The following is a 144,179-nucleotide window of genomic DNA, read 5'->3' as shown; positions in this document are numbered from 1 at the left end:
GGCGCACCTCTAATACTTTTAATTCTGCCAAAACTGAACTGTCTCATTAAATTAATCTTAATCACAAATCCAAACCATTTATTTATGCAAGAAATGTTTTTTTTCTTCTTTCAAATGTAGTGAAGGAAGGCATAGAAGAGACTTGTTAAAGCTCTTATTGCACTCTCTCATGATATGTACAAATATTTGATAAAATAATGGGACTGAAAAAATATTGACAAAACTGTATTTTTTGCATAAAACATAGAAGAAAAAATCTAAAACATGTCCACATTTCCTCGTTTAATGTGAACTGATTGTATGTGAACTGATTGTAAGACTTTGGACATTTCTCAACAAACATAAATAAAAGATGGTAAACTATTCATTTTTTTCAAACAGAAATACAGTGAAAACTAAAACATATGGTTTACACAACATTTACAGCACTTTACCGCGACACAAAACAATTCAAAAACTAAAAACAAGCAAGAATAAAGGGGGCTCAGTTAGTTTGTGGGCATAGTGTGTGTGGTTGAATGACAGTGGGTTTGGCTATAAAAGAGGAGAAAGAAGAAAAAGTTTAGACATTTTTGCAAACAGAAAAATAAATTTGACAGCCCTCAGACCAATTTTTTTGTGGCCCTGAAGTTTCTTGGAGAATTGGCCAGTTCCATGTACTACAGCGGTAAGCGACTTTCCAAAAAAGTAAGCTCAAAGTCACTATAACGAAGGGGCTTGGCAACTATGGTTCAAGTCTGAATAAAGGTGTTCAACCATTTGCAATTGAACAGTCTATAGATTTTAAGCAAATTCTTATGGTACTTATAGTGGGGAGTACAATTAAGACTTGAGCATTTCTAATTATCAATGATTAGCTTAAAAGGCTTAGAGCTGGTGGAAGAAATTTGGGAAATATTTGTGTGAAATGTCTTTACAGTTTATGTTCAGTAAAGTAATATTAAAATCTATGTTCATCTACTTTGAGACAAAATTACAAAAATAGTGAGACGTGGTTGTCAGATTACTCAGCCCTAGTAAACAGTATGACATTAAGTTTTCAAACCAGCTAGGAATAAAAACAAAAAAACATCTTGATTTCAAAAGTCACAGCAGCCGACTACATGCTTGCATACAAGAGGGTCTGCTCCCGTTGAAATACAGGGTCATTCATTTGGGTTTCGTGAGTGTTTAAAGAATGGCAACATAAATAAGTCAAGCTAAAAAATATTGGCAGTGCATTCAAAAACAATTTTCTGACATGTTTGCAAGGTTCAGTATTGGCGTGATGTTGGCACTCTTAATGCATCTAATGGAACATAGAACTTTAGTACAGCAAAGGTTTCAAACAATTAGTCAAAATTGAATAAATCCAAAACTGAGTCATTGGATGATTTGGTTGGATGTTTTGGTTTTTTGTGTGTGTGTGTGTGTGTGTGTGTGTGTGTTTACAGCATTACACATTGCAGATACATACTGAAGAAGCCAAATACGTAAAGCAAGATTTTTGGAATTATGCAGCAAAGACTTTTTTCTTAATAATTCTAAATATGTTTTACAATTTTCTCAAAATTCCTAGTAGTCGCCCTTTTCTTTTTTGACAGTACTACAAACCAGTGCTGCCTTCTCTCAATGGGCTATATGAAGCTACTCCTGAAATGGTTTTCACATCACAGGAGTGCCTTGTTCACTGTGCAAAGCAGTGATCAATCCAAAGGGTCAAGGTTATTTTGAAGAATCTTTGAGTTTTTTTTACTACATTCATAGTTTTGATGCCTTCAGTAAGAACCTACAACCTGTAAAAACATCAAATGAAAAATGACACCCAAACTTTTGAATTTTGATAGTGCAGCGCTATATAAAACACTGAAACTAAATTGAACTGATTTATCTTAGAACTTATATGTATACACCAACCTTTGCAGTCTAGACAAATCCAATTCATCACGGCCTAGCTGAGTGAGAAGTACGCAAACATGTGAAGGATCTGGCATGAAGCAGCACTTGAACTGTGATCTTTAATCATTACTGCGAGGGGCCTCAGGGCTGCGGGGAGAGCCAGGTCCTATGTACTTTACATGCAAATGACTGACCCCATTCCTGTCTTCACATGGGAACTACCACTGAGACGCAGCGAGCTCATGATGCATTCAAGCGCTCCTCAGATAATTTGGAAATGGGGCTACACAGGTCTTCTATCAAAAAACACTATTGGACAGATACAGCACAAAAACGGCTGTTATCATTGGCTGTTAGAGAGGACATATTTTGCTTTGTCAACTTTAAATTCATTTTATAACTATGAAGAAAAGTAAATAAAAATTGGCAGGGGTTTTCATGCCCTCTTCTGGCAACAGTATGAAGTGAAGTCTTTTGAAATGTCATAACAACAGCAAGACTACTGCCAACATGACACTAACAGATGCTATTTAAACACTGGACTTCATTTGGATTTGGAAATCACTTGTATAAAGTGACCTACAACACTGTGCTGTTAAAGGTGCTGTAAATGTAAAAAAAACAGAACTAGTTCATTTTTAAACAGTTTGTCTCCAAACTTATTCTTCACATTCCTAACACTTGCATCATTCCTAGTACATAATTATTCACCACAGAGGTCAGAGCAAAGTTGTTGCCATGGTAACGCTAACAACAACTAGCATGCTAACAGCACACCATAAGATGCTATAAAAATTTTGATGCAGACAGCACACAGCGGTCTAATTTTGTTTATACAATATATCAGGACTGGGGAAAAACAGATTTTACATTGTTACATGAAAAATGCACCAAAAATGTTATAACACACTCAATACATAAAATATCAAGCTAAATTACAACACTAATTGCTTTTTTTCTTTCTCCTCTTAACCTAAAATTCAAATAACTACCCAGGTATGTGCGTGTGTGATTGCTGGTGTGTGAAGAAGTGAATGGCTTCAGTTAAATTAAAACGGGGTGCTAAAAATTGGATCATGGTCCCTCAGACTTTAATGCTTCCTTCAGTAGCTGTGTCCCATGTGGTTGTAGAGGCTCGGATACCCAGGGTGGTCGGGTAACCCAGGGTGATCGGGTACCCGGAGGTGGTGGTCTGGTGCCCATAGGTGTTAGTAACCGTCGGTTCGGTAGCTTTGGTGGGCGTCCGAGGTGAGCTGAGTGGTTTCTGTGGCTGAGGATGGCTGCATCACTATAGGGTCCCCGTCTATGAGAAAAACAAATTCATGCATAAGGTATAAATAACTGTCTTGCAGGTTGAATCTAACAGTAACGGGTTTTAGTGTATTAAACAGGGGCCATGTTTGGATTACTTTAAAAGGTGCAAGATACAACTTTTCTGGTTGTGGGTCGGTCAATTAATCATGTCCCCAGAGATGTTACTGCTTTGTCTGAAATGTCCCACAGTATGGCATTAAACTTATGTCTTACATTTATTCAGTGGCAGGTTGTTTTAAACTATTGTCTTACTGTGAGCCAAGGTACCTCTCCATAGATCTGAAGTGTGACTGTGGCATTACCTCAGTGTAGACAGTTGATAGAAAATTAATGCCATACTATGGAACATTTCAGGCACAGCAAATGGAGACAAGCAGGTGGTGAAAAACAGAAGTAAGGCCTTCTCCAGTGTGTTACTGGCACGCACCTCTCTCGTCGGCTGCCATCTGTGCCTCCAGGTCCTCGGGGGACACGTAGAAGTCGGGCTCCTGCTCCATGGGCGGCCGTGGTTTACACTTCCCACAGCAGCAGTTACAGCAGCAGCACAGGCAGCAGCAGCAGTAGCAGCCTGTGGCCAGGCAGCAGAACAGAAACAAGCCCTGCAAGAGACACAGCAAGGCTATATATGACGGACCAGGATTTTATTTGAGGTTGTCAAATAAAAAAGGATTTCACTTATTGTGTACCCAAAACATCCACAATAGGTCCTCGAGCTCTAGCTTCACCTCATCTTAAAGCTACACTGAATATTAATTTGATGAGATATCATAAATACTATGAAATATTGGTTGGCTGATATCGGGCTGCTATTTGCACTTTTCAGGGTATAGGCTTTAATCTCTTGCAGAGGCCAATATTTGATTTGGGTTCACCAACTGCCTTAGTGCGAAGGGGATGCTGTACAAAATGTGACTACATTGTGATCCATTTTGCAGGGAAACGAGTTTGTGGATGAGTTTGTAGTCATTTCAAATCATATCATTTGGGGAAAGTAATCATTATCAGTCCGATATATCAGCTGAGTTTATTGGCCATCAGTTTCTCTGCATTGGTGTCATGAAAAATCGGTAAATCTCTACTATGAAAGCCCTTGGAACTTTTTCAGAAGAAGAAAGGGTAAATATAATTATTATTCTGTTAAGAAAATTCCATTGCATTGTTTTAAAGTATAATTATAATATGGAGATGGTAAAAGAGCCGGGAGTCCTCATACATAGTGTTGTAATCAAGGCCACACTAATGGAGAGCAAAGGGTCCTGAGACCAGGACAGGACCAAGACCTCTGAGGGTCCACTGACACCAAATCAAGACCATCTTTGTAATTTTTTGCATTTATTTGCATTTTACTGTCATTCTGGTACAGATATATCACAGTTTTGTAGAAATCTATATTTCACCTGATTAATGCTGATTCAAGATTCAAATAAGCCAAACAAACTGCACTGTACTGTAACACTCTGCCCCTTCTTCGTCCTGCTCCGTTTATCGTGCACGAGGATAGAGCCTATGTGTGCTATGCACTGAGAGAAGAGAGGTGAGAAAAGGCATGGAGCAGTGCACTATGTGAGGCGCACAGACACATAGGACATTTATGAAAGTTTAACCTGTGCTGTGATGAGGGGACACACTGTTGGGGCCACATGCTACAGGACTGTGTGTAGTGATGTGTAGCACAGTACCCACTGGCTCCAAATGAGCACACAGGCTGCACAGAGAAGCCTACGCAATCCTAGTACAAGTGTATTGCAGACAGCAGCGACTGCAATAAGATGTGATCGTGCTCGATTAGTGTCAGACATCGAGTCCATGACAAGACCGATCCAAGCGTTCAAGACCAACACCCAAATACGAGCCCAAACGAGACCAAGACCATAAAAGTGTCTCAAGGCCAGTCTACGGCACTACTAGAACAACTATATATCTTATATTATTTATACTGATTTTGACACCCTTTCATAGAGTACTGAGTCAAAAGCAGAATACTGTGACATAAGCCCTTGTGCTTACATCACATGCATTTGTGAGGAGAGACTAACAAAGTCAAAATAGGGTAACAGCACACAACTTAGTTATTCTGACACTTTAAAAAGATGTAGTAGTGTCCCGCACCTTGGCCCACCAGCTGGACAGGACAAAGTAGGTGTTGACGTTCTCCTCTCCAAACTGCTCAGCCACGTACAGCCCCAAGGAGCCGTACTTGTCGTAGATGTTCTTCTTGGTGGCGTCTGACAGGATGGAGTGGGCATTGTTGATCTCTTTAAACTTGTCTGCTGCCTCGGGGTTGTCAGGGTTCTTGTCTGGGTGAAACTTCAATGCCAACTTTCTGTGAAATAGAAAAGAATAACATGCTCACCTTAAGAATAAAAAAAAAAAAGGAGCTGCAGGTTATGCAGTTTAACACACAAGATTCAGTTGTGCGTTAAAACTGTATAATGCAAAATCTGTGATTTGTAGTACAAGCAGGCCTCTGGAAATGTCCTATGTAGGCCTAGGCTCTCACAATATAGAGATTTTCTTTAACAATATACAACGCCCTTCAAAATTCATTAAACTATACTGCCACTGTCACATTGACAATCCTAAACCCTTTTCTAAAGGAACCATATAGTTAAAAACATGAGCTGCAACAAATAAATAGCTGAAGGGGCATTACTTTCAGCAGCCTCGCTCCGGATTGGCTCTTTGGTCACTACAATATTTGCAGTGAGATTTCCAAATATGAAAATTGGCTCCAAATTGGCCCTATGACTGCTAATGTTGGTGAGTTCATTTGACTGGAGTGAAACTCTATGGGTGATGTCCCACTCCCTTATACGGTCAATGGATAGTATCTATAATTAGTCACAGAAGAGAATTATTTGACCCGCTACAGCTCAAATCTTATTACACTAAACACAAAAAATTCCTCACCAGTGCAAAAAAAAGATACAAAAGTAGTGTGTCATTTTCATCTAGTTGGTTGAAGTTGAGTAATAGTAGTAGTAGTCCTGGTTTAGCCCTTTTTTCCCCCATTTTAAAAAGCCAAATATTCTCTGAGGTGGTTCTTGGTACAAAATATTTGACTAAACATTGACTAATGTGACTATATACAGTCCACACAGCTCGTCAAGGTTACATGTCTCCCTCTAGTGGTGATAAACACAAACACATTCTCTAAATACTTCTTAACAGGAGTAGTTTGTTACCGGTAGCACTTCTTGATGTCTTCAGGGGTGGCATTCTTGTCCACTCCGAGCACAGCATACAGTGATTCTCCTGACGTGGAGAGTGCCCTCTGTCTGTGGGGCTCCATGACTGCGTCACACTGCTCCTGGCTCTCTCTCACTCACCTGGACACACATAACAACACAGATTAAATATGGGATTTTTGTTATATTCAACTGATAACATTGCCTTTGTTGAGGTTCAGATTAGTAAATGGACAGTAAAATGAAAGTCGTTGTCATACAAAAGTAATCTGTACTGGTGCAAGACATATTTTGCTCAAATACATTTTGCTCCATCTCTATATATGTATATGTATATGTATGTGTATACACATATACATACACCGTTCTACTTTATATAGTAGCTTGGAAAATTACCCTGAAACTGACCTATTCAGGTTAATAAATACTGACAATTTTTGAAGCAAAAGAAAGTAATTTCAGAAACTAGATGTAAAGTGCTTTTTTTCTCATCAAGTTAAATTTTGGTCACAGTCACATACTAAACACAGACAACAGGAATGATAGTGAATTAATGATTTCACAGTTGGTCAATGTGTTAGTGAATATAATTGTGATACTATAATATTGTGACATCCCTGTGTATAGTAGGGATGGGACGATATTAACTTTTAGACTCACGATTATCGTGGCCAAAATAATCGTGATTAACGATATTATCGCGATAATTATTAACCTGTTAACGTTCCGACGGCCCGGGCCTACTTTACAACTTTACAGCAATGTACATACACTTCTGCGTCATCCACACAAACAATCTACACATCAAATGAAAGCTGCAGCGCTTGTCTTTCTGGATATGCAAACCATTTTCAACTCCAATCACCACAGTGCTGACAGGAAAGACGTTTTTACAGAAGACACAAAGTGTGAATCTGGACTTCACTTACCATTGAGCGCTCTGGTTCTGTTGTGCTCACACAAAGTTGGTCTCATTTGTTCCGTAAAGGTCCAGAGAATATAATCCAGTCAAGAAATTATGTCCACAAAATAAGATCCTCCATGTCCAATCTGCTGCAGGAAAGTACTCCAAATATGAAATCTGCTCCATCACTTCTTTGCCTTTCTTTTGTCGATTTCAGGCATAATAAACTTCTGACAGCGCCAACTTTGTTCTCCAGTGCTAAACACACGTGTCAGCTTGTGATTGACACCAGTGTTGGCCAATAAGGTGGGGGGTTGTGGGTTACTGAGGCCGCAGACAGCGAATCAGTGCTACAGATGACTGAAAGTTTATGCTCCACTCTTCCCCTTGTAGAATCAACCAATTACATTACACACATTTAGTGACATTTTCCCTTACAGTCAATGAGCAGTAGGACAGGATGACGTATAACATGCCATGGTTTTCCGTAAACAGACGTACCCGGAAGAAAATGTGTACTCCTCAATGCCATGCTGTCGAAATGGAACAGTCCTTGTTCTTCACAGTGACGCAAGTGCCCGTCGACGAACACTTAATTTTTTTAATTAAGGCACTTTGGTGAATTGGGAAACGAGTGGATGCAGAAATGTGTGCATAATGGCGCATTTTACGCACTGTTGTTTTGCGTTTTTAACATGACAAAACGGACAAGCCAAAGGGAGTACGTGATTGAGGACACTGTGGATGTTTGTACAAGTTAAACTAGAGGCATCACGGACCTGGAGCGGTTCATGGCAAAGAGTAAAGATCCCACAGTGGACTCAGGAGTAAAGGACCTTATTTTTTGATGGATTGGATGCTGTTCTCGATCAGTAAGCGTGGTTTATTCTGCTATTGACTTAATTGTAGGTAAAATATACAGTGTATAATCGTTAGCATTGCTTCTGTGCACATAGTGCGCAGAAGCACATAGTGCGCACAGAAGCCACAAGTGTCATTGCTATGTCAGAGTGGGCAAACACCAGAACTAACATCTAAACGTTAGATTGGAAATGGAAACATAAGGCAGTGTGGTGCCGTACGGCGATTATAATCGTGCGCGATGATCGCAATTATAAAAAAATGCCACAAACGATTAATTGCGGACCTTTTTCATCGCGATTAACGATATTATCGTATATCGTCCCATCCCTAGTGTATAGTAATCTATTTTTGAGCTTTGTTATAGACCAGACATGGGCAAACTATGGTCCGGGGGCCACATACGGCCCGTTGGGCTTATTAATCCGGCCCCCTGAACGTGCCAGATTCTATTAAAAGAGGTAAGGGTAAACCTTGTTCAGAGTTTTTCTGCTGTGTTTATTTGACTGAAATTTAATGTAAATTTAATTTAATTGCATCCTTCTCCTGGCCCAGCCAGTCTGTCAAATTTAAGAACCCGTTGTTGCTCGTGTGTCAAAAAGTTTGCCCACTTCTGTTATAGACAATACACTGGCTATTCGCATGTCTCCAAAACAACAATTTTGATATTTAATATATTGCTCAGCACTCAGCACTGAAGCAGCTGATAGTGCTGTCTTTGTGATTTGAAAGGATAATTTGCATTCATAATTTGCAAAAATCCCAAATTGTGCAGTGCTATACTTTCATATCACATGTCTCTAGTAAATCTATATACTACAATGTGACAGGCAATCTAGTCATAAAACCATAGATCACACAGCCAAAGCCGTGAGCTGATCAGAGTTCATGATCAAACACTACCAAAGCGGCAGATTACAGGTCACACAGGTGGAACAAAAAGACTACTATGAATAAACCAAAGCCAACACCATGTCTGTCTAGACCAGGGGTCACCAACCTTTTTGAAACTGAGAGGTTCATGGGCACTGAGTCATGTTAAGGGTGACCAGTTTGATACGCTCTTCTGAAATAACATTTGCTCAGCTTGCCTTTAGTTGTACATTATTAATAATGATAAATGATAATCATTTATGTGAAGAAACTGATCATGTTAATTTCTTACAATAATTATCAACAATGTCAGCAAGGTGATAAACAGATATCAATATTCAGCACTTTAACTTTATTAAACTCAGTAATTGTAAAGTTTTCAGATAATCACTTGCATCACTACATCTGTTAGGAAAACTGTCCCATTTTCACCAGCCACTGATAAACCTTATTAAGAAAACAAACTATGTTATGTTAAAGAAAAATCAACGTACATATTTTTAAATAAACCTTGGTTGATTTTGTGACTTTTTTGCCGGTCTCTTGAAAAAAAGACTCTTGTTTACCCAAAGTTGCCTTTAGCTCAGGGCTTTTTCAGTCAGTAGAGCACCTCCTGGTGGGTAGTTAGCCTGGAGGTTTTGTGAAGTGTCCCTCCACATTGTGCCACTTTGCCGCCGCCCCAGTCGCCCCAGTCGCCATGCAGATGGGACACGCGCAGGTTTCTTGTACAGTCATAAAATTTGTTGTGAAAGCGATTTTTTTCTGTTACATTAAAAGACATCAGCTGCAACAAATAAATGCAGAATGTACCATTAACCCTAAAACCCTCTCCACAGCTCAAATCTTATTGCACTACAACAAAAATAACCAAAATCTCCCCACTTTTGCAAAGAAAAAGTACTCACCCAAAATATATTTAGATATAGATATAGCATTTATGAACCTACTGGACACTGAGGAATTACACAGATATAAGACACATGGGAATATAAAAGAAAGCACAACCATTTAATGTTGAAAATCACAAATCACAAATCTAAATAATGTGTTATTACCATTGTAGTTCTGGAATTGATATTAAGTATCAGGTCTACACCTATCAAAATGTTAGTATCATACGTTAAAACTTGTAGCTATAATTTCTATTAAAGGCTGCTAAGATACAACATAAGTCAACATAAGTCAGCTGTGAGCTGGTTGCATCTAAATTTAAAGTGTTTGATTGTCTGATCACCAGAAAGTACGCATTAGCTGTTGTTAGCTTTACAATCATGGCAAAACTCTGCACTGGTCTTAGCATTTATAAACTTATCACAGACCACAGCAAGCCAAAATCAACTAGTTTTACTTGTGTGCAATGCATGCTAGTCTATCTGAAAATAAAATGCTCAAAGTTATTTTCTCCCTGCAGTACAAATAAACACATCGAAGCTTTGATACTTTCTCTTTCTAACAATGAAACATGTAATCGCCCGGATAGCAACTTTAGCGGTTAAAAGAGGAACAGAGCAGAGCTGAGCCAGTTAGTCCAGTGCAGACCCAAGTGCGTTTATTTTTCCACCACAACCATTTACAAAAAACAAGGAAAAAGTTTAAAAGAATCATCATTTGCAGTACCTGTTACATACAGCACCCTCTCCTGTAACCACTGAGATTTTTCCTTTTATAGAGTCTCTCCTTAATTGGGTGAGCCCATTCTATATAACAGGTACTTCTTTTCTCAGATCCAGTTCTGTTGTTAAAATTCAGCTCCAATCCATCAATGTACGAATTTATTCAATTAAATTGTCAATTAAAATAGAGCTCCGTTTAAATTCAATTATTTTAACAGTGGAAAATAATCACATTACCCACAAGCTAAAATATACAACACCCCTCCTTGTTATCCCCCAGTGGTCTGCCCCGGAACCTTCTTAAGGTGCTTCGGCTCCCCGGGGACTCATTTGGCCGAAACACCTAAGGCAGACAACATGGGTAACTTAAAAATTCTCACAATTCAATTACAATCAAGTCAGTGCAACACATTTATCAATAAAACATTTTAAACATTTGTGTATGTCCTTTTCTTCCTGTTAGCCTCCATGATAGTAATGGACTAGCTACATTACAAAACAATATAAGCTTCTTTACGGGGGTGGGGGTCATAATTTATGCCATCACTTATCTAAGTGAGCGAGTCACATCCAAACATATAATATTGTCCTAGTGTGATCAAAGTGCACCATTACATCCCATGTGTTGCCAATCAAAGTTCCGTTTTTACATGCATTTTGTAAATCCAGTTTAAACCGCACTAGATTGGATTGGATGTTCCAGGCCTGCATGTAAACATAGTGAGTGCAAACCAACAAACACTACCTGAAATCACACTCAGGCACAGAGCAGAAGCACACAGGAGCATGCCTTTGTCCTAGGCCTAAACGTATGAACACAATTTACTGAAAGTTATAGCAATATTTTTGGAAATAATGCAATGTAGAGTACAGCTTTTCAGAGACTTTTGGTTAGAGCAGGGCAACATGGTGATAAAAATCACATCATGACCTCATTCCTGTGGTGACATGCTAGTTTCAGAAAACCCAGATATCGTGACTTACGTTTCCTCTTGAATGCAGCTCTATTCTCGAACAAAGACCCTCCCCACTCACCGTCACACATCCTCAGCAATACTCTGAGCGTCCAGTGGATTTAACCAACTGATACTTTGCAGTTGACGTCATAAACATTCTCTGGGGGTGTGATGCCACTGCTCTGTCTGAAGTTATTCAAGTTAGACTTTAATCTGAGCATTGTTTTAACACATTCTGACCATAAAGAAGTGACTTGACATGGTGTACTGTTAAGCAAGACACTGACACATAAAGTATACGGTAACAGGTTAGCTAGGGCATTAGGCAACAATTTTTCAGTTAGCCACTTTGACCTAAACAGCACCATGAATTCTCGTGCACAGGCTCCATTTTGTATTTTTTCAGGAGTCTTGAAAGTATGAACTCTCAGAAGAAGCAGACAACTTTAATTACATTTTAAAGATAATATAAACATAGTAAGTTTGCATTCACTGAAATCAAGATTGTAATCCAGCTCCAATAAAACTGGGTTACAATTTTTTTTTTGGAATATCACCTTATCTGTACTTCCGGTTATTAAGCTACTGGAAGCTCAAAAGGAGGAAAACATCACTTACTAATTAACAATAAAAAGCTAGGTACTAGCCTGATAATTTGGACATTTTTGTTGCATCTGCTCTTTTTATATGCTTAATCTGTTTTTGACAAAGTTTTGGAGATGAAATGATCCATTTTATTTCACAAACACTAGTCAGTGGTTTTAATAGGCTTTTTGGATTCAATTATGAGTTTATCCTCTTTAGGGTTAGTGCTTTTAGGACAGTTGGGTTGTAGTTCCGCTTTAATCCTGATTTAATAAACTTGTTTGGGTGAGAAGCACTTTATAATGTTTCGTGAACATTATAAGAACATTTACAATTTCAGTGTTTCCCATGGGTTTGTTCGGACACTATAGTAGCACAAGCGATCACCAGCATATCACCAGATCTTAATCAAGTAACAGGACTATTCCAGGTCTAATCTAGGCCTAAACCAGGTCTAAAAGTGGACTACATCATATCCACTGTGGTTCTAAACAAGAAAGGATCCAAAGGAGGAAAAAAGTGGATAAAATGAACTAACCCATGAACTGAAGAGCTGTCCCAGGACCAGGTAAAGGAGCTTGCGTATCACAGTGAACATTTTTGAAGTATAAATGTCACCCATTGCCTCTACTGGTCATAAAAGCACTGCTTAGCGATTATTATGTATGTTTATGAGTGACAATTGATCATTTTAACACATTTTCAGGAGCCTGCGATCAATACAAGCATTCATCATCCTATTTAGGCATTAAAATAAAGATCAGATTAAAATATTTAAAGTATTAAAACATTTTATTTGTCTGGTGTGTTTACATTCATGTAACACAATAAATAATAAATAAAGTTAACAGAGCTTCAGACAGAGCAGTGACTTCAGTTATCATCACACCCACAGAGAATGTTGATGACGTCAGCTGCAAAGTCAACACCACAATCACAAAATTAAATTAGTTTTAATGTCTACAAAATTAGACTATGGGGTCACTATAGTCTATTTAACCTGTCTGGTAGATGACACATCACCTGCATGTTTCTATGGAGATGCCACTGCTTTGCCAAGAATGCTCCACAATATGGCATTAAACTTAACTGTCTCCACAGATGGAAGTCAGACCTGTGGAGAGGAGACTCTGCTCACAGTAGGTAAGAATTACAAGGTATTATTTAATTGAAAAAGAGTAAGCCACTTGCGAGATAGATTTAATGACATTATGTGGAAGGGTCCAGTAGGGCTGTAGGCCTTTAGTCGATTAATCGGTTGATGGTGTCTTACTTGACCCAAATTTGTATTAGTTGACTAATTTATTTTATTTAAATGGTACAACAGCAGAAAAAGAGAAGCTTGCGAATGAGTAGGTGGAAGATTTCTATGTAAAAAGCGCATTAAACGCAAGATTTACAAGTTTAATCTGTTTTTATATAAATACATTGTTTTTCCTAGTACTTTTTTTCATTTTGGTGTTTGCTAAAATTGCTGAAGTCATTTTATAAAACATAATAAACTTTTAAGTGTTGCCAGTACAGTGCATTAGAGTAGCCTGTTTGAGTCCCCAGAGCCCTGTGTGGCAGATGGTCCACAACTGCGACAATCTGCACACGTCCACACGCCCACCACCACCACTCACACGGATTAACCAATCACAGCACGGATCCCAGCACCACATGTCCGGGATTAACCTATCACGGTGCTCCATGTTTACTCCAGAGGATTAATAACTGTAAAACAAAGCACTTTGGACTGTGAGAGTACTGACACAGACAACCAGGAAGTGTCAGCACAGCTAGCCAATCACAGCGCAGGGCGGTGATGATTAGATTTTCAGAATTTGCATGTTACAGAAGGAAGCTTTAGTTGGAAAATGATCAAGTATACGTTCAAAGTTGCACACACCACATCAAAACTGCAACTAAACTAAGACTAAACCAAGACTAAACCCGGAAACTAATTTTGGACTAGAACAAGACCAAACCAGGTACAGCACTGAACTGGGCCAAGCAGGGCCAAACCAGGACAAATACCCTCATGCATATGGTGTGTGATTTGATTAAGTCACACATTTTGCCTAATTTTAGCACAGTTCAGTTAACGTTCAGGTTTACAGCCCCATCCTACCTCTTCACAATTTCAAGTAATTACAAGTTTGGTTCCAAATTGAATGTAGGGCTATGCATTTAATCCAATGTTTTGACAGATTCAGTCTTTTTAAATCATTAATGATCAGCTTGGATCTTAATGGAAAGGTCTACAGCCAATCATGAGACATTTTGTGTTAAAGTGTCTATAGTTTATGTTCAAGTAATAAAAAAAAAATTCATTAGTTTTTAGTAAGAAAACACTTTTTTTTTTAAATACCTAGATTGATTAATATGAGGGGGGAAAAAATCATCAAACCTCATCCATGGTTGATTAGTTTAATACCCAGCAAAAACATGAAAGAATGATTCTGTTTTCACACCTACCAACAGAAAGTCTGGAAAGTCTGGACTATGCATAAACCCAGACTAAATCACAACCACACAAAGTATTAACTCAACATCAGGACAAGAACGATAATAAAAGTAGGACTCAGGCACAAATTCTACCAATTCAGAACCACTGCACTACAAAAAAGAAGAACATGAAAATATAATTACACTAGTTAGAACAGTGAAAGATGTGCTGTAGTACTAATGTAAACCTCTGCTCCTTTCCATGGCAGACCAAAGAAACATACATCTCAAGAACATACAACTCCAGAACACAGAGGCCAGGGTTTATCTGGAACTCACTCATGAAAAGCTTGTGGGGTGCAGCTGAAAAAGTTTCCTAAACAAAAAGAATCGGAAAATACGACTAGCTCAATCAGTACCAAGCAGTGTGCACAGCAATTCACACATCACTCCTGGAAGGATCTATGGGCCTCCATACATGGGTGCACTGTTTGTAAAGGGCTACTGACACAGGGGGAGCGCTTCCTGGAGAAGGAGGGCATCACATGCTGATGTCCGGCTGATGTCGCTTCATGACATCAGCAGGTGGACCAGAGCATTTTGACTCTGGACAGAGCAGCTAAATATCAAAGAATCAATGAAGCAAAACACAAGTCCAGGTATGGTAACATGGTGAAGAAGTCCATGCAGCATACTATAGCCTCTTTAACATACATCAAAACATACTTGTGCTAAAGTAGGAGTTAATCAGTATTTTTATGGTCTTCCCCTGCGCTCATATTTATTTAAACAGTTGTGGTTTGCCGATTGCTGCTCGGGGGGTAGGGCTGCTCCATTCGTCTGTGTTATTGACTGCAGAGGGCCAGCTGCTGTCTGTACACAAGCTACACTAATGGAAATCAGACCCACTCACTATTGTCCTGCTCCAGCCACATGCACTTAGGAACAACAGATGCTTTCCAATCACAATACATCTTACTATAAAATCTAATTGTACTCTACAATTTGTAGTGCATCAAGTATGAGCTTTGTGTTCTGTTTAGTTTATGACAAGGCAGGGGTCAGCTTGTTCACCTGAGAGAGGTTAGCACTTTTGCCTCAAGACTGTCCTGAGTTCAATTGAGTGAAAGATGTGCTGTAGTTTAACTGTCGCCTATTTAACAATCAAGGTAAAACAACTGTTACTTAAACAACAATGATTATTATGTTACTGTTATGTCCAGTGTCTTACTTATTGTCTATTTAATAAAAAATACATGGAAACATTTAGTCCAGCCTCTTTGAAGCATAACTGGTCGACCTTTTGAGAGGTCACCTGGATGATTTCATGGAAATACCAAGTTAAAACCAAACTTGGGAACATTCTCCATGGAGGCGTTTTATGCTGTACTGTAGAATATTATAGTCAAAGAACAACTGTCGAAAATACATTTTTCAGTGTAATAAAAAACATCCACAATGTAAAAAACATGCTATTATTTTAGTCAATTTTTTTTGGCAAAAAAGTCAAATGGTGGGGGCCTAAAGCTTTGTACTTGCCAAATCTGTTTGACTTCTCATCCTCCCAAAGCCCACGATCACACTGACTTTATAAAAGCCAACACTGTGGTTTTCGGGCAGATTTAAGCTCGCATAAAGGAGCCTGGGACAAATTTAAACCTGACACTTCTGCAGCTGTGCCCTGCATCTCTAATGAAAATCTGTCTGTGCAACCAAAATACTGAAGTCATTCACTCAGAGAGACCCTCAGTATATAATGGCAATGATACAAACTGAAAGGAAGGATAAAAAATATCAAGACTCATCATACTGACATATGGGAACACTTGTCCCTAGATTAAAAAAAAAAAAATATATATATATATATATATATATATATATATATATAGTTAACAACATATTCAATTTGCAACTATACTTGGCCAATATGGGCTTCTTTTGGCTAGGCCACAGCCCAAGAAAATGCAATATGGACACAAGGCTGTGCAATTAGTAACATTTTTATTGAGTATGGAAGGATGGGAGGAAAGCTTATTTATATAGTGCTTTACACAGACATGGGTCACAAAGTCCTTCCATGCAATTTTTTTATTGAGATCAAGATTCAGTGATTTATAATGGTTAATGATCAGCTTGGGTCTTTTGAAGGGCTTCAGCGAATACTCAAAAAACATGCCTGATGTGGTTGTATAATATAACTCATTCATGCATGTTACTAGGGATGGGACGAGATCTCATGCCACAAAATCTCGCAAGATCAAATTGCCACAAGACTGAGCGCACATGGAAAAACCAATCTCGTGAGACTTAATCGTCCATCTTTACATTTAGCACAGGCATGAAAGGGTTATGCCTTGCTCAGGCTCTGGAAAGTTGTGTATATTTGAGCAGCTGTAGCTAAAAGACTCCTCTACACAGAGACTTGTAGCTCACATATTCAGAGAGAGAATGCTTTAAATTCTGCAATAGTTTTACTTTGTAGTGATAGGACCAATATTGATGCAAATTATCAGTGCTAAAGTTGGTGGAAAATGCGCACGTCTAATTCAGCCCACGGAACATGTGTTTTCCACACTTAAACATTGTTTGAAAAAGATCCACAAAGAAATATTTAGGCCTTATTCAGACATAGTTTAAAGTAAGAAAGAGGAAAAGCACTCCTCCTCTGTGTCCCTCTTAGCAGCATTAACATAGGCCAATAGTGCAGGAGTGGGCAAGGGGGGGGGGGGGGGGGAGAGAACAGAGGACGGCATCCAGTTCTCATAATGTTTCTGTATTATATGAAAATCTTTATAAATGAATAAAAATAAAAACCCAAAAACAAATATTGACTTAAGTCTGTCATATGATGATGAAAAAATATTAATAAATGTATATGTTTTTGATAAAGTTATTTTAAAAAAATTGTGACTTGGTCCAATTATTTTGGTATAGATTCAATTATTTCAAAATCTCATCTTGTTCTCGTGGACCCTCATGTCTCGTCCCACTCGTACTCTTTATGGTTAACAGTATGATCCTGTCAAAGACTCAGCCCACAAGCCTACCTAAGCCATGCTCCCGCACATTTCCCATAGATATAGAAAAGCATGATCAAAATAATACACTAGAACTTCACAAACCTGAGCACTCTAAAAGGACAAAAAGATTTTATGATTCGCTGTTTCACCAGGAATATGTGGGAGAGTTAAAATCTCAATCCAACTCCTTATCTTTCATCACATGAGCTTTTCTGTGCTTCCCTTTTACGTATGTGTCACATTGTTATTAGCACACACTTCATCTTCCTCTTCACCTTCATCATCATCACTCCTTCATTATCCGTCTCAGCTCCTGCTCTGCTCATAGGGTTTATTTCACCAGCGCAATTCTCGCTCCTATGGGCAGATCAAACAAATGGGCCTTGTTTGCTAAAACCGTGGACGGAGGAGCTGCTGGTTGATCTCAGGATGCAGTAATCTGTACGTTCCTGTCCGACGATCAAGATAAGATATGCCTTTATTAGTCCCACAGTGGGGAAATTCCAGTATTGCACCGCACAGTTAAAGAAGAGAAGGAAAATGGTACATGCAATAAAACAAGATAATAGATAAATAGTTTAAAATAATTTTTAAAAATATACTTAAAAATAAACTAAAAATAGACTCTAATATAACATCTTCGTAAAGTGACTTAAGTATTGCACATAGGTATGGATGAATGACACATGTTCAGTGTTAACAGTGTTCATTGTACAGTCTGACAGCAGCAGGAAGGAAAGACCTGCGACACCTCTCCTTCACACAGTGAGGGTGAATCAGTCTGTCACTGAAGCTGCTCTCTAGGGCAGACAGAGCGTCCTGCAGGGGGTGAGACTCATAGACCAGCATAGAAATGACCTTAGCCAGGACCCTCCTGTCCCCCACCTCCAGAGGACAGCCCAGGACGGAGCTGGACTTCTTGATGACCTTGTCCAGTTTCTTCCTCTCCCTCTCTGTGATGCTGCTGCTCCAGCAGACCACACCGTACAGGATGGCTGATGCCACCACAGAGTCATAGAAGGTCTTCAGGAGTGGCCCTCTCACTCCAAAAGACCTGAGTCTCCTCAGGAGATAGAGCCTGCTCTGGCCCTTCCTGTACAGTGCATTTGTGTTGTGAGTCCAGTCCAGTTTGTTGTTCAGATGAACACCCAGGTACTTGTATGAGTCCACTCTCTCAATGTCCCTTCCCTGAATGTTCACTGAGGGGGCAGTAGAGTGGCATTTGCGGAAGTCCACCACCATCTCCTTGGTCTTCTCTGCATTGATGATCAGGTGGTTCTGCTGACACCAGTCCACAAAGTCCTGTGTTAGTCCTCTGTACTCCACATCGTCATCATCCTTGATGAGGCCAATGATGGCAGAGTCATCAGAGAACTTCTGCAGGCTGTCCGAGTTGTGTCTGAAGTCTGCAGTGTAAAGGGTGAAAAGAAAGGGCGCGAGGACAGTGCCCTGGGGCGCCCTCACACTACAGGTCATGAGATCAAACACGCAGTTCTTGGCTCTCACAAACTGGGGCCGGTTTGTGAGATAGTCCAGGATCCAGTCTGCCAGGTCACAGTCCACCCCAGCGGTCAGGTGAGATGTTAGAGCCACCGGCCTGAAGCTGCTGAGCTCCTTGGCCTGTGGCGTCTTGGGCACTGGTACCACACACAGGAGGTCTTCCAGAGTTATGGTACCACCCTCAGCTTTAGGCTCATGTTGAAGACATGCTCCATAACTCTGCACAGTTCATCTGCACAGGACTTAAGGAGCCTGGAGCTGATGCCGTCTGGTCCTGCTGCCTTCCTGGGTCTGATCTTCTTGAGCTCCAGTCTCACCTGGGCTGTAGAAAATGACAGTGGTAGGCTGGGAGGATGGGTGAGTCCATGTGTATTGGTGGGCTGAAGAGCAGAGGAAGAGGTGTGAAGAGGTGCAGGAGTTCCCCATTATCCAGCCGGGGAGGGGAGAGAAGGCAGCTGATGGGGGGAGGGGTGGATGATTGATCAAATCTCAGGAAGTGAGAATTGAGGTCATTCACCCACAGCAGGTCCTCCTCCGTCAGGAGGTGCTTTGAAGCCTGAGACAGTCTTTAGACTTCTCCACACCCCCCGGATGTTCTTCTCTTGTAGCTGTTGCTCCATCCTTCTCTTATAGCTGGCTTGGCTTGTCTTGATTTTCCTCCTCAGCTTCTTCTGTACAGCCTTCAGCTCCTCCTTGGTCCCTGACCTAAAAACTCTCTTCTTCTCCTTCAGCAGAGCTTTTATGTCAGGGAACACTGAAGCATTAGCTCTGTAAACAAACATGACGGCCTCATGTACAAGCAGACTGGATCACAGTTTGAAGATCTTGCTTTGAGTAAATTTGGTTTGGCAAAATTTCCAACAGCTCCAAAATGGTCCTGCATGGTAAGGATACAGTAGGACTGGGATAGAGTGATTAAAAGGTCACTGGAAAGAAAGGCCATCTTTCATTTTCAATTCAAGAAAAATTATTTTGTAACAAGATTTACTATTTCAATTTCCTAAACAACCAAATTTCAAACAATGCTGATAAGTATGTTAAATATAATCAAACATCTGTCTTTAATCAGGGCAAGTCATGTGGGATGTCACATAGAACTTGAAATGGCAGTGGCCACTGGAGGCAGCATGCACTAAGTTTGACTGTTTTGGACCATAACACGATGTACATAATGCAAAAACTGTTGCGGTGACAACAGTTGGAATTTTTTTTACTCAGCATTTATCCCTTTTAATCTCCAAAATCTCATTCATTTTGCACTCTTTTGGTCAGCACTTCATAGTGAGATCACAATTAGCTAATGTGTAATGCAGTCGGATGGGTATGGAGTCTGACATTTTGCTCTTCATTTAACAAACTGTACAGAACGTGGCCGATCTGAGCTCAGCAGCATTTTAATGACTAGAAGCTTTCTACTTGCAGAACTATATTATCAGAGCACAGCGAAGGAGGAGCAGGTCCATCCAATTCATTAGCTAATGTCCAATCAGCTTTCTCAATGGACACACGTCAACACTGCAGCTCAAGACATTATGCTAGCAACACAGGCTAATGCAAGTGGACTGGAGAAGGAAGACCAAGGACCAACCAAGGACTATTAGAAAACAATATAAAAAGAAAGTAGTTGCGAGTAGAGTTGTCAAAAGAAACTAATTAGTATCAAAGCTAGTATTGAAATTAAATTGGAGCAGATATCGATGGTAAAAAAGTCACATTCACAGGACCTTTCCTGAATAGCTTGAATGACTTTGTGCTGTATCAGAACTATTATCAAAATAAAGCCTGTTTTTTATTATCATCGTGGTATCAGAATGGGTATTGTCTATTCCTAAGGGTCGAAACAGAATTTGAAATTTTAGTATTGTGACAAAAGTAGTTAAAATGCAGCAGACATATTTCCAGATAAATGGCAATAAAGTGTACAGATTAACCTACCTCCTATACTCTTCAGACCGGTTTTGTAGAGGTGGAATTTGAGAAGCCGAGAAGAATGTACTGAATGATTAAAATGTAACCTTTAAAGTGAAGTTGTTCAAGTTCAAGTAATAACAGATGAAAGATTACAAGTTTGTTTGGCTCATAGTTCTGGTGTCAGAGTTCAGAGAAACAGAAAGTGAAAATGTGGCAGCTCCATGTGACTTACCATCACACCACTGTTAAAGCACAGCACCCATGACCCTCAGAACCAACGTGAGCAACATCTGAACCAAACTCAACTGGTTCCCTTTCAAAAGCATGGCTCAAGATCAAGATTTTACACCACCAATGAGGAACTAAGAACGAGTAAGAGTAAGGCTTTAGCAACATCATCACCTAACATAAAGTTACTTGTATTACATATTACGGTTGTCAAAACTCGACATTATAGCTGTCCTTTCATCCCAGAGAAGGTAAAAATTGAGGCGGGGACGATCAGAGCTTTTCATGGGGATGGTACGGGGATGGACACAGCCCACTATCCTTCACAATCTTATCAAGTAGATGTTGGAAAGACAGTCAGTATCACCATATTCATCATACACTTCATTATTATCGTTGTCATTTTAAAGAGTTTTAAGCATGCCACAAATATGTGAGAGCCACCCACTTCTACCTGTCAGTCTACTGTTGTGTCTGCCTGCCCTACCTGTTCTACATGCACATCGGCGGCCCACTGGAATATCTATTTATCCCGGATTTCACTTTTCAGGAAAAGACACAACAGCTCGAGTAGCAGAGCTCCGTTAATTTCTTTCAAAACTTTTTTAAATCCCCTGCAGGCTGCTTATTCATTCAGCTTTAGTGCAAAATGTTCTAAAACCCTTCTAAACTAAATCCATGCTGTATCCACGCAGATGACCAAAGTAAAGCGTTCAGTTTGTCTAGGAGCTAAAAGTACGCAGCGCTGCTCACACAGAGCTAAGCTGGACAGTGGCTACTCTTAAACCAATCTCCGTCACAGTGTCACATAAAACAATTTAAAAACATTTTTTAAAAAGTGTTACTCAGTGTCACTGCAGTGCAGTCACAGACAAATCAAATACCTTTAACCAAAAACTAGTATCGACACTAGATACTCGACATTTATCGATACTAATAAAAGTCATACTCACAGGACAGAAATGAACATTTCCGGTAAAGCTTTAGAATAAATTAAGTTGTATCAAAACAAGTATACGACACATAGACAAGGCAAAATAAAGTACAACAATTTAATGTTAAAAATGACATTCTATTGTCTAAATAAAGACAATAGTATTAAAGTATCAAGTATTGAAATTGAGTTTTAAATTTTAGTATTGTCACAACACTATTGCATATTACTTTAAGCATAACTGTGGAACTTTGTAGAGGTGGCATGTCACCTGCATGATTTCATGGAATTAGAAAGTTAAAACCATACTTTGTAACATTCTCCAAGGAGAAGTTTTATTCCATACTGTGGAAGATTATAGCCAATGGAACACTATTTCCATGGAAACAAGCAGGAGAAGTCCCTCCTCTAGGTCAAATAAGAGTCAGATTTGATGTGACTGGTGTCTGAGTCAGTGGTGATGAACCAGATCTCATTCACTGCTCACTTCTCCAACATCAATTTCCGTCATCATATCCAATTTACAGTGAGCTTGTCATAGACTAATGTGTGACCTTAAATGTGGATAGAAAAATATGGGAGTGGAGTGAGCAAACCATGCCTGCCTTGGACCCACTGCATTGTGGCAAATAAAAAATAAAGCAGCCAGTGTGACCCAGAAGTAGCACCATCACTTAACAACTCTGTACAACAACCCCACTAAGCTGTGGCAAAATATATATATATATATACATAACTTCAGAAGTGATAGCAGTAATAATAAAAAATGCTATAACTTCCCTTCCTTTTTGACAACTGTGACCTAATTCCAACACCTTTACAACAATCTCACAATCCAGGCTTGTGAGGTTGAGTTTCCCCTCTTCCTATTCAGTATTTAACCTATTCTTCAATGCCACTAAATCAGACTATGCTTTATATCGGTGCTAATACAAAACATATCTGTAAATTTCTGAGGTACAAGTAAAACTGGATAAATCAGAACCTTTTTGTTATCTTTCCAAATGTTTTATTTCCCATTTTCCCACATGTCTAATCTCCAACACAACATTTGAGATACTATCCATTTTAGATATCGCATTCATCACTATTCATTTGATGAAGTCATCCTCTTTGCCACTATAGAAGCAAGATAAGATAGATTAATGGGCACTGTAAGATTTTAGGGACATTCATTTTATTCCATGGAGACAAGCAGGTGAGTCCATCGAACCAGGTATTTTCTTACACAGTGCATCTTTAATACAATAAAATAAAATAGTCAACAACCAAATGACAACCCATTCCTACTGTTCTACTCTACAATTCAAACTTTTAGATAATTTTGACAATAAATTAAACATAACATCCACTACCTAATGTATATATCCACAGGCACAAGTGTATGCTTTACATTTTTTACTTTTACGACAAGTCGTGTCCGTGTGTGCCAAACACGCGTAGTCACACCCACACACTTCACGCACACTGTAATCCCACCTGCCACTGCTTTTAGACTTCACATGGGACAGAAAAAGCCCACGGCATACATTTCAGAATGAAGCCCCTAATTTGCGCCAGATTAAAAACAATGTCATTAGAACTTGCTGCTGTGGCGGTCCAAACAGCGCCTATGTTCCTACAGTGAAATTGCACCTGCTTCCTTAAACAACCTCAAGTCAACCTGTAGTAGTCAACAGACTGTAAATCCGGATTTGTGTCTAAAATAGTGGTCCAGTTTTACCAACGGCTTCACAAATCAGCCCCTTGAATGTAACGCCAACGATCAATATCAGCTCTCCGTCTGGCCGCCTCTTCCGAGCAATAACAGCACGGCAGGAGGCGGAGAACCAGAATATACCGGTCTGCGAGGCGAATCAACCCCTGGTTAAAGCGGATAATCTCCTGTCACCGCATCAAAGCGCACACAGGAGCATCCATGTTGTTAGCTTAGCCGCAGCAGCCCGGGGTTTCGCTAACTAATCCAAGGGCAGCAGAGCTAAGGGCGATTCTTACCGTATTAGGTCCCCTGGCAACGTGCGTTGGCTTTCTTTCAACCGCTCGGCTTTTACGATGATCGCATCCCAGAAAAGAGCCGTTGCACCATTCAAAGGGAGCGGGGACACAGAGGGCTAACTGCACCGGGAGAGAAGCGAAGCGGGCTACTGTCTGTCAATCCTCAACAGAGCCTGTCCGTGCTCGAGAAACGAGCCTGCCCGATCCGCCTACCCGATCCGCAGCGTCTTCTTCCGTTAGTCTGAGCATGCGCATACCAGGGGTATGGAGAGTCCCGGAAGTCTTCTAGTGTTTAAATGTATTTATTTTTTTTAAAGTTTAGCCTATTTCAAATGGGAAATATTTGTATAAGTTACTAGAATTACTAAACCAAAATAAGGAAAATAAAAATCATCACTTACCCACTCACCAGAGTGTTTGACAGTGCAAGCTGTAGTGGTGCCCCCCAGTTCGGCACTTTACCCATGTAAGTTAGTAAGGTATATATATAGAGCCTAAAAGTTTACTATTATAGCCAACGTGGCTAATATCCATCTTTAGTCCCCTGGCAGGTTGATGTAAAACAGCTTACAGGACAGAGGAAAAGATCAGTAATAATTACATATAAGCAAACATAACACACCAGCACAGAGTCACTATACACCCAACACTGCTCTGTACACACAATTAGAACAGTTAATTTCAAGTTACTTAAAAGTTAGTTAAAAGTTAAACCAACAACCCCTCAATATAAAAAAATGTCATTTTGTTTTACATGGTGACATATTTGACCCTCAAACAATCACTGATTTAAAAGTTTGAGAATGCTGCCAGTGTTGAGAGCTCTCATGTATGAGCAGCAGTGCATTCCACATATGACCTGCTCCATAGTCAAAAGAGGGTTGTTCAAATTTTTCCTGAACAGCACAAAGCAGTCACCTCTAGAACTCACTCTAAAAGGCACAGAGCGATCACCTCTAGAACCCGCTCCATCGACTCTGGCTCCATTTCACTATACATTAGGCAACTGCCGCCCTTCTCTTTGTAAATGCTGCTGTTAAGCTTGTCATTTTGGTCTCAAAATGTTCGTATTGACCCATTCTACGTGCTTCTGGTATTTTTATTTAGCTGTTGTGTCTCTAACTCAAGATATGAACATTAATAACAAACAACTTAGCAGCCTTCTTTCCCTGAGGTTGCTCCTGCTAACGTTAGCAACAGGTTTGATTGACAGCGTTGCTAAGTTGTCAATCACATCAGCAGTGCGGGGGGAGGGGGTGTTGTCTTCAACAGCTTCGCTCCAGATTGGCTCTTGGTTGCCATGAAAGTCACGGTCAGAATTCCAAATATCAGAATCAGAATCAGAATCAGAATCAGAAGACTTTTATTGCCATAGTCTGTGAACACAGTTCACAAACTAGGAACTTGATACGGTGAAAAAGTGCAACATAAACACACTGAATAAATACAAATACAAATAAGAGCATGCACAAAGTTAAAAAGATATGCTTAAAAAAAATCAAATGAAATACTTAAAGGGAAAAAATATGTACAATAGCAGCATCAGAACAACAGTGCAAAGTGGCTTATTAAAGTGACCGGTGTTATAAAGTGTCCAGTTTAGTGCCGATATTATAGAGTGTTCATGAGACAAACAGCAGAGGGGAAGAAACTGTTCTTATGGCGAGAGGTTCTGGTCCCAATGGACCGTAGCCTCCTGCCAGAGGGAAGTGGCTCAAATAGTCCATGTCCAGGGTGAGAGGTGTCAGCTGCTATACGGCCTGCTCGCCCCCGAGTCCTGGAGACGTACAGGTCCTGTATAGATGGAAGGCTGCAGCCAATCACCTTCTCAGCAGAGCGCACAATGCGCTGCAGTCTCTATGGAGACAGGCTACAAATTTGTCCTGTAACCACTGCCTCGACAAGCTTCATTTGACTGGAGCTGAACACTATGGGCGAGTTCACACTCATTTAGTCCACTTCTTCATACAGTTTGTACAGAAACATCTGTGCAGAGTACGAACGGGAGACCCCGGTCAAGGGGGGAAACACCTCTAAAAGTTGTGGAGAATGATCAAGCCAAGATGCTGTGGGACTTCTACAGACAGAAGTCCCACAGCATCTTGGCTAAGTAACAAAAAATGAGTACTTCATCTACCACTGGTTAAAATGCACAACAGAGCAAAGCCGTTGTGCTGGACATCGTAGTACCAAGTGATGGGAACATTAGGAAAAAGAAACATGAGAAACTAGAGAAATACCAGGAGCTCAAAGAAGAGCTGGAGAAGGCCTGGAAGGTGAAGGTGTCAGTGGTGCCCGTGGTCATCGGAGCACTCGAGGCAGTGACCCCCAAACTGGAGGAGTGGCTACAGCAGATCCCAGGAAAAACATCAGACATCTAAATCCAGGAAAGTGCTGTACTAGGAACAGCAAAGATAGTGTGCAGAACTCTCAACCTCCCAGGCCTCTGGTAGAGGTCCCGAGTGTGGAAAAAGGATGAGATTTTATATATATATATATATATATATATATATATATATATATATATATATATATATATATATATATATATATATATATATATATATATATATATATATATATATATATATATATATATATATATATATATATATATATATATATATATATATGTATATATGTATATATTAATTACTAATTCTAAATTAAAACATTTCAAATAACCATTTTACCATTTTAAAGAAAATTGATCAAAAGCATAAGATATTGGTGGTTAGGGCTTGTACACTGTGATGATGGGGGCAAAAAAGTCAAACATTTTTGAGAATAAATTCATAATTTTATTAGAATAAAGTCATAATATTATCAAATTATAGTAATTAATATTACCAAATCTTGACATTTAATGATTTAGGGGTTGATGTCAAATTAAAGTGAACGCAGACTGCAAAAGAGTGGCACTTGGATGAATTAAAAGTTTATATAAATGCCCATAAAGGAGATCAAGCTTTGAAATGCTGGTATTTTACATGTCTCATATGTTTGTTAGTTATTGAACAGATAACCATCGCAGTTTAGCTGCCACCTTTCCCTGGCCTGGAGTGACCGAACTCCTCCTTGGCAAAAGCCTGCAGAGCGTGGTGTTCTCTGGGGCTCAATGGACAGGACACAGGCTGTGCTCCGAGCCTCAAACAGGTGGAGGAGTCTCAGCATGATCTTTACCCATACTTCGCTTCGCTTCTCTGTTCTTCTAAACATGGGTACTTTGCACACAATCACCGTTCAAAGATGTGCTCATTGTAGATAACTTCAGTCCCTGTGCACACTGGACAGCCCTTTTTTTACGCGCCGATTATAATGTAGCCTAATCTCTATTGCTACTGCACTGTCCTGTTTCTGTCTCCAACTGTCTGCAGTTTCACCTAATACATAGAGCTGAAGCTGGTTCCAGACCCTGATCCCAAATTCTTTATGCAGAACTGACACAGCATACTGTCCTCGCTGTTCCCCAGTACAGGGTCTGGAGTACTGTGCATCCGTGTATGTTCCAGGTACACTGTGTAAATATGAACTGCCGTTGCTTGGTTGCGCAGGGCTCCACAAGCTCGTAAAGTGTAAAGAAGGGTAGAAATCTCAAAGCCAAGGGAACAGGTTACTGGTGAAAATCGTCCAAAAACTCCTGTATTTAGCTGTGTATGACCGGTGGACTTCTGCGTTGTGTTGCAAGGTGCTAAGGAGCCCCAAGACACGGAGGCAACTTTTGGAGGCAGTCACCTTTAATCTGTTCCACAAAAGTACAAAACTTTATGAACATGTGCCACTACACGTCGGTCCAGCCCACACGACACGAGAGAAGACAATGGACAAAGTCAACATCTCCCCACACTTGCCCACATGAACAAACAAAAACAACAAAACAACACAGGAGCTCAACATTAACTTAAATACAAATAAAATATAACCACAGATGTAAACAAAAGTAAAGATAATTACAAGAGGACACTTTAACATTGGGATCACAATAGATGACTGACCTCTTCCCAAGACTGATTCGCAAAGGGAAAAGGCGGGAGTCAAACCCTGAATTTATACCAGGAGCAAGGCGAAGGATACACAAAGAAGAAAGTAAAACACAGAAGAAACGGCTAGAGGACCAAGGCTACACATAAAATTAAACACCAGGTATGAACAAAACTGTGATAGACAAAAGCAGCATTTTGTGTAATTATACATATATATGAACCGGTTACATGTGGATCTATAAAGTTTTACATCCATTAAATGTGGGTTTTTGCTTATGTCTTTAACTCAAATAAGTGCCATTCTTTTACACTCTGATCATATTTTAGTTCAGTATTTGCTTTTCTGCATTTTCACATTGATGTCAGTCCTTAAATCTGGATAAAATTACATCTTTACTTTGACTACAACTTTATTCTCGTAAAAAATAAGACTTTCTCATAAAATTACGACTTTGTTCTTGTAAAATTATTACTTTTTCTGGCTTCAACTTTATTCTCGTAAATTATTATTTACAACTTTATTCTTGTACCGCCCGCATAATTTGTTTTTTACTGTGATGCTTATACTCTGTTGTACTTTCCTGCATAGGATAAAGTAAATTCACAAATTTCATTTGTGACCGGACCCTGACCCTTGGCATGTTACAAAAGAAATCTGCATTTTAACCAGTGGTAGATGAAGTACTCATTTTTTGTTACTTAAGTAAATATACAGATTTAAGGATATGCTAAGTAATAAAGCTTCTTAGTTGCATCACATATACATATATCAAAATACTGAATGCATATTAGTTTTATATATATATATATATATATATATATATATATATATATATATATATATATATATATATATATATATATATATATATATATATATAAACACAAAAAATGTATATATCCTTTGAATATTGTCCTGTAAGCACCATTTTTATACTGAACTCATATCCTTTGAATATTGTATCCTTTTGAAGGTTGTTTAACAAGCACTATTTTTATACTAAAGTTTGAGCACTGGTTTGATACTCTAACACTGAAACTATTCATCAGTGTTGTACCCTTTTGAAGATAGTCTAACAAGCACTATACTCTAACACTGAAACTATTCACTCATTATAACAGTCTTTCTTTAAAGGCAACATTGTGTGATATGAATTATGGGAAGCAGTTGGTGCTTTGCAGAAACTCCTTATGGAGATAAGGCAGCCGGAGGAGACTCAAGGCCGAAAAACAGACCGGTGCAGTCGGGGATGTTCGAGAGAGGTGAACGAGGCCGGAGGGAGGAACCAAGGCGTCAACCTGCTCAACATAATATTTGCATATTCATGTTGCATGTTTTATTTTTATTTTTTTCGGGGCCACGGAAAGGCAGACAGACCGCCTGCTGCACATTCGAGGGATAGACCATTTGGCCCTGGTACTGTATTAGATTGTAACTGTCAGGGGAATAAACTTTTGAGATTTGAACTGACCGAATCCAGTTGTCATTTTGATAGAACATGCCTAACAAGATACAGAGGTAAAAAGTAACTCAAGTAAAAGTATCACATGAAAAAATCTACTTAAGTAAATGTATTTAAGTACCTGTTTAAAAATGTACTTTAAGAGTAAAGAGTAAAAGTATTTCACACAAGTGTTTTAAATTTGTTATTTGTAGTGATATTGATTTAAATACAATACAGATTTTGGTCAACAGTAACAATACAAATCTATTTTTCTTATGAAATTTGTGTATTTATTTTTGATAGCTTAAATCATATGATTCTTATTGATTCATATTTTATTTTTCAGTCCAAAAAATGTAGTGGTGTAGAAAGTACAGATACCTGCTCTCAAATGCGGTGAAGTAAAAGTAAAAAGTATACACTCTAAAATCTACTTAAGTTAAGTACAGATATTTAAAAATTAAAGTAGAGTACTTTACTACTTTACTTTGTTAAGTTCCAGCACTGATTTTAACAATATTACTTTCAGCAGCTCCCCATCTGCCAAAATTGGAGAAATGATTACATTATTTTAACATATTTCTTGGGCAATGTGTGATTGTGTCAGAGTTTTTCTTTAAAAATATGTTGTACTCACACTTCAATGAACACTGTTAACACCTATGTGCAATACTCAAGTCACTTTATGGAAATGTTATATTAGAGTCTATTTTTAGTATATTTTAAGTCTTTTTTAAATTATTATTATTTTAATCAATTTATCTATTATCTTGTTTTATTGCATGTACCATTTTCCTTCTGTTCTTTAACTGTGCGGTGCAATTATGGAATTTCCCCACTGTGGGACTAATAAAGGCATATCTTATCTTATCTTATCTTCCTACAAATAATCAACATTATGGAGTACATAGGCCTATCCAAATCCCTTTCATTATTTGTGCAATTTCAGATATTGTCTATTATTGCTGAAATTTTTTACCTTTTAAATAAATAGCAAATAGTTGGCAAATTGTAATTCTGCATTTCCCCCTCTTTTTTCCCTTATTACCCCAAACCGTGTCCGTTTTTTTAATGTTTTGACTTGATTTCTTGGAGTCCCGTGTCGCTTTTGCTTACGTCATACGTAAGCGACGCGCACACGCCGAGGTGAAAGTACGAGCTGCCATTTTTTGGATAAGTATTCAGGTTAGTTTGGACATCACTGGCAAAGTTTGGTCTCTGGCGTTCTAATATTACAAAGTTTACACTCTAGCCTCAAACCGAAAGAGATCGTTTTGCTTTTAATTGCAGTTGTTTTTATTTGGGGGGGGGGGGGGGTTTAGTGGAGCGGAGGTAGCTAAAGGCTGCTAGCATTAGCTGTAAACAAACAGGGACAGCTGCCCAGATCCAACCTATCTGCGACTAGACTCGATTGCGTTATCTTTTTGGTTTTCATTCTGGGGTGTTGATACGCATTAAGGTCGCAGCGGGCCACATCTCACGGTTCTGGGGATAGTTTTGGCGGAGATAGACCGAAGCATGGCGTCCTTCTCAGAGTCTGCGCTGGAGAAGAAGCTGTCGGAGCTGAGCAGTTCGCAGCAGAGTGTCCAAACTTTGTCCCTGTGGATCATACACCACCGCAAACACTCAGCCCTCATCGTCAAAGTGTGGCACCGGGAGCTCAAGAAAGGTGAGCCGAGCAGAAGGGCATGGCAGCGGGTTAGTTACACATGTGCTACTGCTGCAGTTTGCGCACTTGCACCGCCCCCCTGGCTGCTAATGTCTCAGTTCTATTAGTTTGAATGAATGTAGTTTTGAAAATCTGCTGGTGCATGGAACAAATTGATTATTTGATCACTTTTTCCTGGGCTAAACTAGCCTTAAGTAGTACATAATATAAATAACAGTGAACAATGACAACATTACAATTCATATGCAAAAACATTCTTGTCAGCTTGCAGAAATAGTATAACAGTATAATACCAGTTCAGAAGAATTCCCTTTAAGCAAAATACTTTGAATTGAATTAAAAACAAAACCATCTTAAATATGCATTGAAATAAGTATGAGTCATTATTCATTTGTAGCCAAAATTATTCCAAGAAAATATCAGGATCACTGTAAATTAGAGTCTGTGGTTTGGCCCTAGTTTGAACTCAGTCCAGTCCTAAATGTTGACTTGGTTTTGTCCTGCTATTTTAGTCATGGTCCAAATTTAGTTCCGTGTTTAGTGTCAGTTTTAATGTGGTGTGTAAGTGCAGCCATAGAGCTTCAGAAAGCAGGAGTCATAGTTGTCCCACATGTATTGGCCAGTCCTGTACATAGCCTGCCTCTACTGGGTCAGGCCTTGATAAATGATAGAAGATTGATACATAAGGTGTTGAGAATGTTACAATTCATTTTTAAAATGTTCTCACCAACAAAGGTTTCAAGACAGTTCACCTTTTGTAAAATTCTTTAAGTTGTAAATTTGCATTGGAATAAAATGTCTTACAGTAAATCATATTTGAAGAAGATATGCCCTAATGTGTAGACTTTCCTGTTCAAATCCTGGTTTGTCATAGTCTAATCCAAGTTTAGTTCAGCATTAGTCACACTTAAGTCCCAATTTCGATGTGGTGTGTGTGGGCCAGTTCCACATGTATTGTCCAGTTAAACAGGATTAAGTCTAAACATACCATCTTCCATAGATACCTGCCTGTTTTGCCTCAGGCCTTTTATTAGCAGTAGTAGATTGATACATTAGGTGTTGTTAACATTTTTGCTTTTCTTGTATGTTTTTCAGCTAAGTCCAGTCGAAAATTAACATTTCTCTATTTGGCGAATGACGTCATCCAGAACAGCAAAAAGAAAGGCCCAGAATTCACCAAAGATTTTGAGTCTGTGCTGGTTGATGCCTGCTCCCATGTCGCCAGGTAAACCTTATGTAAATGTACTTTACTAATCATTACACTTCTATTATTCAGTCATTCTAAAACACAAACTGTTGTGGAGGAGAGAGGTAGACAGCAAAAGCAAATTACTTTAAAGTGCATCTGACAGGTTTTCGTGTTTTTCTATTTATGACTTGGTTTGGTGGGGTAGTACTTGTGGGAAATATATTTTTCATAGTTTTTCAGTTAAGTGGCATTTGGTGTACAAAATACAGAAAGTAGCATTGAATTCTAAAACATAATGTCTCTATGTCATCAACAGTGAAAATTCCATTGAAAATGCAGGGACAGTTAAAGCACAAGGAAGGCATTTTTTCATTTTTATCGTTTATCGTCTATATTTTCTGCAGCAGTACTGAACTTCAAAATTTGTTATTATGGCAGGCCTAGAGTTGACAAAATAAAGGTGTTGTGATTTATTTTTATTAGTCTAATCATAACTATTGTGAAATTTAGAGATGTTTTGACTCTTAAGGTTATTAGGTGACAGTTGCGCAAGAGTGTAAGTAAAACGCTAACCTGTCCTATGCACTTTTAACTTTTCCAGTCAGGGGGACGATGGCTGTAAAAAGCACCTGGAGAGACTTCTGAACATCTGGAAGGAGAGAAACCTGTACAGACCAGACTTTATACAGCAGCTCAAACTGGCCATAGAAGACTCCAACAGCCCCAAGCCCATAGGTGAGGTATAAGTATTTAAAGGTGCAGTATGTAACGTTTATGGTGAGGAGGGTCTTTCACCTACTTGTCTACCAAGGAGATGTTTTTGCTTTGCCTGGAATGTTCCAACGTGACATTTAACTTGCCTAACATTTTTTAAATTATTGTTTTTATTGGTATGAATTACCTTGAAAAACCTGCATTCTTACGATGAAGAGGCTCGGCTCTTCACAGATTCACAGATAACTTCACCCGTCTCCACCTGTCTCCATGTGCATATTTAAGTTTAATGCCATACTGTGGAACATTTCAGGCAACACATCTACTGGAAACATACAGTTGGCAGACGTTACATGATGCTAGGGCCATAATGTTGATTACATTTCTTTCTTAATCTTTGCAATGATAATGTATGTTATGTTGCAACAGAAATGTTTTTATATGTTCCACCCAAATATGACCTTCCTACTCCCCTGGTACAGACAAAGTGATAATATGAATGTATGTTGTCACAGAGGAGAAGAAGCCAGTGAAACGGGCCTATCAGAAGATCCAGGAGGAAGAGGAGGATGAAGATGATGACTACAGAAGCCACCTGTCTCCCCGAAACACAGATGCCACAGCAGCTCAACTCGTAAGAGCTCACATGCTTTTAAAATGTCTTGAAGCTATTGTAATTAGATTTTTTTATTGACAACATTTGAGGAAACTCTGTGAAGCAATTATCTCTGCTTTACTCAGTATTAGGTCTGCTACATTCAACAAATGAAAGTAACATTTGTTTAGTTTTTTTGGAAGAGTTGTATTCTAAATACTATATATTTTGCCAGAATATGTGAGGAATAGTTATGGGTGACCATTACATCAGTCTTTTCAAATAATTAAATGTTTTAAAGTTGTATACATTTACATACATTTAAAGGCACTGTACCTGATGCATGCATTCCGAGCATTGTAATTATTTACCACAATGAGTTTATAAGCACATTTCACAATTTTACAAACAATACACAGTGGTCTCATTTTGATCAAGAGCCGCTTATACAATATATCTGCACTGGATAGGACTGGGACAAAGTTTGCTCAAATACCTGTACAGTCTTTTTTATTTACTACTAATAATGAATGAGTGTTATATAAGTCTTTTCATATAATCTAATGTCTAACCTCAGACAGAGGAGCTGGTGAAGGCTCTGCAGGACCTGGAGAACGCAGCCTCTGGAGATGCTGCTGTGCGTCAGAAGATCGCCTCTCTGCCTCAGGAGGTCCAGGATGTGTCTTTGCTCGAGAAGATCACCGGTCAGACAACATTATTTTTACTTAGTTTTAAAAAAAATTATGCTTTTATAATCAAATCTTCGTTTGAAGGTTGTGACTTAAATATGAGATGACTGATACTCAAAAGGGCTGGGCTACATCATATCGCTCTTGATGCAATATATTTCCTCATGCATTGTGGCTGACTAATTACCACAGCTAAGGCCCTGCACATGACAAAGAAAGGACGTTAGATATAACTTAAAATTATTACTTAAAGCTTTAGCTTGAAACAGGAAAGAACAAATACCCTAAATGACACCATTAAGTTCCCTTAGGTATGTAATCAGTTATATTGTTACTGAAAATTTTCTTTTATATCATGATTTTTTTTTAAATTGGCTTCTATGGCAGTACCCTATTATGCAACGTTCACCTGTTTATGATGAACACAAATAATAAATGGAAAACTAATATGCATAGAGAAACGAAAAGGAAACACTTTAAGATACACAAGTGAATAATACACACATGACTATTTTAAACTTACAATATACAAACATGGTTTGTATCTAGAATGAGCTGTAGATGTTGAGTATTCACCCTTCTACAGCTCAAATTACATCATAGTATGAACAAATATCAAAAAACTCCTCACCAGTACAAAGAAAAAGTTTCCACAATAAATATTGACCCTGAAAATGTATTGTTCCGTCTGTCTTCCATCTGTGCATTGAAAGATAAGTAAATATCGTGACAGGCTTACCATTCTCCCCCCTGTTGCAGATAAGGAGGCCGCAGATCACCTGTCTAAAACAGTAGATGAAGCCTGTCTGCTCCTGGCTGAGTATAACGGGCGTCTGGCTGCAGAGCTGGAGGACCGCAGGCAATTGGCCCGAATGCTCACAGAGTACATTCACAGCCAGAAGGAGGCGCTGTCTGAACGTGAGAAGAAGCTTGAGGTACTACTGTACTTGCACATAGTATTCAGTATGAGCACAGATGGCACTAATCACTTATATTTATTTGAGCAACTTTTTAAATACATTTATTTCTTGAAAAGTAGTACAATCTCAACTTCCTTTTTCCTGATTTAATATTATTTTAATTCAAATCAAATAATATATAAATTCATGTTGCTGTAATTTATCTTCGCTCTGATGTTTATGTCTCAGTTTGTATTTATTCTCCCTCATTTGATCAAATTTAAAATGTACAGTAGTGGCAGGAAATGCTTCATTATTTTAGATATTTTTCATTTCCACTTGCATTACAAGGGAACATTCAAACATGACCTTTTCTAAATAACACTTTATAAAAAGACAAATTTTCCCTCGCTGTCTGACATGAAATCAGCCAAACTTTTTCTGGCATTTGCTAAATGCCAGAATAATGAGTGATTATTTCAAGACAATTTTTTCATTATAATATTGAATATCAACATTATATCTAATCAGTTACATTGCTTATTATCCCATAATTCAATCCAACCACATCATCACAGACTGAGAAACCAGACTGAAGTACATTTCCAAGATGATGAAGCAGGATTCTCCACATCTTTAAACTTTTAAACTTTTCTTTAATGACTTAAACAACACATTTTTGTAAGCCTGTGATCAGTATAAACATTCATTTTCCCATTTAGGTGTTATATTTTTATCAAAAAAGATGAGAGGGACTAACTGAAAAACAGTTGACTAATTCTAACTCGCTTGTGACTTTGGTCTAATGTGATTTGAGAGGTACATGTTTAACGGTACAAATCAGCTCACCTATTGTAGCTTTAATTAAGTCAGTTCGTTTATATACAGATTGTGCTAAAACAAAGCTCATATTTAAGTCAAACTTGAGCAACAGAGCATCAGACGGAGCAGTGCCTCAATTTAGCTTCACTCCCTCAGGACAATGTTGACAACATCAGCTGCAAAGTATCAATCCAAATAAACATGCCTGGTCTTTGGTTAATATTGTTTGGATAGAGAGCGACAGAGTCTGTCTCCTCTTTAATCCTCCTCCTCTGTTTCTATGTTACAGGAGTACAAACAGAAGCTAGCACGGGTGACCCAGGTTCGAAAGGAGCTCAAGTCCCACATCCAGAGCCTGCCCGACCTCTCCCTGCTGCCCAATGTGACCGGGGGGCTGGCTCCTCTACCCTCCGCAGGGGACCTCTTCTCCACCGACTGAGGAGCAAGAGCCACCAACCTCCAGAACGCAACAAAAACTACTGCTCTAGTCTTCTTCTACAGAGACCCAACCTCTACTGGACTCACATATGCCCCCTTGTGGTCAGAGCCTGCACACAAGAAGGAAAGTGACAGAGACTTTTGTAGCCTGGCTTATTCCTCTCACCCAGTGGTCAAGGATTCACTCCACCAGCTCCGGAGAGAACAGTCCAGAATGATTTTATGTAGTTTTAAATATGGAAGCTAGGAATGGAAGGTAGGGAGTAGATGGATTAGGATTACGACGAAAAATATATGGAGCGTGTGTCATAAACAGAGGGTTAAGTTACACTGTGAATACGATTGATTTTTGAGATTTCAGTCTTCAGCTGTTTGTGTTGAGTAAGAGTGAGTAGAAATTGATAACGTGATAATGGCCACTATGGAAATACCTGCCAATTAATACTTTGCTGTGACCTCAGGCTGGGGGTGTTTTACATGTATCTCTTTTGACGGAATGTTCAGCAGTTACCATGGTGATAAAATGGACATATTAGCAAACACAGATACAAAAGATTTCAAGATTGTCTGAGCAGCACAAAATCAGCTCACCTGTTCCAACCAAGCCAACTCTGCGTGGTCAGATTGTGTTAAAATAAAGCTCAGATTAAGTCAAACTTGAGTAACAGCTTTTAACAGAGTAGTGCTTTCAGTTAGCATCACACTCCCAGGGAATGGTGATGATGTCAGTTGCAAAGTATCAATATTGCTGGGTTTCAGATCACATCACAATGTTCTATAAGCCAATAATATTGAATACAGATGGGGCAGCTAAAATAATTATTGTTAAAATGCAGAATTGAGTTGTGTTACACTGAGTTCTTGGGTCTAGTCACCAATTGAAATGATCCTATTCAACATTTGTGCATTTATTGTTGGTTGTTTCATGGAAAAGTGCAATCAAAAAGTACAAACAATAAGAAAAACAGGCCCCTGCTCCCATCTGAGAGTATGACATCATCACACTCTAGAGTTTGAAAAACACAGACGGAGGTAATGCAGACAACATCTCAATGTTCAGGTTTTTTTGGGAGTCTCTCCTTAAATATCATGTTTCTCAGTCTGTGTTGGGCAAGTTGAAGTCCTTTATCTCCCCTAAGCTAACAAGCGTAGCTAAACTTAGCATAGTAAATACAGCAGATAAACTACTTTCAGTTTCCATTTTGCCATATAAAGATAATTTGACCTAAACAAAAAACCCCAGCTCCATGGACGAAAATTTGGCCGAAAAAAAGGAAAAGGCATGTTGTCTGTTGCGCAAATAAAACCATCAGTGCATAACCTCTTGTAATCATTTTGTGCATTTTAAAGGTGCACTGTGTAACTTCTGTGTAAAGGTATGCCATCTGCTTGACTCCTTGGAGATTTTGTTTTACCTAGAAAGTTACACAGTATGGCATTAAACTTGCCCATCCGCACAAAGGAGATAGATGATATGTTGGTCCCAGTATTAGTATCAGCTAATACATATTTTTATTTGTTTTTTTCTAATATCATATCGGATGATGATTTTCCACCAATGTCGTACTGTGAAACATTCCAAGCAACGCATTTCTGTTGTGTCATGCAGGTCGCTGAACCACTGCCAGAAAAGTAACATAGTGCGCCTTTAAATATAATAAAGTAAACTCCAAAAAAGACCCAAATTCTTTAAAATATATATATTTTGTGTTGGACAAAAATGTCACTAAAATATTTAGAGTGAAATCACAATTACAGAGACGATTGTGGGGAATAGTTGGTTTAAACATAAGAGTTTCCTTTTTTATTTTATTTAATTGTGGTTACTACATTTTAAATGGACAGAAGTTGTATGTTCTTGACATGTTTTAAGTTGTCAGCCATTATTACGTTGTGCATCATGTGCATTTGTGGTTTTGGTTTTCATTCTAAACTTTGCTAAAAAAAATAGACTATCTAAAGAGACATTTAGTTGTGATTTCATGTGTTTTTATTGGGCACATGTCAAAAATTTACAAAATAAAACATTTTCTGGCCTGCAACAACTATTCAGATTAAACTAATATTTGTCAGCCTTCAGTTACTGTTGTGATGAATCACTGTCAAATCATTACAAATTATAAGAAAATTGGATTTTTGTCACCAACAAAAATATGGGATTTTTTGCTGAACAAATTTCCATGTAGTTTGGACCTTAAACACATGGTGTAACTTTTTTGGACAAAAAATAGACTTAAAAAAAGGACAAATTTCTTTTCATTTTGGCTGTGTTTTTATTGCATTGAAAATTGTAGAAAAACACGTGTCCTTAAAGTGAGCATGCTCTATCTCCATAACCTTATTTGGTCCGGGGAAGATCTTCACCTGCTCGTTTCCATGGAAGTGTTCTTACACAATGTAGCATAAAGCTTCAATTTCCATGGAGAATGTTCCAAAGTATAGTTTTAAGTTACTGTACCTTTAGAGAAACTGTCCAAATAATTGTTGCAGTTTTGGAAATGTTCATAAGATCAACATTTTCAGAATACAGACTTGTATACAGATACTGTATTATTTTGGATCAAGGATAAAGGTACATGTCTGTCCTTAAAGTGGCTTACTGTTGGCACTAAAGTACAGATGTCGCTCATGTGTGTTATGATATGATATGATATATTTTAAACCAGATGCCCTCCATGCAGGTCAGCAGGTCCCTTCTGTTTTATTTTTGAAATCCAATTACTATTCACTCATTGCATTTTTTTTACCAGCCAAGAATGACTGAAAAACTGTATGCGACTTGGTTCTGACTTGTGCAAATTATGTTGTGCTACTACCTACATCCAGTTATGTAAAAAAAAAAAAAAAAAAAGTTTTGAAAGCGCATTGAAAATGTCTTGAAAAGAACAATTTGTTTAAAATCTGAAGTTTTATGGTGTGAAATGCATCAATAAAACCAAGCCCGATATTAACCTGAGTTTTGATGGAGAATTCCTGTTTTTACCCATTTAAATGCTTTTACACTGTGGGAATGGTGCTGTTTACAAAATTGTTTCCCTATGTTTCTGTTATGAATAAACATAAAAATATGTCTCCTGATTTTGCTCATTATATTGGTATTGGTATAAGGTTACGTTTAGAACTGTGGCTCTCAGACTTTATCAGGTTTCTACTGTTTTTTCAATTATATTATACTATTAACTACTATATTTCTACATGATAAATATGCACTGTAATTCCTCACAGAATCATTCAAACTTAACAAACAGACTAAGTAGGCTAATGCTGGTGAATATACAGTCACGAGTATTCAATATCACATAGTTACGTGTGTTATGATGTTGGTGAAAATGAATACCAATGCCTCATATTCATTATATTTAATTATAGTTTTAAAAGGTGACATATGTAAATTCACTTTTATACTTACAATGCACTTTACAGGCTTGTCAAAGCACTACACTACAGTCATTATTCATAGCCACAGCTGCCCTGGGGAGACTGACAGAAGCCCCTCCGACCTGTCTTGCCTAAGGGGGACTTGATCCTCCAACCTTCAGGTTGGGGGACCAACACTCTAACCACTGAGCCACTGTCACCCCACAGTGGCTTTTATGAACTTTAAACCATTATAATGGTGGCTCCTCTTTAGTTTACTCAAAATGATGTTGTGATTGACACATGTTTGAGTAATGCTGTATAATCCTGTGCTTGAGCTCTGAGTACTCAGAAAAGCTGTTTTCATTTAGCCCCTGTCTCCGCCCACTACTCTGTGCTTAGTTGTAATTTCTCAAAACAAAAACAATCTGTGACATGCATGTAGGGTTAAAAATGTCATGTAACAGTAAGAGTAATACTGATTATCATTATAGAGCATACCACCTTGAGATCTAAGAAACTAAGCAACGATGGGCCTGGTTAGAAGGACGGAGATCACTGGGAATACTGTGTGTGTCTGTGTGTGTGTGTGTGTGTGTGTGTGTGTTTGTGTGTTGCTTATGTCAGTCTCTTTCATTACCAGCACCAGAGGTCAGAGGTTGTGAGTGAATAATATAATGTAAAGCATCTTTGAGTTGTTGTGGAAAAATTACAGTTGTAGATGAAAAGTAATCCATTGCAAGCATCAGCTTGGTGAGTTTTGCAATCCAGGAAAAAAGGTTTATTGTTTGTTACAGCAGATACAGACAGGACAGGGCCCAGGCCTGCCCTGGCCACAGACTGAGAGCCTCCCGGCCTCTCCCCCATTTCCCCTCTCCCTCTAAGTCCAAGTCTCAACAACCCAACGACCCACCCACCAGCCACCCTGAGCATCTGAGCTCTGACTATTTTATACCAGAATGACAATGCTACATACATTTCAAAGCAGAGTGACTTTTGTTTCACACCCATATGATAATGAACTTTCACACTTAGACAGGTAGAACAACAGCGAGTTTCCTGTGGGATGGAGACAGAGCTTCACACATGTTAATGTCTGGTCTGGGTCTGGCAGACTGACACAGATCAAATGACTTTTAAATACACAACATGACTATACTTAAATTTCTATCACAGAGTGCTGTACAAATCAAATGCATTATTAAGTAGCAAATAGACTATGTTTTAAAAGTTCAAATCCATGTTGTTAAAAGAGAAATAAACAAACTTCACTCACATAAATACTGGTTATAGTCTGTACTGGGGTCGACATGTTCAGGACTGCTAAGTCTATTTCCTTCTTTTGGTCTGTTTCCAATAGCTGTAGTTTTTATAGAAGACAGTTTTATTAAAGATCAGATAGAGACATTATTAGATAATTTACATCTAGCAGTTTGTCTTCCTTTTTTGTTTAAATTGAACTCATACACAAAATATGAAAGAAACAGGAGCCTAAAGGGTTCATCTTTGATGTGATTTATTAGCACATTAGTTCTTAATTGATTTCTAAAAACAAAAATAATTAAAGCCGCAAGCGGCGATGATGGCCCTCGCCCCCCATGCGACCGCCCCCCCATGCAACCGCCCGGGGCTGGCCACTGCCCCCACGCACCATTTTCCCCACCCGGCCACCCCACGGCCGCAATCCGCCCCCCTTCACACAGTTTCTATATAAATATGTGTGACCAACACATTATAATGGAGGTCCACGGCATTGAACCGGCAACCTCGTGCACAATACAGGTATGGTGTAATGGACTTTTTTGCCTCTTTTGAGGTCCACAATGATCTCACCAACTTTCATGCCAATCGGACAAAGTTGAGTTTTTTACCTGTACAGTAGGGGGCGCTATGGAGGTCACTGGCCACATGTTTATTATGGTTCTCTATTCACAGTTTTAATCCGCATCAGTGATTAGAATTTGAGCTTTTTAGTCTGATCCATGTGTCTGTGAGAGTGAATCAAATATGCAGGAAAGCAGTCATATTTTGACAGTGTGCTGTGCATAAACCAGAAAGAATATACCCAAAATGTGGATGATTATTGACAATAATCATGTGTACATGCTGTATGTGGAGTTTGAGGTAATTTGGATGAAAAACCTAGGACTAGATAGGTTTCATTTGCACTTAAGGAAAAGTCGTGTAGGAATTTAAATCCAATGACGAAGTCATATTTTGAGGGCATCCTACTCATGAACCATAAAGAATATCCCCAAAATGTGGATGATTATTGACAATCGACATATGTACATGCTGTATGTGGAGTTTGATGTAATTCGGATGAAAAACCTAAGAGTAGGTATAATTCATAGACATGCAAGTCAAAGTGCCAAGTGCCAATTTCTTTTCAATTCATTGCGCCCCTGGTGGCCAACAGTGGAAAATAACCCATGGCCATAATGTAATTTTTTGTTTCTTCTGATGCCACCGATTTATTCCCTGAATTTCGAAGGAATCCGATAATGTTGGCGATTCACCCCTATTGTAGGGGGCGCTATAGTGTTAATTTTGATTAAAATGAATATTGCATTCCATTCATGCCCCAATCTTGCATATGTGATGTGAATGTGAGCTCTGTAGGGCAATGCCTGTGGTCGTGAGAAGACATTGAAAAAACAGGAAATGAAGGCGTATTTCGGTGGCGGCGTACGGGCGAACCGTGTGGAATTCGGAGAAAACGTGGATAACTTCTGAAAACCCATGTGTCTGGATGTGGCATGTGAAATCTGAGCTCATTTTGACCAAAAACCTGAGACTAGTAGCGTTTTGAAAACACGCTGCGAATGAAGTGGCGAATTTTTGATCCAAATTGGCCGACTTCCTGTCTGTCATAGAGCAGTGCTTCAATTCATATTTATACTTGTCCCCCCATTCTCTATCACTGTTTTGATTTTTGTGTGTGTTTTCCAAAATAAACCAGGCTCCTTTCCCATAGGGGTGAAATTTTAGGTGGCGCCGTCGAGTCAGGGGGCATGGAACATTTTCCCGACACCAATTTTATGAAATTTTTCACCGAGCCGGTCGATTCTATACCCCCATGTGAGACTTTTCGTGAATGTTCAGGGGGTGAAAAATGCGATTGTTTTGGCGGAAAAACGAAGAACAATGTTAATATGCAGTGTGGCCCTGAGCTGTGTGGCTCTGACTCTATATGATAGGGGTCTGTGTCTTTGCACCGGCAACCACGTACATAATACAGGTATGGTGTAATGGACTTTTTTGACCCGTTTAATGCCCCCAATTATCTCCCCAAGTGTCATGCCAATCGGACAAAGTTGTGTATTTTACCAATACTGTAGGGGGCGCTATAGTGTTCATTTAGATAACAATTAATAGTGCATTCTATTAATACCCTCACATCACACGTGTGATGTGAATGTGAGCTCTGTAGGGCAATGCCTGTGGTAGTGAGAGGACATCGAAAAAACAGGAAACGAAGACGTATTTCGATGGCGGCGTACGGGCGAACTGTGTGGAATTTGGAGAAAACGTGGATAACTTCTGAAAACCCACTTGTCTGGATGTGGCATGTGAAATCTGAGCTCATTTGGACCAAAAACCTGAGACTAGTAGCGTTTTGAAAACACGCTGCGAATGAAGTGGCGAATTTTTGATCCAAAATGGCCGACTTCCTGTCTGTCATAGAGCAGTGCTTCAATTCATATTTATGCTTGTCCCCCCATTCTCTATCACTGTTCTGCTTTTTGTGTGTGTTTTCCAAAATAAACCAGGCTCCTCTCCCATAGGGGTGAAATTTTAGGTGGCGCTGTCGAGTCAGGGGGCATGGGACATTTTCCTGAAACCAATTTTATGAAATTTTTTGCCGAGCCGGTCGATCCTATACCCCCATGTGAGACTTTTCGTGAATGTTCAGGGGGTGAAAAATGCGATTGTTTTGGCGGAAAAACGAAGAACAATGTTAATATGCAGTGTGGCCCTGAGCTGTGTGACTCTGACTCTATATGAGAGGGGTCTGTGGCTTTGCACCGGCAACCACGTACATAATACAGGTATGGTGTAATGGACTTTTTTGACCCTTTTAATGCCCCCAATTATCTCCCCAAGTTTCATGCCAATCGGACAAAGTTGTGTATTTTACCAATACTGTAGGGGGCGCTATAGTGTTCATTTAGATAACAATTAATAGTGCATTCTATTAATACCCTCACATCACACGTGTGATGTGAATTTGAGCTGTGTAGACCAATGCATGTGCGTGTCAGACATTTTTTTATGATTTTTTTTTTAGTATTTGCGCCCCTGGTGGCCAACCGTGGAAAATTACTCATGGCCATAATGTAATTTTTTGTTTCTTCTGATGCCACTGATTTATTCCCCGAATTTCGTAGGAATCCGATAATATTCGCGTTTCACCCCTATGATAGGGGGCGCTATAGTGTTCATTTTTATTACAATTAATAATCCATTTTATTAATACCCTCATATCACACGTGTGATGTGAATTTGAGCTGTGTAGACCAATGCATGTGCATGTCAGGCATTTTTAAATGATTTTTTTTTGGAGTCTTTGCGCCCCTGGTGGCCAAGTGTGAAAAATGACCTATGCCCGTAATATTATTTTTTGGTCCACGTCATGCTCCCAATTTATTTCCCGAATTTCGTAGGAATCCGGTAATGTTTGCGTTTCACCCCTATGGTAGGGGGCGCTATAGTGTTCATTTTGATTAAAATTAATATTGCATTCCACTCATGCCACAATCTCGCATATGTGATGTGAATGTGAGCTCTGTAGGGCAATGCCTGTGGTCGTGAGAGGACATCGAAAAAACAGGAAACGAAGGCGTATTTCGGCGGCGGCGTACGGGCGAACCGTGTGGAATTTGGAGAAAACGTGGATAACTTTTGAAAACCCATGTGTCTGGATGTGGCATGTGAAATCTGAGCTCATTTGGACCAAAAACCTGAGACTAGTAGGGTTTTGAAAATACACAACGAAAAATTTGGCGAATTTTCGATTCAATATAGCCGACTTCCTGTCCGTCCTAGGGCCGCACTATGATTGGCTTTTTTGCTTGTCTCCATGAGCTCTATCACTGGTGTGAATTTCGTCGAGCTAGGGCGAAAAATGCGTGTCGGCTCCCAATTCATTTTAAAATTTTGAATTTTCTAGGTGGCGCTGTCGAGCCAGTGTGTGTGGGTCATTTTCGTGATGCATATTTTCTTGAATTTTTTGCCAAGCCGGTCGATTTGATACCCCCATGTGAGACTTTTCGTCGACGTTCAGGGGGTGAAAATTGCGATCCCAGGGGGAGAAAAAAAATAATAATAAGAAGAAGAAACCCAGGAAGAACAATGCCCCTCGCCATCACTTCGTGAGTGGCGAGGGCCAATAAGTTAAGTAAGTTAAACAACAAATAAAATGTGGAAATGAAATTGGGCCAAACCTGTGCAGGGCAGATGAAGACAGAGCCATGAACCACAGGATAATTCATTTAACAACACCATAAAGTGCAAAAAAAAAGGAAGACAATCTTTTGTGGTACATTTTGTTTTGAGTAAATTGTGATAATTGAAATGATTCGACAAGTAGAGTCATTTGAGATTATTTCCAACATTTTTAAAATATCAGCAGTTTTAATAATAATGATATTATTTTAACTGTAATTATTTTGCGCATGATAATCATAACACAAAATGTCATTATTGTCCCATGTATGGTGCTAAGTAACAACACTCTGCACAGAGAATGCATCTGACCATCAAAGTAAAACAACTGCAGAAATCACATTTAACATATAAAAATGCCCTTTCTTTCCCCTGTAAAACTACGCACAGAGGAGGATCCAGCTACACAAAGTTCACGACTCGAGGGCCAGTCCAAAGAAAAGATGGCACCACTTTATATTAAAGGCACTGTACCTGATTTTACAATTTCAAAAAAAAAAAAAAAAAAAAAAGCCTTATGCATTCAGAGCATCCTAATTATTCACCACATTGAGTTTATAAGCACTTTCCATAACTCTCAGTGTGACCAGAGTTTTGACACCACAGTAAAGCTAGCAACAATTAGCATGCTAACAGCACACTTCCTGATTATCAGACAATAAAGTGCTTTACATTTACATACAAACAGCACAGAGTGGACTTTTTTTTACCTGAAGAACTGCTTATGCAATAATCTATACAAGACACATTTTGCCCAGATAAGAAACAATCATCAGGTGCAGTGCCTTTAGGACACACATCAAAAATATGCTTAATATTTAGAAAGCACATTTTATTCTAACCACTTGTTTCATCAATCTGTGCATACAGTAAGATTGTTAATTTCCTCTCACAAATACAAAATAAATCTCCAAAGTACATCATCAGTGTTACTCCTTGTGGAACTATAAATGGCTCCATATGTTCAAATATATAATTGTGTATACAGTACCTGTACCTTGGCCTGATGGTGTCCACTGCTTATCTCCATAGAGATATACAAACATAATGCTGTACTGTGCAACATTCCAGGCAAAGCCATGACATCTCCAAGGAGACAAGCAGGTGGCAGACCGCTCAACAGAAGTTCCTAAGTGCACCTTTAAAATGTTTCCTTTAAAGTGCATATAGCAGGTTCAACTCCTCATTTCACTGAAACACAGTTCACATTATTATATTTAAAAAAATCATTTTACAAAAAGTCTGGCATAATTTTTTTTTCAGTTTTTATTTTTATTTTTGTAGGTCTGGGTAAAATAATGATGCTGGTCTGAAAAGTTACACACAACAGAGGCAGCCTCTGGAGACAAGTTCAGCTGTTTGTGTCTAATTTGCTCTTTTTGTCGCCTCCAGGTAAAATAACACGTTTCTCTTTTTAACAGTTAATAGAGGCAGCTGTGAAAGAAAAAGCTGGTGATGAAGTCCTAAAGGATAAACAACAGACTCATACTACAAGAAGGACAGTGGTTAATGCACTGATGTCTCACATGATTGAACACCAGGGGAAGGTTTATATATTTGTTCAAATTTATACATGATTCTTAATGTTTCTAGTAGTACTTCCCCCCTAAGGCCTCCTGGAGCAGTATGCCCCTGGGATTGTGATGGCATTTCCTACTCTTGAAGATCTATATTTGAAGAAAGGCTAAGCAATAATTATTTAGCTTTTAAAGAAATGTAAAATGTGTTAACATTTAATATTAAGTACTATGGTTCCTTTTTTATTCAGAAGCACTTCTATAATGTTGCAAGTGGATCAGACACAAAGTTTTAAATGTGCTGAATGGATTTTTCACAATGTGTCTTATTAATCTGCACTTTACAGTGTGTATTTACTCTCCTCAAAATGTTAAATGAACTAAATTAAGAGTAAAAATAAAACACCTGTGTGTTGTTTAGCTAAATCTGGATAACCCTACAAAGTGATATCTGTTTACTCTCAAAGTGTTTCTATAACTCTTCATTTGAAAGTTAAACAGGCACAGGGTAATTAACATTTCAAAAAATGTTAAATTAACTTTGAAACAGAGTGAACCCAGTGTTAAAATATTCAGTGAGAGTCAATTTAATGCTCCAATTTTTGCTGTGTACTATCTCACCAAAGCAAGTCATAATAAATTTTTTTTTTTTTTAATTAGAAGAGGAAAACCTGCCATGTGTACTTTAAGTCCGCACTAGTATATACAAAGTGTTTCTCAGATGTTTGCAGTGATCTGCTCCTTCTTCACATTCACATTGATGAAGCTCTTGATGTTCCTGAGTTCCTTACTGTCAAAGTTCACCACGAGAACCATGGAGCCAGCTGCACTCGGAGTGAACTCCACCCGAGCTTTAGCCTCTTCTTTGGCACCAACCTCTCCAACTCTGAAGCATCACAGGGATGTTTGTCAGTGATTTCAATGAGAAGACTATCATTTAATCAAACTACAGCTGTGTGTCCACTGCACTGAGATTAATGCTTGTGGGGAAAATGTAGGTAGGGTCACATAATACTGTATAGCTGCTTTAAAAAAGACCTTGTGCTTGTGTCAGCTGTATAGCTATACTCTATGATACCTGAGGATCATCATGTTATAATTTACACATTTTAAATCACAATATTCATCTAAAACAACTTAATTAAAAAAACAAGTGTGCAGTCGTAGTAGTAGAAAACTGCGGTGCACGATGGAGCTGACGCGGCTGTAAATGTCACATAAAGTTGGCAGCTCTGAGGGGCAGCTGCAGATGATGCGAGTGAACTCATTTTTTCCATTTGCCCTGCGCGTATCACAAACTGAGAAAATAAAACTGGAGAACAAAGTAAGTAGAGAGCAGTGGGTGTATGTCGTGGTGGTGAAAATGGGAATTGATCGGCCTCTAGCTACTCTAGCTAAAGCCTCAGCCCGGTACCCGGTAGAACTACACTGACCTAACCACACAGACCCTAGATCGTGATATTCACTCAGACAAACAGTGGTCACAGTGTGAATGTGTGCTTCTGTGTAGTGTGACCTCCATAAATCTTATAAGATAAAAAATCCTGCAGTGGCTAAAGGCGTGAGAAGGTGAGACTTACTCGACCGTTATTGGCTGAGTCCCAGTTAGCCCCGCCCCTTCTGCAGTGAAGCTGCACTTGTGCAGTGGCTCTGGTAAAGGGTTGGACAGGGTCAGGTCCACACAGGCTGAAGAGTTCACATGCATCACTCCCTTAACCTGAAGATGCAGAGGAAAGTCCATTTACTAACACCAAATAATGTCACGTGATAATAATAAAGTGCTTCTGATTCATATTGTGTTGAATAGCATCATTTTTTGATTCACACTTGTCAAATGGTGCAATTACAAAATGCAAAACCAGCAGAAGTATAACATCTGATTTATAATTTGACATGAAATCTGGTATTTTCATGTCCAACATGAAAAGGAAATGTTCAAATTATAAACTTTTGTCACTTGTAGACTCACTCAGTGGGAACAGCAACCACAGCTTTTACTCAAGTAAGAGTACTGTTACACTGCACAATATACTACTCAAGTAAGTACAATCATAATGTGCACTATAATACCAATGCTTTTGTGATTCATTTATTTATTATGTATTTTCAAATGAAGACAGAATATAAGTGATTCAAGTGAGCATAGGTGTATCAGCAGGCATTCAAATAGAGAAATAAATACTTGTCCTGTTTGAGTGTTTGTAAGAGTAGAGCATATGAGTGGTTTCGGTGGTCACATATATGTGTACTGTACGGTGGTCACATATACATATGTGTGTACTGTATGGTGGTCACATATGTGTGTACTGTATGGTGGTCACATATGTGTGTACTGTACGGTGGTCACATATGTGTGTACTGTATGGTGGTTGCATATGTGTGTACTGTATGGTGGTCACATATACATATGTGTGTACTGTACGGTGGTCACATATGTGTGTACTGTACGGTGGTTGCATATGTGTGTACTGTACGGTGGTCGCATATGTGCGTACTGTACGGTGGTCACGTATGTGCGTGTACTGTACGGTGGTCACATATGTGTGTGTACTGTACAGTAGCCACATGGGGCGCTGTGGTTGTGGTTTGAAGGTGAGTCAGTCACATGTTTTGGAGGAAGTTTGAACCAAAAGTGAAATACATCTGTGAAGTATGCTAAAAGACCTTACAACATGCAATATCATCAGAAAGTTCAAAACACCACCATGGAGAGGACATGGAGGCAAAATGAAATATGGCAAAGGCTGGAATATTTAGCATTTTCTCACCTCAAAATTAAATTTGAGAGGAACAAATATATACTTTTGACAGATGTAAGAAATTGTTTTTATTAGTGTTTGTCCAGTAAAACTGAAAAATCTGGATATGGATCTTGCCTTCATCAAAGATGCTACATGTTTGTCATTTAATGTTTAACTGCTGTTCGAATGGTGCCCAGAAATGTGTCTTTAAATAAAATGTATAGTTATTATTATCATAATCTCTAGTTAAATAGACAAATCATATAAAAAAAATACAAAAAAACTAAAGTAATGGTAAATGTATTCAAACCAGGATCTTAAATTTGTCAGGCCCCCTTAATTATTCATATTTTGTGAAATTCTTAGGCTATGTTCTGCTAAAATTTTCTCCCCATCCTGGGAATTAGAATGTTTAACGGGTCTGCAGACTGTGTACTACCTGTATGTTTATGTCGGGCTCGTCCAGCACGATGTTCTTCTGGGCCTTACAGAAGTCCATATTCTGCTTGTCCACAGAGAGGGCCGACACCTGGATGAGTCTGTCTGGGGTCAGTGCTGGACCGTAGCTCTGGTACTCCAGTTTCAGTGGCACTCGCAGAACTACAAATGAAACAATATACTCTTAAAATTATGAAAAAGTCCCATTTATAACCCTTTTTAAAATTATAGGCAAACTATTTAAAAAAGCCAGAGTCTACAGTATAAAGTCAGTCATCTGTGTTGCCGTGTCTCAGACTGTACCTGGCCCAGTGGTTTAGTTGTGGTGTATCACTCACACTCAGAGCTCTGCTCTTGTTCACTGCCTTTGAAGCTGCACGAGTGAGACCACATGTTCATGCCATAACTGTTCATTTATTAAGGGAAAGGTCTACGGTGGACTCAGGCATCTGGCAAAAATAGCCTCCCAACAGGAAGAATCCAGTGCTCCACAGCACCTCCACAGCACCTCCACAACACCTCCACGGCACCTCTATGGCACCTCCACGGTGCCTCCACGGCACCTCTACAGCATCTCTACGGCACCTCCACGGCACCTCCACGGCACCTCCACGGCACCTCCACGGCACCTCCACGGCACCTCCACGGCACCTCCACGGCACCTCCACGACACCTCCACGGCACCTCCACGGCACCTCCACGCCACCTCTACAACATCTCTACGGCACCTCCACAGCACCTCCACGGCCCTCCACGGCACCTCCACACCACCTCCACGGCACCTCCACGGCACCTCCACAGCCCCTCCATGGCCCCTCCGCTGGCACCATCAGACTGCACGCTGTGTGAGCGACTTATTTACTTTTAAGTCATTGAGATCAGAGGGTGGCTCAGTGGCTCAGACCTGAAGGCCAGAGGATCGACTCCTGCTCAGACCAAGTTCTGTCATTATGTCCACTGTCCACATTGCCTCGGATTAATGTGTTTGTGTGGGCGTGAGTGTTGATGATGGCCGATGGTGCAGATTTGCAGGCTCATTTCACACAGTTTGCCCCAGGGTAGTTGTATAGTATCTAATAGTATAGCACGGTAGTATAATATTATCTTAACGCCACCGAGTGTGGAGTGAATGAATAATGACGACAGTGTAGAGCTTGGACATGTTGTAAAGTGCATTAAAAGTGTAAGGCATTATTATTATTAACTTTTCAATGAAATTGTACTTCTTGATGTCATACTTTTACTCCTATTTGATTTACATATATTTTACCAGTGCTCTTGAAGCAACAATATTCTTACTTTTTGGACACCAGCTTTGTTCTTTGGGTATACTGGGTGCAGTTTACTATTTAGCCTTTATTTATGTCTGATATATCCTTATTGCTATAAACCTGTATATTAAAATTTTGTCATGTAGAGCTGGTCTGACCTTCTCCGGGTTTGATGTCCAGGTTCTGAGAGCTGAAGCCACAGCTGCCCCCCTGTTTGCCGTTGTAGGACACACTCTGAGCGAACAACATGAGGCTGCAGCTCCTCAAGTCCATGCAGTTGTTAGTGAGCAGAGCAAAGATCTCAAAGTCTGAGCCCACCACCATCCCCTCCACCAGCTTAATCTGCAGAAGAGGACAAAACAACACTGCTAAACCACGACATCCACAGGAATAACAATCTTTATTTTAAGATTTATTTAGATTTTTAAGGTAACATTTAATTGGGGTCAACATTTCCTTTTGTGAATGTATTATTGATTGTTTGAATGAAATATTCATATTTCTTTCAAATATAGGACTCCCCTGAAAATGATATATATATATATATATATATATATATATAGTCTCATTTTCAGGGGAGTCCTGGGTCCAGAGGGGAGGGGCCTGTTGTACATGTTGGATAAAGAGCACCCAGAGGAAACCAAAAACACAAAAAGTCACCCATGATATATAATATATGATATGTCATATATCATATATGATATATAATATATCATATATCAGATATTATATATATAATAGTTGTTTACCTTGAGGTGCAGTCCTGGCTCCAGGCCTTTCTTCTGCAGCTTGTTTCGATGCTGAGCTTTCTCAAAGACACGTCTCTCCTCCTCAGATCCTGTGCATGGGACAAAAATGCAAAGATTGGCAGCCCCACATCTGTCATTGACTGTCTCAGGGCAACTGTGACTACAATGGCATCGTACCACCACACAAACTAGCCTTGAAACTAGCTCATGATTTCATTAAATGACTGTATTACTAACTAACAAGCTAAAAGCAAGTTATTTTTATACAAGTTGGCCCAGCTGTTGTCGTCTCCTGCTGCACATGTACACTTACTGCAAATCTCCTCATGTCCGATTCCCATGGATCTATAATATGACTTTATTCAGAGCTGTTTGAGCTTGCTGTCCTCAGTATGTACGTGCAAGGTTGTAAAAGTAGATGTGCAGGGTGTGGTGTGCCATGGCCTCCGTAGCACAGAACAACACAAGTTAAGAGGTGAGTTTAAGATGGAGGATGCCCCTACAACACCGCCACGTCGGCACCAGTAATATCATGAGATCAAGGTGGCTGCAGGCGCCTTGCAAGATGCAGCCTTCAGCCGCCTTCATGAACTACACAGCCCAAATGTATGATGGGAACGCATGCATTGACAGCTGACTGACAGCTGACTGGACCTGACATGTTTTGATGAAACGTGACGCTCTGTGACCTTAGATATATTTCATTTAATTGTATTTTAGACACGTGAAAATTTTAGATTTTATTGGACAAGAGCTGCTTGTCTAGATTGCCCTGATCGCACGCTACTGCCACCGAGTATGGAATGAATAATGCACAAAACTGTAAAGTAACTTTGGGAATCTGGAAAAGCACTATATAAGACAATTGCAGTATCTTCTGCATACTTGTACTTGAAGGTGTTGTACCTTCTGCATACTTGTACTTGTGCGTGATGTCGTTCCTCTGATTGGAGCCCACACACTTGGTGCTAATACACTGACCCACAGATCTGGTGGAGCTGCTGATCTCCTTCACTTTTCCGTTGGGCAGCCTGATCATCTCCACCACGTCTGCGTTCACCTGGAGACACAGGAGTAGATGAAACGTTGAACATTTCACAAAACATTTGACATTTTAGGGGCCAACGTTAATTACATTCAAGCTCTCTTAAAGCTACACTATTTGGAGATGTTATTGCGTTCGCTTGAATGTTCAACAGTATGGCATTTCATGTTTCTATCCCCAAGGAGAACAGCAGATTGCACCTCCAGACCAAATTGCAGGTCAAAGACCGCATGTGTTCCAAGGGATTTATTCCAAGAGCTGAGTTTAATGCAACACTGTGACATGCCAATAAGCAATGTGTCAAACAGTGCCCAAAACATTCACAGCTTCAAAAAAAAGATAAAGAGCTTTTGAAAAAGTGAAATAGAAAAATAAATTAATAATGATAAAACAAAATAGAATACAGTACAAAAATATAAAAAGAAAAGAAAAGAAAAAGAAAGTAAACTGGTTAAATTTGTGATATCAATAACACATTAGTAACACTGGTAAATGGAGTAATTAACTTAATAGTCAATAGTTAATAATAGTTAAATAATTAAATAGTCTTTATTGATCTGAGCGTGTAATTTATTTTGCTATATGTAATTATATATATAAGTCTTTTGATGGAAAAGGGTTTTTTCTTCTTCCCATTCCATGTGCTTTTCTGTTGTTTACAATATATGTAGCAAGTAACTCTTGGCACAAACTTGAAATATAAATGAATCAATCAAGAACATTTTCTTGGAAACAAGTAGTTGGCAGATCTTCCCACCAGAAAAATTACACAGTCCACTTTTAACACAGGCATATAAAATGACCCACAGTCTAAATACATGCTTACTCAGGCCTAAACCCAGTCTAAACCCAGTCTAAATCAGCTCCAAACCCAGTCTAAACCCAGTCTAAACCCGGTCTAAACCCAGTCTAAACCAGCTCTAAACCCAGTCTAAACCCGGTCTAAACTCAGTCTAAACCCAGTCTAAACCAGCTCTAAACTGGTCTAAACCCAGTCTAAACCCAGTCTAAACCAGCTCAAACCCAGGTCTAAACCCGGTCTAAACCTAGTCTAAACCCGGTTTAACCCGGTCTAAACCAGGTCTGAACCAGCTCTAATCCAGCTCTAAACCCAGTCTAAACCAGCTCTAAACCCGGTCTAAACCCAGTCTAAACCCGGTCTAAACCAGCTCTAACCCCGGTCTAAACCCAGTCTAAACCCAGTCTAAATCCAGTCTAAACCCAGTCTAAACCAGCTCTAAACCCGGTCTAAACCCGGTCTAAACCCGGTCTAAACCCAGCCTAAACCCGGTCTAAACCAGCTCTAAACCCAGCCTAAACCCAGTCTAAACCCAGTCTAAACCAGCTCTAAACCAGCTCTAAACCCAGTCTAAACCCGGTCTAAACCCGGTCTAAACCCAGTCTAAACCCGGTCTAAACCCGGTCTAAACCCAGTCTAAACCCAGTCTAAACCAGCTCTAAACCCTGTCTAAACCCAGTCTAAACCCAGTTTAACCCGGTCTGGACCTGGTCTAAACCAGCTCTAAACCTGGTCTAAACCCAGTCTAAACCCAGCCTAAACTCAGTCTAAACCCGGTCTAAACCCAGTCTAAACCCAGTCTAAACCCAGTCTAAACCAGCTCTAAACCCGGTCTAAACCCAGTCTAAAGCAGCTCTAAACCAGCTCTAAACCCGGTCTAAACGCGGTCTAGACCTGGTCTAAATCTGGTCAAAACCAGCTCTAAACCCGGTTTAACCCGATCTAGACCCGGTCTGAACCAGGTCTGAACCAGCTCTAAACCCAGTCTAAACCCAGTCTAAACCTGGTCTAAACCCAGTCTAAACCCGATCTAAACCCAGTCTAAACCCAGTCTAAACCCAGTCTAAACCCAGTCTAAACCCGGTCTAAACCATCTCTAAACCCGGTCTAAACCCGGTCTAAACCCAGTCTAAACCCGGTCTAAACCAGCTCCAAACCCAGTCTAAACCCAGTCTAAACCCAGTCTAAACCAGCTCTAAACCCGGTCTAAACCCAGTCTAAACCCGGTCTAAACCAGGTCTAAGCCCGGTCTAAACCCAGTCTAAACCAGCTCTAAACCCGGTCTAAACCCAGTCTAAACCCAGTCTAAACCCGGTCTAAACCAGCTCTAAACCAGCTCTACACCCGGTCTAAACTCAGAAAGCAGTTTTGGAATATGTCCTAGATTGTTCAGTTGAGCTCTATAAGATCTGTTCTTGGCCCAAAGCATCTCATAAAGTGTGAACTTTCATTCATGCAATACAGTTCTATAGCTACTTAAAAAATATTTTTTTTTACAAACAATCATTAGTGTCTGTTTTGTAGAAAGTAATGGTGTTTTAAAGGTGGGGTATGTCCTTGTGCTCTTACTGTTCTATCTATGTAGCTCTCCTCCACTTACAACATTTTGGCCATGGCCAAAGGTTTTAATTAAGAATAAATTAGCATTACAATTAATATCAGTCATCAGTCAAAGCTATATTTGGTAACAAATTCTCCATACGCCCTTTTTAAGGAAAAAAATATTGTCCTTTCAGCCTCAACATGGTATTGGTTGATATTGGGTGTCAACATAAACAAAGTACTGCTATCAATTGTATTTAATTTTGTATTATATTTTTTTGTATTTAATGTTATCCAAGCTCGTTTGGAGACAAACCCTAAAGGACAAATAGTAAAAAGTTCACCTCGGCGAATATAAAGGGTGCGTCATATTTCATGGTGAGCTCTCCTTGTTTGATGGCCTTCACAGAGGCAGGGCCGCAGCAGAAGATCCCTGACACAGAAGAAACTCATGTGAGAACAAGAACTGTGACAAATGATTATACTTCCTTGACAAGCGTTCATCCTGACAACACCGGAAATTAGCTCAACGACACAGGTGACAGCGCTAAATATCTCTATCACTGTCAGATTAGCATTTAAATTGGGTAAAAACAATAGTTAAAGAGGGAGTATTACATTTCTATCAGGTATTAACTGTTTACATATTTACATCATCATGTTATATTTACTATTTTGTAAAATACTATCTTCACTAAACACCGTATTAACATGTTCTAGTTTCACTTTCACTTTTGACCTTCTGAATTCTCTCCCTTTGCTCCCCATGTTAACTCACTCCCCCTTCAGAGTACCATGAAATTACTTCACAACACATCATGTTTGTCAAGTTGCTGTGTACAGTTTTGTATCATGTTTTTGTATATTTATGGAGAATTGTCGTGTGGGAGCGTGGATGATGTAGACTTGTGGGTGGAGCATTGAACAGAATCTTACAGCTAACCTTGATGAGGGAACAGGGCAGAAAGCTAAAAAAAAATGGATTGTGCATAATACCCCGCTGTAAGCCTGCCCTGTGGGACAGTGGTCACATGACAGTGATCAGCTGAAGCCTGTCGCTCCTCCAATGAAGCGCAAGACATGCAGCGGATAGAGACAGGACATGTGACTGAAGACTGGTGGTTTAGCCTGAGGTGGTTTAGCCTGAGGATTTAACCGTCATTACCAAGTTACTTTCTAAATGATGGGCAGCCAAATGTCCAATTCCCTTTTTTTAAATTGACAAATGTTGAACCCAATCATTTCTATTAGTGGCCAGCCCCAAGAACTCACTATATTACAACAAAAAAAGAGACTGTACTTTCAACTACGTAGAATGGATCGTACGATGCCCAAGTATAAACTAATAATAGCAATATTTATAAAAGATTCTTCTACCCACCCTCGCTAGTCTCCTGTGGGGTTGGGTCACTGGCCTGCCACCCGTTGTACTCATGTCCCAGGTCAGGTCTGCTCATCCAGCTGTCCACCCAAACATGAAAGTTCCTACAAAACAAATCAGAGAGATGGAAGTCATGGAGTATTCTAAAGAAAGCTAAACTTTTAAAGTACATATGACTGGTTCTCATGTTTTTCTAATTATGGCTTGGTTTGGTGGAATAGTACTTCTGTTAAGCATTTCTCATAGTTTTACATCAGTTAAGTGGCGGTTTATGGGAAGAAATTGAAAAGAAAAGTAAAAAAATACAGGAAGTAGCAGTGAGTTCTAAAACATGTGTCATCAACATAGAAAATTACATAGAAATGCAGAGAGAATTCATGCACAAGGAAGACATTTTTTCGCAGTTTAAACCTTCAAACTAAACTTTAACTAAACAAAGGCATTGTTATTAGGCTCGAGCCTGGGACAACGTCCCGGCGAGGGACTCATTAAAACCGCGTCCGGAGCATGGAAAATGGCAAAAATCAAGTAGTAAACACGCCCCGACATGGCAGTGAGTGGTGTCAAAAATTAGAACTCAATGAGCTCTAATTGTCACAAAAGATCCCGAGAAAAAATAACGACAGATGACTCGGTAGCGCCACCCCAAACTTTGATTTTCATAGGGCCAAGGGGAGCCCGACTCGGAAAAAAGTCAACGTAAAAATCCGAAACAGTCATCAAAAAATAGAACATGTCGGGACATGACAAAAATGATATTATGCCCCCCCTCTAAAATGTACAGGAAGGCCATATTGGATCAAACCCGGGAATGACAAAAGTGCACACCCTCGCATTCAGGACATTTTCTCACACAGTTCTAATCACAAACACTTCAAATTTGGTCAAATCCCACTAAACCCATGTGTGATTAAAGATTATCAATTACATTTTGATTATGACTTTGGGTGTGGTCAGGGTGAATTTTCAACAAAATCACAAATTTTTGAACAATTAAAAGAAAATTTCTCTTTCACACATTTTTTTGGGGGGAAAACGCTAATACAGTGTTTATGCACATTTGTGAGCTGAACACAATGATATGCAAATCAAGGCACTCTCTTACAAAATGGCTCTTTAGCGCCCTCTTCAATTTTCATTTTCAAAAATTCATAGAAGACAATTGATTTTTTGTGGTCTTTTGAAAAAATTCACAGGGGCCTTATTTGTGATGAGGCACAATGTGAGAAAGTCACATGACTGTAGCTGTTATGGTTTGGGAGAAAAATAATGGGTGGAAAAAAAACTTCCATTATTATTATTATTATGCTTTGAAGCCACTTTTGACCCCCTGAACATTAACGAAAACTCAATTTTATTGGACCCAACATTCAAGGTTGGCGAAAAATTTATTATTTTGATGTTCAAAAAAATTAATGTTTCAAAATTATTCAATAGCGCCACCTCAAAATTTGAAATACATTACGTCAATGAGAGACCTTTTTTTTTTTTTATCATAGACAACAATAAAAACATTAAAAACGATGTCAAGACAAGTAAAAAATTATATTATGACCCCACCTTAAACCCTACAGGAAGTCAGCCATTGTGGGTGGAACCCCATTTTTTCAAAATTTTGCTCTCACATTTGGAATTTCATTCAAGAAACTTGCAAATTGGTCAAAATGATCTAGACCCATGTGGGATTATAAGGAACTGTCTTGGATTTTTCTACATCATAAAATGTGGGTGTGGCCAACCTTCAAAGAAAAAAACTATATTTTGAAGTGTTAAAGTGCCCATAACTCACACGTGCAGCGTCCTATTTCCCGGCATTAATATACATTTAGTTTAAAATCTTGTTCTGCACGAAATGATGTACAATTAGCATATGTCAGAATTTTTTTTTGTTCCACAGCGCCCCCTTGAAATTTTGAATTGGACCAAAAAAATGACTTTGACATAAACATTTGAAATTTGGCATGGACATTTGGCTTGGCAAAGTGAACAAAAAAGCCAATGAGAACATACCTCTATCTGCAACTATGTTACCGTGGTAACATAATAAATGTGTCATTGAAATGAATGGGGTTCAGAGTACTGGACTTTGTTGTTGACTAAACAGGTGCTCTACACTAATCCAACTATGGCCTAAAATTCAAGATTGGCAAAAAATGTTGTATTTTCATGTGCAAAAAAATTTATGTTTAAAAATGACTCAATAGTGCCACCTCAAAAATCAAAATATATTACGGCAATGAGAGACCTTTTTCATCGTAGACAAATGAAATTTGGTATAGAACATGTCAAGACAAGTCAAAAATTATATTATGACCCCACCCTAAACCCTACAGGAAGTCGGCCATTGTGGGCGGTACCCCATTTTTTCAAAATTTTACCTCTCACATTTGAATTTTTTGCGCCTTGCATTTTCATTCAAGAAACTTGCAAATTGGTCAAAATGAACTATACCCATGTGGGACTATAGGGAACTCTTTTGGAATTTTCTAAGTTTTAAAATATGGGTGTGGCCAGCCTGCAAATAAAAAAGCCATTTTTTAAAGTTTTTAATTGCGTGTAACTCACACATACAGGCCGTGTCCCAATTCCCCCACCTGGCCTTAGAATCACCATTGGAAGGGCGATTCGAAGGGCAGTTACGTAATTTCCAGTGCGACAAGGGCTGTCCCATTTCAACCCACCCTACTGAATGCGGCCGAAAACCTGCCCTTCCCTTTGCACCGTTTCCATGGAGATCGGACGTAACCGAAGCGTGCATCCGTGCACACTTCGCGCACTTCTATATCCCATCATGCACCGCGGCTGCACAAAAAAGAGAAGAAAATGGAGTCCACTGCGCAATACATGTTCAAATGTTCGTACTGGTATGCCTCATCTACAACAGTGTGACATGAAACTTTTAAATCTGAATAAAGATAAGTACAGGCCGTGTGTTTGATGATTAAAAAGGAGGGGAGCTACATGGAATAAAGGAATGTGCAGTTATTGCTAGACAATAAGAGACATTATTATCATGAGAAATTATTATTGCAATAAGAATAATGTAAGAATGCTCGTTTCTATTGTAAGCGTCAAAGACCAGGAGACTGCAACGTAAAGTCAGAAGGGTTTAATGAGTTCCACACAGGTAATGTGAACAATGAAGCAACGGACTCTGAGGAAAGGACAGAAGAGAGTCCTGAGATGTGCACAAAATCTTCATGTGTTCCGGTACATTCCATACGTCTGCGCCCCCCGTGGGCACGTGTCATTTACCTTCGTGTTAGTAAATCAAGACACTAGCTTGATGTAGCGCTGCACTGCTAGAAAATACCTTATAATGATCATATGGAAAGAACTGGCATGGCATAGAAGGGAAACAGTGCCCTCTACTGTTATTAAAGTGGTGTAGCCACTGGCCAAAATATTAAACTGCAATATCCCACTATATGTACCACTAATCAGTGTTCTCTGGTTTATAGACTATGAATGTAAAAATTATATTGTTACCTCTGTCTCTGTTATTACGTTTTCACAAGGTATATTTTGTTTAAGTTATGAAGTGGCTACAATTGAGTAAAAAAAATCACCTCAAACGTTATATTTGCCTATTGATATTCAATCTAAACAGAAAGAAACGGCTGTGACGACGACATCTTGACTTTTCTTCTATTAAATAATAAATCATTAAAAATAACGTACGTAATGTACATATCGTACGCTCAAAGACAGCGGTGGAAGTGCGGTCCGTGGTGTAGGCCTGTCCCACTTCAGCAAGATGGCGGCTACACTGTGGAGGGCAGATTCTCGACCGGAACCTTCAAACTACACTTTGAAGAGTACTTCGAAGGGACCCTTCAAAAGGTGCATTTGGCGAATTGGGACACGGCCTTAGTGTCCTATTTCTCGGCATGAATATACTTTTTTTTTCAAAATGTTGATCTGAATGCATAGATATACAATTTACACAGGTCAGACATTATATTGCTCCACAGCGCCCCCTTGAACCTTTTAATGGTATGCAAAAAGTTACTTTGTCACAAACATTTGAAATTTGGCATGGACATCCCTATTGACATACTGAACAAAAAAGCCAATGAGAATCTACCTCTATTTTCAAAGGTGTTGCCATGGTAACATCTGACATTTCTCATTGAAAAACATGGGTTTTGGTTAACTAGGATGAATTTTTTTTTTACTTTGTCATAGACCATTCAAATTTGGTACACATATTCCTCTCATCATACTGAACAAAAAAGCCAATGAAGACATACCTCTATTTTCAACTGTGCAGGCATGACAATGTGATAAATGGTCTAATTGGAATGAATGGAGTAGTATTACTGAGATTCTAATCGTTAGGATTATTCTAATCCTAACTATTATGCAATTTAGATGAGCTTCAGCCCTTGTTAGCATTGTGGCTGCTAGATAATAGTTATAGAATTACCTTTATGTATGTCATATCTGCTGCCCTAAACTAAACAAGTTTTAAAATAAAATCTTAAATATAACAATACTTCACTATGTTTTAGTGAAATGAGTACCGGTAGTCTAACCTGGCTCTTTAAACTATATATTTCAAATTTGTAAAAACTACACACTGACCAGATGGAGTCATCAGACAGGTTCTCCAGGTCCTCGCTGTACAGCTTCTCAATCAGGAGGTTGGCATCCGTGTCGTGGGCAGAGCCAAAGTTGGTGACCACTCTACAAGGTATCCCCAGAGCTCTGGACACTGGAAGGACAGAGGAGAGGGTTAACCAAGGAAATTAAGAGGAATATTGATCAGGGCAGTTAGTCATATTTTTATTAAGATCCAATGCTTACAAAAGTCAAAGTTGAGATTTCAGATCTTAGAGGAAGAAATGTAACTTTTTTTGTGTTAAATGGCACAGATTTAGGATCCACTGTAAACATTTTATATAGTTCATTGCAGTCGTCCACAATTGTTCCTCACTTACCTTATGCAATACAATTCGCCATGACGACTTAATTTGCGCTTTTCATAACTTTCAGAGGCCAGAGTGGAGTAGCATGCTAACAGCGCACTGTCCTTAGTTCTTGGTTCACATACTATAAAAGTCCTCCTATATTCACCACAAACAGATTTTTCCATGTGTTTGAGCAATATGTGTCTTGCCCCAATACAGATATATTGTATAAACAGCTTGTGAGGTCACAATAGTACACAGTATCCACTGTGTACTATCTGCAACTAATTATGAAGTATTTAATTGTCAGAGAATCAGGAAGTGCACATTAGAATGCTAGTTATTGGTAACTTTGGCCTCTGAAAGTTGTGAAAAGTGCTTGTAAACTCATTATGGTGAATAATTCGGATGCTCTGAATGCATAAGGTCAGTGAGGAATAACTTTGGACCACTGCAAACTGTTCACAATTAACTGTTTTTGTTTAGTCGATGGCCCCAGTTTTCTCTTTGCTGATGTTTCTTCCTTCAGGGTCAAAGTGCCACAGTTTACATCACCATCGCTCTACTCGTCAACCACCACTGGTGCAGTCCTAATCACATCACCGTAAAGGAACGGATCTGCAGCCCTGATGTGGAACTATGCACTGTTGGATTACGTCCCTATTATTTGCCGAGAGAGTTCTCTCATGTTGTTTTTGTTGGAGTCTACACACCCCCCTCAGCCAACCCTCGCAGCGCCTGTGACGCCATTCACGCAGTTGTGGCCCGGATACAGACGGTTCACCCTACTGCTCTCATTGTGATTTCTGGGGACTTCAACCATGTTAGTTTGGACAAGACTCTCTCCCATTTTCACCAGTTTGTGAACTGTCCCACCAGGGAGGAAAGGACATTAGACCTTTGTTATGCTAATGTCAGGAATGCATACCTGGCCACACCACTGCCCCCATTGGGTGGGTCTGATCACATTCTGGTTCACCTCAAAGCAGCTTACCTCCCCCTGGTGAAGCGCCTCCCCCCAACAACAAGGACTGTGAGGAGATGGACGGGTGAGGGCATGGAGATGCTACAGTGCTGTTTTGAGGAGACTGACTGGGCTGTACTAACAGAGCCACATGGAGAAGACCTGGACGGGCTGAACGACTGCATCACCAGTTACATCAACTTCTGTGAGGACTCAATAGTCCCAGCTAGAACTGTGAAATGTTATCCAAACAACAAGCCGTGGATAACCAAGGACATTAAAACCATACTAATCAGGAAGAGGAGGGCCTACAGAGCTGGCAACAAGGAGGAGGCCCGGTCTGCTCAGAAGGAACTGAAGGTGAAGCTGAGGAAGGCCAAACTGAGACATGGGAGGAAGCTGGAGGGGAGACTCCGACAGAATAACATCAGGGAAGTCTGGAGCGGCATGAGAGCCATCACAGGACACAAGCCGACCAGAGGGAGAGGCGTTGAGGGGGATGTGAACTTAGCTAATGAGTTCAACATCTTCTTTAATCGCTTTGAACTGGCAGGCAACTACCATCTCCAGCCAGTAGCCTCCCCCACCCCCCTCCCCCGCCCATCTCCAGGGGAAGACTCTGCTCACACCTCCGACAGCTCCACCCCTCCCCCTCCTGACACCTCCACACTGACTGTCACTGAAGAGCAGGTGAAGAGACAGCTGCTGAGACTCAGGGCTGGCAAAGCTCCAGGACCTGATGGAGTGAGTCCCAGGGTCTTAAAGAACTGTGCCCCTCAGCTAAGTGGTGTCCTGCACCTGATCTTCAACCTGAGCCTGAGTCTTCAGAGAGTCCCCCTGCTGTGGAAGACATCGTGCCTCGTCCCTGTCCCGAAGACGCCGCACCCCAGCGACCCCAAGGACTATAGGCCTGTGGCACTGACCTCCCACATCATGAAGACTCTGGAACGACTCGTCTTGGAGCAGCTGCGGCCCAGGGTCCAATATCTGCAGGACCCCCTCCAGTTCGCCTACCAGCCCCATCTTGGAGTAGATGACGCCATCTTGACCCTACTCCACAGAGTCTACCCCCACCTGGACACACCGGCTGCCACTGTGAGGGTCATGTTTTTTGACTTCTCCAGTGCCTTTGACACCATCAGGCCGGCTCTGCTGGCTGAGAAGCTGGCGGTGATGCAGGTGGAGGACTCCCTGGTGTCCTGGATTGTGGACTATCTCACTGGAAGACCACAGTATGTACGCTTACAGGGCTGTGTGTCAGACAGAGTGGTCAGCAACACCGGGGCTCCACAAGGGACAGTCCTCTCTCCCTTCCTCTTCACTCTCTACACCACGGACTTCAGCTACTGCAGTGAGACTTGCCACCTTCAGAAGTTTTCTGATGACTCTGCAGTGGTGGGATGCATCAGCGGTGGTGACGAGAGGGAGTATAGGACTGTTGTGGACAACTTTGTCACGTGGAGTGAGAAGAACCACCTTCAACTCAACGTGACCAAGACAAAAGAACTGGTGGTGGACCTGAGGAGGACCAAAGCGGCTGTGACTCCCATCTCCATCCATGGGGTCAGTGTGGACGTGGTGGAGGAGTACAAGTACTTGGGAGTGTACTTGGACAATAAACTGGACTGGAGCAGAAACGTGGACGCAGTCTATAAGAAGGGCCAGAGCCGCCTCTATTTCCTGAGGAGGCTGAGGTCCTTTGACATCTGCAGGACGATGCTCAGGATGTTCTATGAGTCTATGGTGGCCAGTGCCATCATGTACGCTGTGGTCTGCTGGGGCAGCAGTCTGCGCGTGAGGGACACGAATAGACTCAATAAGATCATCAGGAAGGCTGGTCATGTTGTGGGGGAGGAGCTGGACTCTCTGACTGTTGTGTCGGACAGGAGGATGTTGACCAAAGTCAGGTCTATTCTGGACTCTCCCCTCCACCCCCTCCACGAGGTGCTGGCCAATCTGAAGAGCTCGTTCAGCCACAGACTGTTACTGCCACGCTGCTCCACTGAGAGACACAGGAAATCTTTCCTGCCTGTCGCCATCAAACTGTTAAACTCCGTTCTGTAACCAAACACTTCAATACTCCAATATTCCATTTTGTACATAGATGTAAATAGTGTGTGATTTGTGAGATGATCTATTTATTATTTTGTTTAACACTGACACTTTATTCTTATTGTATGACACTTTATTCTTATTGCACAAATTTTATTCTTATTTAAATGACTTTTATTTTTATTCTTAATTCTATCCTGTGGTTGTGGCATCTGTTAACTAAGAGAATTTCCCTTCGGGGATCAATAAAAGTGATTCTGATTCTGATTCTTCTGATCTGATTTATACATGCAATAAACACAATGAAACCCATCTCTCCTTCCTCATTCACTGGTATGAGTCTTACTGAAGGGTGTCAAAAATATAGAAAAAAAGGTACTAATCAATACTAAAACTAGTATGAAAACTAAATTCTCATGTGAACGATTATTGATATTAAAAGGTCACATTTATAGGACAGAAATTAATCTTTACTGAATAGCTTTAGAATGATGTTGAGCTGTATCAGAACAAGTACAAGACACATAGACTAGTATACACCCATGGACCACTATGAACCTACCTGTACCACTGAGGGATTACACAGATATAAGATCATATGGTGATATAAACGAAAGCACTAAAAATCACATTTTATTGACTAAGGAAAGAGTGTTTTTATTGTCATCGTGGTATCAGAATCCGTATTGAGGATCAAGTCTATTCCGTAGTATTAAAACTGAATTTGAAACACTAGTCTTACCTGTACACGCCACTGCAGCAAACACCCAGCACTGCCCATAGCGCACTGGTCCAGACTGGTCCCACTTCCTCAGGATGTCCCCGGAGCCCACCCACTCCCCTGGGTGCACCCCGTCTGTGATCTTCCCCCAGTTACCCACCAGCACCCCGCGGTCGTCCTGGCTGTTGATCTGTGGACATAACGACATAGGGTTAGGGTCGGGGCAGTGTGCATTTTTTGTTTTAACTATAAGGCATTTACTCTTGCTTACGGTAAAACAGAGAAATGTGGCTGTCAGTCATTGTTACTGCAAGTATTATTTAATCTAAGAAAAGTTTAGATCAAAATTAAAGTGGAACTAATTCATCACTGCTCTTCATGTATATTTACATTTGTATTGCTATTTACAATATATGACTAGACACAGAACAGGTATTAGCAGAGCAAAGTAAAGTAGCGAAGGTTTTTGTTCAACTATGTCAAAATGTTGATAATAGTCTTATTTAGTCCTGATCTTGTAGCCTGTACTAGCCTGACAAATGTGTAACTGCACGAATGACACCTTCATGTGGATTTGGTCTGAATTCTTATAGATTCTGTTTTAAGGGGAGAAAGTACAGCAAATAAAATGTAAAAAGAGTTATATTATTCAGGTCAGAGTTATGTTATTCAGGCCCCCCCCTTCCTTGGGTTGGCCTGTGAGCAGATTGGTGAATAGACTATCTGTAAACTTACAAATAGTCTTTATCTCTCTTTAAACTGTACTACTACTAGTACTACTACTACTACTGCTGCTGCTGCTAGACTTCCACCTATAACACCATCTGCTACTACCTACAACAACTACTACATCACTACTACTCTGACTACAAGTACGCTGTTACTACTGCTACATTGTTACGATTACTACTACTGCTAGACTTCAACCTATAACACCACCTACTACCAATAATACTACTGCACCACTATTACTACTTCAAGCAGCAGTACTATGACTGAAAGGATTTTATTCTAGGCAAGACAAGGCAAGGCAAGTTTATTTATATAGCACAATTCGTACACAAGGTAATTCAAAGTGCTTTACAGAATAAGAAAGACATTAAAATCACACAAATCAAAACATAAATAATCACCCAATCTGCAATTCTCTCACCCACTCGTTTGCACCCTTTAAAAACTCTCTCTCGCACTCTTTAAACACTGTCTTGCTCAGTTTAAGCACTTTCCCATTACTTTACAAAAAACTTTCCTGTCACTTCTCAAATACTTTCCTGTTACTTTACTATGTCTAATAAAAGTCCATCAGTCCATGTTTTTTTTTGTCATCATAAAATTACCATTACCATATTCTACACTATTTCAAATTTTATGATGATTATTTTTGTTTTGATTTGTTTCTTATTCTGTAAAGCACTTTGAATTACTTTGAATTGTGTTATACAAATAAATTTGCCTTGCTTAGTACACTGTTACTACTACTACATTGTTACGACGATTGCTACTATTGCACCACTACTACTGCTACACTGTTACGCTTGCTACTAGACTTCCACTTATAACACCACCTACTACTACACTGTTACTAAACCTACTACTACTTGTTGCTCCTATAACACCACCTACTGCAAAGGCACCAACACTACTACCCCTATTCATACTACTACTACTACTACTACAACTACTATGCTGTTAATCCCTCATCCTCCTACTACTACTGCTGCTAGACCTCCTCTTATAACTCCACCTAGTATTCTTGCACCACTACTACTCCTTCTCCTACTATGCTGTTACTACAGCTACTACTACTGCTGCTGCTACTGCGCTGTTACTACAACTACTGCTGCTGCTACTGCGCTGTTACTACAACTACTGCTGCTGCTAGGCCTCCTCCTATAACACTCCTATAGATACTCAAAGCGCCATTCATTCACAGGATTTAAATAGTTTCGGACTTCGAGCTGGTATAAAGAACACAAAATAATTAGGACTGGCTCTTCACAAAAGTATCCAAGGCTTCAGAGAGGGAAGAGGAGGGGCAGGCAGAGGGTCTTTTGTGTTGAATTCATCTGCGTTTAGGGGACTGTGAATAGGTTAGTACATTGGACGATATAGGACATAGTTCCTTACTCTTCTTCCATATACAGTGTTAGCCTGAGGAGCTGTGTTTTGATGTGGTGATGTTTGTCATACCATAGCGCTCAGGACCCTGGTCACGTAGACTGGACTCCTCCGCGCAGAACAGTCCTGGTCCGCATCAGACACAAACTTCGGGTTGTCGTCCAAGATCTTCAGGCAGATGTCCAGGATTCCCTCTTCAAACTGTAGACACACATGGAAATAAGACAAATTATATACGACAATATGAAATTACTTAAAAATAAAACCGTAAAGTGCATATGAGAGGCTTTCATGTTGCTAATTATGACTCTGTTTGGTAAGATAGTACCTGTGCTAAATATTTATCATAATTTTACATCAGTTAAGTGGGAAAAAAATCGCTATGTGCCAAATTTTATATATTCAACTATTCATTGCAGCTTGGTCACGTGTTTTAAATTGTACTTTTGAAACTACTAAAAGACTCCTGACCTGTCTGTGGTTCCAGGGCAGGGCCATGATTCACTTGGACGTCCTTCTGTAGATGAGGCTGTGTTGGGCCAAAGCATACTACTGCCACTACCACTACTACTGCTACACTTGACCCCATAACACCACATAATACTACTAGTACTACTACACCTACTACGCCACTAAAACAATTGCCACTACCACTACTACTGCTACATCTCCTATTACACCAACTACTACATCCGCTACAGCTTACAACACTCACACCACCTATTACTACTATTGAACAGCTAAAACTGCTATTGTTACTACTACTACTGCTACCGCTACTACTAGTACTACACCTAATGCACTGCGTAATACTATTCCCACTCATACTGCTACATCTCCTTATAATACACCTACTACTACTACTACTACTACTACTACTACTACTACTACTACTACTACTACTACTACTACTACTACTTATACTACACCTACTGCACAGTGTAATACTATTTCCACTAATGCAGCTACATCTCCTCGTAATACACTTACTACTATGAATTGCTTCTCCTAACTAATTTTTAAAAAACATCATTTATATTTTAGTTCAGATCTCAAAGTGGGTGGTGGCGTGTGACTCCTGACCTGTCCGTAGTTCCAGGGCAGATCCATGATGTGCTTTGGCGTCCCCCTGTAGATGAGGCCGTGCTGGGACAGGACGTACTCACTCCTCTTGTCCTTATTGTTCATGTACACTGCATCTCCTACAGGACACACAGCAGAGGAGACCTTTTTAAATCATTTGGATAATTTGCAGCCCTATAACTGCCTAAGTGTGAAGTTATATAAACTGTTTTATTCTCATTCAAACTACTTCACTTCACACAATTATATTATTGCAGACTTTTGTGGCAATCTCAGCTGAATAAAAGATAAAACGAAAATATTCATTAAGGCAACAACAACAGTTTTTTTCCAGTGCATTGTAAAGTAAATCAATTATGCCTAAACCTAAAAACTACCACTTTAAAATTACCAATGACATCACAAGGTGGAACAGAGCATTTTAAGCTTTTGAGATACACTAATTATAATAATTAAGGATTACTCAAACATGTGTGAATGAAACAAAGCACAACTTCAGCTATGTTTCAAGATTCTAACATGGCTAAAAGCTCAAATGGGTCAAATTTTGCCTAATATAGGACCTTTAAACTTGATGGTGTGAGCAGAGAAATCAACTTGAAACCAATCGCTCCAACAGTCTAGTATCTTCTGTGAAGGTGGTAGTGGATATACCAAAGGCTTTTGAACCCTCGAGTTTGGTTTTAGTCCTTATTTATTTTCATGTAGTCTCTTACTCACGTGGGCACCATGGGTTGAAGAGCAGGGTGAAGTCACCCAGGCTGGTCTTGGCTCCATCCTGGTCCACCCTGAGAGAGTAGACCCCGATGGGAGCGTCTGCAGAGGGGCGCACGGTCAGGATGACGGTGTTTCCTTCAGAGGGACCGGGGACAGCAGAGGCAGCCCACGCACTGTCTCCTGACCCATCGACAGAGGTATCAGACAGGACAAAGCTCACCTCTGTGTCTGACTCCTTCCTGGGCAATGGACCTGGAACATACAGGTGAGAGCAGACACAGGTGGGGGAGGGGCAAGTGAGTGAGAGCAGACACAGGTGAGGGAGGGGCAGGTGAGTGAGAGCAGACACAGGTGAGGGAGGGGCAGGTGAATGAGAGTAGACACAGGTGAGTGTTGCATAAACAGGTGAGGGAGGGGCAGGTGAGTGTTGCAGACACAGGTGAGAGAGGGGCAGGTGAATGAGAGCATACACAGGTGAGGGAGGGGCAGGTGAATGAGAGCATACACAGGTGAGGGAGGGGCAGGTGAATGAAAGTAGACACAGGTGAGGGAGGGGCAGGTGAGTCTTTGATTTGACATGAAAATGTGATTTTTAGATAAAGCCCAAAGCCCCATTCACTCACATCATTTAAATTGTTTCGGATTTCGAGCTGGTATCTAGGACACAAAATAATTAGGACTGGCTCTCTACACAAGTATCCAAGGCTTCAGAGAGGGAAGAGGAGGGGCGGGCAGAGGGTCTTTTGTGTTGAATTCATCTGCGTTTAGGGGACTGTGAATAGGTTAGTGTATTGGGCGATATAGGACATAGATGCTGCGTGTGGCAGACTTGAGTTGGATTTGACCAAATGTGTACAAGGCTCATGCTAAGGTTTGTTCTTAACCTAACCACACTGCGAGAACTCTGAGTAAGATCAGATTCAAACATACTTCAGACTATCAAATACTAAAAGCTGTGTCTATATTAGTAGAGGGTGATTTTTCCCTGTTCCTGACTCTTCTTCCATATACAGTGTTAGCCTGAGGAGTCGTGTTTTGATGTGGTGCAGACACAGGTGAGACTTCCACCTATAACACCACCTACTACTACACTGTTACTAAACCTACTACTACTTATTGCTCCGATTACACGACCTACTGCAAAGGCACAACCACTACTACCCCTATTCATACTACTACTACTACTACTACAACTACTATGCTATTATTCCTCCTCCTTTTACTACTACTACTGCTGCTACTGCGCTGTTACTACAACTACTGCTGCTGCTAGGCCTCCTCCTATAACACAACCTTTTACAGTACAATTTCCTTTGTTTATAGAAATTTGTTAGTTCCAAACTTTGATTTGACATAAAAATGTGATTTTTAGATACTCAAAGCTCCATTCAAATGATTTAAATAGTTTCGGATTTTGAGCTGGTATCTAGGACATAGGTATCCAAGGCTTCAGAGAGGGAAGAGGAGGGGCGGGCAGAGGGTCTTTTATGTTGAATTCATCTGCATTTAGGGGACTGTGAATAGGTTAGTGTATTGGGTGATATAGGACATAGATGCTGCGTGTGGTAGACTTGAGTTGGATTTGACCAAATGTGTTTGTTCTTAACCTAACCACACTGCCAGAACGCTGAGTTAGATCAGATTTGAACATACTTCAGACTATCAAATGCTAAAAGCTGTGTTTATATTAGTAGAGGGTGATTTTTTTCCTGTTCCTGACTCTTCTTCCATAAACAGTTAGCCTGAGGAGTCGTGTTTTGATGTGGTGCAGACACAGGTGAGGGAGGGGCAGATGAGCAGACAGGTGAGGGAGGGGCAGATGAGCAGACACAGGTGAGGGAGGGGCAGGTGAGTGAGAGCAGACACAGGTGAGGGAGGGGCAGGTGAATGAGAGCAGACACAGGTGCGGGAGGGGCAGGTGAGCAGACACAGGTGAGGGAGGGGCAGGTGAATGAGAGCAGACACAGGTGAGGGAGGGGCAGGTGAATGAGAGCAGACACAGGTGAGGGAGGGGCAGGTGAATGAGAGCAGACACAGGTGAGGGAGGGGCAGGTGAGTGAGAGCAGATACAGGTGAGGGAGGGGCAGGTGAATGAAAGTAGACACAGGTGCGGGAGGGGCAGGTGAGCAGACACAGGTGAAGGAGGGGAAGATGAGCAAACACAGGTGAGGGAGGGGCAGGTGAGCAGACACAGGTGAGGGAGATGCTGGTGAGTGAGAGCATACACAGTTGAGGGAGGGGCAGATGAGCAGACACAGATAAGGGAGGGGCAGGTCAGTGAGAGCAGACACAGGTGAGGGAGGGGCAGGTGAATGAGAGCAGACACAGGTGAGGGAGGGGCGGGTGAGTGAGAGCAGACACAGGTGAGGGAGGGGCAGGTGAATGAAAGTAGACACAGGTGAGGGAAAGGCAGGTCAGTGTGCAGACACAGGTGAGGGAGGGGCAGGTGAGTGAGAGCAGACACAGGTGAGGCAGGGGCAGGTGAGTGAGAGCAGTCACAGGTGAGGGAGGGGGAGATGAGTGAGAGCAGACACAGTTGAGGGAGGGGCAGGTGAATGAGAGCAGACACAGGTGAGGGAAAGGCAGGTCAGAGTGCAGACACAGGTGAGGGAGGGGCAGGTGAGTGAGAGCAGACACAGTTGAGGGAGGGGCAGATGAGCAGACACAGATGAGAGAGGGGCAGGTCAGTGAGAGCAGACACAGCTGTGGGAGGGGCAAGTGAGCAGACACAGTAAAGGGAGGGGCAGATGAGTAGACACAGATGAGGGAGGGGTGGTGAGGCAGGGGCAGGTGAGTGAGAGCAGTCACAGTTGAGGGAGGGCCAGGTGAATGAGAGCAGACACAGGAGAGGGAATGGCAGGTCAATGTGCAGACACAGGTGAGGGAGGGGCAGGTGAGTGAGAGCAGACACAGGTGAGGGAGGGGCAAATGAGGGGCCCTATACTCTCTGACCATTTCTTAATTACCTTTCAATTTATACTAAAAGACTATCCAGCCCCACAGAAAAAAACTATAATGAAAAGAACATTATCAGATAAATCGGTTACAGAGTTTAAAGAAATTATTGAGCCATTACTGAAAGATATGTCATGTGACAATGGCAATAATTTTAATCCAATTGTCACTGATCAATTGGTTGACAGAACAATGCTCACCTTAAAATCTGCTCTCGATGTTGTAGCTCCGCTAAAACAGAAAAGCATTAAACCAAGACCTCCGGCTTCATGGTACACGTTACAGCTCAGGACACTCAAACAACATGTAAGACGCACAGAGAAGCTTTGGTGCCGCTCGCGCTCTGAGCAGTCTCTGAAGGCATGGAAGCTCTGCCTGCTCACTTATAAGGCCGCTCTGCGGAAAGCCCGAACTAGATACTATTCAAATCTAATAGAAGTAAACAAAAATAACCCCAGATTTTTGTTCAGCACTGTAGCCAGGCTGACAAACTCCCACACTGCTAATGAGTCTCTTATCCCCTCGAACATTAGTTGTGATGACTTTCTTCACTTCTTCGATTACAAAATCACAACCATTAGAGACAAAATTAACAAAGCTACTCCAAAAATCAGCTCTGAGCTAATCCAGTCTGTAATGCCAATATCCCATATGGACCCTCTAATAATATTAGATAAATTTACTCCTGTTGATGAGGTGGAGATTACCTCAGTCATCATGTCGTCAAAACCATCAACCTGTATGCTCGACCCTATTCCAATCAGACTCCTCAAAGAAGCCCTCCCCCTAATAATAGATTCCATCCATAACATAATAAATATGTCGTTAGAAAATGGCTACGTTCCTCAGTCCTTTAAGTATGCTGTGATTAAACCCCTTTTGAAAAAACCTAACCTAAATCCTGATGAATTAGTCAACTATAGACCTATCTCTAATCTTCCCTTCCTCTCAAAAATTCTAGAACGAGTTGTGGTGAAACAGCTCTGCCGCCACCTGCAGGACAATAATATATTTGAAAAATTTCAATCTGGATTCAGAGCTCACCACAGCACAGAGACTGCACTGCTTAAAGTAACAAATGATTTACTACTAGCTGCTGATAACGGGCTGGCTTCAGTCCTGGTCCTACTGGACCTCAGTGCAGCGTTTGACACCATTGATCACAACATTCTACTGCAGAGGTTAGAATGTGACATTGGAATCAGAGGGACCGCCCTCAAATGGTTTAAATCCTATCTATCAGATAGGTACCAGTTTGTTAGTATAAACCAGAGCACCTCTCCCTGTTCTAAAGTAGCCTGTGGTGTTCCACAAGGATCTGTGCTTGGTCCAATCCTATTTACTCTGTATATGTTGCCATTGGGTAACATTATCAGAAAATATGGCATTAATTTTCACTGCTACGCTGATGACACTCAGCTGTACTTATCAATGAAACCAAATCAGACTGATCAAATAGATAAACTCAGTGCCTGTGTGAAGGACATCAAAACCTGGATGACCTTGAATTACCTGCTCTTAAATCCTGAAAAAACAGAGGTCATTGTCGTTGGTCCCAAAGGTCAAAGAGATTCTCTGTCAGACCAGATAATCTCACTCGACAATGTGAGTATAGCTTCTAGCCCTACTGTAAAAAATCTTGGAGTCCTATTTGATCAAAATCTCTCATTCACAGCCCATGTAAACCTAGCTTGTAAAACCGCATACTTTCACCTGCGAAATATAACTAAAATTAGAAATATTTTACCTAAAAACGATGCTGAAAAACTCATCCATGCATTTGTTACTTCCAGACTTGATTACTGTAATTCCCTGATTGCCGCCTGCCCCAAAAGTACTATAAGGAGCCTCCAGTTGGTCCAAAATGCAGCGGCCAGAGTCCTAACAGGAACTAAAAGAAGAGACCACATCAGTCCTGTACTAAAATATCTGCACTGGCTTCCTGTCGAGCTTAGAATCAAATTCAAAGTCCTCCTCCTGACATACAAAGCCCTAAACGGTATGGCCCCATCCTATCTGCAAGATGCTATTGTCCCGTACCAGCCAAACAGAGCACTCCGCTCTCAGAATGCAGGACTATTAGTGGTTCCTAGAGTGTCCAAAAGTACAGTGGGAGGGAGAGCATTCAGTTACCAAGCTCCTGTGCTATGGAATCAACTCCCTGCTGATGTTAAACAGGCCCCCACAGTCTCTGTATTTAAGACCAGGCTTAAAACCTTCCTCTTCGGTATAGCGTATGACCAGGTTACTTAGTGAGGGAGTTAGGGTTATTAAAACCCGGGATAAGATAAGCTGCAGTAGGAGTAACTAGCTGGGGGAAGTATGGCAACCTGAGCACTATCCTCTACTTTGCCCTATTTTCTCATCAGCAATGCTATTCACATGTTGTCCCCTGTCCCACTCCCCCTGTGGAGTGTATCTCTTTCAGATGCCCCGATGACAGCTGGACCTCCTCCTTGCCTGGCTCTCCTCCTCCTCGCCCGGCTCTCCTCCTCCTCGTCTGGTCTTCCTCCCCCTCGCCTGGCCGATTTCTTATGTTGTCTGATTTTTCCTGTTGTGTCTGATTTTCCTGTTGTGTCTGATTTTTCCTGTTGTGTCTGATTTTTCCTGTTGTGTCTGATTTTTCCTGTTGTGTCTGATTTTTCCTGTTGTGTCTGATTCTTCCTGTTGTTTTGTTTTTTGTGTCTTGGCGGCACGGTGACTGAGTGCCATCACTCATGTCTCACAGCAAGAAGGTTGGTTCGATCCCCGGGTCACCAGGCCTTTCTGTGTGGAGTTTTTCATGTTTCTCCCCGTGTCTGGATGGGTTTCCTCCGGGTACTCCGGTTTCCCCCATCAACCAAAACATGAACGCCCTTCGAGACAACTGTTGTTGTGATTTTGGGCGTTACAAAAATAAATGAATTGAATTGAATTGAAATGAGCAAACACAGGTGAGGGAGGGGCAGGTGAGCATACACAGGTGTGGGAGGGGCAGGTGAGCAGACACAGGTGAGGGAGGGGCAGGTCAGTGAGAGCAGACACAGGTGTGGGAGGGGCAGGTGAGCAGACACAGGTGAGGGAGGGGCAGGTGAGTGAGAGCAGACACAGGTGTGGGAAGGGCAGGTGAGTGAGAGCAGACACAGGTGTGGGAGGGGCATGTGAGCAGAAACAGGTGAGGGAGGGACAGGTGAATGAGAGCAAACACAGGTGAGGGAGGGGCAGGTGAATGAGAGCAGACACAGGTGAGGGAGGGGCAGGTGAGTGAGAGCAGACACAGGTGAGGGAGGGGCAGGTGAATGAAAGTAGACACAGGTGAGGGAGGGGAGGGTGAATGAAAGTACACACAGGTGAGGGAGGGGCAGGTGAATGAGAGTAGACACAGATGTGGGAGGGACAGGTGAGCAGACACAGGTGAGGGAGGGGCAGGTGAATGAGAGTAGACACAGATGTCGGAGGGACAGGTGAGCAGACACAGGTGAGGGAGGGGCAGGTGAGCAGACACAGGTGAGGGAGGGGCAGGTCAGTGAGAGCAGACACAGGTGTCGGAGGGGCAGGTGAGCAGACACAGGTGAGGGAAGGGCAGGTGAGTGAGAGCAGACACAGGTGTGGGAGGGGCAGGTGAGTGAGAGCAGACACAGGTGAGGGAGGGGCAGGTGAGCAGACACAGGTGAGGGAGGGACAGGTGAATGAGAGCAAATACAGGTGAGGGAGGGGCAGGTGAGTGAGAGCAGACACAGGTGAGGGAGAGGCAGGTGAATGAAAGTAGACACAGGTGAGGGAGGGGAGGGTGAATGAAAGTACACACAGGTGAGGGAGGGGCAGGTGAATGAGAGTAGACACAGATGTGGGAGGGACAGGTGAGCAGACACAGGTGAGGGAGGGGCAGGTGAATGAGAGTAGACACAGATGTGGGAGGGACAGGTGAGCAGACACAGGTGAGGGAGGGGCAGGTGAGCAGACACAGGTGAGGGAGGGGCAGGTCAGTGAGAGCAGACACAGGTGTCGGAGGGGCAGGTGAGCAGACACAGGTGAGGGAAGGGCAGGTGAGTGAGAGCAGACACAGGTGTGGGAGGGGCAGGTGAGTGAGAGCAGACACAGGTGAGGGAGGGGCAGGTGAGCAGACACAGGTGAGGGAGGGACAGGTGAATGAGAGCAAATACAGGTGAGGGAGGGGCAGATGAATGAGAGCAGACACAGGTGAGGGAGGGGCAGGTGAGTGAGAGCAGACACAGGTAAGGGAGGGGCAGGTGAATGAAAGTAGACACAGGTGAGGGAGGGGCAGGTGAATGAAAGTAGACACAGGTGAGGGGGGGCAGGTGAATGAGAGTAGACACAGATGTGGGAGGGACAGGTGAGCAGACACAGGTGAGGGAGAGGAAGATGAGCAAACACAGGTGAGGGAGGGGCAGGTGAGTGTTGCAGACACAGGTGTGGGAGGGGCAGGTCAGTGAGAGCAGACACAGGTGTGGGAGGGGCAGGTGAGCAGACACAGGTGTGGGAGGGGCAGGTGAGCAGACACAGATGTGGGAGAGGCAGATGAGCATACACAGGTGAGGGAGGGGCAGGTGAGTGAGAGCAGTCACAGGTGAGGGAGGGAGAGATGAGTGAGAGCAGACACAGGTGAGGGAGAGGCAAATGAGCAAACACAGGTGAGGGAGGGGCAGGTGAGCATACACAGGTGTGGGAGGGGCAGGTGAGCAGACACAGGTGAGGGAGGGGCAGATGAGCAGACACAGGTGAGGGAGGGGCAGGTGAGTGAGAGCAGACACAGTTGAGGGAGGGGCAGATGAGCAGACACAGATGAGGGAGGGGCAGGTCAGTGAGAGCAGACACAGCTATGGGAAGGGCAAGTGAGTGAGAGCAGACACAAGTGAGAGAGGAGCAGGTGAGTGAGAGCAGACACAGTTAAGGGAGGGGCAGGTGAATGAGAGCAGAGACAGGTGAGGGAAAGACAGGTCTGTGTGCAGACACAGGTGAGGGAGGGGCAGGTGAGTGAGAGCAGACACAGGTGAGGTAGGGGCAGGTGAGTGAGAGCAGACACAAGTCAGGGAGAAGCAGGTGAGTGAGAACAGACACAGGTGAGGGAGGGGCAGATGAGCAAACACAGGTGAGTGTTGCAGACACAGATGTGGGAAGGGCAGGTGAGCAGACACAGGTGAGGGAGGGGCAGGTGAGTGAGAGCAGACACAGGTGTGGGAGGGGCAGGTGAGTGAGAGCAGACACAGGTGTGGGAGGGGCAGGTGAGCAGAAACAGGTGAGGGAGGGCAGGTGAATGAGAGCAAACACAGGTGAGGGAGGGGCAGGTGAATGAGAGCAGACACAGGTGAGGGAGAGGCAGGTGAATGAAAGTAGACACAGGTGAGGGAGGGGAGGGTGAATGAAAGTAGACACAGGTGAGAGAGGGGCAGGTGAATGAGAGTAGACACAGATGTGGGAGGGACAGGTGAGCAGACACAGGTGAGGGAGGGGCAGGTCAGTGAGAGCAGACACAGGTGTGGGAGGGGCAGGTGAGCAGACACAGGTGAGGGAGGGGCAGGTGAGTGAGAGCAGACACAGGTGTGGGAAGGACAGGTGAGTGAGAGCAGACACAGCTGTGGGAGGGGCAGGTGAGCAGACACAGGTGAGGGAGGGATAGGTGAATGAGAGCAAACACAGGTGAGGGAGGGGCAGGTGAATGAGAGCAGACACAGGTGAGGGAGGGGCAGGTGAGTGAGAGCAGACACAGGTGAGGGAGGGGCAGGTGAATGAAAGTAGACACAGGTGAGGGAGGGGCAGGTGAATGAAAGTAGACACAGGTGAGGGAGGGGCAGGTGAATGAGAGTAGACACAGATGTGGGAGGGACAGGTGAGCAGACACAGGTGAGGGAGGGGCAGATGAGCAAACACAGGTGAGGGAGGGGCAGGTGAGTGTTGCAGACACAGGTGTGGGAGGGGCAGGTGAGCAGACACAAATTAGGGAGGGGCAGGTCAGTGAGAGCAGACATAGGTGTGGGAGGGGCAGGTGAGCAGACACAGGTGTGGAAGGGGCAGGTGAGCAGACACAGATGTGGGAGAGGCAGATGAGCATACACAGGTGAGGGAGGGGCAGGTGAGTGAGAGCAGTCACAGGTGAGGGAGGGAAAGATGAGTGAGAGCAGACACAGGTGAGGGAGGGGCAGGTGAGAAGACACAGGTGAGGGAGGGGCAGGTGAGAAGACACAGGTGAGGGAGGGGCAGGTGAGAAGACACAGGTGAGGGAGGGGCAGGTGAGTGAGAGCAGACACAGTTGAGGGAGGGGCAGATGAGCAGACACAGATGAGGGAGGGGCAGGTCAGTGAGAGCAGACACAGCTATGGGAGGGGCAAGTGAGCAGACACAGTTGAGGGAGGGGCAGATTAGCAGACACAGATGAGGGAGGGGCAGGTGAGCAGACACAGGTGAGGGAGGGGCAGATGAGCAAACACAGGTGAGTGTTGCAGACACAGGTGTGGGAAGGGCAGGTGAGCAGACACAAATGAGGGAGGGGCAGGTCAGTGAGAGCAGACACAGGTGTGGGAGGGGCAGGTGAGCAGACACAGGTGTGGGAGGGGCAGGTGAGCAGACACAGATGTGGGAGGGGCAGATAAGCAAACACAGGGGAGGGAGGGAGAGATGAGTGAGAGCAGACACAGGTGAGGGATGGGCAAATGAGCAAACACAGGTGAGGGAGGGGCAGGTGAGCATACATAGGTGTGGGAGGGGCAGGTGAGCAGACACAGGTGAGGGAGGGGCAGGTGAGTGAGAGCAGACACAGTTGAGGGAGGGGCAGATGAGCAGACACAGATGAGGGAGGGGCAGGTCAGTGAGAGCAGACACAGCTGTGGGAGGGGCAAGTGAGCAGACACAGTTGAGGGAGGGGCAGATGAGCAGACACAGATGAGGGAGGGGCAGATGAGCAGACACAGGTGAGGCAGGGGCAGGTGAGTGAGAGCAGTCACACATGAGGGAGGGGCAGGTGAATGAGAGCAGACACAGGTGAGGGAAAGGCAGGTCAGTGTGCAGACACAGGTGAGGGAGGGGCAGGTGAGTGAGAGCAGACACAGGTGAGGGAGGGGCAGGTGAGCATACACAGGTGTGGGAGGGATAGGTGAATGAGAGCAAACACAGGTGAGGGAGGGGCAGGTGAATGAGAGCAGACACAGGTGAGGGAGGGGCAGGTGAGTGAGAGCAGACACAGGTGAGGGAGGGGCAGGTCAGTGAGAGCAGACACAGGTGAGGGAGGGGCAGGTGAGCAGACTCAGGTTTGGGAGGGGGAGGTGAGCATACACAGGTGTGGAAGGGCCAGATGAGCAGACACAGGTGAGGGAGGGGCAGGTGAGAGCAGACACAGGTGAGGGAGTGGCAGGTGAGCGAGAGCAGACACAGGTGAGTGAGAGCAAACACAGGTGAGGGAGGGGCAGGTGAGTGAGAGCAGACACAGTTGAGGGCACGGCACGTGAATGAGATCAGACACAGGTGAGGGAGGGGCAGGTGAGTGAGAGTAGACTAATCACTCCTGATGAACCTTAGAGGCAGCAATGACTGCAGCCAGGAGCTCTTAGGGACAAACCTTCTTACACATGTGCATTTCAACAGACAGGAGGAGACACGCGCTGTAGGGTGAATGGGACCGCCTTTCCTCAGACTCTGGCTCTGGCTAAATGACTCTGTAATGAGGACTATATTGAGGCATATTTCAGACTATTACACTAGGACATTTTTGTCAAAGTCAGACCAACATCTTCGGTTTCAGATAAATGTGTTTGAACGTAATTTTTTATTAGTTTTAATGTCAAATTCAGAATTATGTAACATGTCAAACACCCTTTGCTGATGCCCCTATGCTTAAGTTACAATATAAATTCCTCATTGTGAGACAAGTGAAGTTTGATTATTTGTCTGAAGTCTGCCTGTTGAACCCTCACTCATGTTTCATCCATGGCTTCCTTCCTTTGCCTTCTCTGATCTTTGGGACAATGTAGTAAATTTGATGGACAGCTGAAAAATGAAGGATTGAGGAGAGGACTCAAGGAGAAGGATGTGAGGAAAGAGAATTCAAATGTGGCCTCTATTATACAAAGGGTGAGCAGAACACAGGACACACACTATCTTCTGTGGAGCCACTGGCCGCTGGACACCACATTTACAGGCTTATGGTTTAGTGCAACATCTAATGGCAAATTACTGTGTATTTATCCACTGAATACATACTGTTATTTAATTCACCTAAAAATACATTTATGTTTTTAAGGGGACTATGTATCTAAGATTTACCTCATTAGCCTGTTACATAGCGTCCCTTTAATGCTGCTATTTGTAAGCTTAAAACCATTCTAGTGGTCGAACAGGTCACTCTATCACCTGAGCCGCTAGTTTCACGTTTTATGACTTTGACTATTAAGGGCTCTATATTGGTTGATATAGCTGCAGAACGTACCAGTCTGGACAGTGATGGTGAAGATGCTCTTTCCAGGTTTAAACTTGGCTCCACCCGACTTCAGACACAGGGTCACAGAGAAGGGCTGTCCCCTCCGTACAATCAAGTGCTCCTCTGGGAAATGCTCCGTGTGGTGGTTCACTTTGTTACTGGTCAGGTTCAGGTCACAGCTATCGATCTCCAAAACTGAAACAAGAAAATTATAAAATTATATCACTAGTTGTACTATAATGTGAATGATAATAATAGTATTTTGTAGTGGTTGCATATAGCAGAAGTATTAGTTTTATTTGTTTTTATTTCATTAATCTTTATTTAACCTTCATTAAACTAGTAAGCAATGTTTAAAATATTATGTTCAGTTGTTTGTATGAAAATGACTGTATCAATGCAAAGGAAAGCTATAGCCTATAAATATATTCTATTTTATAGTTTAATTATGGAACATCTCCCTCGAGACAAAGCAGGTGCATGGAGTACCCTCTACCTCAAATCTTTGAGGACCTTGAAGTACATTTTGGAAGAACTTTATGATAGCCATAGTAAAAGAAGTACAATTGTTGTGTAGCACTAGTAACATATGTAGTAGTAGTGGTGGTAACAGTAGTTGAAGAGGTTCTAATAGTAGCGATAGGTTAGTAAATGCTGTAGCAGTCCTAGTTCTAGTTGTTACAGTAGTAGTAGTAGTAGTAGTAGTAGTAGTAGTAGTAGTAGTTTTTTAATGTAATACTTAGTACTTAGAACTACATGCATACACCTAACACCACTGCAGGCTACTAGTAACAGTAGTTCCTGTTGTAGCAGTGTGGTGATTATAGCAGTATTATTAGTAGTAGTAATAGTATCAGTAGTAGTAGTAATAGTAGTAGTGGTGGTGGGTAACAATAGTTGTAGAAATTCTAACAGTAATAGTAGGTTAGTAAATGCAGTAGCAGTAGCCTTAATAGTCGCTGCTCTATATCTATTGTTAGTAGTAACAGTAGCTGGAGTGGCTCTATAGTAATAGTAGCAGTTGTAGGTGTAGTATTAGTAGCAGAGTAGTTGCAGCAGTGGTTGCAATATCAGTGGTAAGTTAAGTAGTAGTAGTAGAAGTAGTAGTCCGTACATCTGCAGACACAGCAGTAAAAATAAGTTTTATGATGGTCAGAAAACAGTTGAGAGGGTGCAGGACGAGAGTTGGAAACATGAACCCTTAAGACATTGTGATAGTGTTGTCCATTCCAGTCTAGTACAGTCCAGTCTGGTTATGGTTCTGTCATAGGGAGTATTATAGCTCTGAAGTCGCTGGCTACGAAAACAAGTCAGCCATGAGAGCCCTCAGTACAGCACAGGAATGCAATTTATCTGACAGAGGGCCTTGTTTCTGTGTGAACTCCGCACACCCGACTGGGCGACAGGTGCGTAGGAGGTGAAGCACTTGTCTAAAAATTAAAGAAAAACTCCCGCACACTGTCTCACTCTTAATGCAATTTTATTCCATACAACGTTTCGGTCGCTCTGACCTTCTTCAGGTATGAGGACAGCCCCTTCCGCTCCCCTTATATAAATCAAGGGACCGCCCCCTATAGTTTAATCAACCAATGGTCGTAAGACACATGTATTCACAATCAGAACCCAAAAAACACCCGCAAGATTGTGCATAATTTCCCTTTACAAACGTTTTTTGTGAATTAAAATACATGGATAATAACCAGAAAAATATAATGATTATTACCAATCAGAAAAAATAGCAGATATATACTATATAATCCAAGGTATATAGTATATATCTGCTATTTTTTCTGACCAAAACGTCGTATGGAATAAAATTGCATTAAGAGTGAGACAGTGTGCGGGAGTTTTTCTTTAATTTTTAGATCTGACAGAGGGCCAACATCACTACTGGCTATACTACTACTACTACTATTACTACTACTACTACTACTACTACTACTACTATACCACAATATTAAAGCTACACTATGTAACTTTGGTTGTCTTGTGAATATGTAAGTGCTTTGCCTTATGTAGATATGCAATAAATGTATCTGTCATTCATACTGTATATTCAATTACTAGTGCTGGGGTGCCCAAACTCTTTTCACTGAGGGCCATATCTCGAAAAATATTTGACACGGAGGACCAGTGGTCAATAGATAATTCAGATGGGTGCATTTAACATAGTTTTGAGTTCATACTTTAAATAAGGCTTGAAATATTAATATTAGGTCTGTATGACAATGCAGTGTGATGTGATTTAGGTTATATTGGTAGGACTACTCATATTTGATCAAATGGGCCAGTTCAACTGAAGGACTGAGGACCAATAAAAATTGGTCTGAGGGCTGCATTTGACTCCCGGGCCATAGTGTGGACACCCCTGTACTAGTGTATATAACTGCCCCAAAATCACTTGGCTTGGTGGAGACACCTGCTTGTATCAGTGGAGACTGAAGAAAAAAAAATCGAGTCCCTTTAAGTTTCTCAAAATAATAATAAAATAAATCCACCAAAATGACTCAAGTTCAAAACATGAGTTAACTTCAAGTACTTTTTACTATATTTTTGTGCATCATTTGGTACTTTACAATATATATATATATATATATATATATATATATATATATATATATATATATATATATATATATATATATATATATATATATATATAATTTTATTTTTTTTCTCTTTTTCAACCGGCAGATAATAAAAATCATTTAATAATATGAAATGCAAGAAGTATCAATACAAATATACAATATTCTATGGACAATAAAGATGCCTGAGTTTGATCAGCATGAACTACTCAAATGAAATTCTGTCATTTCACTATAGCCCAATAAAACAGTGAGTTAATATTGTTTATTATAAACGATTATCATTATCACTGGTGTCTCTTCAACACCACTACTGCAAATGTGATGTGTTTGTCACTATTCTTACCTCACTGCTGTCAAATACACTGTATACATTTGACACATTCACGCCGCTTAAAATAGTTCAAACATATCCAACAACAGATTTACTGCATGCATATCCATAAGAACGTACTAAAAACAATATATACTAAGAAAAAAGGCATAAAAGTATCTTACCAGGACCCATGCTGCAGCAGTGCGTGTCTTCGTGCAAGGACGTAAGATACAGACTGTGGCAAAGTTTGAAGCGCAGCCAGATATTTGAAGTGTTTGAAACCTGATCAGGGCGCCCTCATGTGGTCTGCCCGTCTGTTGCATCACCCTGGCTGTTTTTAGATTTGTCACAGAAGGACGTACAGCTTCCTCTTTACTGTAAAGACCCTGAAGGAACACGTTTAGACTGATAGAGTAGAAAACAGGAGCTGGTTTAATCAAATCAGTTCAATCGCTTTATTTATCCCCGAGATGAAACCGCTCCAACTAAGCTGTTGTTGTTGTGTGTATGTTGTATTTTACTAGTAGGTGGTTTTCTGTTTGTACACAAATATTAACCTAAATTAACCTTCAATGACTATAGGTCAGTGAACTTGTTATAACTGATATCTGCATGTGAACAGTCATCTTTTTGTCTGCCCAATCTTATTACTATATTTATTACTATACTATGAGTGTATTATAACTTAAATATGTGTTGTTTTTTCAAAGACGTCTCTGTATTACTTAAATCTCAAAACTGTATGTACTTTCAGTGAATTCACTCTGATACATGCATAAAGCAAAATAAAAACACATTTGGTTTCATAAATTATATATTTAAGTTAGAATATATTACTGTGTTTCAACATAAACAAAACATTAAAATCAAAACAACATAAATCATACATGTTTGACAGCTAAAACAAAAGCACATTCAGTCTGCAAGTTGTGTAAGAATATGTGGTCTAAAGATAAATAAGGTCAAAATATTAGTATGTCAAAGTATTGTAAAAGTATTGTAAAGTTTGAACCAGCAGAGCTACAGTGAGGGAGGTTTCTGTTCAGACAGTTTCACATCCAAGAGAAAGAGGAACTTTTACAAGTGAAAGTCTGGGAGGGATCAGCTGACAATGCAAAAAATGTAATAAACAAAGAAATAAAAACAAACTTTGACAGTAAATTTCCAAACAGAAACTCACAAATGTTGAACCTATTTTGTGGTATATATTTTTTTAATTACCTCAACTGACAATGCGTGTTTTTTAATTGTTTTTAAGCTATGTATTGTTAAAAAATAAGTAATTTCGCTTTAGTTCATTTGACCTGAAGACCTTTGAGAAATAGGTTTGGTAATTACAGAGATATAAGACAAAAATCTAAATGAGCAACATCAAATTCTACAATACAAATTTTGCCCTTTTTAATGTTTATGGTATGACATGATTATAACTTATTATGTTAACAATTATTACAAATTCATTGACGAAAATCATAATAAGAAAATATGAAACATGGACCCAAGCAGGTGAAAGGATATTTTAGCCACAGGAAGGACATCCAACGTAAAAACTTGCCTCACAGTGTGGCTTGTTCATACATTTGAGCGCGATTCTCAACATTACTGTGCTCCTCTTATAGCATTTGAAGAAATGGATAAAACGTCCCCAGTATAACGTTCAGATTTAAAGAAGACCTATTGTACTTGTGTCTGCTATAGTTATAGTTATAATCTGTGACACCCATGGATCATTATGTTATAATTTTCACATTTTAACACAAAATATTTGATCTAAAATCACTTGTCCGAGGGTCCCCTGGGTTTGACTTTGTGGCGGGGCTGTTCCGGTTTCTCCTTCCAGTAAATACATGTACTGGACTCCCCTGAAAATGAGATTTCAAATTTCAGCAAACTTTCCTGGTTGAATAAAGAAACTGCAAAGTCAAATTTTCCCAATGCAACAATAGTTTGTCAAATGCAACACATCTGAAGTGACAGTTTATTGTGCCTGTAGTAGAGACATGGAAATGTGTCTACTACATTTGACCCATCCATGCAGCAGGGTGTCAACTGGAGGATTTTACTGATGGCGCATGTTTTGGGTTGACAGTGAAACCAGAGGAAACCCGCTCAGACAAAGTCAGAAATAACACTCAGCACTTGAACCTGCAATTTTCTTGTTGTTAGGCAAATGTTCTAATATATACTGTCTCTTTTAGATGTTATTTCAGTTACATATAGAGTGGTCTCACCCTTTTGATGCATTAAACAGCACGTGAGCAGCAGAAACAAAACAGCATCATAACATTACACATAATTCATAATAAAATGATCCCAAACAGGACAAACACACATGCACATTTTAGAGCTGAACCTGCAGAAAAGACGACAAAACCATAGCATTTTCACATGATAAGACTGTGGACCAAATCACAAGTTACACAGTTAAACATTGAATAACAATAAATAAAATGTAATCCATGGTATATTATTGATCTGTTGTGGTAAAGAATTGACAGTTTCTGGAAAAAAAAATTTGAAAAAAATGGTGGATTCAGTAAAAAAAAAAAAAAGTGCTGGAAATATTTCTTGTGAGTGATATTCTGAACAAAATGTCTCTGTTCAAATAAAGCAAAAGAGAGGGGAAAAAAAACAAAATAAACAATAGACTTCAAGAACTGCGCAGCATTGTCTTCAAAACTGTGTAACTGGCACACAAATGAATTGAAGTAATAATAAATAAATAAATAAAAAGTGAATTGAAGTTTCAGTCTATCTTCAGAAATCCAACACAGCTCTGGAGCAAAACAGTTCTGTAAAAATTATAAAGAAAGTCATTATTATTTACTAATTTATCAAAGTGACAGTGATATTTCGAGGGGTATTTTACTTCTATTGGGTATGAACTGCTAACACATAACTCTATGTTATTTTTACTGATTTGAAAATACTGTACAGTCGTCCCTCGCTATATCGCGGTTCACCTTTCGCCGCCTCGCTGTTTTGCCGATTTTTTTGGTGCAATTTTACATGTTTTTTTCCTGTGTTTGAACATGCATTGTGTTCTGCGTTCTGATTGGTAAGGAACTGTAGACCATTGTCCATCAGTCTCCTCCGTGCCTTGTCCCCTGTACAGTACAGAATGTGTTCAGACAAATTTACATAAATGTTGGATCGCAGTGTGACTCTGAAGTGCTGTATGTTTGTAAGTTTTCTCCCACTAACAAAATCACTGCACATCGCATTAGGTTTGTGAAGTTGTAGTGTATTGTTTTGTATCCTGATCTTGTAGATTTATGGAAATTTGTCATGTGGGTTCATGGGTGATGTGGGCTTGTGAGTTAAGCATTGGACAAAATCGTACTACTAACCGTAAAGAGGGTCTGAATAGGGGTAGCCTGCAAGAGAGCGCTAGATTATTCAAACATGCATGGATGGCATATGACAAACTCATCGTTATGGCTTTGCTCCTGTCCTGCCTTGTTTTTATCATCTCAAAATGCTCTAAGATCCATAGTTACAGTAGTATGTAGATTTAAACAGTTGCAAAACACAGATACATGATAATCATATGATCTCACCTCAAGCCAGCTTGTCTTTAGACCTCAGTGGATTTCCCAATGGCAGATTTGTCTCCCTGTAACACATGATCAAAATATTACTTTGCACTTATGAAAGAGAAACAATAACAATACATAATGCTTCAAGGTCTTGTATTTTATCACCATACAGTTATTGTACTTTGTTTCTTTTATTTTATCTTATAGTATTAACGGGTTTCTGCTTCCTGCTATATGTAACATTTTGAGGATTTTTTCCAATTCAAAGGCTATATTTTGATTCAAATTGTTAATCGCTATGGCAGTGCTCCAAGTTTTTCATCATTCTGAAACCCATGGAGTTTTGTACAGCTATGGTCAGAGGAGTTTTTAAAGTCGTGCCACACAGATAACATGACACTACCTCCGCAGGTAAAAGAGGAAGGAGCAGCTTCAGAGTGTGAGAAGAACTGCTGTGGAGGACTTTGTTGTCTGCATTTTACCCAATGTTTCAGTGCCCCTGGATTAAAACTATCTAAAGCTGTGGAGACGCTACTCTACTCTACCAGGAGTCTTCTCAGGTGAACCTAGCTGGAGGCTACTAAAACAGAATACCCAGAGAGAACCCACCCAGGCAGAGGCAGAACATGCAAACTCTAAATATAGTCCAGGAATCAAATTGTAAGGTCCACTTTATTTATCCCCCAAGGGAAATGTATTCTCTCTATTTGATCCTTCAAGTAGTGTCATTGGGGCGACCTGCACAGCTCTCAGGGACCCATCTCCAGATCTTGAGTTAGTCTTGGTCAGGACTACTGTATGTCAGGACAACATGTTTTGTGTTGATGGGGGAAACCCACTTAAACAGAGAAAAATTGAAACGCCACACAGGCTCAGGGAGCCTTGGAGTCAAACCTTGCTGTGCAGCGTGAATGTTAGCCACTGTGCCATTGTGCTGCCTTGAGGACTTTGCAACTGTATTACCTGGACAGTGGGTAGGCTCTGGGACTTGTGCACTGGTGCTGGCCCTCTCCTGGACAGGGCAGGGGAGCTGGGGGTCCTGAGGCTGGGGGTTCTGCACAGAGAGCCCCTGCGGGAGAGGAAGGAGGAGGGGGAGTCGACCACCTCTGCCCCCAGAGCAGACAGACAGCTCACATCAGAGCTAAAGATGGGAGCACAGTCCCCCGAGGAGTCCGTGCTGTCCACTGGAAAAAACAAAACAAACAAAAAAAAAACAGGGAAAAACATGGAAGTTAGATGTGTAATAAAGGCGCTGCGGCTGATTTTTATTGTCTTAAAACATGAAAACAGAACTAGTTCATTTCAAACATTTTCTAGTGGCTTATTCTTTACTTTCTTAAAGCATTCTGACCAGCCTAATGATTCACCATGATGAATTTATAATGACTCTTTACATATTTCAGAGGCCATGATGGTAATGCTAACAAACACTCACATACTAACAGTCCACTTCCCGGTTCTCGAACATTAAAATACTTTTTAAAGGCATGGTATGCAACTTTCTGGAGGTGCTGCATGATTCCATGGAAATAGAATGTTAAAACCATACTTTGTAACATTTTCTATGGATATAGATAAGTTTTATGCCATACTTTTGAAGATTCTGGGCAAAGCAGCAATATTTCTGTAGAAATAAGAGTCAGGTTTGTGGGCATGCAAGCCCTCACACAGTGAGGATGCATGTTTGTGTGTTTTTTAGTGCAGTAAACACAACAATACTGAACAAGATGTTTTTATTTAGGTCTCCTTTTTTAGCAAAAAGTCAAATACTATGGCTTTAATTAGATCCAGCAATATCACATTCATTTTATTGAATTAAGGTGCACTTTGTGCATTTTGATGATGGAAACCAGCAGAAACCCAGACACAGGAAAACTGAAAATGGGACATTAAAGCCGTGCCATTGTGCAACTTTTCAGGGTTTGGGTATATTTTGGATTAAGAATATTAGCATTTTTGCACTATATAACCTTTTGGGTGAAGTCTCCCACCTTCGTCTCCATGGAGATCTTATTACCTGGAATGTTCCACAATATGGCATTAAAGGTGTCTATCTCCATGAAGATAGATATGCTCCACACACTCCCCCATAGGAGGTCTCCATGGAGTTGGTGATAGCATCAGGCCAAATTGCAGGTCAGATCTGTGGAGAGGAGACTCCACTCAAGAATCCAAATTTTTCAATATATTTTTTGTATCAAAACAAGCTAGATACATTAAATGCCATACTGTGGAAAATTCCAGGCAAAATGAGGAGATCTTCTTCAACTTTCTCCATGATGCTGAGCTTCATTAAGTTTATGTCAGGAGAATCCAGCTTGAGGATGAGCATCAATGTGGTAGACCATATGAAACCCACCCGGTCTCAGGAAAAAAAATGAATTTAAACTTGTGACCTTCTTGCTGTGGGGCGATACTGCCAAATATATCACTAACTCTTTGTATGTGAAATGCTTTTTCAGGTTATAAACATTCTTATTTACTGAACAGTAGTTAAGACTCACAGAGGGGCAGCGGTGGTCTCCAGCTCTCACAGCGGTGCAGGAGGTGCTGGTGCAGGTGGAGGTTGTTCAGTTCATTCTCTGCCACAGCTTCAGGTGACGAGCACCCCAGCCCCCCAACCCCTGGCTCCACCCCTGGACAGATGTTTCCATGGTAACCAGCAGAGGGGAGGGATCCACGACCAGATGAGGAGGAGGACTGGCTGAGGGTGGTGGAGGTAGTGCTTCCGGAGCCGATGGAGTTTGGGCGCGGGACTAGACCCCTGTGTGAACAACAGGCCACAGGGACTGACCACATGTAGCCACAGAGGTACAGAGGTTAGAAAGAGGACTGTTAGTATCAACCTCACATAGCATCTATTTGAAAGAAAGAAAACATATTGTGGAAAATGTACTTTTTTGACTTTTTAACCATGTTATTTTGTTATCTCATCAAAAACACGTGTATCATTAATCCATTAATTCTTTCATGTTCTCTGAGCACAAAAAAATCACAGGTAAAATATCTAAATGTGATTCTCTTACAAGCATTTATTTATATCTAGATTTAGATTATAAAATTTGCAATTTAAGTATTAATAATAGGATTCTGTCCCTGTTTTAAGAACATCCAGAAGAATTTACAAAAAGACTGAAATATGAACTAATTTCAGAACACGTTTGTACAGATCTAAACTACAGGGTTAGCAATTTTTTATGCAGAATAATTATGATTTGATTTTGATTAATCTTACAGCCCCACAAGAAGCCATCGCCAGGCTCATTCTATGGTCACATTGACCCACACATTCACTACAAACACATGGCTGTACTAGTATAGCATTTACGGGAGATACGGACTTGATTTGTTTATTTTGCCATTGCTCATTCATGTTGCTGACAGCACAGGGAGCAGAGGCTAAATGCCTCATCGGCAGTGGAGGTGTAGTTTATTTAAAGTATATTTTCCAAATGCAGACGTTATTTAAAGTTAGAAAATGTGAAACACTGGTCCCAAGGCGACAAGGCAAAAGCAAGTCACAAGAACGCACAATATGTGTTCTTTAATCATTATAGTTACACATAGTGTACTGTGCACTCCATTGTTTTGGGGATTTAAATTTTGAACCAACAAACAAATATCCATCCATGCATTTTCTTCCACTTATCCGGGGCCGGGTTGCGGGGGCAGCAGTCTAAGCAGGGACTCCCAGACTTCCCTCACCCCGAACACATCCTCCAGCTCCTCTGGTGGGACCCCAAGGCGTTCCCGGGCCAGCCGAGAGACATAGTCCCTCCAGCGTGTCCTGGGTCTTCCCCGGGGCCTCCTCCCGGTGGGACATGCCCAGAACACCTCCCTAGGGAGGCGTCCAGGAGGCATCCTGAGCAGATGCCCGAGCCACCTCAGCTGGTTCCTCTCAACGTGCAGGAGCAGCGGCTCTACTCCGAGCTCCTCCCGTGTGACCGAGCTCCTCACCCTATCCCTAAGGGTGCGCCCGGCCACTCTGCGGAGGAAACCCATTTCAGCCGCTTGTATCCGCGATCTTGTCCTTTCGGTCATTACCCAGAGCTCATGACCATAGGTGAGGGTGGACGTAGATTGACCGGTAAATCAGCAGCTCCTGCTCCGGTCATACAGGGACCGGACAGCCCTTAGCAAAGAGCCCCGGACCCCATACTCCCACAGCACCCCCCAAAGGACACCACGAGGGACACGGTCAAATGCCTTCTCCAGATCCACAAAACACATGTGGACTGGTTGGGCATACTCCCATGAGCCCTCGAGGACCCGATGGAGAGTATAGAGCTGGTCCAGTGTTCCACGACCAGGACGAAAACCACACTGCTCCTCCTGAATCCGAGGTTCGACTATCGGTCGGATTCTCCTCTCCAGTACCCTGGAATAGACCTTACCGGGAAGGCTGAGGAGTGTGATTCCCCTGTAATTGGAACACACCCTCCGGTCCCCCTTCTTATACAGAGGGACCACCACCCCGGTCTGCCATTCCACAGGCACTGTCCCCGACCGCCACGCGATGTTGCAGAGACGTGTCAGCCAAGACAGCCCCACAACATCCAGAGACTTGAGGTACTCAGGACGGATCTCGTCCACCCCCGGAGTCTTGCCACCGAGGAGCTTGCCAACCACCTCAGTGACTTCAGCCAGGGTGATGGACGAGTCCGCCTCTGGGTCCCCAGTTTCTGCTTCCTCCTCGGAAGACGTGACAGTGGGATTGAGGAGATCCTCAAAGTATTCCTTCCACCGCCCGACAACATCCCCAGTCGAAGTCAGCGGCTCTCCACCGGCACTGTAAACAGTGTTGGTGAAGCACTGCTTCCCCCTCCTGAGGCGTCGGACGGTTTGCCAGAATCTCTTTGAGGCCGTCCGATAGTCCTCCTCCATGGCCTCCCCGAACTCCTCCCAACCCCGAGTTTTTGCCTCTGTGACTGCCCGAGCCGCGGCACGCTTGGCCCGCCGGTACTCATCAGCTGCCTCAGGAGTCCCACGAGCCAACAAGGCTCGATAGGACTCCTTCTTCAGCTTGACGGCATCCCTTACTTCCGGTGTCCACCACCGGGTTCGGGGATTGCCGCCGCGACAAGCACCACAGACCTTACGACCACAGCTACGAGCAGCCGCATCGACAATAGAGGTGGAGAACATGGCCCACTCGGAGTCCATGTCTCCAACCTCCCCCGGGATCAGGGAGAAGCTCTCCCGGAGGTGGGAGTTGAAGACCCCCCTGACAGAGGGCTCCGCCAGACGTTCCCAGCAGACCCTCACAATGCGCTTGGGCCTGCCAGGTCTGTCCGGCTTCCTCCTCCGCCAGCGGATCCAACTCACCACCAGGTGGTGATCAGTTGACAGCTCAGCCCCTCTCTTCACCCGAGTGTCCAAGACACGCGGTCGGAGGTCAGATGACACGACAACAAAGTCGATCATCGACCTCCGACCTAGAGTGTCCTGGTGCCATGTGCACCGATGGACACCCTTGTGCTCGAACATGGTGTTTGTTATGGACAAGCTGTGACTAGCACAGAAGTCCAATAACAAAACACCGCTCGGGTTCAGATCGGGGAGGCCGTTCCTCCCAATCACGCCCCTCCAAGTGTCACTGTCGTTACCCACATGGGCGTTGAAGTCCCCCAGGAGAACAACGGAGTCCCCGGTCGGTGCACTGTCTAGTACCCCTCCCAGGGACTCCAAGAAGGCCGGGTACTCTGCACTGCTGTTTGGCCCGTAGGCCGACACAACAGTGAGAGACCTGTCCCCGACCCGAAGGCGCAGGGACGCGACCCTCTCGTTCACCGGAGTGAACCCCAACACGCAGTGGCTGAGCTGTGGGGCAATGAGCAAGCCCACACCAGCTCGCCGCCGCTCCCCGCGGGCAACGCCAGAGAAATGGAGAGTCCAACCCCTCTCAAGAAGTTGGGTTCCAGAGCCCAAGCTGTGCGTGGAGGTGAGGCCGACTATATCTAGCCGGTAACGCTCAACCTCCCGCACAAGCTCAGGCTCCTTCCCCCCCCAGCGAGGTGACATTCCACGTCCCCAGAGCTAGTCTCAATGTCCGGAGATCCGGTCGTCGAGGTCCCCGCCTTCGACTGCCGCCCGGATCTCTCCGCACCCGCCCCTCATGGCTCCTCCCGCAGGTGGTGGGTCCACGGGAGGACGGCCCCACGTCGTTCCTTCGGGCTGGGCCCGACCGGGCCCCGTGGGGAAAGGCCCGGCCACCAGGCGCTCGCTGCCGAGCACCCACCCCAGGCCTGGCTCCAGGGTGGGGCCCCGGTAACGCCAGTCCGGGCGACGTAACTGGCCTCGTTGTTTCTCTATTCATGTTGGGCTTCTGAACCGCTCTTAGTCAGACCCGTCTCCGAGGACCTGTTTGCCATGGGTGACCCTACCAGGGGCATGAAGCCCCCGACAACATAGCTCCCAGGATCATTCGGGTGCTCAAACCCCTCCACCACGTTAAGGTGGCGGTTCGGGGAGGGGCAAACAAATAAACCAGATATTAAAATGTTATACTAATCCTGTATCTAGAAGTGGAGGAGTCTTACTTCTTCCCGGCAGGCTGCAGTTCACCGCCCGGTCACAGATGGCAGTGTCGCTCGGCTGGATGTCCAGAAATGGCTTGTGTCCGATTCCCATGAACACTCTCTCCTGTAAGCGCATCTCTGAAACACATGAATCACAGTAGAATCATGTTATTATTATTATTCACATTTATGAACCCAATAAAGAAATGATAGAAGAAATTAGTAGAATTGTAGAAACAAACATATCTTCAATATCATTGGTGTTCACAAAATAATGTGCAATACATAAAATACCATTTTAATACTTTGCTATGACATGTACATGATTGACATTTGAGCGTTATATCCTGACATATAACCCTCACTTATTTAGGTATATAACATATTTGATAACAAAAATCTGTGGTGGGTAAAGTACCACAAAGTTGTACTCAAGTAAGCGTAACAGTACTTCAATAAAAATATTACACAAGTAAGAGTAAATGTATGTACCTAGAAAAGTACTCTGAAAAGTACATCCAAGCAAACAAAGGAAACAAAGAGAACGACCAAAACTGAAGAAGCGGCTCAGATGAGCAGCCAAACGTCTTCACTCCTACAACGTTTTGTCCAATTGACAGATTTACTTTTGGCTTTTGCTCTGAAAACTACAGTTTCTTTAAAAAGTTACACATTAAGTAATGTACCTGAGTACAGCCCACCTCTTAATCTGTAGCTAGCTTGTATGCCTTCTGATTGGCTGAGTCATTCATCAAAACTGAATCAATTTAAATGTTGGTCCATTTGTCTTCTGCAGTGATTCTTATTAGTTTTAGTTGTATTGTATTCCTTTAGCAGATATTTTGGTCATTTTTCAAATGGTGATGCTGCTGTACATGTGCACCCAATTTTCAAATCAAGCTGTTTCAAATTAAACACAGTATGTTTTTCAGTTTCATTCTTCAAATGTGCTTATGAAACATCACCTGTTCGTCTCATGACCCACTGGACCACAGGGGAATATGATGCCATTGTGCCTCTTGTGATACGTTTGTGGTGGTACATCTCACTGCTTCTCACACACTTCACCGTGTGACCCAAAATATTTCTCATCATATGAGTCGTGTGACACGTCACCAACACAAACAGTGCATACCACATTTAAAAATACAGTCGTATAGGGTTGGCATTCATGTGATGCTATATCATTGTATAGGTCTTATACATAGTTTAAAATTGACCTGGAAGACAGCTAAGTATCCTGAGGTATAAACAGACTGTAATGGATTGGATTGTTGTGAGTCAAGCAAGTATATGCATAGTTTAGTTTATGCTGTTTTTGCAAACCTAACCTTCAATAAAACCTAAAAAACTTCAACTTGTTCAATTTGTTATTGAAAAAACAAATCCGCACTCATATAGTAAAGCACTAACTGCCCTTCACCTGAGATATACAACATAATATAACAGCAAGCTAACAGCACTGATCTGACTTTCTGGTTTGCAGAAAATAAAAATGAATTTTGATCCTTAGTGCTGCTTTAAAAATATATCTGTACCAGGTAAAGACAAATGTTACTATTACAGCACCTTTAGTCTTTATTGTCTTATCCTTCACACTTTATTCTTCCATCACACAGCTGTAGTGGCCTGTGTCCTCGTTAGATCAGCGGTGTACCTCTGCTATGGTTGGCCTGGTTCCACAGGATTCTCTCCAGGTCCATGGTCCAGGCCCTCTTTACTTCCACACTAGCTGCTCTTAGCGTGTATGTGTCCTCCGACTTCCTCCGACGGAACCAGATCTCAAAGCACAACCCGCTCAGGGACGAGTTATGGGTCATGCCTATGTCACTGGTCTGAAAAAAAAAAACAGCAGGACAAGTGAATTTGAAAAATGTCAAATGAATGGTTAGCATATGCAATCAGAAAGTGATTTTGTACACTTTTAAAATGCAAATTATTGTCTGAAAATGTATTGTTGTGAAAAGAGCTTATAAAATCATTGCAGTGAATGATGAGGATGCTCAGAATGCATTAGGAGAGTAAGAAATAACCACTGCAAAAGTCCTGGGTTTATGTTTAGTTTTTAAGAGCAGGGATGAGCGATACATGGATTCCAATATCGGTATTGCCATTATCGGTAGAACTTTAACATATTGTTCATTATAAATATTCGATACTGGTATTTGATACCAGTCTGTGTGTCCATGTATGTATATGTCTTTTTGAACGGACTTATGATTAACAATGGAAATAGAAGAGTGTTATAAGGCTGTATGTTATGTACATGTATGTTATATTGTATCAGCAAATATCAGTTATTGGCCACGGCAGCAAGCTAAATATTGGATATCAGTTTCATTTGAAAAATCCATATCGGATAATCCCTATTTAAGACAGTAAAAAAGTGCATTTAACCCTCCGATTACAGGAGTGAGACCTTAAAGGACTGCTTGTAGACGTAGACGTCATTGCCCACATCGGTCTTCTTGGTTTTGCTGAAGAGGATGAGCTCCTCAAACAGGAAGACGCGGCGCACACACTTCTTCTTCCTGAACAGCACAGTGAACTCGTCCTGTCGGATCAGCTGGCCCTGCTCCTTCAGGTTCACCTGTGGGACATGGAGGAGAGTTTACAGTTATGTTTAAAGGTGTCTCTTCTTGTCATTACACATTTTAAAAGGCATATATTGCTGTACTGCCTCAAAAAATAGATTCTTAATGGAAGTAAGCAACTATGTTAACAACTACAATAATCCTCTATAATAAAGATGTCCAGGCTGAATTCCTGCTCCATTTATTTGAGTAGGCCGTTGTGCACATAAAGGTGCACATAAAAGTGTGACTTACATCACAGTCCCTGATGGCGTCCATAGTTAGAAGGTCGTTGCCGTGTCTCATCTGGAAGCGGACTAGGTCAGCTGCAGCCTGGATGTCTGCTCTGTCTCTCTCCCTCTCTGCACGGGTGTACTCAGGCACATAGACCCCAGGCCCATACAAGGACGAGCTCACCAGAGACAGCATGTCCTGCAGCAGTAGACTGTACTTACTGATCCTCTGGATGGGCCTGAGGAGGTAAGACGACAGGTCCATGTGGTCCCCCAGCTCCTGCTGCTTCTTCTGATGGACCACGCAAGCATGAGTCAGCCCCAGTAAAATTAGTGCATGCACATGAAAAAAACAAACAAACTTAAAACAGATAAAGATATGAACACATTGTTAATTCATGGTAGAAAAACACTTTTAATAGCCTTAAGACGTAATTCTTAAGTACTTTATTAAGAATATTTCCAACTTAATAACCACGTAATTAATACACTACGCCTAACCCCTTAAATAAGGAGTTACTAAGCCTGAATCATTCATAATATACAATTTATTCATCATGAATTAAGTCTTTGTTTATGTTCTATTAAGGTGTAGTTATTATAAAGTGGTATCCCCAGCATCTAAATCAGGTAAAATATCCCACGCCAATAAACACATTTGATGGTGCGGTTGGAGATCTGCAGAGCCACAATGAACCACAATGAAAAATAAGATGGACCAGATTCTACCGTCTGAATATAACCAGAAGTCTTTTTTCATTCAATATTCAATGTTGAGTATATGACAAACTTCTACAAAAAAACAAAAGTCTTTCTGAGAGCAGCAGACATGAGCAGACCTTGAAGATGTCGTGGCGTCTGTGGAGGATCAGTACATCAGACTTGGGCTTGTTCTTACTGTAGAGAGCGTACAGGCCAAAGCTCTGACTCTGAGGAGAAAGGAGATACAGTGAGGAAAATAAGTATTTGAACACCCTGTGATTTTGCAAGTTCTCCCACTTAGAAATCATGGAGGGGTCTGAAATGTTCATCTTAGGTGCATGTCCACTGTGAGAGACATAATCTAAAAAAAAAAATCTGGAAATCACATTGTATGATTTTTAAATAATTTATTTGTATGTTACTGCTGCAAATAAGTATTTGAACACCTGTCTATCAGCTAGAATTCTGACCCTCAAAGACCTGTTAGTCCACCTTTAAAAAGTCCACCTCCACTCCACTTATTATCCTAAATTAGAAGCACCTGTTTGAGGTCGTTAGCTGCATAAAGACAACTGTCCACCCCATACAATCAGTAAGACTCTAACTACTAACATGGCCAAGACCAAAGAACTGTCAAAATGCACAAGAGACTAAATCGTAGACCTCATACAGGGTGATTTCCAGATTTTTTTTAGATTGTGTCTCTCACAGTGGACATGCACCTAAGATGAAAATTTCAGACCCCTCCATGATTTCTAAGTGGGAGAACTTGCAAAATCACAGGGTGTTCAAATACTTATTTGCCTCACTGTAAGACCAACATGAGAGGAACAAAACTCAGATTTATACACATAAAACATGGTCAAATGCGTGATATTACTACTTAGGAATTGTACGAGATAGATATGAATTGCACATTAGTTCCCTAGATATTTACATTTTCGACCAGAACTAGGCCCCATTTGTCAATAAACATACAGAATTTGGAGTTAAACAGGGGACAGTTTTTGAGGCGATATATATACAGGGGACCTCAAATACATATGACACCTTTTGTAGGATGTGTTAAAATCCAAAGATAAGACCCATATAATGCTGTAGACAGTGGACAAAGATAACTTTTTTTCCCCAAATAAGTGTGTGTTAAAGTAAATGGTGTCATGTCTCTTCCTGAAATTTACAGGTGATACAGTCATTGTCTCTTAAAAGACAATGGGAGCAGTCACAGACCTGTGGTGGATGATTTTACTGAATGGTGTGAGCGCTTTTATTTGTTCAAGGCAAAAGACATGTTGATAGATGTTCGAAAGTCGCCCCCTAGTGGTAATCCAGGGAAAGGAAGTTGAGATTGTCTCTGAATATACATATTTTGGAAAGATTATTGACAACGCTGTACACTTTGAACCAAATGCCGCTGCTACGTGAAGAAAAGTGAAGCAAAGGCTGTTCTTTTTAAGGAAAATGAATGTTTTTAATGTTAGTAATGTTCTTAATCAATTCTTGCCTTTAATAATAATAATAATAATTAAAACTGCAAGCAGTGATAAAGGCCCTCGCCACCCCTTGCGACCATGGGGTACAGGCCACAGTGAAGATCCTGCATTTCGTTCCCACTTACATCGCCCCTCCCCACAAAATCAGCGTCTCAGTAATACTACTCCATTCATTCCAATTAGACCATTTATGACATTGTCACACCTGCACGGTTGGAAATAAAGTTATGTCTTCATTGGCTTTTTTGTTTAGTCTGATGAGAGGAATATGTGTACCAAATTTCAATGGTCTATGACAAAGTAATTATTTTTCATCCCAGTTAACTAAATCCCATGTATTTCAATGAGAAATGTCAGACTTTTGCCATGGCAACACCTTTGAAAATAGAGGTATATTCTCATTGGCTTTTTTTGTTCAGTAAGTCAATAGGGATGTCCATGCCAAATTTCAAATGTTTGTGACAAAGAAATTTTTTGCATACCATTAAAAGGTTCAAGGGGGCGCTGTGGAGCAATATAATGTCTGACCTGTGTAAATTGTATATCTATGCGTTCAGATCAACACTTTGAAAAAAAAAGTATATTCATGCCGGGAAATAGGACACTAACTGTGTGAGTTACACACAATTAAAAACTTTTAAAAATTGCTTTTTTCTTTGCAGGCTGGCCACACCCATATTTTATGACTTATAAAATTCCAAAAGAGTTGCTTATAATCCCACATGGGTCTAGTTTATTTTGACCAATTTTCATGTTTCTTGAATGAAAATCCAAGGCGAAAAAAATTAAAATGTGAGAGGTAAAATTTTGAAAAAATGGGGTTCCGTCCACAATGGCCGACTTCCTGTAGGGTTTAGGGTGGCGTCATAATATAATTTTTTACTTGTCTTGACATGTTCTATGTTTGTACCAAATTTCATTTATCTACGATGAAAAAGGTCTCTCATTGTCACAATGTATTTCAAATTTTGAGGTGGCGCTATTGAGTCATTTTGAAACATTAATTTTTTTGAACATCAAAATAATAAATTTTTCACCAACCTTGAATTTTGGGTCCAATAAAATTGACTTTTCGTTAACGTTCAGGGGGTCAAAAATGGCTTCAAAGTTGCGACCAAAATAATAAAGAATAATAATAATAATGGAAACGCATTTTCCACCCATTATCTTTCTCCTAAACCATAACAGATACAGTCATGTGACTTTCTCATATTGTGCCCCATCACAAATAAGGCTCCTGTGAATTTTTTCACAAGTCCACAACAAATCGATTGTCTTCTATGAATTTTTGAAAATGAAATTTGAAGAGGGCGCTAGAGAGCCATTTTGTGAGAGAGTGCCTTGATTTGCATATCATTGCGTTCAGCTCACAAATGTGCATAAACGCTGTATTAGCGTTTTCCCAACAGAAAATGTGTGAAAGAGAAATATTTTATTGAAATTTTCCAAAAATTGCAATTTTGTTGAAAATTCACCCTGACCACACCCAAAGTCATAATCAAAATGTAATTGATAATCTTTAATCACACATGGGTTTAGTGGGATTTGGCCAAATTTGAAGTGGTTGTGATGAAAACTGTGTGAGAAAATGTCCTGAATGTGAGGGTGTGCACTTTTGTCATTCCCGGGTTTGATCCAATATGGCCGACTTCCTGTACATTTTAGGGCGGGGCCATAATATCATTTTTGTCATGTCCTGACATGTTCTATTTTTTGATGTGAGTTTCAGGTTTTTACGTTAACTTTTTTCCGGTCGGGCTCCCATTGGCCCCATGAAAATCAAAGTTTGAGGTGGCGCTACCGAGTTGTCTTTCGTTATTTTTTCTCGGGGTCTTTGTGGCAATTAGAGCTCGTTGAGTTTTAATTTTTGACACCACTCACTGCCATGTCGGGGCGTGTTTACTACTGGATTTTTGCCATTTTCCATGCTCCGGACGCGGTTTTAATGAGTCCCTCGCCGGGACGTAGTCCCAGGCTCGGGCCAAATAATAATAATAATAATAATAATAATAATAATAATAATAATAATACAATTAAAGGCTTACAGCAGCCCCAGCTGCATGAGCTCTAAAGCTAAAAGATGATTTGCAAGGCCAAACAGATATTGGAAAGCCCGAGTTAAACTCCTCCCTTCTAGATGGCAGCTGAAAATGCCCTGAATCAGAACTCAGTGAGCCAGGATGTCCTTTATATGTGAAGTCATATCCAGGATGAATGGTCTCCTAAAGCTCGGGTCAGTGGTGATGAAATGTGGTAACATTTTGAATGTACTTCTGCATCTTCCATGATACGTCTATCGTATTGTCTCTTGTATTGTACTGTATGTGTACTGTGTGTCTGACACTGCTGCAAATCAATTTCACTTTGGTACAATAAATAAATGTAAAGTTGAAAAACGAGAGGGTGGTGAATATCCATCTATCTATCCATCTATCTATCTGTCTGTCTATATCGGGTGGGCAAACTTTTTGACACATGGCCCACAATGGGTTCTTAAATTTGACAGAGGGGCCAGGAGATATATATATATATATATATATATATATATATATATATATATATATATATATATATATATATATATATAATAACGTTAGAGATTTGGCCTGTAACAATTAATGTATTAATGTATAAACATGTATAAACAAGGTTTACCATGACCTATTTTAATATAATTTGGTCATGTTCAGTTCAGTTAATAAGCCCAAAGGGCTGGGTGTGGCCCCCGGACCGTAGTTTGCCTATGTCTGGTCTAACATCAGCTAGCATGGTAGGTTTTGTTTTTCCTTGAGTGATGCTGAAAAGAGGGAGCCACTGTCTGTGTGAATGGTCATGCATGTAAGCATTACACTTCCTCTTACAATTCCTCTAGCATTTATTCAATTATAGGTGGTTTCACTCTCTTCTTGAAATACATGCTTTGTTACTGTGAGTGGGCTTGCCTCTCTACAGATCTGATCTGTAATGTGGCCTTGATTCTTCACCCACTGAAGATAAATATGTTTAATGCCATACTGTCGAATATCCCAGGCAAAGCAATCACATCTGCATATCAAACAGGTCTTCAAAATGAAGAACTTTAGATCACTATTACAAACTGAAAATTAGATTTGAGTGCATTGAAAATGAATATACTCTCTTCCATTGAAAAAAAAAAAAAAAAAAGTATATATATATATATATATATATATATATATATATATATATATATATATATATATATATATATACTTTTTTTTATATATATATATTCTTGTGGTAAATCAACCTAAGGACAGACATACATGTCGGAGAAAGCAGCGTGCGACCAGTGCGGGCTCCCCCTGACAGGCCTCCAGCTCAGGGAGGAAATAGTGGCTGTGAAAGTCAAACAGCTTCTCCAGGTTCCCAAAGATAATGGCCCTCTTCCCGCGCAGGTCCTGGGGCACGTCGGGCTGGTCCAGCAGGGGGAGGTAGTGAGTCAGAATGTATCCCAGCGAGCGCATGTACTCTCGCTCAGTGTACAACAGCTCCTCCAGGACGCGCTGCAGACGACTGGTGAACAACACAACAGGAAGAGATTAGAGCGTTATTGTATTGTAAGGCAAACTCTTTCAGAAATCATGTGCAAGTTTGATAAACAGTATCCAAGACAGAAAAATTACAATTAAAATGAAAACCTGTACAGACATATTAGAGAGTAGAGTGATTACCTGCAGTCCTTCACTGAAAGCTTTGAGACAGAAAAAGTACACACAGGCCAATAAGAGTTTGTTTGTATTTCTACTTTGACAAATAAGGAAACATGCAACAACTATACAACTATAGTATTCTAAAACTACTCCTCTAACACATGGCCTCGCTATTTATGTTTTATTTCATTTCCATTAACTACTCTGTCTCCCTCTCAAGGGCTAAAAACACTCTGTTCCACCTTGTGATGTCATGAGGGTATAATCTACAAGTCTTAGTCTTCAAGTCTAGAACTGAATGGTTTGAATCTTGCAAACTGCCTTCACTGAGAAAATGACCACTTTGCCCCCTAGCAGAATGCATGTTTATTGTTTCCCAGACAGAATTTTCAGTTATCCAACAGGAAATACCAAGGCTAAGTGTTGGAAAAAGCCTAAAAATGCAGAACTTAAAATAAATAAATAAATAAATAAATAAAGGACTCACACAGAGTTGCTCGAGCTGTCGGCTGAACACAGCCCCTGCTCGTAGGTGCTGATGAGCAGACTGAGCTCTTCAGGCCCAGAGCCTCCACGGCTCCCCTGCTCCCCCCGGCCGCCCCCCTCTCACTCAGACATGACTCCTCTGAACAGAAGCTCCCGTGTCTGGACAGCTGGTACCTCTGCGCCTCCTGGAGGATACGACAGGACGGGGAGGAGGCGGTGCCCCCGGTGGATGCTCCACTGCAGGAGTCCTGGCTCACAGACCGGCCCAGGCCCAGTCCTCGGCTCCAGGGGAACCACTGACAGCCCACAGTGTGAGCCTGTGACAGGGCCAGAGCATCCCTCTCACTGCGGGCCCGCACAGCCTGCCTCCGACGGGACTCACGCTCTGACTTTTTCACCGACCTGAGGACATAAGACGGACAAAAAGCAATCAACATGTGGACAATAAATACAATTCAGTTCAATCTTAAATATTTTCCTAATTATTATCTTACTCAGATTTGTATTTAAGGTGACTCATGCATGTTCGAGTAATCCTATATTGTTCTTCTTTCAAAGCTTGGGGGCCCAGAAATGTTCAGATTTCACCTTCCCCCTCTCTCTGCTCACAGCCCTGTGTGTGGCAGTTGTTTAATACACAACCCATTTGTTTTATTTAAATTTCTGTACAGCTCTGTTCTAATAGTTTAGACTAGACTGGACTAGTATAGACTAAATACTGAATATTCAATTCTTTTACCTCCAAAATAAATGTTTAAAGGTACAGTATGTGGCTTTCTGGAGTGGGCAGGTCACCTGCATGATTCCACATAAATAGAAAGTTAAAACCAAGATGAGGCCATCTTCCAGACCAAATAAGAGTCAGGTTTGTGGAGATGCAAGCCCGTTTACAGTAAGGATGCATGTTTTTCAGTGCAATAAACCACAATAGCTCAGTGCGGGGTACCTTCTTGGAGACTGTGGAGGCACATCGGCCCTCTCTGCATTTTTCTCCTCTGGCTTCACTGTCTCACGCTCATAACAGCTCTCCATGAACCTCCTGTCCCCCAGCTCCAGGGCTCCAGACACGATCCTGTCCCACTGCGGATGCCCTGGGCCAGGTGTGGACTGCACCACCAGACCCTGACCTCCGGCACTGACCAGAGACCCCTCTGTGCTCACCACATCTATGTAGTGGTGCTCACAGTGACCACTCTCTGGTGCCTGAGTCCTCTCCAGGATCCGCTCCTCTAGCAGCTGCCGGGCCTCCTGACACCGCAGCCAGGCCACGTTCCACAGCCGCATGCCCCGGGACGCCCGCAGAGTCCCAGCCTGGAGCTTCACCTCATGGAAGCGCTCGGAGCTGAACTGGTCCAGCCTGTCCAGGAGGCCGTGCAGGGTGCAGAGCTCGGGGTCTGCCGGGGGAGGAGGTGGGGGGAAGTTTCCAGAGGACGAAGTGACGTCGTCCGGGACTGGTGGTTGGTCCTGGGTTTGGTCCAGATTGGTGGGGGTCCTGGAATGACTGTGTTCCAAGTAGTCCATGCATTCACTGGCAAGGGCTGTGGCCTGTGGAAGAGAGGAGATATCTTCATTCAGGGATGGGCCAATATGGATTTTTTTTTTTTTGAGCTGATACAAAGCTGAGGTTTGGCCACTGAGAAAGAGCCATATTATTTCATTAAATTATCCTATTTTAGTCAATTAACATATCTGTATATTTCATTTTATAGTGTAACTGGATGCAGAAACACAAATATTTAACACCAACAATAAATTTACAGAAATCAATCACAGAAGTATTTCTATACTCCCTTGATGACTGTTACCATGTTAGCTACAGCAGTTTACATGGTTTACCATAACAGCAGAAAGTGTCTTGTGGTACCTGCTCACAGAAGTCACAGACGTGCACCAGGCTCTGCAGCTCTCTCCCACAGGCCTCTGCTCTGCACAGGAAGTCCTCCAGGCCCGACTTAAAGCGCTCTACAAACCCCCTGAAGGCCTCTGTCTGGGGGTAGGATGTCCCACTCTGTTGAAACTGCTCCGCCTCAGAGACCAGGGACATGGCGTGGTGTCTCCTGTCCTGTGAGGGGGCAGGGAGGGCAGACAAAAAAATAAATACATAAAAAACACAAAAAATCAAATGACTTGTTGTCGCGATGCTAAAATTTTGAACTCGATTTCGATATTAAGGAACAAACTTGATGCTCAATACCAAATATTTATCTAGGATTGGACTTTATTTTCAGATTTTCACATGTTTTACTCCAATAATCAGTGGTTCTCGAACTTTCCCCACCAAGTAACACAAAAGATAATAGTTTTTCAAGTTTTCCTAATTAGGACTAAACAAGGTCTAGAATTTGAATAAACCAAGTCTATAATGAGATTTAACCACCAATAAGGTAGCTCTAAATAATGATGAACCTAGACTGAGGATCAAAACATAATCTCTAATGTAACATGTAACATAGTTATATATATATATATATATATATATATATATATATATATATATGTGTGTGTGTGTGTGTGTGTGTGTGTGTGTGTGTGTGTGTGTGTGTGTGTGTGTGTGGGGGTGTGTGTGTGTGTGTGTGTGTGTTTTCAAACAAATCTGAAAACAGTTTCAGTAATTATCCTGAATTCCTGTAGGTCATGTACTTATAGTTTTTGTAGTGTAGGTAGACCTAACAATAGATTCAAACTCTATGCCTTACATTAGCCTCTATGAGAAATCCAGTGAAGCTGTTGAGTATCTGCTCCATGTGCTCCCCAGAGTCATCCACAGACTGGACCTCCAGCAGGTGGCGCTCTCCCTCCTCATCAAACCACTGCTGAATCTTGGACGCACAATCACATACACAACACCAGCAGAGGTTTTATTTTATCTCTCATTTTAGAATCTTAAATTTGATTTTACTTTTCATTTCAAGATTATTCAAAATGATAAAAATGTCTTTTTGTTAAAGGGGACATGTTATGTAAGTGTATGAGCTTTTAATCATGTTATAGCAATGTTAACTCATCATTAGTTTACCCAAAGTTGTATGTATATATGATGTTTGAAGGAAAAAGAAAAAAAATATGTCAGTGGTAGAGTTTCTATTATTAAGGTGTTTACAATGAACAAACTGTTAAATAATAATCTACAGGCTATAATTTAATATCACGGTAAAAACCCAACAAAAACAATATAATGTATGTTTTCACATAGAGTTAAAAAAAAAACCTGAACATCAAAAAGTAGACATATTAAAAGACATGCACATGTTTTTATGTAGTTGCTGTGTTACTGTAATGAGACATTTACCTGACTGAGGTGTCCCTGCATGTCCCGCAGCTGCAGCAGGTACTGTAGATGGTCCAGGGACAAGTTGGACCTCTGCACCAGAACATGGACCTGCTCCTCCAGCTGGTTATACAGGCTCCCCACCGAATCCACCGCATCACTGTATAAACAAAATACAATCTAAAAATATGTACTGTCCCTGCTCTATACAGGCGGCCCACTGAATCCACTGCATCACTGTACACATAGGCCTGTCATGATAACAAATCCTGGAATGCCATATACCAGGGATGTCAAACTCATTTTCACCGAGGGCCACATCAGCAAAACGGCTGCCATCAAGGGCCAGATGTAACTGTGCGGCAGGATAAATGTCACTAAATGTGAACAAATGCCATGTAAAATAAATATAACAACTTTTAAACTTGTTAAATAACTGTTTCTGTATTTATTACTTATTCAAGTTGCAAATATTACATGTCTGTGTAACTCCGTGTAACACAGACACATAATATTTTTAAAAGTATGTATCTGGTCAGAGCACACCTTCAGTATTGCTTCAAAAACAGACTTTTTTAGCCTTTTAATTATTGGGCATTTTGTTGATTTTGTTGCTTTTGTTGAAGGCTAACTTTTTCATACATAGCTCCGTGTTTGGTGTCAAAATGTCGACGTAGATTGTGCTGATCAAAAAACATACAGATTTTCTCCTTAAAGCACAAACTTGTATTCACCTTTAGGACCTTTCTTGAAACTGCCTTTCACGCCGAAAATTTTCCTCTTCCTGAACAATTTGGGATGATTATTTGCAAATATTTCTCAGTGTCACTTGTTGGGAAAATCTCATTATTTTATTGTCAATGCACACATTAAACATGATTCATTCTTTCCCATATCACCCAGCCGTAACTATATCTACTATACAGACTGCTCACTGAGGCCACCACATCACTGTACAAAGCATAAATACACTGTCAAAATATGTACTATATCTACTCCACACAGGCTTCTGTATTCCTGCAAATATGGAAAAAATACCCTGTAAAAACACACTTCACACTTTGTACTTTAAGTTAATGTTGTGAATAAAAAGTATAATTTTAGATCTGCCATAATGAATGAATATATGAACTCATAGAAAGCTCTGTCATGTTTAAACACAAAAAACTAAATGTCATTGTGTCTCCATGGGGCCATATTCCATGGGGTCTAAAACCTTCTAGCTCTGTAGTTTAGATGTCTACAAATGTGTTCTTAAATGCATGGGATTCTTGTATTAGTTGACCTCTTCATTTTCCAGTCTTCTCACACATGTTTATGCTCCTAGATATGTTTCAAATGTACAGTTGCACATTTGTTCTATATTTATTCAGCCTCAATGCAGTTATTAGAAGAACAACATGTTTACTTAGCTCTGCTTTAGCTAACATGTCCTTGTGTGTAATTTGTTGTTGTGCAGTGCTAACTCCAGTGCATATTTAGTGGTAATGTCAGCCCATAGATAAACACAGATTGTTAGCCTGGCGTCCCTGTTTACCTGAGCTCGTCACACTGCGGGTATCTCAGCTCGCTCTCCTTCCTTAGTCGCGCTAGCATGGCCCCGCCCTCTCGCTGCAGACTAACCAATCGGCTGTCCTCGAGCACATCCCTCATCAGAGTTTGCTGGTCCACCATGCACTGCTGGACACTCTGGGACGGTAAACATAAGAACATGATCTAAACTTAAATAACACTGAGCAAAAATAGGCTGTAAATGGTTATAGGGTAACAAAAATCTCATGTGCTTTTTACGGCCCTGATGTCAGCTCACACTTAGGGCCAAGCCTTTTGTTGAGCCTTTTGTTGAGCACTTGAACGGGGCAATAGTGGAGCAGTCTCACTGCTGCATCTAAAATCACAGGGAATTGTATGTATTTTGATCTCCATTAGCTCTGTAAACACAGATATCTGCCATTGTGAAGGCAAAAAAAAACAAACGTACTCCATACTGTACTCCAATGTTTATCCAGTGTTACTTATACGCCAGACCATAAACTTGACATTAACAGACAGGGCTTTGGGACTGACAGCAGCACTTCCTCTGAGATTGACCAATTGATCACAATCAAGTCGTCTGAGTCTCTCCAGGTTGAAATGTATTTATATAATCTACACGTGTATTCAAAAACATGTGATCAAAATCAAAACACATCTGATGCTGGACCTACCTGTACAGAGTCAGTTCTTTTGGGCTCCTGCAATTTGCTGATGGCTCTGAGAAGCAGGTCCAGAGCCTCGTGGAGGTCACACACAAACGGGAACAGCTTCTGCTCACACACCCCCACACACACACCCCCACACACACACCCCCACACACACACCCCCACACGCACGCACACACCCCCACACACCCCCACACCCACACCCCCCCCCACACACACACACACACACACAGGTTAGATGGGCTTTAGAATGATCACGTATAATACCACTGTATGTCCCAAACCTGCTGCAGAGCGCTCCAGTCACAGCGGCCCGGAGGCAGAGTCCCGTTCAGGAGCAGGCTCAGCTGTCCCCCCTCCACCAGCTTCAACAGATTCTTCATCGTCAGGATTTCAGTCTGTAAAATACACTTTTATTTTAGTTTGAAATTATTGACAATAATGGGATAGGCAATATAACAAAAAGAAAATGATGTGAATGTGAATTTCCTGACCATAAACAAGATTTAATAATTGCCATGTAACATAAACAGTCAAATATCTTCCTCCAAAGTCTTCTTTTACTGAGAGAGGATTGGCTGTAGACCTCTACATGGTTAATCTTGGTTAATATTTGAATAATAGAACAGCCGTAACTTTAAGGGTCTATCCAGAATTGTTCTTGCTTTTTAAGTAATGTTAGCAGTTCACATTTTGTTACTTGTTGAGAGTGGACATTGAAGCCTTTTAAAATTAAAAGCGGCATGGTAATTGATTATCATGACATTAACAAATAGATGATAATTAGGCTCTAAAACGAAGGTGAAGATGTATGGAGGAGCACCTTTGGGTTTCAGCAGAGTTGAAACCAACCATCAGTGACAGCCTCCCCAAACTGTATCAATTAAAGATATATAAAACATTTCCAGGTATATTTTTGACAAGGAGACATTTGAGTATATAATTTAACATTGGTCCAATAAATGCAATATGTCCCCTTTAAAGATGTATGTAAATTTTTCACCTACTTGTCTCAGTAGCGCAGTAGACATATATGTATGTATGTATGTATGTATGTATGTATGTATGTATGTATGTATGTATATATATATATATATATATATATATATATATATATATATATATATATATATATATATATATATATATATATATATATATATATATATATATCAAAAGCTAGAGACAAGTAGACAACAACCCATCCACCAGAAAAGTTACACAGTACACCTTTAAACCTTTAAACCTTTATGTAATCGTCCGTTCTAACCTGGATGCCTGGACACCTCTCTGGTCTCTGTTTGTTGTCTTTGTCGATGAGCAGCAGCAGACTGTGCACAGAGCGGGGACACAGCTCCTGTGAGGGATCATACACATTTCTTATGCAACGCCTGCATTGTTATGGGATGTTATGAGATGTACTGAGCCCCAGTGTTTGGGATAAACCATGACTATTATTCAGTTTTCATCCCTCACCTCCAGAGACATCAGGGCTTTGTACAGCTGCGGTTGAGGACTGGATTTCCTCGCATCAAAAATGACTGTCAGACCAACTTCTCGAATTTCTCTCCTGATAGAAAAATAAATATGAAAAAAAATGTAAAACTACAATTTTTAAATAGCTTAAACTTGCACAGTTAAAACTATACTTCGGAAGATTCTTCAAGGAGATACATTTTATGTCATACTACTGTTATAGCCAAAGGAAGATTTCCATGAAAACAAGCAGGACTAGGCCCTCGTCCAGGCCAAAAAAGAGTCAGGTTTGTGAGGATGCAAGCCAGTTCACAGTAAGGACAGATGTTTATTTTTAACTTTGTGAGTGCAATAAACACAACCAAAACGCAAAAAAAAATATGCTTTTATTTTAATCTAATTTTGGTTAAAAAGGTACATACTGTGGCTTTAAAGATAATTTTTCTAGTGAGTGTGATGCAGACCAAGATCAGTCTTGGTCAGATTAGTCTGTAATTTAAGAACCAGACTACTTCAGTACTTTTGAATGTAATTACTGTAAATTTTGGACTATTAAGTGCACCTGAATATAAAGCAAAATTTTAAAAGAAAATTAATTTTGTACATTTATAAGCCACACTTGAATATAAGCCGCAGGTTTTCATGTTGTAACATGAGATATTTACACAGAAAGACAGTACACGGAAGTTTTTTTTTTTTTTTTTTTTTTAATTTTTGAACTATGCCTGATAATCAACAATACGGCACCAACACGCCATCGATACGGGATGAACATACTGGCATGTTTAGAAAATAAAACAGCAATAACTTGGGCCATCAAAAAGCTGCATCATTTGCATTTCTTTGTGTGTTTTCCACGATGAGGATGTATGCATGATGCACAAAATGACAGTTCAAAATCAAAACTAGTGTATTCTTCAGTGCATAAACTGGTGGCCTTTAGCCAGTAAAAATCCATAAATTAGCTGCTTGTATAAGCACTGGGGTTCAAAGCGTGGGAAAAAAGTTATGGCTTATAGTCTGAAATTTATGATAATTACTGTGTGCAAAATGACAAAGTGGTGCTTACCTGGTGATGGAGTAGAAGTAGAGCAGTACTTTGAAGAGCTCCTGACTGGTCACTGCTCCTCTCCAGCCTGGGTGATCTCCGTACAGTTCAACGATGCCTCTGCCACTTTTGTCTCTACCTCCTGAAATCATCACTCAATGAACTTTGACAAAACAAAAAATAACTCATAAGTATAATAAGTAATACAGAAACATCTTAAAGGCCCTAAACAGGTTTTAGTCCATCTTCCTGGTTGTCAAAGCTATATAATGATTTGGACAAGAATTGATAGTGAAAACAACTCTTATTTCTGTAGAATTATATAAGAGACTACAAATATTTTGTGCTTCAAACTACTTTCTATTATTAAAAAAAATCTCAGTATGGTATATAAATTGGTATCAGATATCAACCCTTTTCCTTAGTATGAAAAATGTTGTTGAAATTTTACTATCAGTAATTTGGAAGTATAATCCAAGAGTTTTTCCAAAACTGTTTAAACCAAAGAATATTTGATGGTACGGTTCTTCCCAGACCTGTGAGAGCGATGACTCCCTGGAGCAGGGGGGTTCTGGTGTCAGTTGACCCCAGTGGGAGGTGGTCAGGTCTGGGTCGAGCGGTCAGCAGGGGTGAGCTCTGCTGCACCAGGGCTGGAGGAGGTTTGGACTGGACCTCTGTATGAAAACTGCTGCTAGGTCCTGACTGGGCAGATTCCACAGCAAGGGAACCTGTTTATGACAAATTATGAACCCAAATCAACACATCTATAAAATACATTTTGTAACCACTAGGTCTGTCATGATAATTCAATTCAATTCAATTCATTTATTTTTGTAACGCCCAAAATCACAACAACAGTTGTCTCGAAGGGCGTTCATGTTTTGGTTGATGGGGGGAAACCGGAGTACCCGGAGGAAACCCATCCAGACACGGGGAGAAACATGAAAAACTCCACACAGAAAGGCCTGGTGACCCGGGGATCGAACCAACCTTCTTGCTGTGAGACATGAGTGATGGCACTCAGTCACCGTGCCGCCAAGACAAAAAAAACAAAACAACAGGAAGAATCAGACACAACAAGAAAAATCAGACACAACAGGAAAAATCAGACACAACAGGAAAAATCAGACAACATAAGAAATCGGCCAGGAGACCAGACGAGGAGGAGGAGAGCCGGGCGAGGAGGAGGAGAGCCAGGCAAGGAGGAGGTCCAACTGTCAAGTACTACATCAACTTAATGTTCAACATGGCTATACAGATTTAAGCCATAAATTATCACTCCTAATTAATCACTTCTATAACTTACAAATCAAACCAAGTTCCATTCTGTTATTTATTTATTGCAGCTCATGATTTTTTTTTTTTTATGACATTGTAGATTTAGAATATTTTTTGTGACTTAAATTTGCCTTGGGCGATATACTTCAGCGATATACCAAACTTCAAAATATGTTATCATGACAGGCCTAATAAACACGGTCAATTCTCACACCACATATGCAGGCAAAATGTGAGAAGTGTCCCAAGGACACAACAGCAATAAGCAGTGATCGGAATTGGGACCAAACAGGTGAACACCGATATAATTTAGTCCCCAATGTTTGTTTAATTGGAAATATTTTACTAAAAGTAATTATAGAGGTCTTTATTGAATTGTGTGAGAGAATGAACCTTGTCCTTTGACTTTCAAACAAATTATTACAAACACTGTATCTGATTTTTATTGCCTTAAAAACATGAACAGAAATAATTAAAATGTTTTCCTCATTCTTGGACGATTAAATGCTTTAGATGCACGCAGCAGACATATTTTGCCTTCAAGAGCTGCTTAAACAAAATGTCAAAATAATATATACTGGGGCAATACAAGTTTTGCTCAAAAAGAAAACTTTTAGCCAAAAATATACTAAAATGAAAGCATGACTTTTCAGTTTGGTTGTGTTTATGGCACTGAGATAACATTGGAAAACATGCATCCTTACTCCTTTGGTTATAATATTCCACAGTATGGCATAATATGTATCTATCTCCTTGGAGAATGTTCCAATAGTACAGACCCTCAGTATAACCTGGTTCATCTTTTGCATGTTCCACAGATTTTTTTGTGCAATTTTACATGTTTTTTTTACAGCATATGATCGCGCATTGTGTTCTGTGTCCTGATTGGCTGCGGGACTGTAGACAATTGTCCATCAGTCTCCTCCGTGCCATGTCTCCTGTACAGTACAGAATGTGTTCAGACAAATTTACATAAATGTTGGATCACAGTGTGACACTGAAGTGCTGTATGTTTGCAAGTTTTCTCCCCGACAAAACCCACAATGTCGATGAAACGTTCTGCACTGGCAAAGGCGCCTACGAAGGTATGAACTTGAGAAATGTGAGAAAATGTTGATTCCTGTGTGAGAAAAGTGTATAAAGTGTGTGGTGAGGGGTTTTACAGCAGCAAAACATATAGAATAACTGTAAAAAATAAAGCTGGCTACTTTGCGGATTTCGCTTATTGGGGGTTATTTTTACAACATAACCCCGGCGATAAACAAGGAACCACTGTATTCACTTTTTTTTAATTAACTTCTATTTCCATGGAATCATGCATGTAACTACCTCCAGAAAGTTATGTACTGTACATTTAAGAAGAAATAATTTAGCTTTTAGTTTGATTAAAGCAATTGTGCCTAGATCTATCACAAATAATTAAATGAAACATTGTTCTTGTGAAAGGCTTACCTGTACCTGGCACGGTTAACTTCCTGCGGATAATCTTGGGTGACACCAGTCCAAATGCAGTGGTGTTTTTACATTTGACCACGTGGAGCTGAGGAACATCTGAACTGGGCTCTCTGTTCTCCTTCCTCCTAATCTTCTGCCCATCCACGATCACCACGTCACACTTCTCCGACGTGTCCACTACTGCCGTGGACAGGGACGAGCTTCTACCATCCGACCGCACTGACCCCCTCCTGCTCTGGGGGCTGTAAAAACTAAAATTTCTAAAATAATTATCCCTGTTCTGCTCAACATAACTCATTCCTTGATTTTCATTTGAACAATAGCCAAAGTTTGCTTGCATCGGAGCGTTACAAAATCCAATGCTTGGTATTCTCGGCGGTAATCCATTTACGTTAGTCCTTGATTGCCTTAAAGCTACAGGGGTTTGTTCAGTTGTCGTCTCTTGCTTTAGCACGTCACTACCTCTGTATTCCACACAGTGGGCGGCATCACCTGGTTTCCAATAGCTAAAAGCATTTGTCTCACCTGATTCTTTGCAAATAGCGTCAGATTGTGCTTGCATCCACCCCATGTGAAAATTTCCCCACGGATTTCCCGTTTCATCTTGCGCCGAGTTGCTAATATTTTGCTGCAAGTCGCTCTCTTCCTCGACAACAGTGCACATAGCCATTTTTGATTTATCTTTTACAGAATTCAGTGGATTTGGATAGCAGCTTGGTAAGGAAAAGATCACGATATTTACACCTCAACTCTTGAGCTTTGGACACTTTGCCGATATTTTACGCTGCATACATGGCCGTGCACGGCTTTTTCTGGGAATTGAATGGCACGGAAACATGGTGACATATCCAACGACTCCAAACTGGAACGGTGGTTTAAATTTGGAGATGCTACCGGGTTAGCTAGTGTCATGTTTAGCGCTGGCGGGCTAAGGATGTGAGGTCTTGGAGGTAACTTGGCTGAGGTGAATGTTGTTAGCTGCTGTCTTTCCGTTTGCATGTACGAATCCATTGGTTGTGGTTGCGTTATCGGTAATTTCTGCATGTTGCTAAATAGTTTTTTCTCTTCTTGCTCAGTCGACAAGTGAACTTTTCCAAACAGCATGGTTGCTTGCGTTATGTCAATGTACTCGCCTTCTGTAGTGGAAATTTGGTCAACGGTTTCTTTGCTATTGATAACAATATCCGACTCTGCGCTAATATTATTTTTTGTTTTTCCTTCTTTTTCCTGGTTGTCCCGTGTGCTCGGAGATACCCACACAACCGGTTTAGCTTCTTGTTCGCTCTCTTTGCTAACTTGATTTGCTGCTAAAGATGCTTTGCTAGTATCCACCAAACGCAAAGAAACTGCTATCCCGTGTTTCGCCGGCAATATCCTTGTCTGCACAGAATAGTTTGGGCTTGCTACTGGTTGTTGTGCTGATTGTGAAATTGAGAATTGCTTGGATGAGGAGCTCGTTTCAGGGTAATTAGGTAGCGGAGGAGGTATAGGTGGGTATGAGGAAGGCGCAGCGGCCATAATATTCCGATCTTGGGAATTGTTCAAAAATTCAGGTACGGCTACCCTTTCCCATGGTAGTCTCACCACACCCTGCTCGTTGGTAAGTAAACAGTGACTTAGAGGTGTTCCATTGCGATCCTGGTTCAACTCTGTCAACCAATCAACTGTGAATATGCAAGGGTAGGAAGTCTCTGGGATGGGCGTTTCCTCAATTAGAATGTCTTCCTGTCCAAGCCCTGCCTCCTCCAGCCGACTGCAGACCAGGATGCGAGCTGATTGGTCACAGAAGGGCGTCACTTGGAGGTAGAAGTCTCCGGGACAAAGGTGCAGGGGGTCTATGGGGGAGAGGTGGATGACGACCCGGTCTCTTAAGCACAGCGGCCAGCCCTCGTGAAGGAACAGACGCTCTGGGTACTGAGACTGTAAAGGGAAAGAGAAAAGGTTTTTAATAAATTGTCTTATTGAGAATATCATCAAATGGCCCACTGTGCTAAAGGCCATGTTTTTATTTATTATTTTATATTTTAAAGGTAGGGAGCTTTCAGGTGGCATCCAAATCAGTGTCAACAATCTAAAGCAAACTAAATGTAAATATATTCTGTGTCATGCAGCTTTAAGGACAGGTGATCGTATAGATGTAGATGGATGGACAGGTGAATGCACTCACACAAGCGGCCTGCTGCACAGAGTCGAGGATGTGCTTGGCAGGGACCAGGAAGTGGAGGAGGCAGCGGAGGGCGTCACCGCAGTAACGACCCTGGATGAGGGTGAAGAGCTGGCTCAGCAGAGTGGGAGCAGTGGACTCAAATGGGGGGTACAGGTCTGAGAGGAGAGCCTGGATCGAGCCCTCCACACAGTCTGGCTTCTGCAAAACAAGCACATATAAATACATACAAACTCAATACATTAATTAACATTTATTAAAACAGTAAATTCAGAATCATTTTCCTAGAGCCCTACAATCGGCTATCTCCACAATAGTAGCTGACTAGTTCCGATCAGAGGGACAGTCGGCTCAACCATTTCCGGTGTAATGTCATGTCTATGAGGTTTTTCCCAAGTCTCTGTTTACAAATGTATATCTTTGTGTGTCAGGGTAATGCTAATGCCAGTTTTGGAGCCTAACACCACTGACTGAAATAATCTACACCTACAAATAATTGGGTCATCCTTACAACAAATTTAATGTTCCATTTAATGTTTTAATATAAGTTACATACACAAAAGTACCTTTATAAAAGCAGAAGTGTTCTTCAGTGAAGTTTTCCTCACCTTTGTAAAGTGTTTAACATATTGTCAGTAACATCCACCCACTGCTGTCTGTCCACTGCCTGATTTGTCAGGATTTATTGATTTTAACACGACTCGACTTAAACCTCATAGACATGACGTTATACCGGAAATGGTCAGGCTGACTGTCCTTCTCTTTGGAACTAGCTGCTACCGTTGAGCACAGAGCCAACTGAAAAAGCCTAACTGAGACTAGAAATCAGTGGCTTGCTTTTCACCCAGTGAACCATCTAATAAAATTGGCATTGGCTTACGGAGTATCACCAAAACTAAACTCACACTTTTTAACATATCAGCCTTAAAGTTTCAGCATAGGCCAATATTTTAGATGTAGTATTTAGTATTTTAAAATCTACATTTGTCCAACTGAAAATTCAATGAGATGTGATGACAACACAATCCCGAGTTCATTTATATCAACCTCAAAATATCGACAGCCATTGGCTGATGTAGATTCAAAAACATTGGCACCTACACTGATGCTGCATACCACCAGGTATACCACCAATCAGTTAGTGGGTGTGTATAAAAAGAACCCCAGCACACCAGACCTTCACATCAACTGCAACTTGACCTCTGACAACATGCCTAAGATCCACCCTGAGACCAAAGCATTAATTACCAAGAGGCTGAAGACCAGATCCACTGCTGAGGTGGCTGACACCTTCAATGTGTCTCAGCGTCAAGTACAAAGAATAAGAAAAAGATCTGAAAAGACTGCAGATGTTTTTGACAAGCCCAGGTCTGGCAGACCCCGCAAGATAACTGCTCGGGAGGACCGTTTGTTGATTCGAAAATCCAAGGCCAGCCCCTTTTCCACTGCAGCAGAGCTCCACCAGGCCTGGTCACCTCAAGTCCCTGTGTCAACCAGAACAGTTTGTAAAATTCTGTCTCGAAATGGCCTCCATGGTCAAATCAGTGCACAGAAACCAGCACTAAACAAACGGCAATTAAAAAAACGTGTGGCATTTGCCAAGGCCCACAGCCTGCTAAAAGGATGGACACTGGAAAAGTGGCAGAAGGTGGATTTCTCAGATGAATCCTCAGTTGAATTACATCACAGCCACCGCAAATATTGCAGGAGACCGACTGGAGCCCGCATGGATCCAAGATTCACCCAGAAAACAGTTAAGTTTGGTGGTGGAAAAATCATGGTCTGGGGTTACATCCAGTATGGGGGTGTGCGAGACATTTGCAGGGTGGAAGGCAATATCAATAGCCTAAAATATGCAGCACACGGAGTGCGCATGCGCGAGCCGTGTGCTGCCTGTTACGATCGCTCCGACCACTTCTTTGCTTTTTTCTTACTTTCTATTGTTTTACGTTTTTACTTGTTACCCACTTTTGGACACTTGATTGGTAACCATATTGAACACATATTGGTGGGTTTTGGCGACTTTTGATAGCTCCTTTACAAGTTGCTGGAACTTTAAAAGTCGCCATGCGTCTCCAGTACACACGAGATCAGCTGATCAGCCTAAACAATGGAGCAGCTGTAAACACCGAGAGCCGGCATGCTATCCCCGAGTTCTGCAGAAGACGAGCGCACAGGGGCTGCAGAGGGAGTAAAAAGCTACGACGGAGGAGGATTGCAGCAAAACAACAGAGACAGAAGTACAAGCCGAGTCTCCCCTCCATCGTGATGGGTAACGTGAGGTCACTCGCAAATAAGATGGACGAACTCACAGCGCTAGCCCAGAGTCAGAGGGAATATCGAGAGTGCAGCCTGATGTGTTTTACGGAGACATGGCTGCATGAAGACGTCCCAGATGACAACGTGACCATCGCGGGCTTCTCTACAGTCAGGGCAGACAGAGACCGCGCCAGCACCGGTAAGAGCCGCGGGGGAGGCCTCGCTCTACTCGTCAACCACCGCTGGTGCAGTCCTAACCACATCACCGTAAAGGAACGGATCTGCAGCCCTGATGTGGAACTATGCACTGTTGGACTACGTCCCTATTATTTGCCGAGAGAGTTCTCTCATGTTGTTTTTGTTGGAGTCTACACACCCCCCTCAGCCAACCCTCGCAGCGCCTGTGACGCCATTCACGCAGTTGTGGCCCGGATACAGACGGTTCACCCTACTGCTCTCATTGTGATTTCTGGGGACTTCAACCATGTTAGTTTGGACAAGACTCTCTCCCATTTTCACCAGTTTGTGAACTGTCCCACCAGGGAGGAAAGGACATTAGACCTTTGTTATGCTAATGTCAGGAATGCATACCTGGCCACACCACTGCCCCCATTGGGGGGGTCTGATCACATTCTGGTTCACCTCAAAGCAGCTTACCTCCCTCTGGTGAAGCGCCTCCCCCCAACAACAAGGACTGTGAGGAGATGGACGGATGAGGGCATGGAGATGCTACAGTGCTGTTTTGAGGAGACTGATTGGGCTGTACTAACGGAGCCACATGGAGAAGACCTGGACGGGCTGAACGACTGCATCACCAGCTACATCAACTTCTGTGAGGACTCAATAGTCCCAGCAAGAACTGTGAAATGTTATCCAAACAACAAGCCGTGGATAACCAAGGACATTAAAACCATACTAATCAGGAAGAGGAGGGCCTACAGAGCTGGCGACAAGGAGGAGGCCCGGTCTGCTCAGAAGGAACTGAAGGTGAAGCTGAGGAAGGCCAAACAGAGACATGGGAGGAAGCTGGAGGGGAGACTCCGACAGAATAACATCAGGGAAGTCTGGAGCGGCATGAGAGCCATCACAGGACACAAGCCGACCAGAGGGAGAGGCGTTGAGGGGGATGTGAACTTAGCCAATGAGTTCAACATCTTCTTTAATCGCTTTGAACTGGCAGGCAATTACCATCTCCAGCCAGTAGCCTCCCCCACCCCCCTCCCCCGTCCATCTCCAGGGGAAGACTCTGCTCACACCTCCGACAGCTCCACCCCTCCCCCTCCTGACACCTCCACACTGACTGTCACTGAAGAGCAGGTGAAGAGACAGCTGCTGAGACTCAGGGCTGGCAAAGCTCCAGGGCCTGATGGAGTGAGTCCCAGGGTCTTAAAGAACTGTGCCCCTCAGCTAAGTGGTGTCCTGCACCTGATCTTCAACCTGAGCCTGAGTCTTCAGAGAGTCCCCCTGCTGTGGAAGACATCGTGCCTCGTCCCTGTCCCGAAGACGCCGCACCCCAGCGACCCCAAGGACTATAGGCCTGTGGCACTGACCTCCCACATCATGAAGACTCTGGAACGACTCGTCTTGGAGCAGCTGAGGCCCAGGGTCCAATATCTGCAGGACCCCCTCCAGTTCGCCTACCAGCCCCATCTCGGAGTAGATGACGCCATGTTGACCCTACTCCACAGAGTCTACCCCCACCTGGACACACCGGCTGCCACTGTGAGGGTCATGTTTTTTGACTTCTCCAGTGCCTTTGACACCATCAGGCCGGCTCTGCTGGCTGAGAAGCTGGCGGTGTTGCAGGTGGAGGACTCCCTGGTGTCCTGGATTGTGGACTATCTCACTGGAAGACCACAGTATGTACGCTTACAGGGCTGTGTGTCAGACAGAGTGGTCAGCAACACCGGGGCTCCACAAGGGACAGTCCTCTCTCCCTTCCTCTTCACTCTCTACACCACGGACTTCAGCTACTGCAGTGAGACTTGCCACCTTCAGAAGTTTTCTGATGACTCTGCAGTGGTGGGATGCATCAGCGGTGGTGACGAGAGGGAGTATAGGACTGTTGTGGACAACTTTGTCACGTGGAGTGAGAAGAACTACCTTCAACTCAACGTGACCAAGAAAAAAGAACTGGTGGTGGACCTGAGGAGGACCAAAGCGGCTGTGACTCCCATCTCCATCCATGGGGTCAGTGTGGACGTGGTGGAGGAGTACAAGTACTTGGGAGTGTACTTGGACAATAAACTGGACTGGAGCAGAAACGTGGACGCAGTCTATAAGAAGGGCCAGAGCCGCCTCTATTTCCTGAGGAGGCTGAGGTCCTTTGACATCTGCAGGACGATGCTCAGGATGTTCTATGAGTCTATGGTGGCCAGTGCCATCATGTACGCTGTGGTCTGCTGGGGCAGCAGTCTGCGCGTGAGGGACACTAATAGACTCAATAAGATCATCAGGAAGGCTGGTCATGTTGTGGGGGAGGAGCTGGACTCTCTGACTGTTGTGTCGGACAGGAGGATGTTGACCAAAGTCAGGACTATTCTGGACTCTCCCCTCCACCCCCTCCACGAGGTGCTGGCCAATCTGAAGAGCTCGTTCAGCCACAGACTGTTACTGCCACGCTGCTCCACTGAGAGACACAGGAAATCTTTCCTGCCTGTCGCCATCAAACTGTTAAACTCCGTTCTGTAACCAAACACTTCAATACTCCAATATTCCACTTTGTACATAGATGTAAATAGTGTGTGATTTTGTGAGATGATCTATTTATTTATTTTGTTTAACACTGACACTTTATTCTTATTGCATGACACTTTATTCTTATTGCACAAATTTTATTATTTAAATGACTTTTTATTCTTATTCTTAAATTCTATCCCGTGGTTGTGGCATCTTGTAACTAAGAGAATTTCCCTTCGGGGATCAATAAAAGTGATTCTGATTTCTGATTCTGATTCTGATATCAAGAAGTATTAGCTACCTCTTACGTTCCCAACCGTAAAAGTCGTCAAATTTTGAAGCAGGATGGTGCTCCATCGCATACTTCTATCTCTACATCAAAGTTCCTCAAGGCGAAGAAGATCAAGGTGCTCCTGGACTGGCCAGCCCAGTCACCAGACATGAACATCATTGAGCATGTCTGGGGTAGAATGAAAGAGGAAGCATGGAAGGCAAAACCAAAGAATCTTGATGAACTCTGGGAGGCATGTAAGACTGCTTTCTTTGCTATTCCTGATGACTTCATCAACAAATTGTATGAATCATTGTCGAACCGCATGGATGCAGTCCTTCAAGCTCATGGAAGTCATATAAGATATTAAATATGGATTTCACAGCACCTCTACTTAATTCACTGACGTTATGCAACATATTTTTGTATTTGAAGTAAATTATTTGTTCAATTTTCTGTAGGCGACAAAACTTTTGTCTTGCCAAAATCTGACCTTTCTGTGTTCATTAAATGATCAATCTTTCTTCAGTGAAGCAAATTTATTTTAGTATATTGAGCATAATTTGGGAGGGTTTTAGCTTTCATATGAGACATTTCTAAGACCAATCGATTAATTTAAAGTCAGGTTATAAGCTTTTGTTTCTACAAAATGGATAAGTGACAAGACTTTTGTCAGGGACTGTAGACAAAATGTACCAAAAGTGTACATAGGATGACCTACACAGAATGTATGTGAAGTATTTAACAGTTATAGCAATGGCAGTAAAACCTCGTGTTGAACCTTAAAACATTTCAACAGCTATGACCTTTGACCTGAGCTCCTGACTTTAGGCTACACTGTATTTAGCTCTGAGAAGGCCACAGAGAACAGAGACAGACCAACTACTTTACATATCCTCTTTCTACAAGAATCTTAGTTACTATGCCATATGCAGAATTTCAAAACATTATCTGACTTTAAAAACATACCATAATTCCTGTATTTATAACAAGTCAAATGGTGCGCAGAGGGCAGCTGTCATATTTATAATACAAAGAAAAGACCAAAATGTGTTTCACTTCAGGCAATATTTTGCACAAATAAATAAGAAGACACTACATTTAGAGTAGCTGTGGGCTGATATGATTTTATTTTTAGCCAGTACCGATATTTGATATTTGGTTTGCTGCTGTGATCGATAACCGATATTTGCCAAAACATACGTTTTTAAAATCTACTGCAAGACCCACAGTTTTATCTTAAGTTGAAGATTTCAAATTAACTCTTCACTTTTGTAAAAAAAAAAAATAATTGCAAAATATATTTACCTGGGATATAAAATAATTACTTATAACACTCTTCTTCATCCAGATTCACTCATTAGTCTGCTCAAAAAAGCCACACAGAGAATGGGGCAGCAACAAAAAATATCTGTCAAATATCTGTATCTAAGAATCTATATCAACATCAGCAGATACTGATACTGGATATATTGTTATTATTTATTCTTCTTCTTCTTTCTGAGTGGAAGCAGCACATTTACTGGTGGAGGGTTCACTCCTTCTTGTCTGTTTATAGATGTTATTGCCTTGAATTTAGTATGAATTTAAATGAATCTATCACCAAGGAGACAAGCAGGCGACAAGTTACAGATATATGGAAAGGCAAGCCTGGTCACGGTATTTGTGTATGCTCCCCCCTCCAAAAAAGTTACAAACTCGCATTACCGGTAACTGGCAAAAAAACAAACAAAAAACAAACAAACATCATAATAGACAGTCAGACAGTTCTCTCTCAGACCCTTACATCTTTCCTTACACTGACAATATCTTGTATATTCACATGTATTTTCCATGAGGCTAATCCACTCATGTCTGTTTCACTCACATCAACAAGAGCTTCCTCCAGGGACAGTGACTCAGGCCTGCACTCTTTATCTCTCCATTTCTTTGCTTTCCCCAATGTCAAAAGTATCAGCACTCAAATCAAATATAGGTCTTAATGGTGACAACTGTAAAGCTGATTCATTCTCAGTTACAAAAGCATTGGACATAATTATTAGTTATTGGTGTTTTGTTTTGTTCACGAGTGAGGGAAGGATGGAGCGGGAGATTGACAGGCGGATCGGTGCAGCGTCTGCAGTGATGCGGTCGCTGTATCGGTCCGTTGTGGTAAAGAAGGAGCTGAGCCGGAAGGCGAAGCTCTCGATTTACTGGTCAATCTACGTTCCTACCCTCACCTATGGTCATGAGCTCTGGGTCATGACCGAAAGGACAAGATCGCGGATACAAGCGGCTGAAATGGGCTTCCTCCGCAGAGTGGCCGGGCGCACCCTTAGGGATAGGGTGAGGAGCGCGGTCACACGGGAGGAGCTCGGAGTAGAGCCACTGCTCCTACACGTTGAGAGGAACCAGCTGAGGTGGCTCGGGCATCTGCTCAGGATGCCTCCTGGACGCCTCCCTAGGGAGGTGTTCTGGGCATGTCCCACCGGGAGGAGGCCCCGGGGAAGACCCAGGACATGCTGGAGGGACTATGTCTCTCGGCTGGCCTGGGAACGCCTTGGGGTCCCACCGGAGGAGCTGGAGGACGTGTCCGGGGTGAGGGAAGTCTGGGAGTCCCTGCTTAGACTGCTGCCCCCGCGACCCGGCCCCGGATAAAGCGGAAGAAGATGGATGGATGGATGGATGGATGGTGTTTTGTTCTCAAAATATTAAGATCAGAAAGCAAAATTAGCCTCCAACAAGTCTCTCATTTGGAGTGCCAATGCTAGGACTCGCTCAGATCTACATCGTCACCACAGCACCTGCAGCCAATCATGAATGAGTGCTAGTGCAGCCTCTGCAGCTCAGTGAGGTTCTGAGCTTTCACATGAAAAACTTGTCTGTGTCCTCTGTATACAGGTTAAGGCACTGGGAACCAAGGTTCAGCTGTGATCATAATACCTTTTTTAAAACAGTCCAGTACAAGCTACTGTGTCTTTAATATGGAGTTATTTGCATAAACAACATTGCATTGACATGAACCATTGCCTCAGTTCTTAACAGTTGCACAGATATGGGGGAGGTGTCTGAGCAGCACTGCAGATGATTCATGGAGCATACATTTGGCCTTTTGTATCACACGCCTTGACAGGGCTGTTTCTAGCATATTGGAGGACTGTAGCCCTTGTTTGCTAAACTACTATTTAGGTACTACAAATTCTTAGATATATACAACAGCCTATAAAAAATATTAAACAACTTATTTTTAAAATAGATAAATGACATCTGAACTGTTTTAAAAGGTCCACTATGTGCCTCAGCGCCTTACAGAGTTGTAAAAATCTTGGATCTTGGAATAATAATAATTTAACTGTAAAAAGTGTGATGACCGAGATGTGATGTGTATGTTTTTCTTGAGAGATAAAAATAGTTTTTTATAATGTCATATTTTGTTATTTTTCTGTGTTGTATTGATTGTGTTTGCTGATGCCTTGGCCAGATTTCTCTTGTAAAAGAGATTCTAAATCTCAATGGGACTTGCAGGTAAAATAAAAATTTGACTTTTCTGGTGGACAGTCTGTCACCATTATAGATTTGCCTCAAATATTCCAGAAATAAACTGACCTATTCCCATGGAGACCAGCAGGTGACCCCACCAGGCCAAGTTACAGGTCAGAGCTGAGCAGGTGGAGGATTCCCCAATGGAAAAGTGCACCTTTAATGTGTGTAAGCATTATCTGCTGAGTCCAATATGAATTAAATATGTTCAAATTAAGCAAAAATCTTAAAATTCTGCTTATAAAAGACTTGGAATTTGACTTGAGTAGGGGCCCCTAGTAGTGAATGTGGGGGCCCTCTACATTAAATTGTTTTCTTATAGTTACGCATGGCTCTGGAACTTCAATTCAGCCTGTATCCATCAGCAGAATTAGTACAGAGTCCCCATATTCACCTGCTCCGGAGCACTTCCCAGACACTGCCCATCTCCCCAGTCTCACAGGGGGCCAAATTGTTTCTGCTAACCCGTTTACGAGCTGTGTCCAGGGGGAGGCATGTGCTGAATGGGCCTGGCCACGGAGGACCGGGCTTGATGCAGATTCACACAGCTCAGTATAAACAGTGTCGGAAATAAACACGCTCACATTTCGAAGGATAGGATGTCTCGCACAGGGAGACACAAAACATAAATAGTCTGAGCGCATACCACACGTCAAGCCCCATCCTGTCCAAACGAGATCCCGATATTAACAGTGTAATCGTATTGTGCATTTATTTTAAGGGTATTTATAGTAAGTGATAAATGACAGATGGAATGACCTGGTTGAGTGTGCACATGATATTCATGGTTTTCTAACTTTTAAGACTTGGTTTTGTGGGGTAGTACCTGTGGTACATATATACCACAGTTTTATAACATGTATAGTGCAGAAGAAAAGTACAAAAATACAGGATGTAGAGGTGAGTCCAAAAACCTCTATCTCTACATCTTTACAGTGTAGCTTTAATTAAAATGAGGTAATTTTGCTTCTATTTTTTATTTTAGTTATTATGATTATATTGTCACAAGAATAATCATCATAATCGATTAACCAAGTACATCTGTGGACATAAGAGGTAGCTATTTTCCTTAACTAATCCAGCCTTATCATGTGGTAATCATAATGCTGCACTTTGGTAATGCATTTAATTAAGTAGAATCAGTGAGACACTGAAATCATTTTGTTACATTTTTAAATATATATTTATTACCATATTGTCTCCTCACTTAAACATAAATGGACTTGTGCATTTTGTAGGGGGAGAAAACTTCCAAACATACAGCACTTCAGAGTCACACTGAAGTTTATGTAAATTTATGTAAATTTGTCTGAACACATTCTGTACTGTACAGGAGACATGGCACAGAGGAGACTGATGGACAATGGTCTGCAGTCCCTTAGCCAATCAGGATGCAGAACACAATGGTCTACTGTCCCTTAGCCAATCAGGATCACAATGCACATTCATACTCTGTAAAAAAAGCATGCAAAATTGTACAAATAAAATCTGCGAAACAGAGAGGCCGTGAAAGGTGAACTGTGATATAGTGAGGGACAACTGTACACATTTTCAAATCAATAAAAGGTGTGTGATCTAAATATGTTATGTAAGCAAAAGAAATACCTGAACTATATGGTAAATGGGTTTAACACAACACACAGAAGCATTCATGGACCACTGTAGGTTCCCCAAGTGTTTTTACAGGCAGTTAAATCTGTTAACAGGACGAGAGCTACTTCTCTAGTGCTACTACACCAGATTCCACGACAGTACAGCAGTCGTTTATGAGGCTGCCCACACAGTGAGAACACAACAGGTGCTGTGTAAAGAGCTGTCAATTCAGCCACAGAGAATGGTTTTACCCCTGTCACCTGTCACTGTCAGACAATCACACCTCTCACCTGTCAAGCTATTCATATAAATGCACTCTCTGTCCCCTGCCATTTCAGTTGCTCCAAGCCATAGTCGCAGCAGCAGACCAGCGTCCTCAGCCTCTCCATCTCCTCCCCACAACCCCTAGTGTCAAAGGCAAAGTAATGATGTCACGACATCACATTTAGAAACACCATTTACCAGTTACTTAAGTTACTATATATTTAAGTAACAATTATTGACACTATAACTAATTACATTCACATTGTCTAACAGTATTCCCCTTAGCTGGCTTTATCAAAGAAAACTTTAAAAATGATAAAGTCAAGTTAATTTGATATAAACAGACAGATGAGTAGCACTTTTGAGTGTAGCTTCAATTAAGATGAGGTAATTTTGCTTCTAATTTTTTCCTAATTATTAAGATTATATTGTCACCAGAATAATCATGATAATTGATTAACCAAGTACATCTGTGGATATAAGGGGTAGTTATTTTCCTTAACTAATCCATCCATATCATGTGGTCATCATAATGCTGGACTTTAGTAATGCATTTAATTAAGTAGCATCACTCATACATTGAAATCATTTTTCCACATTTTTAAATATATATTTAAGAACCTCCACATGTTAAAACATACAGTGCGTCAAAAAAGTATTTAATCAGCCACTAAAAGTTCTCCCACTTAAAAAGAGAGAAGCCTGTAATTTTCATCATAGGTTCACTTCAACTATGAGAGACAGAAGAGAGGGAAAGAATCCAGAAAATCACATTGTCTGATTTTTAAAGAATTCGGTATATAACAAAAGTTCATCTCAATACTTTGATATATACCCTTTGTTGGCAATGACAGAGGTTGTTTTCTGTAAGTCTCCACAAGGTTTTCACACACTGTTGCAAGTGGAGGACAGAGGAACCTCTTAAAGAAGAATTTTCAGATCTATGAGAGCCACAAATCTTGCTTGTTTGTAGGTGACCAAATACCTATTTTACAAAGGAATTTACCAATTAATTCATTAAAAATCCTACAATGTGATTTCCTGGATTATTTCCCTCCATTCTGTCTCATAGTTGAAGTGAACCTATGATGAAAATTACGGGCCTCTCTCATCTTTTAAGTGGGAGAACTTGCACAATTGGTGACTGACTAAATAATTTTTTGCCCCACTGTATTGTCTCCTCACTTAAACATAAATGGACTTTTGTTTTTGCATGTCAAATTGTTGTAATTCCTGAAGCTCCTCCATGTTTTTAAAGAGAGAGTATTATGCAAAACCAATTTGTTGTGGCTTTCTACCATGTTGTAACATGTTGACGTTGAAGAGGTTTTAGATGACGTCCCTGCATGCTTGAGTAATCTAGCAGACTCTCCCAGGCCGTCCTCAGGGTTAGCAGTATGATTCTGTCCCATGCTCACACCATAAACCTACGTCCCCCATGCGACTCCACAGCCATTTTCCCTAAATATACAAAAGTATGATACAACTACACTGTGAGTGCGGAGAGCAAAGGCAGGCTGCGCTCAGATCGACAAAAACTGAACTGAAACTTAATATGTAAATAGGTTATATGTTAGCGATTAATAGCCCACAGAAGTGTAATACCCCTGTATTAAAGTCCACAGACCTTCACCACATTCGGTTTAAATGCTCATGTTTTCTTCACTATGCAGCTAATCATCTTAAATGCTAGCAACTGTTGTTATTAACTAAGTTCCAGTTGCATAAAATTTAGATGTTGTGAGAGCAGAGGACAGTCGGGGACAGTACCTGTGGAATGGCAGACCGGGGTGGTGGTCCCTCTGTATAAGAAGGGGGACCGGAGGGTGTGTTCCAATTACAGGGGAATCACACTCCTCAGCCTTCCCGGTAAGGTCTATTCCAGGGTACTGGAGAGGAGAATCCGACCGATAGTCGAACCTCGGATTCAGGAGGAGCAGTGTGGTTTTCGTCCTGGTCGTGGAACACTGGACCAGCTCTATACTCTTCATCGGGTCCTCGAGGGTTCATGGGAGTTTGCCCAACCAGTCCACATGTGTTTTGTGGATTTGGAGAAGGCATTCGACCGTGTCCCTCGTGGTGTCCTTTGGGGGTGCTCTGGGAGTATGGGGTCCGGGGCTCTTTTGCTAAGGGCTGTCCGGTCCCTGTATGACCGGAGCAGGAGCTGTGTTCGCATTGCGGCAGTAAGTCAGACCTGTTCCCGGTGCATGTTGGACTCCGCCAGGGCTGCCCTTTGTCACCGGTTCTGTTCATTATATTTATGGACAGAATTTCTAGGCGCAGCCAGGGGCCGGAGGGGGTCTGGTTTGGGAACCACAGGATTTCATCTCTGCTGTTTGCAGATGATGTTGTCCTGATGGCTTCTTCGAGCCAGGACCTGCAGCAGGCACTGGGGCGGTTTGCAGCCGAGTGTGAAGCGGCTGGGATGAGAATCAGCTCCTCCAAATCCGAGGCCATGGTTCTCGACCGGAAAAAGGTGGTTTGCTCTCTCCGGGTGGGTGGTGAGTCTCTGCCCCAAGTGGAGGAGTTCAAGTATCTCGGGGTCTTGTTCACGAGTGAGGGAAGGATGGAGCGGGAGATTGACAGGCGGATCGGTGCAGCGTCTGCAGTGATGCGGTCGCTGTATCCGTCCGTTGTGGTAAAGAAGGAGCTGAGCCGGAAGGCGAAGCTCTCGATTTACCGGTCAATCTACGTTCCTACCCTCACCTATGGTCATGAGCTTTGGGTAATGACCGAAAGGACAAGATCGCGGATACAAGCGGCTGAAATGGGCTTCCTCCGCAGAGTGGCCGGGCGCACCCTTAGGGATAGGGTGAGGAGCTCGGTCACACGGGAGGAGCTCGGAGTAGAGCCGCTGCTCCTACACGTTGAGAGGAACCAGCTGAGGTGGCTCGGGCATCTGCTCAGGATGCCTCCTGGACGCCTCCCTAGGGAGGTGTTCTGGGCATGTCCCACCGGGAGGAGGCCCCGGGGAAGACCCAGGACACACTGGAGGGACTATGTCTCTCGGCTGGCCTGGGAACGCCTTGGGGTCCCACCGGAGGAGCTGGAGGACGTGTCCGGGGTGAGGGAAGTCTGGGAGTCCCTGCTTAGACTGCTGCCCCCGCGACCCGGCCCCGGATAAGCGGAAGAAAATGGATGGATGGATGGATGGAGAGCAGAGGATGCAGAGAAACATGTTGTGGTTGTACTAGCACTATAAAGCAACATGTCTTTAAATTATTGATCATTCTATTTTGAGATAGGAAGTATGCACCAGTGGGGAATATCTCGGGAGTTTCTGGAAGAAACTGGATTAGGACAGAAAGCAGGTTTGTATATTTACGTATAAAAGAACATACGAAATTTAAAAAAAAGTATATTACACAGTCCAAAGGGCGTTCACTGAGTGATACAGAGCTGACAGGATGAAGAGCAGAGAAAGATCATTGTTAATATTAATCATAATAAATTGTAACATTTAACACTGTTGTAGAATAAATTGAAGTAGCTAAGAGTAGAAGAGAAGAGGCATGACGCTGGAGTTCTAATGCAGGAGACACCCAGATACATGAACTCTCAGCACATAGTGCTCCTCAGTCCAGTCCAATCCAGTCCAGCTCTGTATCTGTTGTAGTGTAGCCTTAGATCCAGAATACATACTTTTTTAAATGCTTTACAATGAGTCTTACTTTTGAATCTCCCCAAGCTCACATGGGCGTGATTAACAGATGGATTAGCCAATCAAGGACACGCATGGTCCATCTGTGTCAAAATAAATAGCTGCATACGAGCAAAGATAGACGATATACAGTGGTCCCTGGTTTATCGCAGGTGTTACGTTCTAAAAATAACCCCTCAAAGTAGACAGCTTTATTTTTTACAATTATGTATGTTTTGCAGCTGTAAAACCCCTCACCACACTCTTTATACACTTTTCTCACACAGGCATTACCATTTTCTCACATTTCTCTCTTGTTTAAACTCTCTCAAAGTTCAAACCTTCCTTGGCACCTTCCAACATTTATGTAAATTTGTCTGAACACATTCTGTACTGTACAGGAGACACGGCACGGAGGAGACTGATGGACAATGGTCTACAGTCCCTTAGCCAATCAGGAAGCAGAACACAATGCGAGGAAGGTGATCTGCGATATAACGAGGGACAACTGTATCGGTTGGTCAATATATCTGACCGTTATTTGGATTTTTTTTATGATCTTGGCTATTGGCCTTAAATCTCCAGCACAGGCCAATATTTTGTTTGAAAAAAAAAAAACTTTTTTAAACATTGGATTTGAAGAAAAAAAACCAAAAAAAAACAGTCAATGTCCACTTATGAGGAAAAGGAAGGAAAAAAGTATTACGAGGGACTGGAAACCATCTTGGATGTCATTTTGTTTGCAAATGATATACATGACCAATGAGGTCCTTCATTTCACATGCTTCTGTCGTAACGGTGCGGGTTAGGACCAAGGGATGCAGACTCAGAGCAAGTTAACAGTGTTTATTTACAAGTTCGTGAATATCAGTCTTTAACAGTTCAAGCAAACACACACACGAGGAACCAGGGAGCGGGAGGCAGGCCGGGCGGGCGTAGTGCAAGACGGGGACGGGAAAGCCAGGACCGGAGCGAAGACAGGAACGGGGATGAGACCAGGACAGGCAGGGTCAGCGTAGTCCAGAGAGCGGGACCCAGAGCAGGAAGCAGGCGGCACGCTGGAGACCAAGACAGGACAGGTGGCAAGACAGAGGGCTGACTGTACCGGAGCTGGAGCGTAGAGGCAGGAGCAGGCACGAACGAGGGCAGGAGTCTGGAAGGTGGCAAAAATCCAAATAAGTACATGCAGGCGAGCAACAAGATACCAAACTAGGCTGGAACATTCACGTTTACACGCGGACGGTCTGGCTCCAAGTGTAGTCTGCCGAGCCCTCATATACTCAGCAGCAGGTGACGGTGATTGCGCTGATGCGCTCCAGGTGCGTGCGGGAGGAGTCTGGAACTCCGCCCAGCTCCAGACAGACAGGCAGGGGAGGGGGAGAGAGCACAGGAGGACAGGGAAAACAGGCATCATGACAGCTTCACTGAAATAAACACATCTGATTGGAGGGCTGTGGAGGATTGTAGCTCAAGGTACAACAGAGGGAGTGGGGACCAGACTAATATCTAGCTGAATAAAAAAGAGAGACATCTGTTTGGATTTGCCAGGCAAATTGCAGGGAGTATTATACTAAAAAAAAAAAAAAAAAAAACACCGAGCAAGCACTGTCTTTTACACAGCAGTGCAATTTCCCTATAAATCATGTTTTATTTATTCCTCTTGGTGCTGTGGGAGTAATAAAATAGCTGAAAAAGAGACCTATGTTGTATAGGGTTGTCAAAAAATAGATATACTAATACTAATAAGCAAATACTAATGAGAACTAACTAGTATCAAAACTAGATGTGGATAAAATTCCTGAATAGTGTTAGAATGGTCTTACTCAGAACTAAGATCAGATATGATAATATAAACAACTAATAAATGAGTTGAAATTGAGTTTTCAATTTTAGCATTATGTCAACATTGTTAAACGTAAGGGCTCTATCACATTGATAATTAACCCAACTTTAATAACTATTCTACATTTTTACATTTACATTTAGTTACTTTTATTTTCTGTTTACTTTCCATCAAACAAAAATATAGTTGTGATGACAACTCTGACAAAACATGTCACTCAAACTTAACATAGCTTCTTATAACAACATCTTCACCATATCAGCATTTTACACTTAATCCTACAATTATCTATGAGCTAGGCTGGATAAGTGGCGCTGCTGTGGCCTGTGTTTAAGTGGTTACAAACACGTCAGCAGATCCCACACGTTAGGTAGGCTCTTGAATGCACCGTGTTGATGTGAGTTCACTTCATGTGCAGTAGGTAATTATAATGTTGTGACTGTATCGTTTTGGGGCAGTGTTTCCCCAGTAATTAATAATAACTTCATTATTTATTAGTTAGTTATCATTTTTGTTTGCGTCTAGTCAGAAAACTCAAGTCTCCAGGTTTGACAAAAGGGATATGGGCTGGGTTCAAGGACCTATGGCCTAGGACAGACTGCACACATATTTCGTCCTACACACGCCTAAAATCTGTATCTTTTGGATGTGTCTGCACTAGTTCATTGTGCGTGTTTTTTCTGAAAATAAACCAACCTATTTTTTTTTTTTTATGCGTAACTGCCACCAGCACAGTGTATTCCTGGGGCAAGCATGTATCGTTGAGCCCAGGTTCAGAAAGATAATTAGTGTCAGTCTGCAGACGGTAAATAGAAGCCTATGGAGTCTGTTAATTTCACTCTAGACCAGTTACAAGTGTCTATAAGCATACAGTCAACTTTAAACGGCTTTCACAGAGCCAGTGCTGTGCAGATGTCCTGCTTGCACTGCCAGTTTGGTGGAGATTACACAGGAAACCCTGACGCTTCATGTGTTGGGCCTGGTACTGTACCTGAACACCTGACCTGCTGTTAATAGGTTAATAGCAGTTAATAGCTATGCACTTATTGGCTCGTTGACGTGGATGTTGAAAAAGTACAGAAAGTTGGTAACGGACAAGCATTTCTTGAAAATAAAACTGGACATTTTTAGTACCATGTTCAAAACCCATCATAAGTTGAGATGCATTTTAATTCAAGTCTGGTGTTGGCATATTAACTTTAAAAACACGGCAGAGCACTACCTAATGACGTCACAAGGTGGAAAGTTTTTTTTAATACCTTTCAATAAAAATAACATGTTTATGTTTCCGCAATAGTGTATTTCCATGTGATCACAGGTACTCTACAAGTGTTACTTCTAGGGCTGCGATGAAAGCTGCTTTGTGCGAGTGCCCATAGAGGGACATTCAGACTGGCCAAAAACAGGAAGGCTAATGGAGGTTCACCCTGCCCCAGACCCAGCCCGGGACCAGAGCTGCCAGTGCAAATGAACACAGGCTGGAAATACAAACTACTCTGTGTACAGACGACCAGGCAGGCACACCAGGAGGTGAGAGAGCAATGGAGCGGGTGGGGGGGGGGGTGACAGAAAGGAGGATAGAGGGAGGGAAAGAGAAGTGAGAGAGAGAAGGGGGTGTGGGGTTGACAGAAAGGTGAGAGAAACAGAGAGGCAGGGTGAGAGAAACATGAGAGGAGGAAGGAGAGGGAGACAGAGTAAGAGGGGTGCAGAAAGAGAGTGAGGTAGGGGGGTAAAGGAGATAGTAAGGGGGGAGAGTGAGAGAGAAGGTGGTTCTGAGAGAGAAAGGGGGAGTGAGAGAAAAGAGAGAGGCAGGGAGAGAAGGACAGAGAAGGGGTGAGAGGGCGAGGAGAAAGAAGGGTGTATAGAGAGGGGGGGGTGCACAGAGAGAGAGAGAGAGGTAAACAGGACTTGAGAGTGGGAAATTGGGGAAATATTATGTAATAGTAACAACATGTAAACCGCTCACTGCAGACACCTCAGCGCAGACTGGTACATGCTTAAAAGTCACATTATTCATTCACTCCTCTCTTCTGTAGCTGCATTTGCCCTGTGGCTGACTTCATGGAGTTTAGCTTCCTGATATAAAAGACATTTTGAGGACTTTTCACATTCAGAAGATACAATACAGTGTTTTATATTGTTGTTTCCCTGGACAATGTGCTGATATTTCATCACTTTGAGATAAATGGAAATGTAGCACTAACGACACGATAAACCTGACTGACACATTCACCTTGGCAAGTAGGGGGAAAGTGCTTTGCAAAAGGACCCAACAGCAGTATGAAGTGCCTTAAGCTGGATACAAACCACAACAGGATGGGTGTGCTTCCATTTTATTTTGGGGTGACAGTGCTGTAGTTTTGTGATCACCAACCACAAGAACTTTGTCGGTTCCAACCTTGTCTGAGCCTGTGGTTTTGCTTTGTCACATAACATATCCTCAGACAATAGTGATTCAACAATAATGGGTCAAATACACTGCCTGGCCAAAAAAAAGAGTTGCCACCTGGATGAGGGTAGTGATCTGATAAGGGGTTGCTCCAGTTGGTCAGGTCTAGGTTCAGCAACAGCCTGTGCTCAAAGAATGAGGTCAGCTGACACCTGAATATACTGAATGACCAGGTTATTCCATCAATGGATTTTTTTTTCTTCCCTGATGACGTGGGCATATTCCAAGATTACAATGCCAGGATTCATCAGGCTCAAATTGTGAAAGACTGGTTCACGGAGCATGAAACATCATTTTCACCTTGGCCTTTTTTTTTGGCCAGGTGGTGTATGAAGTGACAGAAATGTGAGTTTCAATCTGCACCATCAGCCTCTCCGACCATCTGCAATTACACAGTATTCATACAATCAAAGTTTGAGTGAACATAGTGTCTTGCCCAACGCAGCATGGTTGCTGTTTTTTTTTTTTTTCTGTGTAGAGTTAGCATGTTTCTCTCTGTGTCTGGCTGGGTTTCCTTCTCATTTATCTTCTTGAAGTTGGAGTGATTTGTATGTGTCTGAGCAATTTTTAATGTCTTATTTTAAAGACACTCTATTACCGAAAACCCTTGCTTTCACCACGACTGGCATACGGTCACTGCTCTGTGCTTACTTACTTCTCTAATTTGTGTAGGATTGTGTATGTGTAGGATTTGGCAGTGCTGCGTAGTCATTTTGATTTAAATGAAAAAAAATCCGCAGCTCGCCAGTGTGACGTGCAGCTCTTCATCAGAGGTGGCGACAGCTTGTGATGATGTTTACAAGGATGTCAGCTCCAATTAGACATCACAGTTTTCTAATGTGGAACTCACCGGATGTTTTTCTTTTATTAAATTGTTTTAGATGAATATTGCAATTTAAAATGTGCAATAATATAATAACATAATCATCCACAGGTGTCAAAGATTACAGCTCTATAGCAGACATAAGCAGGAGCAGAGGAGCAGACAGCAATATGCTTGTGAAATACTTTGTAACTCTAGCTCTCCTTTGGGTCAAAGCTCTGACCCAAACAAGAGAAGCTAACAGCACTAGCATGGTTTCCTCACAGCTTCTGAATGAGGGGCTAAACTATGAGTGCTTCTGTAACAATGTCGTGAATGCACAGCAGTTTCATGGAGACTGTCACTTATGTCGTTTCTGAGAAGATGGAATTATGGGATGTTGTTTATGATGTAACCCCCCAAAACATCACATTGTCATGATTATTTACACGATGAGTGACACTGATCTGACCTCACTGCTTAAGAACATTTACGTTTCTACTCTACTCTGTAATATATATATATATATAAAGAAAAAAAGATAAAGATAGTATTCAAGTTATGTGCAATACCAGAACCTCAAACAGAACGTAATAGGCATGTTTTTGCACATGTCTGATGGATATTTTGTCAATTAGGGATGTCACAGTATAAAAATGTTATGTTACAATTACTGTGAGGAAAAATCATTTTGGTACAAATGAAAAAAAAAATCTGCTACTTGCTCGTTTGACAGCAAGTCATTTTAGATCAATATTGCAATTTCAAATGTCCAAACAATAACATGATGATTTACAGGTGTCTTAGATTATAACTATATAGCAGACACACAAACACAAATTCTTTAAATTAACATAAGACAAATTTGATCCAAATGTGTCCTGTAGCTGTTATTTATCCATCAAGAAACAGTAACAGAACTTTGTATAAACAAAAGTTCAAACTTTATGAGACTTTCAGAGCCAACTACAACCAGTAAATAGTCTTATTGTATACATTTAAATGTCCAACCAGGATATTGACTGAAATGATATTTGGAAGTTGACCTCTGATCCAGCAATCTTTTCCAGATCAGTGCTGATATCTGATACCTGTATCAGATCAGGGCATTGCTAGTAATATGTAAACATTGTTTTAATCTGAATCTGCAATGAAATAAACTTTGATGAACTGAATAAACTTGACATCCCAATATGGCGGCAGGTGACAAAAATCAATCGTCAATATACATAAATTCCAAAAATGTCGACATCCCAACTTCATCTCCCTGACTGTAAGAAGCAGAGCCAGAGCTGCGTCCCTGCTCATGGGTGTGTCAGGCTCATATTTGGTGTAACAGATCTGGAGAAGGACACTCTACCCCTGCAGTCACCCAGGACCTCCTCATATAAATACAAAAATACAAGCTCCACAGCACGACAAGTCTGCCCCAACTTCAACCCAGGCTATGCCACTATAGCTCCAAGTGTTCACCTGCAATGCCTGGAATACAACGCACCAACGCCAACGCACAAAGGGAAATATATGGACCATCATGTACCAAATACACACACAGAGAAATGTATGGACCATCATGTACAAAAATACACACAAAGAGAAATGTAAGGACCATCATGTACCAAATACACACACAGAGAAATGTAAGGACCATCATGTACCAAATACACACACAGAGAGGACCATCATGTACAAAATACACACACACAGAAATGTAAGGACCATCATGTACCAAATACACACACAGAGAGGACCAACATGTACCAAATACAGACACAGAGAAATGTAAGGACCATCATGTACCAAATAGACACACAGAGAGGATCATCATGTACCAAATACACACAGAGAGGACCATCATGTACCAAATACACACAGAGAGAGGACCATCATGTACCAAATACACACACAGAGAAATGTAAGGACCATCATGTACCAAATACTCACAAAGAGAGGACCATCATGTACCAAATACACACACAGAGAAATGTAAGGACCATCATGTACCAAATACACACACAGAGAGGACCATCATGTACCAAATACACACACAGAGAAATGTAAGGACCATCATGTACCAAATACACACAGAGAGAGGACCATCATGTACCAAATACACACACAGAGAAATGTAAGGACCATCATGTACCAAATACACACACAGAGAGGACAGACACAGAGAAATGTAAGGACCATCATGTACCAAATAGACACACAGAGAGGACCATCATGTACCAAATACACACAGAGAGAGGACCATCATGTACCAAATACACACACAGAGAAATGTAAGGACCATCATGTACCAAATACTCACAAAGAGAGGACCATCATGTACCAAATACACACATAGAGAAATGTAAGGACCATCATGTACCAAATACACACACAGAGAGGACCATCATGTACCAAATACACACACAGTGAGGACCATCATGTACCAAATACACACACAGAGAAATGTAAGGACCATCATGTACCAAATACACACACAGAGAGGACCATCATGTACCAAATACAGACACAGAGAAATGTAAGGACCATCATGTACCAAATAGACACACAGAGAGGACCATCATGTACCAAATACACACAGAGAGGACCATCATGTACCAAATACACACAGAGAGAGGACCATCATGTACCAAATACACACACAGGGAAATGTAAGGACCATCATGTACCAAATACTCACAAAGAGAGGACCATCATGTACCAAATACACACACAGAGAAATGTAAGGACCATCATGTACCAAATACACACACAGAGAGGACCATCATGTACTAAATACACACACAGAGAAATGTAAGGACCATCATGTACCAAATACACACACAGAGAGGACCATCATGTACCAAATACACACACAGAGAAATGTAAGGACCATCATGTACCAAATACACACACAGAGAGGACCATCATGTACCAAATACACACACAGAGAGGACCATCATGTACCAAATACACACACAGTGAGGACCATCATGTACCAAATACACACACAGAGAAATGTAAGGACCATCATGTACCAAATACACACACAGAGAGGACCATCATGTACCAAATACACACAGAGAAATGTAAGGACCATCATGTACCAAATACACACACAGAGAGGACCATCATGTATCAAATACACACACAGAGAGGACCATCATGTACCAAATACACACCAGTCAACAGATCAGAGACACTGTTTCATGTAATGTCTGAAGTCAGTTCAAAGGCATCAACACAAATGGAACATAGCACAACAATGTGTGAAATAACTCAAACAAGTTTTATATTTTAGATTCTTCAAAATATCCTTTTCCCTTCGCTTTGATCACTGCTTTGCACTGTTGGCTTTCCACTAATGAACCCTGACACGGCTCAGCTGTGAGGTGAAAACCATTTCAGGAAACTTCATCATGAAGATCATCAAGAAAAGACCAAGAGTTTGCAGCAAAGAGTGCTACCATGAGGAATCTGAATCTAAAATATAAAACATATTTAGAGTAAGAGTTTTTCCTTGCTATATAATTCCATACATTGTGCTGTCATATTTAATGCCCTCAGTTTGAATCTACAATATAGAAAGTAGTTGGCATTAAGAAAAAAACAATAAATGAGAAGGTGTGTAGTGTTTAGGTAAAGTGGTAAAGTGGGCCATTGTTTTGTTTAAATTATAATTCCTCCTCCTCTCCTTCCATCTTCTATGAAATGAGTTGATGTTTTTTTTCATATTAATTGTCAGGTATTAATGGTTTGTAAATAGATGCTATTTATATGGTTATATAAGACATGTCTTTATGAAATGTAATCCCGTACAGTATTTTTAAGAGGACGCCAGGAAGACTAGTGGTCCCTCGTGTTCAGCTAATAGAGATCCTACTGAATAAGCAAAACAAATAAACAAAGTGTAAGATCAAAACTGGGACTCAAATGGGATGAAACTCCAAACAAAACTTGGACCAGACTAAAATCCCAGACCAAATATACACTAGGACTATGTAGTAATACGTAATTATGAGATTTTAAATGACACAGATCCTGGAGAAGAGACCGCAGAGCCCACTGTTCCTGACAAAACTAACTGAAAGATAAGTCACATGCAGAGGACAGTTTTGGGAAGGCAACTTAAGCTGTTATTTAAAACAAGATACAAGTCCAGGAGCATAAACATTTGAGAGAAGACTGAAGTCTGAGCTGACAAACTAACACAAGACTCCCATGTATTTCAGAATATGTTTGTAGAGGTCTAAACTTCAGGATGAGCAGACGTCAAGGAGACATAATATTATTTAGTTTATTTGCAATATATTATTTTTAAAAACTGTGCCTTGATTAAACTTGTTTGTGTGATTTTTTAGAATGGTATATTATGTATCAACACATGTTTAAGCAATAATCACCAAAGACAATGTAGTGCCTTAGGAGGGGTCTGCGGTGAAGGTCCTGTATTACACAAACTTAACTCTTGTGAGCTTTAATTCCTGTCATAATGTTGCTACTTCATCAAAAACAGACCTGGAGTTTTGTTTTGTTTCATTCACACATGTTTGAGTAACATTTTATTATTAGTGTGTCTACATCCCAAAAGCTCAAAATGCTCTGTTCCACCTTGTGATGTCACACAGAGGTAGTTTTCATGTTAACAGCTTCTTTAACATTTTGTTCAGTAGAGATGAGGTGAAATCATCCAATTGATTCTAGTGAAGGTGTGTGGAGTTTAAAAACACTGTGAAGCACTTCCTGTATTACCACATGATGACATCACAAGGTGGAACAGAGTGTTTTCAGTTTGAGAGAAGAACTCAGCCTAAATCTGCAGGGTTTGTGTGTTAAACATGTGTGAATGAAACAAAACACAACTACAGGTCTGTTTGTGATGAGGAAACATTATAACAGGGATCAGTAAATAGCATCATATGGGCCCTTTAACTCATGATATAACTGATGAAAGGTCACAGTTACGTAGTGCCTTTTGAAAATAAAATTAGACAGTTAAAATGCAGATAAATTGTGGTGTGATACAATGATTTGTTGGACAAAAAAAGAAACAAAAATAAATATTTAAGCCAAATGTAAAGTTAATTTAAATGTGTACAATGTAACTTTATGGCCCAAAATTTTCCACAGTATGGCATTAACTGATGAAACCAAGTTATAGGTCAGATCCGTGGAGAGGCAAGCCCGCTTAGAAAGAATGCATTTTTTTCAATGTATTTCTTTAGGAATAAAAATACTTGTAATTGAATGAATACAAGACAGATTTATGTTTAAGTTTAATGCCATACTGTGGAACATTCCAGACAAAACAATAACATCTCCATGAAATCGGGTAGTGAACACGCTCAAAAAGTTACATAATGCATCTTTAAGTTTGTCACGCATACAAACACATAGTCATTTCAAACCAGGATGTGAATTACATTACCATCTTGTGTTGGCGTTTCCATTCATTTCAGAGGCTTGTGAAATAATCCATTAAGATCTGAAATGTGGTGTAAAGCGATGGGACGGTCCATATGGAGGAGACGGAAAATCCAAAATGATGTCCATAGTTTAAGAGGTGACAAAAATGAATCTTTTAAAGCATTTTTTTAAAAGCACGGTCCAGTGGAGGTGAGGCAGAGCGACACGAGGCTGCGTTCACCCGAAGAGCTTACAGCATTAGGGCTATGTTTGTCTGAGAGGGGCAGCGTGACTAAACATGAGGCTACAGCAAAGAGAGAGGGAGGGAGAAGGAGGGAGGGGAGAGAGTGTAAAGAGAAAGAGAGAGGGAGAGGGGAGGGGCAGAGAAAGTGAAGGAGAGAGGGAGGGAGAGGAGAGGGGAAGGGTAAAGGTGGGGGAGTTAAGAGTGTGTAAAGAGAGAGGAAGGAGGGACAGAGGAAGGAGAAAATGAGGAGAGAGGATGAGAGAGGAAGGAAATAAGAGAGAAGGGAATGAAGGGATAGAAAGGTTGAAAGCGCATGTCTTCATTCTAATGTACCCACCGTGTTAGTGCAGCTGTATGCGTACATATTATATTATCCACTAGAGTGACTCCTGTTTCCACATTTAAACTGACACAGGAGCTATATGAATCATGACATTATAGCAGCGCATACACATTTTGAATACAATTATGGTATTCAATTTTGGTAATACGTCTTATTTGCAAAATTCGTTTTGGTTGGAAGTGAATCAGCAAAGGGAGTAAAACTGTAGAAGACTGAGCTATTCTGGGCTATTTAAATCTTTATATACAACAAGAGGAGGCAGGATGTCCATCTGCTGGTGCACGGTTATATTACTAATTCTAAGAAGATTTGCCTCTTCTTCTTGGCACCATTCACCCAGTCAGGTATGTGGAGAAATATGTTACTAATGCTGAAATGATCCCACATAATGCCTAAAGTACTGTGAACAGGCCTATAGGGACAGACGTGTTTATAAAGCGTGTTTATAAAGTCTCTCTCTTCCTCTCTCTTCTCTCTTTTTGCCTTCTCTCACTCCAGATTTACACTGACTGCAAGTGTGGTGCCATACAAGACTTGAGCAGGTCCTGTAAGACTTAGAAAATCAATGCATTCCTCACTGCCCTCTGACCTCTGCTCCCTGCCACACTGACCTCTGACCTCTGCTCCCTGCTACACTGACCTCAGCGAAGTGTGAGTCCAGGTCTGTATGAAGTGCGAGCCTAAAGAAGGAATCCACTAGAGGTCTCTTTTTACCCAGACACAGTTATCATATGAACTCACAAAACTGCACTCCTTTGGACAAATACGCACTGCAGTTGTCGTAGTTGGTGTAACAGACAATCTGCAATAACACGCTCAAAGTATGTACCGAACCCGAGCTGCAGTTAGTGTAAACGTGGTGTCACCCTCTCTCACTCCTCATGTGTTCAGCTTTGAGCTCAATTTTGACTGAGACAATCACAGTATGAACGGTACAAACATGAACCATTATTCTTCACATTCATCCACCATTGAAAATGGTCAGTGTGACTGGATAAATGAGGTCTTCTATCTGCAGACCTGTATATGAAAAACAACAGCTCTGTGTTTTGTAAGGGCTCGAAATTTGCACATAAAAAAAAAAATAATCACAAAGAATAGGATCTATGTCGTTTATAAATAAAATACAAAACATATAACAAAATGATACTTGCCAAAAAGTAAATGTGTTTGTTTAAATGCATCTAGAAATGAATTTAAGTGGTGTAAAATGATAAAACACATTTCCTTACTGAATTATAATCTATTCAAATCATAAGATCCAAGATGAATTTAAAATCTTTTTGTGAATTATGTACCACTAATGTAACTAAGTGTTGATTAGTCCCCAAACTCACAGCCGTGTTTAGCAGCTATGAATCCAGGATGTGGTTAAAACAAGCGCACCTCTATGGCAGGGGGTTTATTCCTGTCCGGGACATGCCCAGCGCTCCAGGCACGTCCACTACCAGGCACGTCCACTACCAGGCACGTCCGCGGCCCTCACACCTCATTTGCATTCTGTACCAACAGTTAGCATAGCTCTCTCCACCCCCCAAGCTCCCAGCATGCACCTGGGTTTAAGCAATCATCAACTACAGCACCACGTTTATGAGTTATGGCTCTTTCGGGTTACGGCAGTAGTTAAAGCGACAGGTCAAAGCCACTATGTGTAGGTTATGGTTAGCCTGACATGGAGATTTGATGGTTTTAACTGTAAGAGAGATTTTGATTTTCTGGAGGTTCTGAGCTTTATTTCAGAGAGCTTTCTGACCAGCCTAAATATGCAGGATTTGTGTGTTAAACGTGTGCGAATGAAACAAAACACAACTCTGAGTATGTTTATGATGAGGAAACAACATTATAACAGTTAAAGCATCCTCTGCTTTGGCTGATGACAATAAACTGTCACGCTTCTATTTTCTCTGATTCGTCTCTACACCTGTTCACCTTAAAGTGGACATATCATGCATTCTTTTGTCCTTCATAGGTTTTCAAACAAGCTTTATGTCACTTTTAAAAGAATACTCAACAGCAAGGTCCCGTTTCCAATTAGTGCTGGGGCTCCCTCCGCTGACAGCAAAAAGTATTGACACATGAAAAAAGCCTTTTAGCAACAAACTCATATGTGGTATAAAACTCATACTGTGGCATTGTAGTAAATGCAATTTGGATTAATGAAACAAGCCTGAATGAAGCAAAACTCTACTCAGAGCATGCTTTTGATGAGGGAACAGTGCTATAACATGGTTCAACTGAAAAAAGATACATTTTGTTAGTTTTGTCCCCTTTAAATTTACAAAACCAATAGCAAGCAATAACAGATGATTCTCTGCCAATTATTTATTTATTTATTTGATAGGGACAATGCACATTAATGAACATCTGTTGTAAACAAATGTAAATATGCCGGATTATAGCTACAGAGCTAATTTACATCCGCAGTCCCCAGGCAGGTAAAAAGTACAACAAATACATCACATTAGTACAATATACAAGAGTTAAAAAGTGAGAAGTAGAGTAAAAAAAAAAAAAAAAAAAGGTAAGAAAAGTAAGAAGGGAGGTCCATGTATTGATTAGTGATCACATGACTGATTTGATTTCAGCCAGCATTTGAGTTGAGTTTTAAAAGTGGATAATGTGGAGCACTCTCTTATTTGAAGTGGAATGCCGTTCCAGATCTTACTCGCCTTCACAGACTTACACTAAGAATTACACTAAGAACGTTGAATCTACAGTACTTATACTGGGTTTGAACTTTTGGTAATATTTGGTATAAGTTTATACCAGGTAAGGCTGCAAGATTAAACGTAATCGAATCAAAATAGCAATCTGAATGGAAGCTATTAGCAAATTGTAAAGGCTGCAATTTTTTAAGCACCATAATTTCACAAGCAACAAGATCACCTGTCTTATTCTGCATAAAAACTGCTAACACTGTAGTTTAGATCTGTACAAACATGTTCAGAAATTAGATACTTGTATTACTTTCTTTTTGTCAGTCTAACAATTAGATATTTTTCCCAAATTGTGCAGC

The 144,179-nt window shown here is 41.4% G+C and overlaps 4 protein-coding genes across 4 annotated transcripts in view; 1 reads left to right on the top strand and 3 right to left on the bottom strand.

Moving 5' to 3' along the window:
* The window catches only part of dnajc5ab (DnaJ (Hsp40) homolog, subfamily C, member 5ab), a 25,774-nt gene extending 1,326 nt beyond the window's left edge, over positions 1-24,448 (bottom strand). The window contains exons 1-5 of the mRNA XM_033969959.2: positions 24,191-24,448; positions 6,378-6,521; positions 5,302-5,515; positions 3,620-3,791; positions 1-3,181 (exon numbers count right to left, since the gene is read on the bottom strand). The exon at positions 1-3,181 is cut by the window's left edge and continues 1,326 nt beyond it. Of these exons, the coding sequence (XP_033825850.1) occupies positions 3,087-3,181; positions 3,620-3,791; positions 5,302-5,515; positions 6,378-6,484 (588 nt within the window). The 5' untranslated portion in view covers positions 6,485-6,521; positions 24,191-24,448 and the 3' untranslated portion in view covers positions 1-3,086. The remainder of the gene's footprint in view (positions 3,182-3,619; positions 3,792-5,301; positions 5,516-6,377; positions 6,522-24,190) is intronic.
* Positions 24,449-30,755: 6,307 nt separating this feature from the next.
* Positions 30,756-39,710, top strand: rprd1b (regulation of nuclear pre-mRNA domain containing 1B). The gene is made up of 8 exons (XM_033970195.2): positions 30,756-30,803; positions 31,078-31,287; positions 32,383-32,512; positions 33,078-33,211; positions 33,706-33,824; positions 34,363-34,489; positions 35,234-35,409; positions 36,485-39,710. Exons 2-8 carry the CDS (start codon positions 31,137-31,139, stop codon positions 36,632-36,634), a joined length of 987 nt encoding a protein of 328 aa, XP_033826086.1. The 5' UTR covers positions 30,756-30,803; positions 31,078-31,136; the 3' UTR covers positions 36,635-39,710.
* Positions 39,711-45,421: 5,711 nt separating this feature from the next.
* Positions 45,422-83,991, bottom strand: LOC117374144 (protein-glutamine gamma-glutamyltransferase 2-like). The gene is made up of 15 exons (XM_033970326.2): positions 83,938-83,991; positions 80,861-81,046; positions 69,493-69,741; positions 68,773-68,891; positions 67,762-67,890; positions 65,593-65,761; positions 61,509-61,638; positions 56,922-57,025; positions 55,885-55,973; positions 53,061-53,214; positions 52,155-52,243; positions 51,564-51,747; positions 50,136-50,296; positions 48,536-48,672; positions 45,422-47,841 (listed from the first exon to the last, which is right to left on the bottom strand). Exons 1-15 carry the CDS (start codon positions 83,945-83,947, stop codon positions 47,673-47,675), a joined length of 2,079 nt encoding a protein of 692 aa, XP_033826217.2. The 5' UTR covers positions 83,948-83,991; the 3' UTR covers positions 45,422-47,672.
* Positions 83,992-86,431: 2,440 nt separating this feature from the next.
* On the bottom strand, positions 86,432-140,677 carry LOC117373860 (uncharacterized). Its single transcript, XM_055223196.1, has 27 exons — positions 140,599-140,677; positions 115,864-116,061; positions 114,489-115,616; positions 113,694-113,931; positions 111,500-111,691; positions 110,985-111,105; positions 109,916-110,009; positions 109,710-109,796; positions 108,724-108,837; positions 108,446-108,544; positions 107,776-107,927; positions 106,260-106,398; positions 105,667-105,789; positions 104,835-105,032; positions 103,917-104,515; positions 103,106-103,372; positions 102,972-103,073; positions 102,098-102,347; positions 97,458-97,547; positions 96,641-96,910; positions 96,232-96,402; positions 95,470-95,647; positions 93,834-93,950; positions 89,799-90,083; positions 88,258-88,478; positions 87,316-87,371; positions 86,432-86,547 (listed from the first exon to the last, which is right to left on the bottom strand). The coding sequence occupies exons 1-26, from the start codon at positions 140,599-140,601 to the stop codon at positions 87,333-87,335; spliced, it is 5,475 nt and encodes a 1,824-aa protein (XP_055079171.1). The 5' UTR covers positions 140,602-140,677; the 3' UTR covers positions 86,432-86,547; positions 87,316-87,332.
* Positions 140,678-144,179: the final 3,502 nt, after the last annotated feature.

This window comes from Periophthalmus magnuspinnatus, chromosome 7, assembly GCF_009829125.3.
Source record: "Periophthalmus magnuspinnatus isolate fPerMag1 chromosome 7, fPerMag1.2.pri, whole genome shotgun sequence".
Taxonomy (NCBI): domain Eukaryota; kingdom Metazoa; phylum Chordata; class Actinopteri; order Gobiiformes; family Gobiidae; genus Periophthalmus; species Periophthalmus magnuspinnatus.
This window is presented reverse-complemented; position numbering and strand designations above follow the sequence as displayed.

What these genes read in the sequence shown, in the direction of transcription:
- LOC117374144 (XM_033970326.2), bottom strand. An exon ending in TGCTGCAGTGGCGTGTACAG is followed by an intron (nt 61,639 to 65,592) that starts GTAAGACTAGTG and finishes CTGTCCTTCCAG; the next exon opens with TGTCCAGAGCTCTGGGGATA. An exon ending in CAAGTACAAGTATGCAGAAG is followed by an intron (nt 52,244 to 53,060) that starts GTACAACACCTT and finishes TCCCATGCACAG; the next exon opens with GATCTGAGGAGGAGAGACGT.
- LOC117373860 (XM_055223196.1), bottom strand. An exon ending in AGAGGTGTCCAGGCATCCAG is followed by an intron (nt 108,838 to 109,709) that starts GTTAGAACGGAC and finishes TGTATTTTACAG; the next exon opens with ACTGAAATCCTGACGATGAA. An exon ending in TCTACAAGCAGTCCTTTAAG is followed by an intron (nt 95,648 to 96,231) that starts GTCTCACTCCTG and finishes TTTTTTTTTCAG; the next exon opens with ACCAGTGACATAGGCATGAC.
- rprd1b (XM_033970195.2), top strand. Translation starts at nt 31,137, where the DNA reads ATGGCGTCCTTCTCAGAGTCTGCGCTGGAGAAGAAGCTGTCGGAGCTG. An exon ending in GCCTGCTCCCATGTCGCCAG is followed by an intron (nt 32,513 to 33,077) that starts GTAAACCTTATG and finishes TAACTTTTCCAG; the next exon opens with TCAGGGGGACGATGGCTGTA. An exon ending in AACGTGAGAAGAAGCTTGAG is followed by an intron (nt 35,410 to 36,484) that starts GTACTACTGTAC and finishes TCTATGTTACAG; the next exon opens with GAGTACAAACAGAAGCTAGC.